General features: G+C 37.3%; 1 protein-coding gene and 1 non-coding gene across 4 annotated transcripts; one reads left to right on the plus strand and one right to left on the minus strand.

Annotated features, from left to right (window-relative positions):
• Positions 1 to 366: 366 nt before the first annotated feature.
• On the minus strand, positions 367 to 119658 carry NDUFS4 (NADH:ubiquinone oxidoreductase subunit S4). Of its 3 annotated transcripts, XM_049707144.1 has the most exons (6): positions 119514 to 119658; positions 72665 to 72743; positions 40285 to 40457; positions 29201 to 29274; positions 27573 to 27614; positions 367 to 581 (listed from the first exon to the last, which is right to left on the minus strand). In XM_049707144.1, coding segments are annotated over exons 1-6 (468 nt in total). In that variant the 5' UTR covers positions 119612 to 119658; the 3' UTR covers positions 367 to 579. The 3 variants fall into 3 exon arrangements, with proteins under 3 accessions (XP_049563101.1, XP_004275179.1, XP_033293741.1); XM_004275131.4 differs by lacking the exon at positions 27573 to 27614 and having other exon boundaries at positions 119514 to 119657; XM_033437850.2 differs by lacking the exons at positions 27573 to 27614; positions 29201 to 29274.
• TRNAG-CCC (transfer RNA glycine (anticodon CCC)) lies at positions 103796 to 103868 on the plus strand. Its single transcript has one exon. It is a non-coding gene; the product is annotated as a tRNA-Gly (tRNA).
• Positions 119659 to 144179: the final 24521 nt, after the last annotated feature.

Below are 144179 nucleotides of genomic sequence, written 5' to 3' on the forward strand. Positions count from 1 at the left end.
TCAAAGAAACTTAGAGAATATTTCTAATTACAGAAGAGGATTTCAACAATAAGGAGATTTGGGTTTAGGTTTATCAGATTGCAACGTAATCATGAATTTCTTTACCTATGATAAAAGGAAAATTTCTAAGACAGCATTTTGATAATGATGGCTGGTAGTTTATAAATATTATTAACTTGAGAATGGTCATAAAAAGCAAGTTAAAACTTCAATATTGCAGATTTCAAGTACTCCTTTTAATAGATTTTTAAGTGCCGAAATTTCCTAGAGGTATGATCACCTGAAAATGTCTCTCTATAAAGGAAATTATAACAAGTTTAATTTGAGACATCAAAAAACATTTAAAATGACACCACAAAATGTATCTGTAGTTTAAAGGTCAAATTTATTAGGAGATTGAGGTGTAATACACACGGACTATAAATACTGAACAGCTGACTTTATTCACAGACAAGCAGAGATATAATCCGTGCCAACCTATTTTGTGGATACTCTTGTTCTTTTGTTCCAAGAAAAGTTTGCGCCATAAGACTTGGACTTGGGTTTCGGAACCCTTCTCTCTTCAACATCATAGCTCCATCCTAGAAAACAAAAACAAAAATAAACACACAAGAACAGAATTAAAGACGATACCTGAAGAACACAGCGAGCAGAGGCTAACTTTCATAAATTTAATGTTCATTTATCACGAGTATGTGTCAACACATTTGAAATATAAATATTTAGTAATGCGTCCCCTTGTAATCCTGTGTGACGAGAGGGTCTAAAGTATTGCCTGAAGATGATTTACCATATCTTAAAGGTGTAAGCCATGATTTAGTTTCTCCTTGCTGAATATTACTTGTTCAAATATCCATTAGTTATGTATTATGTAAAAAATTTCCATTCCTCTTTGTGATTTAATATGTGATTTCTTTAGCTGTAATGAGCAATACTGAACAATATAACCCATCTCGCTGCTTTCTAAGAGCTGGTGCCTTTATAACAGTTTGGAGCTCACTTGAAGTGATACAGAGAAACATGTACAGAACTAACTATATAAATCAGAGTTAGAGGAGACCATAAGAGATTACTTGGTTGAGCTCCCTGGAGTTTGACAGGCAGATTAAACTCAAAAAGTTTTTCAACATTTGTTTCAAGGGCTGTCTACATTAGACTCCCATTGAAGTATCTGATAACAGTGCAAATTCTTAGGCCTGACCAGAGATCCATTGGATCAGAATCTCTTGTGGGGACCTGGGAATCTGTACTTAATTGATCCCAGGAGATTTTTATGCATAGAAATTTGAGTACCACTGGTCTAAACTGTCTATTCCCTTCTGAGAGTTTATACCTTCTCTCCAAAGCCCTTCTCAGTGTTTTACAATTTTGAAAACTGGATTTATATATGTCTATACCTTCTGCTTTAAGTATAGTTCAGTTCTTCTAAGACATGGAGAAAAACCAAATAAACACACTCCTCCTTGAAAATATAATTGTCATACTTTTATTCCCTAGTCCAAGCAACCTATCTATATAACTCACTTTTCTTCATTAGATCCATTTTCCATCTCTGTAATTTGTCATTCTTCTCTTCTAGAACTTTCTTCAAATAACTCATCTTGAAACATTTGATTCATGGCTGAATCGTGCAGTCATATATAAAATGTCCAAACTGAATACTGTAGTCTAATTAAGTAAGCTTCTTGATCTTGTGAGTTGTTATGAATTCTAGTGCCTCTAGGTGAGTATAGTATTTGCTACCACAAAGCTTACGTTTCAACAAGCCTTTTAGAATTCAATTTTGCCGTAAAAGTGAAGCCTATGAAACTCAAATCATCAAAGTATACTGCTAGTATGCCTATTTCAGTGCCCAAAAAGGGGAAATAATTAATAACTCCACTGCTAGAACACTATCTTCAAAGAAAGCCCATTTGCTATAAGGAAATGGAGGAGGAATGCAAATGAAACAAATGGTTTAAAATACATCTTACTTTCACAGAACCCCAAATACTGGTATATTAACAAGTGGTTGTTTGAATTTCAAAAAATTTACTAAAGAGCATAAGAACAGTACTTACTTTATAGGTTGTCATGAGGTTTAAACAAGCTAATTCATGTAAAGTCCTGGCATTTATTAACTTCTATGAGAAAGGTATTTTTCTAAAACCTTTATATGAATTAATATTAGTTCTTTTATATAACTGAGGAAACTGAGGCACAGAATGGTTAGGTAACTAGCACAAGGTCACTCAGCTAGGAAAGGGCAGAAGCAGGATTTGAACACAGTCTGATTCTGGAGCCTGTGCCTTAACCATACTCTATTGGTTCTTGTGGTTTATAGTAAGAACTTGATAAACGTAAAGGTATTATTTCTCCCTCAAGTTTGATTTGCAACTTCCTAGCAACTTATCTTCTATATGAAGTATTAATGTGAATAAAATCTGTCATATTGGAACCCATTAATTTTGAACTTATGATGCTTTGAATCTAGTTAGGCATAATTTGGCCTAGTTATTAACTATAGAAAGGGGTTTTGGTAAGCAAATTAATACTGTGAACTAAGTATAATTTTAACATTATAAACTTCTCAAGCATTTCCTACATTAATCAGCAAGTGGTGCTGATAATTATAAAATACTCAATTCAGTAAAGCAGGTATAACAATAATATTTACTGAGCATTTCTTATACATTTAACAAATATTATCAATTGCCTTCTCTGTGTCAGGAACTGTTTAGACACCAGAGGTAAAGCAGTAAACAAAAAATTTCCAAACTTCTTCAAGTCAGTAGGGGAGGAGAAGTTAATAAGTAAATGCATAGTATATTACGTGCTAATATAGTAAAACGTACAATTAAAAATATATATTATATACTAATGAGTACTAAAGAGAAAACATTTTAGAGAGGGCAGATAGGGGCACCTTCCGTCCCTGAGAAGATCACATTTGAGCAAAGACATAAAGGACATCAGAGAGTTAGTCATGTGGATGTCTGGAAAGAGAGCTTGAAGGCAAAAAGAACGCAAGTACAAAGGCCTCCATTCAGGAGTGCGCCTGGTATTCTGTGTTCTAGGTCCTGCACTGAGTTTTAAAATTGAGTTCATAGGTTGCCTGGCTTATGAGGTAGGCATTATAAATACCCTGATTTTATATCTAATTATGAGGAAAACTAGAGAACATAAACAAGCAGCCTAAAGCCACATGGCTAATAAGTGGCAAAGCCTGGATTTTAATTCAGGTTAAGTCTATGCACCTAACCACCTCATAATAAAATGGCATTTCCCTGTAACTGCAATTTTTATCTATTTCACCCATCTCCTTTCAACCTGTGTGATTTCCTAACTTTTTTTTCTGTTTATTTTTGTAAATGAGTTGAAAAGACGGTTTTAAGAATCCCTGGAAAGTAAGGCTACGTCCTCCATATGTCCCCCCATAGTTGTGAAGAAAGGAAATCGTTTCTAGTGTGGATTCTATGTCTAGTTATTGTAATGATTACTGGTAAGTTACCCAAGACTCTGTGATCTTTTTCTTGCCAAATGATGGGTGAGACGACTTACGTTCCCTCCCCCTCTGCCTTCCTACACACACTCTCCAGCCCAATAAAGACACTAAGAGGAACTGAAGAAGAAATGAGAAAGCACTTAGAAATATTTAGTAATTGGTACTATACACACACACACATACTTGATAATCACTCTCAATTACAGTTAATCCTTCAACCACGAGGGAGAAAAAGAATTTTTTTTTACTGCATCAGAATGCAGACATAGCTCTATTATCTGTTCTGTCCATGGAGTCTGAAAACGCTGTCAGGGTCACTGCAATGTGAGAAGACTGGGGTTTTGTACACATAAAAGAACAACTGGTTTGGGTTTTCTCCTGGTAACTAAGGAGTGAGCTGACTCTTGGGAATTGTGAGCCAGATTATAGTTGCTGTTGATAGTGATAACAACAATAAATAGAAGTATCATTATAGGGACTGGAATGTGGATGGGCAAAGCACCCTGTGAAACAAACAGAAACACCCATGGAAGAAACCTGCGTTTGCTAACGGCATCCGTCTCTATACTATTACTTTCCACTTTATCACAGCCACCAGTGATTTTTCTACGGAAAACTCTGTTCCCAAAGCGACACAAGCAACTGTGTTTCTCTGATTAAGTAAAAGCAAAGAAGGGTATGAGGAAGTCTAATGACAATTCACAATAGACTGAAACTCAAGTCAGAGTCTACATAAAATCTCCCTTTGGATTTTTCAGCAGTTTTCTACTGTGTAGGACTGATGTTACAATGAAAATTTGCCCTTTTCTGGAACCCTGTTAAGAATCTGACCACATTTCCAAGCATCCCTCTACAAAGTGTTTATATCCAGTGCCTGGATGAACAAATTTACTGGTCCCACTAAAAACTTCATACCACAATCTTTTAAAATTATTTTTGTAATATTGTAGCAGTATAAAGGCTACTGGGGCAAGCTGTAGCTTAAACTAAAAAGACAAGATAACTACAAGAGTAAAAGCACTTGAAAGGACATTGAACATTTGTACTTAATGAGTATATTACATGAATTGTACTCATCTTTTCTACTTTCCTATTTGAAACTTGTTCTTAGAAGGATAGAAGATAATATAACCTGTGGGAAATAAAACATAGACCTTTAAGAATGGAATCTTATTTGTGAAATGTTTAAATTTCCACAGGAATTGCTTTTTCAACCTGAAATTTTTTTTTAAAGAAATAACTCAAACGAGTTTTTGAATGAGATTATGAAAGTGAAAACGCTTGCACTCTCTGAAGAATGCTTGTATAAAATCAAGGTGTAGTCTATGACAATGGTTTCATGTGTTGTTCTGTTGTTCTGGTTGTTCTGAAAACCAGCCCTTGCTCCTCCCAGCTGTGCAACAGAAGAAGAAGATCAAAGCAACTGAGTCTAAGGCAGCTGCCCAGGGATGGGGTAAAGCTCCTAGGGCTGCCGTCACTTCCCACTGAGGAGAGCAGCCATATGGCATGGATTAACCACAAATCCAACCAACAGCACCCAAATGATGAGAAGCTGACTCCCTTTGCTGTTTCACACACTGGAATGCTTTCACAAAGATATTTGAACTTTAAGCCCTAGTATCAGAGAAATACCTCTGGCAAATGCTCCAATAAACTTAAAATGTGATCTGTGATATCCCATGCTCAATTTCTTCTTCAGAAATATGCCCATTTATTTTGTTGACCTCCAGATTGTGGCTGGTATATTCTACGTCCTATGATATGAATGTCTGGTGTAACCTTTTCAAATACTACCAAAAAACAAAAACAGAAAAGCCTCTGAACAAAAGGAGACCCCAATAATTTATGAATTCCATGTATGAGACAAAAGAAAATCCCATTGATTTAAATTTACAGAACCATTTTATTTATGGTTCAGTAATGCAGAAATACAGAGAAACATTCATCAGTGTTTTTACTGCTTGTGAAATATGTTACCTCTAGTAACCTTGGTTCAAGTCCTGTTAAAGGTCTTTCTCCTCCAATAACCTAATCGCAAACTCTGATATTTGGAAGTGAACGGTTTAATGATTTTTCCTACTGTCCATTTGTGTACAAAGTAAGAACGATCACATAATTTGGCACAAACTGACATATCTGGCAGTCACTGCTAACAGAGGCATGGGATCAGAATAGCAAAGACTTTGAGAGGTATGTTGATACTTAGAAAGTTTCAAGATTCCCCACCAGGCCATGGACCCATACTATGCGCCTAGGTAAAAGCAAAGCATAAACTTAAAATATAATTTAAGGAAGGAAGGGGAGAAGGAAGAAAAGTAGCTTTACAGGCACTCAAAAGTACCTTGGGACTTCCCTGGTGGTCCAGTGGTTAAGCCTCTGCGCTTCCACTGCAGGGAGCGCCGGTTTGATCCCTAGTCGGGGAAATAAATAAGATCCTGCATGCCGCGTGATGTGGCCAAAAAAAGTACCCCTATTTGAAATTCTCACGTATCTAATATTTTGGGGGAGAGGAAGAGGTTCAGAATAATTTTAAAATATCTTAGATCTTCTTTTAGAAAATATTATAGAGGAGAAATGTATTTTGGATACACTGGCAAAGCAGTTCTTTCCATGAAAATTATGTAAGATGGATTAGCAACACCCTACACCTGCCACAGCTGCAAAGACCAAAAAAAAAAAAAAAAAACCTTTGATACGATAGTTAATGCTCCCTTAAATTTTATCTGTTCAAATAATATATTTGCTATACAGTATTATTATTTTGGAGCCACATTATTCAGAAGTTGCCACAAAACAAACTGGTTTGTGGTCCAAAACTACCTTTGAAAATCAGTCATTAGAAATTTACAACACATTTTTCTAGAGAACGAAACTATACAACAAAGGTAGATTTTCAAAAATCACTTAGGGGCTTCCCTGGTGGCACAGTGGTTGAGAGTCCGCCTGCCGATGCAGGGGACGGGTTCGTGCCCCGGTCCGGGAAGATCCCACATGCCGCGGAGCGGCTGGGGCCCGTGGGACATGGCGGCTGAGCCTGCACGTCCGGAGCCACAGCAGTGAGAGTCCCGCGTACGGCAAAAAAAAAAAAGAAAGAAAGAAAATCACTCAGATTTTGACATAATTGGTCTGGGTGTGGTCTGTGTGTAGGGATCTCCAGAATCCTGTAGATTTCCAGAATCCCATATAACCCAAAATATACTAGAACCTCACTAAGCCCCCATGTATAACACTATTTCTATGAGAAAAATTATTTCAGACTTCCAACAGGGAATCTAAAGAATTCACATCTGTCTGTCTGTCTTTCTCCTTAGCAGCCAAACGGAACATTTCTCTAGCCACAAGACAGTCAGTAGTACTGGGACTGGGGATTGGGAAGAAAGAATTACGTAGAAAAAAAAATTGGTGCTTCAGTAGAGACGACGCAGTGTTTATAGAACAACAGATCATAGCTGTTAATCTTCTTTGAGTTACTTTGCAATTCCAAACGTTGTATGTACAAATAATCTTCATTATTCGCAGATTCTGTATTTTCAAATTCGCCTACTCACTAAAATTCATTTGTAAACCCAAAATGCATATTGTGATGCTTCCATGGTCATTCATGACATGCACAGAGCAATGAAAGTTTTGAGTCATCCAACACACATGCTCCAGCTGAGATCAAACGAGGTAATGCTCTGCCTTCTTGTTTCAGCTCTCACACTGTAAACAAGTATCCTTTTTGTAGTCTATTCACAGCCACGTTTTTTGCATTTTTGTGCTTCTTGTTGGTAATTTCACTGTTTAAAATGACCCCCAAGGGTAGTGGTTTAGTGCTGTTTAGTGTTTCTAAGTGCAAGAAGGCTGTGATGTGCCAAGTTGTGTTAGATAAGCGTCATTCAGGCATAATGCTGTTGGCCATGAGTTCAATGTTCATGAATCAACAAAATACATTAAATAAGGTACTTTTAAACAGAAACACACATAAAAGCAAGATGGTGTATTGACTGGCTGACAAAATTTTGTGATCAGAGTCTCAGAGGAATCATTTTCCCTAGGAGCAATATTTCAGTATTCACTAATTTAGTGTTTGTGGTGACTTTATAAAACATAACTACCGGGCTTCCCTGGTGGCACAGTGGTTGAGAGTCCGCCTGCCGATGCAGGGGACACAGTCTGGGAAGTGCCCCGGTCTGGGAAGATCCCACATGCCGCGGAGCGGCTGGGCCCGTGAGCCATGGCCGCTGAGCCTGTGCGTCCGGAGCCTGTGCTCCTCAACGGGAGAGGCCTCAACAGTGACAGGCCCGCGCACCGCAAAAAAAAAACAAACGAAAAAAGCATAACTACCATGAATAATGAGAATCAACTGTACTTGATGGATATATAAATTCTGTCCTGCCTGGTGACTCCCTAGGCCTTGGAAAAACCAGTTTTGTTTCTATTTGCAATTCATCTCATTCTTTCACTCTATATAAATTTGTGCTGTACTGACTTTTCCTTTAAACTGGTTATAACGCCTGCCTGGCTCCCTTATTTCATGAGTAAAATAAATTCTTCAACACATGTTTACTTATATCTATATTAAATCATAATCTCATCTTTTTCAGGATATTCTTTTAACAATTTTGGAGGTACTACTGAGATGCCCAATAGGTTCACCAACCAAAACCAAGTAAATTTCTTCACCAGAAGTTGTGTACCTTATTTTAAGCTCAGGCGTATCTTTTCTTGGCTTCTGAAAGTAAGAGAACTTTGCTGATTCTCGTTTTTCAAATTTCAATGTTCTCTACTAATCTGGGGAACTGATTTAAAGGTCTGATCATTTAATGATTCCCTTAAAATGGATTAATGGGGACTTCCCTGGTGGCTCAGTGGTTAAGAATCTGCCTGCCAATGCAGGGGACACGGGTTTGATCCCTGGTCTAGGAAGATCCCACATGCCGTGGAGCAACTAAGCCTGTGCACCGCAACTACTGAGCCTTTGTGCTGCAACTACTGAAGCCCACGTGCCTAGAGTCCATGCTCTGCAACAAGAGAAGCCACCACAATGAGAAGCCCACGCACCACAACGAAGAGTAGCCCCCGCTCACTGCAACTAGAGAAAGCCCACACACAGCAACAAAGACCCAACACAGCCAAAAATAAATTTTAAAAAATTATAATAACATTTTTTAAAATTAATTTAAAACAACCAAAATGGATTAAAGCCTTTAGAAATCCATTCTCAGATGAGAAAAGACAGAAAATCTGGTTTGTTAGTCCTTCCTATTTGAGGTCAAATAAATGAAGAAGTTGTAATCACTGAGTAGAGAACAGCTCTTTAGTGTCGACCAGTGAATATTAAAATTCTGTGTTTACTATTAACCCATGGCTGAAATTTCAGAATTGAAATTATAAGTTCTTTGTGTGACTCTGTGTCTGTCTACATAACCTATTCAGAAATGCCTTTACTTCTCATTATGTGTGTGGCTAGTGTTTTTCTACCTCCAGATGGAATTAATGAATTAGATTATAAAATATCATTAAGGGGCTCTGTTCTGACTGGGTATAGAGAAAATACGTGCTTGTATAAGTGGAATATTCCTAAAATGAGGGAACTGAATTTCTAATACCTTGAATGTGCTAGGTTTAAAAAGTATTCTTATAGGACCTAACAAACATTTAAGAATTTAAATTCAGGTAATATAGGTAAATTTTGGCAAATGGCAAATTGAATTTTTGTTTAATAAAAACAGCTATGTTTTCTCTAATATATCAGTGTTAAATATAACACAAGCATAGATTTTTATTCTACCTGAATACAGTCTTTCTAAACTTATACAAGTTTTCTGATCAAATAAGCTAACATTACTTCTTTTCAATGTTTTACAATCCTGCAAAATGTAAATTTGTGTTTATCTACAATGATTATTCTAACAATTTTATTTCAACACTAATTACATTTTGCAATATGTCATCTTTAAAATTAATTTCCAGGATCTTTAGGTAACCTAAAACCTTAAATGATATTAATGAATATTTATTAGATACCTAGATAATTTCTACAATAAAATACTGAACAATTGATTACTAAGCAGAAATTTAAATTTATGTACTTTTGCTTCTTTTATATGCTACAGGGAGGCTGTATCTTTGGTTTGTTAATGGACACGTTCATTTTTGCCACTTGGATAAGTTGGACTGTAAGGAATGCACACGAAGATGGCTTACTAGGAGGACGCAGAATTTGCATCTCCTCACAACTAGGGCACCTGCCAGGCACTGGTGGGTGACCACGGTCACCTGAGGGGACGGGAGGAACCCCCAACGACTGGGTAGGACGTGGGGAGTGAAGGGGGAGAAGAAGTGGAGGGGGGATGGGACTGGCACCCCTGAGGGGTGGCTTTGGGAGGGGAAGGGATCCCAGCCTGAAGGGGGAAACTGGTGAACCGTTAGGAGGGCAGAGGATCAAAAGGGAGCGTGGCCAGCGTGCCCACCTGGATCCCCAGGAACCTGTTGAGATCCTGGGCCAAATTCTCTGCCCACCTAGGCCCCCCTCCAGCTGCCTGGGTCCTGAGGGAATGGGAGGGAGGTAAGGGGGTACAAAAGTAAAGGCCGGACCTCTGGGACCGGCACCCCTGAGTGATGGCTGGGGGAGGGAAGGAGTTCCTACACCCAGTGAGACCCACCCACAGTTAGAGGTCCAGTGGCAACGGGGGACACCCTGGGGGAGATGGTGGGGGAGGGGTGCGAAGTAATGGAAGGGAACACAGCCAGGGCTTTCCCTGGCCACGTAGGCATCAGGAAGCGTGTGGGGCTCCTGGGCCTAATCCTCTGCCCTCAGAGCCTCCCTCCTGCTGCACAGAGCCCCAGCCCACCCCTACACCCCCACCCAGGGCCCTACCTCTACACTCGGAGAACCCTTCCAATGCGCTGGGCGTAAACCCCAGCCACACACCCTCACCCAGGGCCTTTCCTCCTAACTCCAGAACTCCACACTCCAGAGGCCCTTCCTTCCCACTTACTGCCTCTCCCCTTCCTAGCAGGTCCTAAGCAGAGGCCCTGCTCCATGCTTAAAAATCGCCCCACCTAGGCCACGCCCCCAGGGCCTTTCCCAGCTATGTGGGTACTGAGCCTAGGCCCTGCCCCACCCTAAACCCTGCCCCTGCCTAAGTTCCACCCCCTGCCTAAGCTCCGCCCTCATAGCCAAGGGTTTTTTCTTTTCTTTTCTTTTTTCTCTATTAGATTGGAGGTCTGTTATACCTTGTTGATTCACTGTCGTTCATTCTTATATATATTTATACTTCCTAATCTTTTATTTTTCTAATTTTATTTTATTCTTTATACTTTATTAATGATCTCTCCTTTTGGCTTGTTCCTCACGCCCCCCCGCTTTTTGTTGTTTTCTTTTTTTCTGTGCATTTATTTTACCTTGTGGCAGTTGTTTCAATTATAGTTTTATTTTTCCTAATATATTTTTTATCTTTCTAATTTTATTTTCTTTTTTATTCTTTGATATTGTACTGCTCCTTGTTTCCTTCCCTCCCTCCTTCCTTCCTTCCTGTTTCTTTTATTTTGCCACGAAGCTTGCGGGATCTTGGCTCCCAGGCCGGACGTAGGGCTTGAGCGCCTTTGGTGGAAGCTCCGAGTCGAAACCACTGAACTAACAGAGAACCTCAGACCCCAGGGAATATCAGTCAGAGTGAGGCCTCCTGGAGGTCCTCATCTCAGCACTAAGAACCAGCTCTATCTAACTAACTACCTGCAAACTCCAGTGCTGGATGTCTCAGGCCAAACAACCAGTAAGAGAAGAATACAGAACCACCAATCAAAACAAACAAACAAATTGAAATGACAAAAAAATATGTTACAGACGAATGAGCAAGGTAAAAACCTCCAAGACCAAATAATAAATGAAGACGAAATAGGCAACCTACTTGAAAAAGAATTCAGATTAATGACAGTAAAGATGATCCGAAATCTCAGAAACAGAATGGAGAAAATACAAGAAACATTTAACAAGGATCTAAAAGAACTAAAGAACAAACAAACAGTGATGAACAACACAATTACAGAAATTAAGAATACTCTAGAAGGAATCAATAACAGAGTAAGTGAGTCAGAAGAATGGATAAGTGAGCTGATAGATAAAATGGTGGAAATAACTGCCAGGGAGCAGAATAAAAGAAAAAGAATGAAAATAATTGAACACAATCTCAGAGACCAACATTTGAATTGCAGGGTTCTCAGAAGAAGAAGAGAAAAAGAAAGGGACTGAGAAAATACTTGAAGAGATTATAGTTGAAAACTTCCCTAATATGGGAAAGGAAATAGCCAATCAAGTCCAGGAAGTGCAGACAGTCCCATACAGTATAAAACCAAGGAGAAACACACCAAGACACATATTAATCAAACTATCAAAAATTAAATAAAGAAAAATATTAAAAGCAGTAAGGGAAAAACAACAAATGACATACAAGAGACTCCCCATAAGGTTAACAACTGATTTTTCAGCAGAAACTCTGCAAGCCAGAAGGGAGTCGCAGGACGTATTTAAACTGATGAAAGGGAAAAACCTACAACCAAGAATACTCTACCCAGCAAAGGTCTCATTCAGATTCGATGGAGAAATTAAAACCTTTACAGATAAGCAAAAGTTAAGAGAATTCAGCACCACCAAACCAGCTCTACAACAAATGCTAAAGGAACTTCTCTAGGCAGGAAACACAAGAGAAAGAAAAGACCTACAATAAAAAATGCAAAACAATTAAGAAAATGGTAATAGGAACATACATATGGATAATTACCTTAAATGTAAATGGATTAAATGCTCCAACCAAAAGACATAGACTGGCTGAATGGATACAAAACAAGACCGTATATATGCTGTCTACAAGAGACCCACTTCAGACCTAGGAACACATACAGACTGAAAGTGAGGGGATGGAAAAAGATATTGCATGCACATGGAAATCAAAAGAAAGCTGGAGTAGCAATTCTCATATCAGACAAAATAGACTTTAAAGACTATTACAAGAGGCTAAGAAGGACACTACATAATGATCAAGGAATCAATCCCAAAAGAAGATATAACAAATGTAAATATTTATGCACCTAACATAGGAGCACCTCAATACATAAGGCAAATGCTAACAGCCATAAAAGGGGAAATAGACAGTAACACAATATTAGGGGACTGCAACACCCTGCTTTCACCAATGGACAGATAATCCAAAATGAAAATAAATAAGGAAACACAAGCTTTAAATGACACATTAAACAAGATGGACTTAACTGATATTTATACGACATTCCATCCAAAAACAACAGAATACACTTTCTTCTCAAGTGCTCATGGAACGAACATTCTCCAGGATAGATCATAGCTTCGGTCACAAATCAAGCCTTGGTAAATTTAAGAAACTTGAAATCAAGTATCTTTTCTGACTACAACACTATGAGACTTGATATCAAATACAAGATAAACACTGTAAAAAATACAAACACATGGAGGCTAAACAACACACTACTAAATAACCAAGAGATCACTGAGGAAATCAAAAAATACCTAGAAACAAATGACAATGAAAACACGATAACCCAAAACTTATTGGATGCAGCAATGGCAGTTCTAAGAGGGAAGTTTATAGCAATACAATCCTACATCAAGAAACAAGAAACATCTCAAATAAACAACCTAACCTTACACCTAAATAAATTAGAGAAAGAAGAACAGAAAACCCCCAAAGTTAGCAGAAGGAAAAGAAATCATAAAGACCAGATCAGAAATAAATGAAAAAGAAATGAAGGAAATGATAGCAAAGATCAATAAAACTAAAAGTTGGTCCTTTGAGAAGATAAAAAAAATTGATAAACCATTAGCCAGACTCATCAAGAAAAAAAGGGAAAGACTCAAATCAATAGAATTAGAAATGAAAAAGGAGAAGTAACAACTGACACTGCAGAAGTACAAAAGATCATGAGAGATTACTACAAGCAACTCTATGCCAATAAAATGGACAACCTGGAAGAAATGGACAAATTCTTAGAAATGTACAACCTGCAAAGACTGAATCAGAAAGAAATAGAAAATATAAACAGACCAATCACAAGCACTGAAATTGAAACTGTGATTAAAAATCTTCCAACAAACAAAAGCCCAGGACCAGATGGCTTCACAGGCGAATTCTATCAAACATTTAGAGAAGAGCTAACACCTATCCTTCTCAAACTCTTCCAAAATATAGCAGAGGGAAGAACACTCCCACACTCATCCTACGAGGCCACCATCACCCTGATACCAAAACCAGACAAGGATGTCACAAAGAAAGAAAACTACAGGCCAATATCACTGATGAACATAGATGCAAAAATGCTCAACAAAATACTAGCAAACAGAATCCAACAGCACATTAAAAGGATCATACACCATGATCAAGTGGGGTTTATCCCAGGAATGCAAGGATTCTTGAATACATGCAAATCAATCAACGTGATATACCATATTAACAAATTGAAGGAGAAAAACCATATGATCATCTCAATAGATGCAGAGAAAGCTTTCTACAAAATTCAACACCAATTTACGATTAAAACCCTGCAGAAAGTAGGCACAGTGGGAACTTTCCTCAACATAATAAAGGCCATATATGACAAACCCACAGCCAACATTGTCCTCAATGGTGAAAAACTGAAACCATTTCCACTAAGATCAGGTACAAGACAAGGTTGCCTACTCTCACCACTCTCATTCAACATAGTTTTGGAAGTTTTAGCCACAGCAATCAGAGAAGAAAAGGAAATAAAAGGAATCCAAATCGGAAAAGAAGAAGTAAAGCTGTCACTGTTTGCAGATGACATGATACTATACATAGAGAATCCTAAAGATGCTACCAGAAAACTACTAGAGATAATCAATGAATTTGGTAAAGTAGCAGGATACAAAGTTAATGCACAGAAATCTCTGGCATTCCTATACACTAATGATGAAAAATCTGAAAGTGAAATCAAGAAAACACTCCCATTTACCATTGCAACAAACAGAATAAAATATCTAGGAATAAACCTACCTAAGGAGACAAAAGACCTATATGCAGAAAATTATAAGACACTGATGAAAGAAATTAAAGATGATACAAATAGATGGAGAGATATACCATATTCGTGGATTGGAAAAGTGAACATTGTAAAAATGACTCTACTACCCAAGGCAATCTACAGATTCAGTGAAATCCCTATCAAACTACCACTGGCATTTTTTTACAGAACTAGAACAAAAAATTTCACAATTTGTATGGAAACACAAAAGACCCCGAATAGCCAAAGCAATCGTGAGAACGAAAAACGGAGCTGGAGGAAGCAGGCTCTCTGACTTCAGACTATACTACAAAGCTACAGCAAACAAGACAGTACGGTACTGGCACAAAAACAGAAAGATAAATCAATGGAACACAATAGTAAGCCCAGATATAAACCCACGCACATATGGTCACCTTGTCTTTGATAAAGGAGGCAGGAATGTACAGTGGAGAAAGGAAAGCCTCTTCAATAAGTGGTGCTGGGAAAACTGGACAGCTACATGAAAAAGTATGAGATTACATCACTACCTAACACCATACACAAAAATAAGCTCAAAATGGATTAAAGACCTAAATGTAAGGCCAGAAACTATCAAACTCTTAGAGGAAAACATAGGCAGAACACTCTATGACATAAATCACAGCAAGTTTCTATTTGACCCACCTCCTAGAGAAATGGAAATAAAAACAAAAATAAACAAATGGGACCTAATGAAACTTCAAAGCTTTTGCACAGCAAAGGAAACTATAAACAAGACCAAAGGACAACCTGCACAATGGGAGAAAATATTTGCAAATGAAGCAACTGACAAAGCATTAATCTCCAAAATTTACAAGCAGCTCATGCAGCTCAATAACAAAAACACAAACAACCCAATCCAAAAATGGGCCGAAGACCTAAATAGACGTTTCTCCAAAGAAGATATACAGACTGCCAACAAACACATGAAAGAATGCTCAACATTATTAATCATTAGAGAAATGCAAATCAAAACTACAATGAGGTGTCACCTCACACCAATCAGAATGGCCATCGTCAAAAAATCTACAAACGAGAAATGCTGGAGAGGGTGTGGAGAAAAGGGAACACTCTTGCACTGCTGGTGGGAATGTGAATTGGTACAGCCACTATGGAGAACAGTATGGAGGTTCCTTAAAAAACTACAAATAGAACTACCATATGACCCAGCAATCCCACTACTGGGCATATACCCTGAGAAAACCATAATTCAAAAAGAGTCATGTACCAAAATATGCATTGCAGCTCTACTTACAATAGCCTGGAGATGGAAACAACCTAAGTGTCCATCATCGGATGAATGGATAAATAAGATGTGGCACATATATACAATGGAATATTAGCCATAAAAAGAAATGAAATTGAGCTATTTGTAATGAGGTGGATGGACCTAGAGTCTGTCATACAGAGTGAAGTAAGTCAGAAAGAGAAAGACAAATACCATATGCTAAAACATATATATGGAATTCAAGAAAGAAAAAAAAGAATGTCATGAGGAACCTAGGGGTAAGACCAGAATGGGGACGCAGACCTACTAGAGAATGGACTTGGGGATGTGGGGAGGGGGAGGGGGAGGGTTAAGCTGTGACAGGGCAAGAGAGTGGCATGGACATGTATACACTACCAAAGGTAAAATGGATAGCTGGTGGGAGGCAGACGCATAGCACAGGGAGATCAGCTCGGTGCTTTGTGAACACCTAGAGGGGTGGGATGGGGAGGGTGGGAGGGAGGGAGACCCAGGAGGGAGCAGATATGGGAACATGTGTATATGTATGACTGATTCACTTTGTTATAAAGCAGAAGCTAACACATCATTGTAAAGCAATTATACTCCAATAAAGATGTAAAAAAAAAAAAAACAGAATTGATAAACTATTAGCCAGATTCATCAAGGAAAAAAGGGAGAAGACTCAAATCAACAGAATTACAAATGAAAAAGGAGAAGTAACAACTGACACTGCAGAAATACAAAGGATCATTAGAGATTACTATAAGCAACTATATGCCAAGAAAATGGACAATCTGGAAGAAATGGACAAATTCTTAGAAAAGCACAACCTTCCGAGACAGAACCAGGAAGAAATAGAAAATATAAACAGACCAATCACAAGCACTGAAATTGAAACTGTGATTAAAAATCTTCCAACAAACAAAAGCCCAGGACCAGATGGCTTCACAAGCGAATTCTATCAAACATTTAGAGAAGAGCTAACACTACCCTTCTCAAACTCTTCCAAAATATAGCAGAGGGAAGAACACTCCCCAACTCATTCTACGAAGCCACCATCACCCTGATACCAAAACCAGACAAAGATGTCACAAAGAGAGAAAACTACAGGCCAATATCACTGATGAACATAGATGCAAAAATGCTCAACAAAATACTTAGCAAACAGAATCCAACAGCACATTAAAAGGATCATACACCATGATCAAGTGGGGTTTATTCCAGGAATGCAAGGATTCTTCAATATATGCAAATCAATGTGATACACCATATTAACAAATTGAAGGAGAAAAACCATATGATCATCTCCATGGATGGAGAAAAAGCTTTTGACAAAATTCAACACCCATTTATGATAAAACTCTTCTGAAAGTAGGCATACAGGGAACCTACATTGACATAATAAAGGTCATATATGATAAACCTACAGCCAACATCATTCTCAATGGTGAAAAACTGAAACCATTCCCACTAAGATCAGGAACAAGACAAGGTTGCCCACTCTCACCACTATTATTCAACATAGTTTTGGAAGTATTAGCCACAGCAATCAGAGAAGAAAAAGAAACAAAAAGAATCCAAGTCGGAAAAGAAAAAGTAAAACTGTCACTGTTTGCAGATGATATGATACTATACATAGAGAATCCTAAAGATGCTACCAGAAAACTACTAGAGCTAATCAGTGAATTTCGTAAAGTAGCAGGATACAAAATTAATCCACAGAAATCTCTTGCATTCCTATACACTAATGATGAGAAATTAAGGAAACACTCCCATTTACCATTACAACAAAAAGAATAAAATACTTAGGAATAAACCTACCTAAGGAGACAAAAGACCTGTATGCAGAAAACTATATGGTATTGATGAAAAAAATTAAAGATGATACAAACAGATAGAGAGATATACTATATTCTTGTATTGGAGGAATTAATATTGTGAAAATGACTATACTACCTAAAGCAATCTACAGATTCAGTGCAATCCCTATCAAACTACCAATGGCATCTTTCACAGAACTAGAACTAAAAATTTCACAATTTGTATGGAAACACAGCCGACCCCGAATAGCCAAAACAATCTTAAGAAAGAAAAATTGAGCTGGAGGAATCAGGCTTCCGGACTTCAGACTATACTATAAAGCTACAGTAATCAAGACAGTATGGTACTGGCACAAAAACAGAAATACAGATCAACGGAACAGGATAGAAAGCCCAGAGACAAACCCACGCACATATGGGCACCTTATCTCTGATAAAGGAGGCAAGAATATACAATGGAGAAAAGACAGCCTCTTCAATAAGTGGTGCTGGGAAAACTGGACAGCTACATGTAAAAGAATTAAATTAGAATACTTGTAACACCATACACAGAAATAAACTCAAAATGGATTAAAGACCTAAATGTAAGGCCAGACACTATAAAACTCTTAGAGGAAAACATAGGCAGAACACTCTATGACATAAATCACAGCAATATCCTTTTTCACCCACCTCCTAGAGAAATGGAAATAAAAATAAACAACTGGGACCTAATGAAACTTAAAAGCTTTTGCACAGCAAAGGAAACCATAAACAAGATGAAAAGACAACCCTCAGAATGGGAGAAAACATTTCAAATGAAGCAACTGACAAAGGATTGATCTCCAAAATATACAAGCAGCTCATGTAGCTCAATATCAACAAAACAAACAACCCAATCCAAAAATGGGCAGAAGACCTAAATAGCCATTTTCCCAAAGATATACAGCTTGTAACAAACACATGAAAAGATGCTCAACATCACTAATCATTAGAGCAATGCAAATCAAAACTACAGTGAGGTATCACCCCACACCAGTCAGAATGGCCATGAAAAAATTTACAAACAATAAATGCTGGAGAGGGTGTGGAGAAAAGGGAACCCTCTTGCACTGTTGGAGGGAATTTAAATTGATACAGCCACTATGGAGAACAGTATGGAAGTTCCTTAAAAAACTAAAAACAGAACTACCATAGGACCCAGCAATCCCACTACTGGGCATATACCTTGAGAATACCATAATTGCAAAAGAGTCATGTACCACAATGTTCACTGCAGCACTATTTACAATAGCCAGGATATGGAAGCAACCTAAGTGTCCATCGACAGATGCATAGATAAAGAAGATGTGGCACATATATAAATGGAATATTACTCAGCCATAAAAAGAAATGAAATTGAGTTATTTGTAGTGAGGTGGATGGACCTAGAGTCTGTCATACAGAGTGAAGTAAGTCAGAAATAGAAAAACAAATACCATATGCTAACACATATATATGGAGTCTTAAAAAAAAAATGGTTCTGATTAACCTAGGGGCAGGACAGGAATAAAGATACAGACGTAGAGAATGGACTTGAGGACATGGGGAGGGTGAAGGGTAAGCTGGGACAAAGTGAGAGAGTGGCATGGACATATATACACTACCAAACGTAAAATAGCTAGTGGGAAGCAGCCGCATAGCACAGGGAGATCAGCTTGGTGCTTTGTGACCACCTAGAGGGGTGGGATCAGGAGGGTGGGAGAGAGATGCAAGAAGGAGGGGATATGGGGATATATATATGCATATAGCTGATTCACTTTGTTATACAGCAGAAATTAACACAACACTGTAAAGCAATTATACTCCAAAAACGATGTTAATAAAAAATGCACACAGTTGTAGAAAGTTGTGTTACGTGTATTAATGACCTTTGCTTGTCTACTAAAATGCTGGTGTTTAAGAGTTTTCAACTTATGTCTATTTTCTCTATGAAATCAAAGTAACTTTCATAGAATTAATATACAGAAATGAAACTCCACTGGGAGTGATGGTGGCAAAGGGTATAACTTTGTATGCAAGGTTATGAGATGTGTTTTTGTTTACCAAGGGGAAAAGAGAATAGTTAGGTCCTAAAGTAAAATGGCTGTTCCAGAATGAGAAAGAGAATTATGAAGGACAAAACCTGAATGGGTACAGAAAGTTATGTAAGATTTGGAAAAAGTAAATTTTATTTGCCTTAGATTACAGTATGTCTGGAAAATAAGTCTGAAAAGCTATGATATGTGTTAAAATCCTTGCAAAGTCTACTCCATTTTGATGGGCTTGTTTCATTAGTTTACTGTTTATTGCTTTCGCCTAGAAAATGAAGGGTTATTTTTTTTGTCTAATCTGCCTAGATTGCAAAGATTCTGTGGCTTAACAGAATAACTTTATATGCTTTATGTTGACTTTAAGTACTTGATGACTTATGTAAGAGCTCAGGTTCTTCACAGTTATGCTAACCTCTATGTTTATAAGTTTAATTGTCACTTTGACATGAGCAGTCAAATACTGTTTCTCAGGCACATGTGATTCTATTTCTTAAATGTTCAAATCTATTGAAAATGTTTTATTTTTGCCTCCCAGAAATCAAATCCTAAATGTAAAATATTCAGTGTATCTTTGCATCTAAAACTATCTTTGTGATCTTCCACAGGCCCTCTGGGGAATCTCAAAGATGTGTGCTTCCAACTTTGTAAAACGAGAAGTGCTAGAAACAATTAGATTTATTTGATATGTTACTATTGATGAGCTACATTGGAAGAGCTGTCAAGTCAGAAGAGATGCTTAACCATCCTGAGGTTAAATCTGTATGGCTAAAATGTTATTAATGTAAGTATTTCACAAATTGTATGCTATATGCTAAGTATAGAGATTTGTCAATACCCTCACTAGGTTTTATCTATCTGATCTCTGGTGCTGCTTTGCCTGATATCAGAAAATGGTATAGGTTATCAGTCACAATTTCAGTTAATTTTAAAAACATTAACTTGGTTGCATCTTTACTTCTTTAGTTTAGATCTTTTATCTTCTAGGCCACTATATGTCAATAGGAATCCATACCGCATATCTATGGAGTTTTATTAATATACAGATGTTTAGGACCTACCCTAGACTTATTGGATATTTTTACTTGATATATTTTTTGACATATTCTTACTATATGTTTGGTATAGTCATGGTATATTATGTCTCAGGATTACTTTGTCTTAAGATTTTTTTCTCTGCAAAGAGTATGTTCATCTATTTTCATAAATTAGATGAACAGTCACTGTCTTCTTTGAAAACAGGCTTACCTAATTGTGTACAGATATTTTGCCTGTAACATTTTTTGGAATGCCTTTAAATTGCATTATTCTTGTTATTAACTCCTATCATTTATTTCACTTTTGAAATTTATCTGTAATGTTAACTACATCCATTTTAAGTCTTTAATCATTTATGAAAAGATTGTTAAATTTTACTCTACTGCTTCCCTGACAGTTCTTGCAAATAGCTACAGGCAGAGACCTTTATCTTCAACAATGAAAGACTGTCTCAAAGCCCTGTGAAGAATATGTATAGGCTTCCGATGGCATCACTTAAATAATTATAAGACCGTATCAGTGGGCTCAGTCAAAATTTCCAGAACTCTAGTTAAGAAGCAAATACATTTATGATCCAGTGAAACAAGAATTAGTTATACAGGACTGAAAAAATTGATGAGAGATAATTCTATGGTTTGGGGGAGAATATTTTTGATATTGTTTTAACGTTCTATTTTCTGGACATATAGGAAGTTCTTTCCCTCTCCTCTTGAGGTATCTATAACTCATTACAATTTAACAGAAACAATGGTTATGCAACCAAGGCCTTACCTGGAATGACATATTTGAGAATGATGCTCATTTACTCAGGTATGACCAGACATTTGTAAGGAACTGAAGCTGACTTTATGGAGGCAATGCTTCCAAAGTCCTTCCATGGCACTAGGGCTTACAAAGTTCCCTAAGGTATTAAGGAATCTTAGGATATTTTGGGGACCCTGAGAAGGGAGGAATTCGCCCAATTTAATAGGTACTGCAGGAGAAATCTGGTGGCAAGTTATTGGCTTGGCTTCTTAGTCTTAAAACGGTTTGAAAAACCCAATTTGAGATTCCTTATGAAATTTTCAGCAAAGCAAACGTAAGAAAGCTTATGTGGTAAAGAGAAGTAGAATATGCCATTCCAAAATATGCCTCTTTGGCAATAAGGATTATCTTGAGCTGGTTATTTTTAAGAAACAGTAAACACAGGAAATCTCTGAAAACAGAGAAATTGCCCTTTTCTGAGGGACATTTACATTTATAAGGGAAATTTCCATTTGTAAGGCGTCTCCTTCTCTGTAGCAGGAGGAGAAAGGACGACTAAAACTCTAGAAACTTATCAATGGAGGAGGCTTGAACTTAAATCTGCATAACAACCATACCCTTGTTTATGATACTTTGCCTGATAACCTCCCATAACTCACTCCCCACCCAAAATATCTCTTGTCTTTAACTGAAGACCGTATTTAAGGACTAAGAATTAAATTGACATGAGATAGATGAAAAGGAGAAAATCAAACAAAAGTTTCATAACATATATACATGGGAGAGACCCAGCAGAAGTAAGTAATTAAAAACTGCCAAAGCCCTCACCTTAAATACCATCCTCAGCTAAAGACAAAAGAGAACACTGAGGATAGGGAAAGTCAATTCTGTGAGATCACCAGGAAAAAAACAGTAAACAGGGGTGAGATTGTTATGCAGATTTAAGTCATTGCCTTCTCCACTTACAAGAGTTTCCGGAGATAAGGTCATCCCCCCTCTTTCAGGTACATCAGGGAGATACCCTTACAAATCGATATTTCCCTTATAAATGTAAATGCTTATTACAAAAGGGTAACTCCTACTTTCCTCTAAGTATGCAGTTTCTTAGAAAATAATCAGCTTAAAATAATATGCCAAAGAAACGTATTTTGGGGTGGCAAATTCTGCTCCCCTACATAGTAAAATAAATCCTTTAACAAGCATTTTATATCTATATGAGAGTCATAATTCTTACTTTTGTTTTGAAAGTTGTCTTTTCTTGTTCGTTTTATTTTTTTGAAAGTTGTTTTTTTAATAATAGATATATGGATGTGAGGTTGAGACCCTCATTACAAGGTTTAAATTAGGCGGAAATCCAGACCTTGCTGATGGTGTCCACTTCTGGGGTAATTCTACGTTCTGGGCTGCAACTCCAATTATCTCTTTATTTTCCTGAATCCAGGGCCTAACCTGTCTGCTTCCTTAGTTGCTTCCACCTTCTATTACTTCAGAGGTGGGTTTTCCTTCCCAAGAGACCACTACAGCAGTTTCAATGCTTATTCTCTGTCTTCCTGTTTCTGAAGGAAACCCTCCTCTATTTTGAGAATTTCAAAGAGTTTTTACAGCTAACAGCAATGAGAAAAACACAGGGGGTAAAATGACATACCAGAGGAAACTCACAAAGTTTCACATCAGCTCAAATGGGGGTGGGGGGAGCCATTCTGGTCCCATTAGCATGTAAATGGTAGTAGATGCTAGCTTGCTATGGAAATTTTCCACAGCTTCTACCTCCTCTCCCAAGGATGCTTCCTTTTCCTCCCCCACCCTTTGACTCCAACATGAAACAAGAAAAGACAAAAGCCACATGGGTGAGAAAGGTGGGTCTTTTCTGTACACAAAGAACTAAAATAAGGTTCATCTACATTTCAGAGGAAACCTCAGATAACCTTTCTTTGTAAAAAGAAAAGAGTTTGAAGAGTTCCTCTGGAATATATGCTGCGTTCAAAGTGGGACCTTTAGGATGAGGAGGATGAGGCTCTGGAGTTAAAACCCAAAGACATAGGGGCATTTGTAATTTACTTTGTGTATGTTGGGGGAGGGAGAAGTAAGAGGTGGGAAGCAGGGGGAAAAAGAAGCCATGGGAAAGCATTCAGTCTTTTCTTCTATCCCAATCCCCAGTTCACAGAACCAGCCTTCCACAGGAAGTGAGGAATGGTGAGAAGGGAGACCTAGGCAAAAAAGAGGAGCAGAGAGGTAGTTGCTGGAATTATCAATAGCAGGAAGAAGAAAACTTTTAGTCTTAGAGATGAGGGCATTCTTAGGTAAAAAGATGGACTTACACAATGCCTTATTTGATTAAGAAATTGAAAATAGGTGATTAATATGGGTTTTATGATGTAACATAGGTCTCTTTTAGCTATTTTATTTCACTATTATTATATGTAATGTAAGAGTTTACACTTATCCTTGATTGATATTGGGTAAGAGTGTCTGAAGAACAGAACTGCATTTCTTTTTTAAAAATTTTTATTTTTTGGTCAAGCAGTGTAGCTTGTGGGATCTTAGTTCCCCAACCAGGGATTGAACCCAGGCCCTTGGCAGTGAAAGTGCTGAGTCCTAACCACTGGACTACCAGGGAATTCCCCACATTTCTTAAGTAATAAAATGTGAACTTTTAAAAATTGGGTAAGTTTTCCTGTTTTTTTTAATATTCACCTAGAATATGTGTATAATGAATGTCTTGTATAGCTTGAAGTATTCTAGATTAGTGCTGTCCAATAGAAACAGAATGTGAACCATACATATGATTTTAAATTATCTAGGAGCAACATTTTAAAAAATGACTAAAAAGAAACAGGTAAGCCTTTAATCATTTTTTTTCCTAGCCTAATACATATGTGAAATATTATCATTTTAATATGTAATCAATATAAAAATTAGATATTTAATGCTTTTTTATACTAAGTCGCTGAAATCCAATGTATATTTTACACTTAACAGCACACCTCAATTCCAACTAAACACATTTCAAGTGCTACACAGCCACGTGTGCCTACCATACTGGACAGTGCACATCTAGATGACTGATTTTTTAAGATCTACCAGCAGCATAGTATTAGAAGAAACACTGGACTTGGAACCTAGAAACTTGGGCCCTATCAGCTGGGAGCTATGTGATGGATACTGGTCTTGTTTTATTAACTTCTCTAGGTCTCAGTATCCTTTAAAAAGAAAAGTTTAGAACAAATAGCATACAGCTTGGAAATAACTCTAAAGTTATGAAATAATCATCTTAAGTACACTGGAATATACTTTAGGGTACTAACTCTTAAACTAAGAATAAGCTGCAAATTAACTTCACAGAAAAACGTTTACTGGTTGCATTTTACAAACACACTAAAATATAAGAAATTGCTAATCATTCTACTATAATTTTGTTTCTTCAGGTTTCTACTTAGAGGGAATTAACAGTTCTTCTAAAAGATACAACAAGTAGCCAAATTAATTTAAAGTGATTTAAGGAAAAGTTTAAAACATGATCTGGAGAATAATTTATAACATCACTAAATATAATGTTGAATTTACCAATTTTTATTGAGCATATTAAAAGATGAAGACGAATGAGACTGGGTGTTTTCCCTGGTAGGTGCTTATAATTCAGTAAGCAGGGTAAAGTATTACAGTTTGAGTAACAGGACTATGCCTTATTAACTAATGATCCCCAGAACCTAGCCACCACTGCTGGCATATGACAGGGTACTCAACATATGTATGACTGAATGCAATACAAAAGAAGTAAAATACAATACCATACTATAAGAGCTGTAAGAAAGGAACAAATCATTGTGGAAGTTAAAAGGAAGAGAGGGCACATCTATTTGGAGGTGGGAGATGGAGGTGGGAAAGGGAAATAAGAAAAGGGATCAAGAAGGAGATAACATTTAAAATGTATTTTGAAGACTAGGTTGGAGCTCACAGGCAGGAAAAAAGAAGAGAAAGGGAACAGAATGAGGAAGAGGTTATAGAAGGAAGAAACTAAAGCAGGCGTGGGGATAAGGGCAGGAAGAAGAGCTGAGGCAGAGTAATATAAAGTTAGGTTAGTACTTGAGTGATAATTCAAGTTCTTCACAATATAAGCACTAACATCAATTGAGAAAAGTGTATCTATTAAGCACAGGCCTTTTGAAGTGTCTGAATAAAGAATATTTTGGATTTATAAAAATGTCAGGGAAGAAAGGGTCTCAGTATTGAGGGAATACATATAATTGTTTACATGAGGGGTCAGGCAATATTTTCTGTAAGTGGCCAAGTAGAAAATATTTTTAGACTTTGGGAGCCATAAGGTCTCTATTACAACTATTTAATTCTACTATTATAGCTGAAAAGAGGTCATAGACACTACATGAATGAACATACCTGTGTTCAAATAAAACTTACCCCCTTATAAGTATGTGGCCTTGTTAATGTTGTAATATCTCTAAACCCTCAACTTCCTTGAACTGTAAAATGAGAATAACTGTTCTTGCTTCATAGAGTTGTAGTGAGAATTTAAATTAGAATGAAAAGCACTTAGCATAGTGACTAGCTCATGACTTGGTGTTTATGAATGTTAGCTTTATGTTATGATGATACCCATTAACTGAGTCTGATATATAGGCATTAAAAATGTTTTCTAGAAAGCAACGGAATCTGTAAATCTTGTTCTTCATTGTACTGATTCTCTACAGTACAATCTTTTGTGTCAAGGGAAATGATGGTCATGACTTTTTTAGAAAACCATTTAAAAGTAAGGGAAATTAGAAAACGAAGGAGGAGATGAAAGGTAGATTGTTTATTTTCAGGACCGTTCCCTTCGTGTACAAATTATCTTTTTTTGTGTGGTAGTTTTACCCTAACCTCCTATTTCTAGACACTACTGAAAGGCAAACTAATGCTCATAACTGGATTGCCAGATTTTACTATCAACACAGAATCATCTATATCAACAAAAACAAATGTTTCCTTCTAGAGCATATGATGAATAAGGCACTGGGTTAGACAGTAAAGAAATAAAGATATATATGAGCTGGTTCATGGGCTTGACATCCTTAAGTCTATAGTTTTTTATCATTACTCAATCCAACTTATTTTAAAGATGAAGAAACATGTTTATCAATGGCTATAGTGAAACATGACTGGCTCAAGCTCTCCTGTGGGGCAATTACAGAATGAGAATCCTAGTTTCTAGCCTCTTAATCCAATAGTCTTTCATGTTAGTGCTTCTGAACCATTTCTTTTTACAGCCTTAACCTACCAGAACACTGGTTCACGTAACCTTCAATAGCACTAGCTTACAACAAAATGATGTTTGGTGTGGAGGGGAAGCGGGCATCCGTTTGTATGCCCCCCACCACTATGCATCTACCCAAGAGAGCAAAATCAGAATAGATGGCATGCTGGGCAATTTGGAAAAGATCCTCCACCCCATGATTCTGTACCATTTCAATGGTGTTTGTTTAGACTTGCTGCCACGACAGCTGCAGAAACAGGACTTATCTATTTAAAGACATAATGCTAAATGTTAAATAAATGAGGAATGAGGAATAATCATTGAGGACTTCCTCAGGAGATGAAAGTGGCTTCAAATTCTTGAGTAGAGGAAAATATTTTAGAAAGTCAATAATTTCACCACATAGCAAGTGTCCATTATATAGGTTTTGTGTTATGTTGCTTTGTTTCCAGTATGTACCTAACTCTTGCTACATTGTAGGTTAGAATTCCTGATCCACTGTTTTTCTGTTTTTGTTTTTTTAATTTTATCTTGGCCGTGCCACATGGCTTGTGGGATCTCAGTTCCCCAACCAGAGACTGAACCCGAGCCACAACAGTGAAAGTGCCAAATCCTACCACTCAACCACCAGGGAACTCGCCTGGTCCACTGGTAGCTTACAGTTTTATAAGGTAATATCCTCTAAACTTTTTCAAGTTTTACTGTCTATTGACTTTGATAATGGTCCTCAATTTTCATTCTGGTGTTGGGGGTAGAAATCAGAATGGAAAGGCACTTGATTTTAACAGCAGCAGTGGTTAGTTCACACCTGCAAATCACATGGCAACTATAGTCAGGCAGTCCTTGTGCCCACTCAGAGACTAGTCAGCAATAAGAGTTTAATTAGATTTCCTGTCATTAAACTCACAGTACAGACATTTTTGAAGTGTCAGACATGAAATACGGTAGGCTGCAAAGATGAAAAACATTAATAGAACTGTTGCTGATAAGCTATATTACAGTTTAATTTAAAAAAGAGCAATGTAAATGTTAAATCATAATAATATTTTAAAGACTATAACCACTTTGAGAACAAATATGTAATTCAGAAATTTGGAAATTGCCAAGAAAGTATTAATAAGGAATTATACTTAAATCTTTTTTTTTAATTTCAAAAGTCTACTACTAAGTAAATAAACTGATATACTATTACATACTTACTTAACTATGTTCTAAGCACTTTAATTAACCCATTCAATCCTCACAACAATTTCCATTGTACTTCCATTTCCTCCCGTACAGAGTCAAACAGCGATCCGACATGGATTCAAACCCAGGCAGTTTGGCTTTAGACTCTTAATCATAAGGTATATAATATGAACTTAGGATGAAAAGAAAATATTTCAGATAATAATAACCTTTACAGTGCTTTCACGTTTATATCAAATGTTAGATAATGCTAATAATCTTTTACACTTATATATTGCCTTATAGTAATAACATACTTAAATGGACAGTATGTCATTCAAATAGATAGCTAAATTAGATACAAATTCGATTTGACCAACTAGGACAACAGAATGCATTAGATACAAATGCACAGTACTGCATTAAAATCCGAGAGAAACAGCAGAAATAACAGATGGAGAGGGAGGTAAGGAACAGGACTAATAGTTATCAAACGTCTATTATGTATCAAGTACTGGATAAGTACACCTTAAGATAAGTACCATTATTTCAACAATGAAGAAACATTAAGTCCATGATGAAATTAATCCAAAATCATGTAGCTTCAAGTGGCATAATAAGGATTAGAATTCAGAATGGTCTGCCTCCAAAGCCTCTTTTCACTACTGTGTTGCATGGCTTAACAGCAGGAAATGAGAAAAAAAGACATTCTGTATTTGTTGAAAGCAAGACCAACATAGGCCAATAGTTTTAGGTGGCTACAGTAGTTTTGAGGTATAATATACTCTGAGGCTGTATTAATATAATTGTAGACATGAGATTATGCTTGGTACTAGGCCCAACATATCAATAAAAGTGGCAAATGTAGACATTTAGGCTTACATGAAATTTTAGAGGAAGTATGATAATGATAACTATTTTCAAATAATTGAAAAGCTATTAGGTAAAGTAACAGACACGAGATTTTGGCTCAAAGTAAGAAAATAATAACCAGATGTCAAAACTGGAATAGGTTGCCTTATGAGATGTTTAATTGGAGTTTAAAAACCTAATGTCAATGATTTTGCAGAGGAATTCATAAGCAAGATAGGAATTAGACAAGTAGTTTTATTCCCTGTCTCTACTTCAAATTTAGAGCAGTTTGACTTATATGTTACATGTGCATTTTACTTTTAGATCTTTTTTTTGGAGGGGTATGTTCTCATGTTGTAAAAAACAAAAAAATCTAAAAACCACTGGATTAGATACACTGAGAGATTTCATTCAACTTAATGCCAGTTAGGGATATAGTATCTGATTAAGGTTAAGAACATAAAATCATATCTTGATTTTATTTGTCAAAGCAAAACAAAAACAAACCAAACTTACCATTTTTTTCTGCAAAGGCAATTGCGTCGTCTTTAGTACTGAAAGCTAGAACCATGTTGGACAGTGGATCAGCCCTGTAAGAAACAATTTTTTTCCAGGATTTAACATTAACCTCTGGCTGAAAATTACTTATTTTAAATCATTTCTTTAAAACTGTTAAATGTTTGAATATGTTTTTCTGTGTTAAATTTGATTTTTCTAACATGTATTGTCAAATTAAAAAATTTAAAATTGTAGAGATATTCAGCAATCTTTAATCTCAAATAAAATCATTTATTAAACTTAAAAAAAAACTAGAGGAGAATGAGAATCCTCTTAGGTTTTTCTTTAAACCTTACAAATTCATCAAAATGAGAAGGAACATGGCCAAAATGGTGGACTAGGAAGACCCTGAGCTCACCTCTCTCACAGACACACCAAAATTACAACTATTTACACAGCAACTATTGAGAAAAACTGGAATCTAGTGGAAAAGATCTTCTATAACTAAAGATATAAAGAAGGAACCACAATGAGACAGGTGGGAGAGGGAGATCCCTACCCACGGTGGGCTACCCACAAAGAGAAGGATAATTACAATTGTAGAGGTTCTGCCCAAGAAGCAATGGGTCTAAGCCCCACATTGGGCTCCCAAGCCCAGGGATCCTGCACTGGGAAGACGAGCCCCCAGAACGTTTGGCTTTAGCCAATGGGCCTTACTTTCAGGAGACCCAGAGGGCTGTGGGAAGTAGAGACTAACTCTTAAAAGGTACACACAAAATCTCACATACTTTGGGACCCAGGGCAGAAGAGTAATTTGAAGGCAGCCTGGGTCAGACTCACCTGCTTATCTTTGAGAGTCTCCAGAAGAGGCAGGAGGCAACTGTAGCCTGGGGACGTAGAAAACTGGCAACAGCCATTTTGGGGAGCTCATTCTACCACAAGGACAGTGGCAAGTGCCATTCTGGAACACTCCCAATAGCTTATTACCACTGGAACCACAAGGCTGTAGGCACCAATCGTGAGGTGCCTCAAGCCAAGCAATTAACAGGGTGGGAACACAGCTCTACCCACCAGCAGGCAGGCTGCCTTAAGAACTTCTGAGCCCACAGTGGCCCCGGGACACAGCCCTCTCCACCAGAGGGCCCTGCAGCCAGAGACCCCAGGACCACAGCAGACCCTCAGCCTGCCATAGAGGACCCAGCCTACCCACCAACAGGCAGTACCAGCCCTGGGACCCCACAGGCCCTGGCTCTGTGGACCATCAGGACAACACCAGCTCTGAGACACCGTGGATTGTGGATCCCTCACAATCCCTCACCTCCCTCAGCTGTCCTGGTACCACCCAGCAGTGGACAACAGCAGTTCAGCAGGAACCCCCAGGATTCTGTAGCCAGAGATCCCAGGACCCAGCTCTGCCTACCAGTGAGCCGGGACTAGCCCCAGAACCCCTTGGCCTTGGCCCCACTCACCATTCGTTTGACACCAGCTCTAGGACCCCTGGACCCTGCAGCAAGAGACCACAGGACTTAGCTTCATGCAACAGTGGGAGGAAATTAGCCCCGGAACCAGACCCTGTCCACCAGCAGGTGGTCCCAATCCCAGGACCACTGCAGCCCCACAGCCTGCTTTATCCAGGATCCAGCCAACACACCAGGAGGTTGACACCAGAACTGAGACATCTTGGACTACTAAACCAGCTGACCTGGAGTCCAGCGCTACACACCATGAGGCCAGCACTAGTGTTAGGACACCACAGAACCCACAGCCAGCCATGTCAGGAAATGACCCCACCGACCAGTAGGCTGACACTAGATCCAGGAACCGAGCTCTGCCAACTAGGGAGCCAGCACTAGCCCTGTGACACCCTGGGTTTCTGCAGCCAGCCTCCTCCACACGAGGTAAGGCCTAGCAAACAACTGGACCAGGGGCCAGCCACATCTATCTGACTGCCCACAGTAGTCAACCTGCCACAACAGAAGGACCCATTCAGCCCACACAAGCGGCACCCTTAGCGCATATAGCTTTGGTGACAAGAGGGGAGTGTGCTGCTAGGACACATAGGACATCTACAAAAGGCCACTTCTTGAATGTTGGGAAACAAAACTAACCTGCCAGATACGTAGAAACAAAAAGGGCAAATCAGGCAAAATGAGGCAAGAAAATCAGTTCCAAACGAGGGAACCAGATAAAACACCAGAAGAACTAAGTGAAGTGGAGATACCCAATAAAGTGTTAAAAGTAATGATTGTAAAGATCAAAAAAATCAGGATAAAAATGGATGACACAGTGAGAAGTTTAACAAAAAGAAGATATAAAGAAGAACAAAACAGAGTTGAAGAATACAGTAACTGAAATAAAAAGTATACTAGAAGGAATCAACAGATGATGCAGAAGAATGAGTAAGTGAGCTGGAAGTCAGGAGTAGTGGAAGTCACTGAAGCTAAAAAAAAAAGAAAAAAAAAAGAAAAGAATAAAAAGAAATGAGGACAGATTAAGAGACCTCCGGGACAACATCAAGCATACGAACATTTGCATTATAGGGGTCCCAGAAGAAGAAAGGAGAAAAAAAGGGGTAGAGAACATATTTGAAAACATAATAGTTGAAATCTCTAACCTGGGAAAAAGAAACAGACATCCAGGTCCAGGAAGCACAGCAAGTCCCAAATAAGATCACCCCAAAGAGGACCAGAGCAAGACACATTGTAATTAAAATGGCAAAAATTAAAGATAGAGAATATTAAAAATTAAGAGGGAAAAGCAACAAGTTACTTACAAGGCTACCAGCTGACTTCTCAGTGGTAACTCTGCAGGCCAGAAGGGAATGGCATAATATATTTTAAATAATACAAGTAAAAAAACCTACAAACAAAAATACTCTACCCAGCAAGGCTTTCATTCAGATTTGGTGGAGAAATCAAAAGTTTTACAGACAAGCAAAAGCTAAGAGATTAGCACCACCAAATCAGCTTTACAGGAAATGTTAAAGGTAGTAAATCAACCATGTAGAAAGCTACTTGGAAGATTAAAAGTCAAAAGTAGTAAAATCATATATGTCCTCATAAGCAGTTAAAAGATACATATAACAAAGATGTAAAATATGATGTCAAAAACTGTATTCTTAGGGGGAAGGGAGTAAAAATACAGGGTTGTTAAAATGAGTTTGAAATTAAGAAAGCAACTTAAAATAATCACACACAAACATATAAATTGTTATATATAAACCTAATGGTAACCACAAACCAAAAATCTATAATAATACACAAAAAAGAGAAAGTAATCCAAATATAACACTAAAGATAGTCATCAAATCCCAAGGGAAGAGAACAAAATAAAAAGGAACAAAAACTATGAAACAACCCAAAACAATTAACAAAATGGCAAAAAGTATATACCTATCAATAATTACTTTAAATGTAAATGCTCCCTCCAATCAAAAGACACAGAGTAGCTGAATGGATATAAAAACAAGCCTCATATATATGCTGCCTACAGGAGACTCACTTTGGACCTAAAGACACACTGAAAGTAAGGTGATGGAAAAAGGTACTCTTTGAAAATGGAAATGAAAAGAAAGCTGGGGTAGTAATACTTATATTAAAGCAACAACGACAAAACAGAGTTTAAAACAAAGACTGCAACAAGAGACAGAGAAGGACATTACATAATGATCAAGGCATCAATCCAAGAAGGAAATATAACAATTGTAAATATATATGCACCCAACATAGGAGCACCTAAATACATAAGCAAAATTAACAGACATAAAGGAAGAAACTGACAGTAACACAATAATAGAAGGGGACTTTAACACTCCTTCTATCAATGAACAGATCATCCAGACAGAAAATCAATAAGGAAACACTGGCCTTAAATGACAAGACAAACGGCCTTAAAAGTTATACATTTGTATAAATATAAATATATATACACACACACACACACACACACACACACACACACACACACACACAACAACATTCCAAACACAAGCAACAGAATACAAATTCTTCTCAAGTGCACATGGAACATTCTCCAGAATAGATCACATGCTAGGCCACAAAACAAGTCTCAGTAAACTTCAGAAAACTGAAATCATATCAGTCATCTTTTCCAACCAAAACACTATGAGACTAGAAATTAATTACAAGAAAAGAGCTGCAGGGCTTCCCTAGTGGCGCAGTGGTTGAGAGTCCCCCTGTCGATGCAGGGGACACGGGTTCGTGCCCCGGTCTGGGAAGATCCCACATGCCGCAGAGCGGCTAGGCCTGTGAGCCATGGCCGCTGAGCCTGCGCATCCGGAGCCTGTGCTCCGCAACGGGAGAGGCCACAACAGTGAGAGGCCCGTGTAACACACACACAAAAAAAAGCTGCAAAAAAACAAACACATGGAGGTTAAACAATATGCTACTAAACAACAATGATCCAAAATCTACAGGATGCAGCAAAAGCCACTCCAAGAGATAAGTTTAAGGTGATACAAGCCAAACTCAGGAAACAAGAAAAATCTCAACAACCTCACCTTATACCTAAAGGAACTAGAAAAAGAACAAATAAAACCCAATGTTAGTAGAGGAAAGAAATCATAAAGATGATAGCAGAAATAAATGACAGAAACTAAAAAAAAATACAGAAGATCAACAAAACTAAGAGCTGATTCTTTGAAAAGATAAACAGAACTGATAAACCTTTAGCCAGACTCAGCAAGAAACAAAGAGGGCCCAAATCAACAAAATTAGAAATGAAAAAGGAGAAGTTACAGGCTGCACCAGAGAAACACAAGGAATCATAAGAGATTACTATGAACAACTATATGCCAATAAAATGGACAATCTAGAAGAAACAAATTCCTAGAAATGTACACTCTCCTAAGACTGAACCAGAAAGATATAGAAAATATAAACAGACCTATTACCAGTGATGAAATTGAATCAGTAATTTTAAAACTCCCAACAAAAGGAAGCCCAGGACCAGATGGCTTCATAGTTTAATTCTACCAAACATTTAGAGAAGTTAACACTTACCCTTGTCAAACTATTTCAAAAAATTGCAGAGGGAAGAGCACTTCTGAACTCATTCTACAAGGTCAGCATCTTCCTGATACCAAAACTAGACAAAGATATCACACACAAAAAAGGAAACTACAGGCCAATATCACTGATGAACAGATGTAAAAATCTTCAACAAAATACTGGCAAACCAAATTCAACAACACATTAAAAGGTTCATCTACCATGATCAAATGGGATTTTTCCCAGTGATGCAAGGATGATTTAATATCTGCAGATCAATCAGTGTGATACACCACATTAACAAACTGAAGAATAAGAACCATATGATCATCTCAATAGATGCAGAAAAAGCTTCTGATAAAATCCAACATCCATTTATGTTAAAAACTCTCCACAAAGTGGGTTCAGAGGGAACACACCTCAACATAGTAAAGGCCACATATGATAAGCCCAGAGCTAACATTACAGTCAATGGTGAAAAGCTGAAAGTATTCCCTCTAAGATCAGCAACAAGTCAAGGATGCCCCCTCTCACCACCTGTATTCAATATAGTACTGAAACTCCTAGCTATAGCAATCAGACAAGAAGGAATAAAAGGAATTCAAAGTGAAAAAAGAAGTAAAACTTTCACTGTTTTGCAGATGACATGATACCATATACAGAAAATCCTAAAGACATCACCAAAAAACTACAAGAGCTCATTAATGAATTTGGTAAACTTGCAGGATACAAAATTAATATACAGAAATCTGTTGCATTTCTATACACTAATTATCAGAAAGGGAAATTAAGAAAAAAACCCATTTACCATTGCATCAAAAAGAATAAAATACCTAGGTATAAATCTAACAAAAGAGGTTAAAAAACCTGGACTTGAAAAACTGTAAGACTCTGATGAAAGAAACTGAAGACGACACAAACAGATGGAAAGATATACCATGTTTATGGACTGGAAGAATTAATATTGTTAAAATGATCATACTACTCAAGGCAATGTACAGACTCAATGTAATCACTATTAAAATACCAATGGCATTTTCACAAAACCAGAACAGATAATTCTAAAATCTGTATGGAAACACAAAAGATCCTAAATAGCCAAAGCAATCTTGAGAAAGAACAGAGCTGGAGGTATCATGCTCTCTGACTTCAGATTTTTCTACAAAGCTACAGTAATCAAAACAGTATGGTACTGACATAAAAACAGACACATAGATCAATGGAACAGACTACAGAACCCTGAAATAAACCCCATGCACTAATGGCCAATCAATCTATGACAAATGAGGTAAGAGTATACAATGGAGAAAAAACAGTCTTTTCAACAAATGGTGCCAGGAAAACTGGACAGCTACATGTAAAAGAATGGGATTAGAACATTTCCTCACACCATATATAAAAATAAACTCAAAATAGATTAAAGACCTGAATGTAAGACGAGGAGCCATAAAACTAGCAGAAAACATAGGCAGAACACTCTTTGACATAATTCATAGCAATACTCTTTTAGATCTGTCTCCTAGGGCAAAGGAAACAAAAGCAAAAGTAAACCAATGGTACCTAATCAGATTAAAAGCTTTTGCACAGGGCTTCCCTGGTGGCGCAGTGGTTGAGAGTCCGCCTGCCGATGCAGGGGACACGGGTTCGTGCTCCGGTCCGGGAGGATCCCACATGCCGCGGAGCGGCTGGGCCCGTGAGCCATGGCTGCTGAGCCTGCGCGTCCAGAGCCTGTGCTCTGCAACGGGAGAGGCCATGACAGTGAGAGGCCCGCATACCACAAAAAAAAAAAAAAAAAGCTTTTGCACAGCAAAGAAGTAAAAAAAAAAACACTGACAAAATGAAAAGATAACCTACTGAATAGAAGAAAATATTTGCAAATGATATGCCTGATATATCTAAAATAAACAGCTCATACAACTCAATATCAAAAAAACAAACAACCTATCAAAAATATACAGAAGACCTGAATAGATATTTTTCCAAAGACATACATATAGATGGCCAATAGCCACATGAAAAGATGTTAAATATTCCTAATTATTACAGAAATGTAAATCAACACCACAGTGTGATATCACCTCATACCTGTCAGAATGGCTGTCATCAAAAGGCCACAATAACAAACATTAGCAGGGATGTGGAGAAAAGGGAACCCTTGTGCACTGATGGTGGGATTGTAAATTGGTGCAGTCACTATTGAAAACAGTATGGAGGTTCTTCAAAAAAACTAAAAACACAACTACCATATGACCCAGCAATTCCACTTCTGGGCATATATCCAGAAAAAAACAAAAACACTAATATGAAAAGATACATGCACCCCAAAGTCCACAGCAGCATTATTTACAGTTGCCAAGATATGGAAGCAACCTAAATGTCCATCAACAGACGAATGGATAAAGATGATGTGGTATTCATATGCAATGGAATACTACTCAGCCACAAAAAAAGAATGAAATTTTGCTGTTTACAACAACATGGATAGACCCAGAGGGTATTATGCTTAGTGAAATAAATCAGACAGAGAAAGACAAATACATATTTATGTTATCCCTTATATGTGGAATCTAAAAAAATAAAACAAATGAATAAATATAACAAAACAGAAACAGACTCATAGACAACAAACTAGTGGTTCCCAGTGCGGAGAGGGAAGAGGGAGTAAGATAGAGGTAGAGGAGTAAGAGGTACAAGCTACTATGTACTAAATATATAAGCTGCAAGGATATATTGTAGGGACTTCCCTGGTGGTCCAGTGGTTAAGAATCCACCTGCCAATACAGGGGACATGGGTTGGATCCCTGGTCCAGGAAGATCCCACAGGCCGCAGAGCAACTAAGCCTGTGCACCACAACTACTGAGCCTGTGCTCTAGAGCCCACGAGCTGCAACTACTGAGCCAATGCACCACAACTACTGAAGCCCACAAGCTCTAGAGCCCACACGCTGCAACTACTGAGCCTGCATGCTGCAACCACTGAAGCCCACGTGCCTAGAGTCTGTGCTCTGCAGCAAGAGAAGCCACAGCAATGAGAAGCCTGCACACTGCAAGGAAGAATAGCCCCCACTCACCACAACTAGAGAAAGCACCCTCACAGGTACGAAGACCTAGCACCACCATAAATAAATAAATACATACCTACATACACACATACATAATTTTAAAAAAGGATATATTGTAGAGCACTGGAATAGCCAATATTTTATAATAACTTTAAATGGAGTATAAGCTGTAAAATTTTGAATCACTATGCTGTACACCTGAAACTAACAGAATATTGTACATCAACTATACCTCAATTTAAAAATTTAGTATCAAGAAAATTGCTGAGTACAACAGTTACTACTAATATCATTACTGCCTCCCTGCCCCAAATAGATGGCAACAACACCTACTCTTCTTGATGAACCTTCATCATTATGGAGAATACTCTTTAGAATACATCATACTGACAATACTGTTTTCAGCTTTCGGCCACTTTAAAAAAATAATGCTCTAAGATCTGACATCTAATTGAGTTCTTCAAACTAGGATAGTGGTAATGTTTACAAATCTACATAGACTCTTTACAAAATAACCATATAATTTCAGAAATGTCACTTCTATTAGCATGTTTATTAAAAGACTGTTTTGCTACAAATATTTATTTTGAATCTCTAAGCCAAGTATAGCATTCATTCTGTGAAACATCGTTTAGATACATGGAATAAAAAATATAGAAAAGAAGGTTCAGGAAGTAATTTGGAGAGTGTAAAGATATGAGATATACACAGAAGAGAATACATGGGAAATAGCACTCACTGAAGTGAAGATTCACAACTTGTACAAAATGGTTACTATTCTGGGACTCCCGTAAGATCCCTATATGCCAGATCAATCTTCCTAAGTTCAATTCCCAAATTCACTGTCCAACTCAAAAACTTTGAAAAACTGGAACCACAGTGGACTTGATCCAAGTTTATACAATTTTTCCCCTAAAGGTGCTCTCTAGTTCAGACAGCTAGGAGCATCAAGCACTCAAGCAGAAAGCCAGTCTTGTAAGCACAAGAAGTCTGGAGATGGAATTTAGTATATTCCCAGAGAAGCTGGAAATTTAGGAGCAAAAACAGTAAAAAGGAGGAATCTCCAGAACAGAGAACTTTTGAATTGCACATGAATGGACAAGGCTTTAAAACAATAGCTGAGAAGGCTGAGAGAACCCAACAGAGATTTCAGCAGCTGTCCACTTGCTACAGTGGAGACTGAGTTTGGAGTTCCACAGAGTTAGAAGGAGTTAGTAAACACCTTGTGCTTTCCATCAAAACCTCAGAAAGGCCATGCCTTTTTATTTTTCCAGATTATGTTCCAGGATTAAGAAGAGGGGTAAAACTGCAACAGACCTACCCTAATAAAGCATAAAATATATCTTCCACAAGTTCAAGGTTTTCTATCAGTAATTTAACTGTCTGTCATTAACTATATAAGCATAAGGGATGGAGAATTAATAGATTGTTGATATTTCTTAATATAAATTGGTTTATTAACTGATAATTAATGTTTCAGGGATTAATTAGCATATTATTAGTATGAAGTCATACATTCACCAAAAGATATGTACAATAATTTTCATTTTAGTATTATGTATAATAACCCCAAATGAAAACTACCCGATGCCATCAATAGACAGTGCAATGGATGAACCTTGTGTATAGATGAACACATTAAAAGATCATGTGACTTATTTAAAAATGAGTAATCTTAACATTTCAACCATTGGGCATAGACGAAGTTATTCCTTATAAATTTCTTTAGTCTCTATGAGTGTGTGATTTACAACAACACTCCATATATTACATGAAACATAAAATCTAAAGATACCAAAACACCTGAAAAACCGTGCCTATGTATCATTCTGCCAAATAAAATATAATTCTATTTAAACTGCAACATGGCAGATATTTTAAACAAAAATTCTCCCAGGTACCTCATCAGGAAAAGATGTTAAGTGTCATACTTTTCTAAAATGAGACATAATTTAAACTGATAACTACCTTCAACTGGAGACTGAACAAATATAATGTTCCAGTAGTCTCAGTAAGAAAGATAATATTCTTGAATATCTAGCTATTTTCTCTAGTAGCAGCTTCTTTCATTCAACTAGAGGCAGTCCTGCTCTTTAACATTTGGGCCTTATCCACCATAGAGATTCAGGTCACTGATTTCATTAGTGCCACAGAATTTATGACTACTTTATTCCAATGCCTGTAAACTTATTAATCACAAGTTCTCACTCAGGAACTTACAAGTTTCCCTCAAAATAGCCAATTTCTAAACTTATCTAATCTCTTCTTATAAATAACAAGAAAATACTTTATAAGTTTTATTTTATAAACAAGTAAAAGTGTCACTAAATTATTAACACTATTCATACAGTGTATCTTAAACTAATATATATAGCTTGGGGACCATGCTAAGAGTGCTCACAATGTCAGCCATTTTTATCCAATAAAGAGTACTCTGAAAAAGACTGTTTTTATGGTTTATTTTGCTGGGCCACACTTATATGAACATTATATATATGTTATATATATGTAATATATACATCTATATCATTGACCATAGTGATATCTACACAAATTATCTCAAAAGGTATTGTAAAGCATCCTGGGGACTTTCCTGGTGGCACAGTGGTTAAGAATCTGCCTGCCAATGCAGCGGACACGGGTTCAAGCCCTAGTCCGGGAAGATCCCACATGCCACAGAGCAACTAAGCCCATGCGCCACAACTACTGAGCCTGTGCTCTAGAGCCCATGAGCCACAACTACTGAGCCCACGTGCTGCAACTACTGAAGCCCATGCACCTAGAGCCCGTGCTCCACAGCAAGAGAAGCCACCCCAATAAGCAGCATGCGCACCACAATGAAGAGTAGACCCCGCTCGCCGCAACTAGAGAAAACCTGCGTGCAGCAACGAGGACCCAACACAGCCAAAAATAATTAAAAAAAAAAAAAAAGCATTCTGTACACAGAAGAGTCTGAAAATCAGTGTATTTAAAAGGAAAATCTACACAGAAAAACAGAGCTGAGAATATTCAAATAAACCAAAGTACTCACGTTGATGCCCAACCCATCAAAGGATTTTCCCATCTCTCTCTGGTATCAAACTCCATCTTCCATTTCTTCGTGTTGTTTACTCCAGACTGCATGTTATTGCGAGCAGGAACAAAGATCCTGACTTTTCTAGTTTTGATATGCTCTTCTGGAATACCAGTTAAAGCAGTAATATCCTACAGAAAAACAAGCAAACGTGTTTCTAACAGCCCACATACACTCTAATGTGTTTTTGTTGCTTTTTGTATCTTGCAATTCTATTCGTACTTATTTATAAATTTTTTTAAGCTTTCTGACTTAATTCACTACTTTGTTATTTTACCATGTAAACTGCTATTTTGATATTTGGAAAAGATATACTGGGGGAGTGTTAGGGTACAGTGGGGAAGGGTTCATAAAAAAAAATTAGGTCCCTTCTGTACAACAAAGCACTGGTAATTTCTGAAGATTTTGCTGGTAGAAAAGCCTGTATACAATAGACTGTTACTTCATAAGCAAGTAATTACCTGCTAATTAGTTAGCAGAGAAAGAATGTAAAGGGATATTAAAAATAATGAAATATAAAAAGTGACTAAATTTTAAATAGAAAAATCTATTACCAATGGTTTCTATGTCAAATTGCTTACAACAAGGCATTCCCTTCAGAGGAAGGCCTGACCCTGTTGGTAAACAATTAAAATCAATTAACAACTTTAACTAGCATTTTGATTTATCTCCCTTTGGTGAAACCTATTGAAGAGAAAATGATATCAGATAGATGTCAAATCTATTCTGCAAAGCAGAGCCAAAAAATTTGCACAATTTTTGCAGAAACATGAGATGAAAACAATGGTAACTTTCTTGACTCTTTTTCTTTATTTCTATCCAGTAACAAATGCTCAACTGATGAATGTATACAATTTTGATGCCCTAGATTAGATATATTTATCAATTTATAATAGCAATCAGGATGCAAAATAACAAAGTAATTCAGAATTTAAGTTTCCATTTAGTAATGGTAAAATACTTTATCAACATAAGAACATAGTAGGGTCAACTATATTATTCTTATAAATGAAGCATTTTAAAATCATGGTTCACTTACTAAGGTAAATTTTAACTGGTTAAAAACAACAGGTTTAACCTGGAAATGAGTATACCAAACTTGTGAAAACTAGAAAATATAGCCCATTTTGTCAATTTTAATTTCACTGTAATATGTCCTCTAATGAAGGCTAATGTTTATTTGTGGTTCCACTCTAATCAATGCTTTGGACCAAAGAATTAGTATAAGTAAGTACTTAGTTGCAATATGTACTGTGAAAAAACTAAATGTATTTCTGACTGGACTAGGCTTTCTACCCACAGATTAAAGAACAAATTCTTTAGTTATTTTAGCTGGCAACTATACCTTTCCACCTGTACCAATAATTAGGTGTGGTTACTTTGTCACAGCCTGTCTGTTTGGAGAAACTACTGAAATGATCCATACAAATATTTACACAAAAAAGTACATCTAGTATATGCCTACATTTTTTAAAAGTTTCTTTGCTTATAGGATAAAATAAAAACAAAACAAGTACAACTGGTACATAATTTTTAAAGACATGAATATAACTTTTAATTAGTAACTTCTAATTGTCAAGTTAAACCTCAAAGAAAAGTAATTTCAGGTATTATTATATTTAATGACTCTCTAAAGCATATTCTTCTACTCAAGAGCTTGAAAGAGACTCAGCTCCTGGGAAGTCCTTAATGTTTATTTCCCCCTTTGAATTCACTACAGTATTTGTAATCTTTCATATTAACTTATTATTTAATACTATATATCTTCATATTAATATGTCCTATTTCTTCAGTTATAGTCGAAGCAAAGTATAAACAAACAATATAAGTGTATTACAAAATTATGGGGTGAGGCATCCTTGTCAAACTCCATAGCAACCCCTCCATTCTGAGCTGAGATCATAAAAACTGGAGCTGTAAGTTAGCTATTCTTTTAATTAAGACTTACAGAAAAGGAAATATATTAATCTCTTAATACCAGTTACCTCAGAAAGATAAGATCATGGGAAACAGACTTACTTTTTCTTAATAAATGTCTATATTATGTGCATATGCCAAAGTAATTTGAAAACCAATAAAGCTTTAATAAAATGGAAAGAGTATCTCTTGATTTGTACTATCAAAGCAGAAAGGGATAGAATGATTTTTTAACGATGGAAAACCTCTTTAAAATCAGTGGCTACAAAATATTGCTGAGCTCCTAGCTGCCAGTGCTTCCATGCCCCCTCAAATTACGGCAATTATTTACTGATATCTTCCCCCAATAAAGCTGGCATTTGAACAAATGAGTTTCCAAATTTTGAAGCCCAAGTTGTTCTGACATAGAATCCCTGTCTTTGCCTGCAGAAGACATGTAAGGTACTGCAGCCGAGTTGAACTGCTGCCAAAGACAGAATAAAAAGGCTTGGCATCTCTCACATACTTGACACCTAAAGGGCACAGAAGCTCTAAAATTCCTAGTCCCTCTAGGCACACTCTCAGTCTAGACAAACTGATTTCTCACACTTTTTAAATGCATCACAACACTCTATTGTTATCATTTCATCCACACAGCTTCAGCTAGTGACAGAAGAACATGTCCTTTAAGCGACATTTCAATGGGCTAAAGCTCCCATTCCAAGATTCCATTAAAACAATGTAATACTTGAAAAGAACTATGAGGCACTATGTTGAACTTTTTACTTGTGTCTTCAATGCTTTGCTTTCCTCAAAGTTGTCACCTGTGACTCAACTTTTGAAAATAAATAAATAAATAATCTGCAAACTACTTAAACTATATTGAACTAATGATATTCTCTAGATTTCTACTTCTCTATTGCAATATGGATCATCTGTGATTATTTAAAAAACCCATTTACAAAAGATAGAAGTGCTCTGAAGATGCCCATGTTGCCTTTTACAGATTTCTCATTTAATTGGTAAAATAGGCAATTTATAAATAATAATTCATAAATTTTCTATGATTACAAAAAAGTTAAATCACATAAGATACAAGAAGCCTTCAAGTTGGCACCTGAAGAACCTCAAGACTCACCAGTTATTATCTATAAATTCTAAAAAAACAAGTAACCCTATAGATAATATATACAGACTTACTGAATTTTAAAACTTAATTTTAAACAGTTGGGTCAAGCCTGAAACCTATATTTATATTATTAAAGAATGTCACTATCTCAATCAAGTTTTGGAAACACAATCTTATGTACAATAAGCTATTTTAAGAAATAGTAACTAATTAGCTCATCATGATTCACAGATTAAAGGGCATTCAAATTTAAAAATTTGCCACTGAGAAGAAGCATATCATAAGTTCCAAAGTTCTACTCTTTCAGTACCATCTCTTCCACAATTTAAATTCTAGAAGAGCTGATAGCTGACCTTCCATTTCACAAGTCTAGTTTAGTTAAATGGAAGAGGAATTTAAAAAATCATTAAGAAAGTATATGCCAGTATATGTAAATGAACTTTATTTTTTCAAACACCAATTTCCATTATAAAATATTAGTTTTCCATACAAAAACTGTATGACTCGGTTATCAACTGTCCCCATTTATCTTGTGTGAATTCAACTTTTTTTTTTTTTTTAAACAAAGGAAGCAGGGAACAAGCAATGGGAAGTTGGTGTCAAAATGCAGAAAAACCTCCCAGCAAGCTTCTTGCAACCACCCAGGATTTAGAGTCTTGCTGGCCGCTCTCTTTTCAATACCAGAATTTCACACATTTCAATGACTATTATGACTTCAAAGAATCAAATTTTCATCATTGTCCGTCATCTGCCAGTTGATTTGTATAAAGGAGTTCTTCTGCATGCATTCCAAACAAAAGCCTCCTTACTTTTGTGGCTATATATCAAGTTTAAAAGTTTTGTTTGTGACAGTTGTGTCTTTGGTAAATTAGGGTAACACTGAAGGAGTGCAGCTGCTCTGCAGGAACCTCCTTTTTGGCACCATTTCACTTAAATAAAAACTGAATAATTAGCTTCTGCCTTTATTAAACCACAAAAATGCCACTGGCCTTAGTAATTACTTCCGGTTGCCCCACCCACTTAACCTTAATACTTTACACTTGTCATAAAGAGAAATTAATGAAAAAGGTTTTCACCACTTTGGATGAATTTTTGATAGATCTCTCAGTACACCCAGAACAGCCAAAATTTTTACCAGGCTTTTTGGTAATAAGTTGACTAAATTGCATGTTATTATGGATCAATGTTGAAAAGTTTTAATAGAGTACATATTGGAACATTAAGTACAAATATTGCTCATAGAAACTTGTTCTATTGCAGGCTATTAGTTACCAATTATGTGTTTAAATTTATTTTAGGGCTAAAACTGATCTAAATTTGATATTTGTGTTTATATTCTACTTCAACCATGAAAGATGTTAAAAGGAAAACAATCCTGGATCTGTAATAAAAACTTCCTTTCAAGTGCCCTACAGAAACTTAACACAAGAAACTCATTAAGTGGTCTCATAAGTAATGAAGGACATTTTACAAAATAAATTTTACAGTTTGAAAATTAACAAAGAGTTGGCAGATAGCATAACCATATGTATTTACTTACCATGGAAGAACTTTACATTTCTAAAAAGTTAGTGGCCACATCGATTCAAGATACAATCAAAACTGTAAAAATACATTAGAAGTGTGCCAGCAGAACCAATTTTTGTTTGTTAAAGCAACATATTGATGTAGGAGTCTAACCAGGTAATGAAACAAGTGTTGAAATATGATATCCATTATTCTTGCATATCGGGCAAAGTTACCATGAAACCAAAAGTTCAATTTTAAATGGAATGTTGTTAAGATATTAACAATGGATCAAGCAAATGATGCAGCTAATCATATAAAGAGCAAAAACCTAAGAATTAGAGACATGTGTCTCAATCTCAAACCATTTTCATTACTCCTAGATCCTTCTGAGCAGGATAGGGTAGAGCAACGGCTAAAAGCAAAGGGCTGAGTCAAAACTGGGTTAGAATCGCAACTTACGTTGGGTAAATTAATAGACTTCTCCTAAATCATCATCTATAAGGATCAATTAAACAAAGTAAAATGAGGACTAAATAATGTATGTAAAGTGCTTGGGCAATAAAGAGATGTCCCATGTATATTTAATGTCTACTATGTATTAGACAATGGACACAATGCTCAATAGTATAGACATGATCTCCATTCTCATGAAAAGTACTATTTGACTTTTCAAAAAGGACAGAGTGAACAAGTAACAGGAGGCTGTTGTTAAGATGAAAAAAACTCCCATCTTCTTTGAAGAATATGAGTTAGTAAATAAAATACAACAAAAGGAACAAGGTATAATTTATCTTTGTTCATTTCAATTCAAATGGACAGATTGTACTATGCCAAGTTATCTATGCCAGGGACTGAAGAGAATATAAAAATAAGACTTTAGTCCTGAATTTTAAAAGTTTATAATCTGTGTACCCATAAGGAGGGGGGGATAACTAAGTAATCATTACTGTAAAATACAGTATTAGTTAAGATTCAGATAAATCTCGAAGAACCCAAGCTCCACCGTTTGCAACCTATGCGGTATTGATAAGTTGCTTAAACTCTGTCAGTTTCCTCCTTTAAAAAAATGCACTACAAGGAATTCCCTGGCAGTCCAGTGTTTAGGACTCCACGCTTTCACTGCTGAGGGTGCGGGTTCAATCCCTGGTGGAAAAACTAAGACCCGCAAGCCCTGCAGCTCGGCCAAAAAAAAAAAAAAAAAAGCACTACAAAACCTACCTCATAGCAATGTTTGGAAGGATTAAGTCAGGATATGAAGTAAAATGTGATAAATGCCATGGGGGTCAAATAAAAGAAAGACTGCATTTGGTTTTAAAGGTGCAAAAGTATCAGAAAATACTTTTTCTGACTAAAGAGGGAGACAAGATGATTCTTTCAGGATACTTATGATTTTAAGAAGATACAGTTAAAACATTATAAAAAATTAAATAAAAATTTAAAAAATATGTCCATATGTTTAAAACCTTAGCAACTGCTTTTCTTATGCATATTACCTACCAATAATTATCTATATACATATCCACTGTGTATAGTTATAATAATAATAATTTTGCATTATTGTTAAGTATCACATCACTTACTCTTTTCTCCATGTAGTTACCCAGTTTTCATATTTCTTGTTTTAATGGCCTTATTGACAATCTATGAAGTTGATATGCCACAATTTCTTAGTCAATTCATTATTAAAAAATCAAATTGTTTTGTTATTATTTCTTTTAAAGTACAGATTACTGCAATGAAAATCTCAGTAGCCTAATTCTTTAAGGTTAGTCACTGAGGGTAATACTAACTGGATCAAAGGTTATAATAATTTCCATGGTTCCTGATGTTATCAAATTGCTTTCCAAAGGGGTGGTAAATTTTTATATTGCCAACCACATGTGGGCCAATTTCCATTTATGCTCTAAAGGCACAGAGAAACAGGTATATATTAATTGGATTGAATTTATTTATTGTGTATTCTTCCATACAAAACTATAAAGGAGATGAGTTTGATCTTTGACTTGTAAAAACATTATCCTCAAAATTGATCCTAATGATATTACTTTATAGGAGCTAATACCAGTAGAAACAGGTGGGAAAAGGTAACACCTAAAATCTAGTTAACTGTTCAAAATATAACTCTGGAACATCAGAGAGATGTATAATCTTTTTGTAATGGTGTAAGGATGGTGAATATTTTCATATTCTGAAATACTGTACATAGTTATAGTACATGATTTGACATATGGCATAGCCAAATCAAGTCTACTAAACAACTATTTTAAGACAGAATGCTATAATTTTTTTTTTTTTTTTTTGGCTGTGCCACGTGGCTTGCAGGATCTCAGTTCCCAGCTAGGGATTGAACCCGGCCCACGGCAGTGAAAGCCTGGAATCCTAACCACTAAGCAACCAGGGAATGCCCCTGGAATTCTGTAATTTAAAAAAGATTATACAGAAATAAACTTTTTCCCCCAAATCAGGAAAAGTCTTCCATTGGAAGCCTTCCTTCATTTTTATAAGGAAACACTTGAAAGAATCTTCATTTTCTACTAACTTTGAAACAACTGAAAGTTACTTAAAAAAAAAAAAAGCTTAATAAATAAATGAACAGTCAATACTGCCTCATTGAAAACCAGTATGCTTCACTGAAGCATTCTGAAAGTTATTAAGTTAATAATTTTTTAAACTTAAGAGAAAGATATAACATTAATAATGATCAACTTTTTAATACATAAACCCCTCTCCCCTTTTGCTTTTTAATCCAATGTTCCAGAATTTTTTTGATTTTTAAATCACTAACTCATGTAGCTATATTAGGTCACATAATAGCTTTTTCAGAAGCTGAAATAAAGGAAAAAAAATTTTGGACACAAAACACTTGGAACTTATATAGCATATTATATTTTTAAAAGATCCAATCTGTTATTTCTTAATCAAATAGTCTTCCTCATACCATGGTAATAAATTAAAAAGTTGACCTACACACAACATAAATTAAGAATTATGAGAACAAAAGCCACAACAGCAGAGAACTAAATACGAAATAACTGTTGAATAAACATCAGGGCAAAGGAAAAGAAGGTAAATAAACATCTGGAAATCAAGTTATGGTTTAAGCAATAAATGAAATTAGTTAAATCTGGAAAGGAAGCTGAAAATAATGAATCTAAAGCTGAATGTTTCTAGCTTAATAAAGCAATACTCAAGAGGCAATGCTGTGAAAGTCAAACTAGATTTCAAGGAGACACAAAATGTATAAGACAATCCCTCATTAATTTAGCATAAGAAGAGAAGTTAAGCTATGCAATAGAAGTCTCCTTTCTGACTTAGGAACTGATAGTTGTTCAGTTAACTGAAAATATTAGTGAAAACAGAGGATCATTAAGTAAATACACACATGCACGCATACACAGCCACACTTTAAACACTGTATTATAACTTAAAAAGCATACATGTACATTCTTTCAATACTCTTCTGATATAGGGCCAGTACCTTTCCTTTGAGTGTAAGTCCAGTGGTAAGAATTCCAAGTGTTGTTTCTTCCATAGACTACCAAGAAACTGCATATCTACAATTTATAGTTTTGGTTTTTTAAATGCGAAGTGAGAATACAAAGACACTTGTGAAACATGAGTCCAAAATCTGTCTAGATTTGCTTTTACATCACAACCTTTAATATAATTGTTTCACCTCCACGTAATTTGACAAAGATCGTGTTAGAAATTCACCTTTATTGTCTTTTCGAAGTATTAAAAAGACTGTCATATAAAGAACTCTTTGTCCCCCATATAGCAACATTCAGACTGTACTATCCAATTAAATTATGTAATTACAATGGCAAGTAAAACTGGCATAGAAAGGTGTGGAAACAAGCACAGCTGAGTCTTGGTAAACATGACTCATTACTGAGAGCTGAAGTCTGGTAGTATACTAAAATGAAACCTAAATTAAGCCATAGTATGTAGTGTGTTAGTAAGGATGTTTTACAGAAAGAACTGAGAGCATCAATAACAGAGCAAACTGTTAAAGGCTGGTTTAAAAAATTAAAGATTCATTAAAGCCATTATTGTAAACGATTGTCACAATGTAGTATATGGATTTCCATTGGGATCCATGATGGAGCAACACATACCAGACTACCACTGTTGCCATGTAAAACTATAAAACTGGGAGAGTTAAGCAACTTTTTTCAGATATTAGACAACTGGATAATAGGCAGCATCATACTGTCATCCCTGAAAGAAGGAAAATTCATGTTGTAGTCCTACAAATGTCCCAGCTTTATGCCTGGAGGCACATTCTAGACCACGATGGAGCCCAAGCAGAACACCGGAGTCTCACTGATCAGAGAAGGTAGGGATTAGAGTTCAGGGCTACTAACATTTGTGAGGCAGAGTTCTGAAGAGGAACAATTAGGCAAGAAAAATAAATTTAAGGCATCCAAATGGAAAGGAAGAAGGAAAATTATCTTTGTTCACAGATTTGTAGGATTATACACACAATCACAAAACCTGCTAGAGCTAATGAACAAGTCAGCAAAGTGGCAGATTAAAAAAAAAATCAACACACAACAAATATCAGTTGTGTTTCTACACACTAACAATGAACAATATGAAAATGAAATAAAGAAAATAATTCCAATTTAAAAGATATATGCACCCCTATGTTCATTGCAGCATTATTTACAATAGCCAAGATATAAAAACAACCTAAGCATCTACTGATAGATGAAAGGATAAAGAAGATGTATGTATAAATACAATGGGATATTACTCGGCCCTAAAAAAGAATGAAATCTTGCCATTTGCAACAACATGGATGGACCTAGAGGGTATTATGCTAAGTGAAATAAGACAGAGACAAATATTATATGATTTATGTGTAGAATCTAAAAAACAAAACAGAAACAGACTCATAGATACAGGAAATAAACTGGTGGTTACCAGAGGGAGCAGTGGTTGGAAGGTGGACAAAATAGGTGAAGGGGATTAAGAGTTACAAACTTCCAAATATAAAATAAATAAGTCAGGGGGATGTATTGTACACCATATAGTCAATAATACTACTATAACTGTATGGTAACAGATAGTAACCGGATTTATCGTAGTAAAAAAAAAAGGGTGGGGGGGAATGTGCCAAGACCATTTCAATGGGGAAAGCGCCAACAAATGGTGCTGGAAAAACTGCATCCCCAAATGCCAAAGAATAAAATTGGATCCTTTACTTTATACCATATACAAAAGTTAGCTCAAAATGGACCAAAGACCTAATGTAAAAGCTTAAAACTATAAAACTCCTAAGTTTTGTTCACCAAAGGACATATATCTGATAAAGGATTAATATCCAAACTATATAAAGAACTCCTACAACTCAACAAGAAAATGTGCAAAGTACTTGAATAGACATTTCTCCAAAGAAGATATGGAAATGGCCAATGAATGCATGAAAAAATGCTCAATATCACTAGTCATTAAGAAAATGCAAATCAAAACCACAATGAGATACCATTTCATACCCATTAGGATGGCTATTATCTAAAACATGGAAAGTAAGTGCCAGTGGGGATGTAGAGAAATTGGAACCCTTGTGTATTGCTGGTGGGAATGTGAAAATGGAACAGCCACTGTGGAAAACAGTATGGTAGTTCTTCAAAATGTTAAACACAGAATTACCATATAATCCAAACAATTCCACTTCCACGTATATACCCCAAAGAACTGAAAGCAGGGACTACAACAGATATTTGTACATCCAGGTATATAGCAGCATTATTCACAACACGCAAAGATGGAAACAACCCAAATGTCCATCAATGGATGAATGGATAAACAAAATATGGCACATATATACAACATAACCTTAATAAGGAATGAAATTCTGACACATGCTACAACATGGATGAAACTTGCAAACATTATGCTAAATAAGCCAGTCACAAAAGGACAAATATTGTACGATTCTGCTTATATCATACATTATTTGGCAAATTCATAGAGACAGAAGGTATAATAAAGGTTACCAGGGACTAGGAGGAGGAGGTAATGGGGAGTTATTATTTAATGGGTTCGGAGTTTCTGTTTGGGGTCATGAAAACGTTCTGGAAATGGATAATGGTGATGGTTGCACAATACTGTGAATGTGCTTAATGCCACTGAATTGTACACTTAAAAGTGGTTAAAATGGTGAATTTTGTGTTAGGTATATTCACTACAATTTTTTTTTTAAGAAAATGGAATGACATCTTTAAAGTGCTAAAATAAAAATCATCAATCTAGAATTCTATATCCAATGAAAAAGTTGTTATGGACTGTATGTCCATAACATTCAACGTCCCCCTGCCCTTCAATTCATACACCGAACCCTTAACCACAAATATCATGGTATTTGGAGACAAGGCCTTCGGAAGGTAATTACAGTTAGATGGGTCATGATGTGGGGTCCTTATGATGGGATTAGTGCCTTTATAAGAAGAGACACCAGGGCTTCCCTGGTGGCGCAGTGGTGGAGAGTCCGCCTGCCGATGCAGGGGACACGGGTTCGTGCCCCGGTCTGGAAAGATCCCACATGCCGTGGAGCGGCTGGGCCTGTGAGCCATGGCCACTGAGCCTGCGTGTCCGGAGTCTGCTCTGCAACAGGAGAGGCCACAACAGTGAGAGGCCCGCGTACCGAAAAAAAAAAAGAAGAGACACCAGGGTGAATCCTCTTTCTCTCTCTTTCCTGCCATGTAAAGATTCAGTGAGAAGGCAGCCATCTCTACAAGCCAGGGAGACATTCCTAACCAGAAACCAACCACGCAGGCACCTGGATGTTGGACATCTAGCCTCCAGAACTATAAGAAAATTAATTTCTGCTGTTTAATCCATTCAGTCTATGGTATTTTGTTATGGTAGCCTGAGCTAAGACAAAGTATTTCAAAAGCAGAGGCAAAATAAAGGCATTTCCAGATAAACAAAAGCTAAGAGTTTTTGTCCCAATAGATCTGCACTACAAACAATGTTAAATGAAGTTCTTCAGGCTGAAGGAAGGAGACACAAGATGGAAATCTGTATCTATAAAGAGGAATGAAGAATACCAGAAATGGTAAATTTTTAAGTAAATATAAAATATTTTTCTTCTTGTTTCTTTAATTTCTTTAAAAGATAACTGATTATCTAAAGCAATATTAATAATTTACTATGAAGTTTATAAAATATGTGGAAGTGAAATCTGTCAACATTAACACAAAGGACTAGAGAGACAGATGGAAGCACTGATTCAAGATTCTTACGTTACATGTAAAGTGATATATTATTAGTTCATGGGAGACTGTACAAAGTTAAGAATGCATGTTGTATTCCCTAAAGCAACCACTTAAAAACAAAAAGAGATACAGCTAAAACATCAACAGAGAATATAAAATGGGTTTCCAAAAATGTACTCAATCCAAAATGAAGATGAGAAAGGTAGGCAAGAGGAGAAAAGAAATCAAATGGGAATTAAAAGGCAGAGACTGTCAAACTAGATGAAATAAAAGCAAGAGCTTTTGTTTTTTACACTGGCAAAAAAGAATAACCATTTATTAAAGTAGATACAGAACACCCGTTTCCTCAGATTTTAATACTGCTTTACATATTGTGTTTGTGAAACAGTCCCTATTATAACATGTTTATAAACCCAAATTCCAACTGATTACAGATTTATTTTTCACTTGTCAAACACATAGTTAATAATCTTGAGAGGAAAATACATCAAAGGAATTTATACGATTATAGAAGTTCTTTTTATACATGTCTCATGGAAGATACATTTATTACTTTTTAGATTCAAACTGGTTGATAAACTTCTTGTGGTTGAGGTCCTTCATTTTATTTTTTGTGATAAGAAAATCCAAAATTATTAATGTTGAATTTCTCATTGTACATTCATCTAAAAACACAGTAAAAAAAAAACTTGTAAAGATTGTAGATTGGTTAATTTAGGTGTTTTATAGTGGCTTATTATCTAATTAACTGACTGCTGGGGATATCTGCTCGAGAAGGAAGAAAAACAATCTGGAGAAAATTCTCCCATTTATTTATATCTGATAAACAAATAAAATGAAAAGAACAAAGAGCTGCAAAGCCACATGATGCTATTTCTGGCCTAGTCCATTAGGTCCTGATGAACATTTAAAGTGTTTTCTTTTTCATAAAGGTAAAAATCTGAAAAGAAAGACACATTGTAGGGACTTCCCTGGTGGCACAGTGGTTACGAATCTGCCTACCAATGCAGGAGACACAGGGTTGAGCCCTGGTCTGGGAAGATCCCACATGCCGCGGAGCAACTAAGCCCATGTGCCACAACTACTGAGCCTGCGCTCTACAGCCCGCGAGGCACAACTACTGAGCCTGCGTGCCACAACTACTGAAGCCCACGTGCCTAGAGCCTGTGCTCCACAACAAAGAGAAGCCACCACAATGAGAATCCCACAGACCACAACAAAGAGTAGCCCCCACTCACCGCAACTAGAGATAGCCTGTGCACAGCAACAAAGACCCAACGCAGCCAAAACATAAATTAATTTTAAAAAAAAAGAGAAAAAAAAAAAAAAAAAGAGAAACACACATTGTATGTTTTTTCCCAAAATAGATTTTACAAAAATATATACACATAATATATAGAAGCTGAAATTATTCAAAACCAATAAACAAAACACCACAGAAGAGTAAGTGGGCGCAGCATAGAGGTTATAAAATGTCCCCATAGCAGTTTGGGGGCTTCCCCCTCCTTTACCCATTTCATGATTTTGCAATCAGACCTATGCATCATCAAGCCTGAAATAAAGGCACTAGTGACATCAGCTAGTGCAAAGAGTTCAGATATTTCTTTAAGTATAAAATACTTCAAATGAGTAGATGAAAATGCAAAATGGCACATTTTTTCAACTCATAAATGTGTGCAAGGTACAAACTTCACTTTATCTTGGATTAAAGACCTAAATGTAACGCCAGAAACTATAAAACTCTTAGAGGAAAACATAGGCAGAACACTCTTTGACATAAATCACAGCAAGATCCTTTTTGACCCACCTCCTAGAGAAATGGAAATAAAAACAAAAATAAACAAATGGGACCTAATGAAACAAAAGCTTTTGCACAGCAAAGGAAAACATAAACAAGAGGAAAAGACAACCCTCACAGTAGGAGAAAATATTTGCAAATGAAACAACTGACAAAGGATTAATCTCCAAAATTTACAAGCAACTCAAGCAGCTCAATATCAAAAAACAAACAACCCAATCCATAAATGGGCAGAAGACCTAAATAGACATTTCCCCAGAGAAGATATACAGATTGCCAGCAAACACATGAAAGGATGCTCAACATCACTAATCATCAGAGAAATGCAAATCAAAATTACAATGACGTATCACCTCACACCAGTCAGAATGGCCATCATCAAAAAATCTACAAACAAGAAATGCTGGAGAGGGTGTGGAAAAAAGGGAACCCTCTTGCACTGTTGGTGGTAATGTAAATTGATACAACCACTAGGGAAAACAGTATGGAGGTTCCTTAAGAAACTAAAAATAGAACTACCATATGACCCAGCAATCCCACTACTGGGCATATACCCTGAGAAAACCCTGAGAAAAAACAATAAGAGTCATGTACCACAATGTTCATTGCAGCTCTATTTACAATAGCCAGGACATGGAAGCAACCTAAGTGTCCACTGACAGATGAATGGATAAAGAAGATGTGGCACATATATACAATGGAATATTACTCAGCCATAAAAAGAAATGAAATTGAGTTATATGTAGTGAAGTGGATGGACCTAGAGTCTGTCTGTCATACAGAGTGAAGTAAGTCAGAAAGAGAAAAACAAATACCGTATGCTAACACATATATATGGAATCTGAAAAAAAAAAAAAAAAGGTTCTGAAGAACCTAGGGGCAGAACAGGAATAAAGACACAGATGTAGAGAACAGACTTGAGGACACGGGGCATGGGAAGGGTAAGCTGGGACGAAGTGAGAGTACCATGGACATATATACACTACCAAGTGTAAAATAGATAGCTAGTGGGAAGCAGCCACATGGCACAGGGAGATCAGCTCAGTGCTTTGTGACCACCTAGAGGGGTGGGATAGGGAGGATGGGAGGGAGATGCAAGAGGGAGGGGATATGGGGATATATATATATATTTTTTTTAATTTAGAAAAGAAAAAATAAATTAAAAAAACAAACTTTAAATATAAGCTCACAAATAGGTTAAAAGTAAAAAGGTGGAATAAGATGCACCATGCAAAACTAAGAATAAGAAAATGGAAGCAGCTATATTAATGTCATCAGAGTAGACTTCAGAACAAGGATTATCACCAGGATAAAGAGGGATGTTACATAAGGATAAAAACGTCATTTCAGGGCTTCCCTGGTGGCACAGTGGTTGAGAGTCCGCCTGCCGATGCAGGGGACACGGGTTTGTGCCCCGGTCTGGGAAGATCCCACATGCCGTGGGGCGGCTGGGCCCGTAAGCCATGGCCGCTGAGCCTGCGCATCCGGAGCCTGTGCTCCGCAACGGGAGAGGCCACAACAGTGAGAGGCCCGCATACCGCAAAAACAAACAAACAAACAAACAAAAAACATCATTTCATCAAGAACACATAACAATCTTCAATGTTTATGTACCTAATAGGAGAGCTTCAAAATCACTGAAGCAAAAAAGTGATCCAACTAACAGAAGAAACAAATTATATTTTGAGATGTTAACACTTCTCTCTCAGTAACTGACAGAAGACAAAGACAAAAATATCAGTAAGGATAAAGAAAACTTGAACAATGCTATTAACCAACCTAAACTTAACTGAAATTTATAGATCACCAAACCGTAAAACTAAAAAGCTACGCATTCTTTCCAAATGTACATGAAACATTAATCAAAAAAGACCATATTCTGAGCCGTAAAAATAAAAGGTCTAAAAAATTTTCAAAATTGAAATCATAAAGAGTGAGTTGTTCACTACAATAAAATTAAATTAGAAATCAAAAATAATGTAGTTCACCAAATAAATGATGAAGATAATACTGTAGATATATTAGTGGATGATCACCTTGCATTGTTCTGGAAGGCTTTGTAACAAGAAAGAATATAGACTGACACATAAGATCTGGAGAATATTTCTCAGATACATTCTTTATATAACAAACCCTGTTACAATGCATTATAAAAAATGGTAATAGCAGTAGTACTAATTGCTATGCAGTGGCCTAATATTTTACATTTATTTATGATATAAATTTATCAACCTGCATGCCCACAAATTGATAGTACGGTGATAGCTAAGTTCATAATGCTGATCCTCAGGATTTATTAAGCTTTGAAGTACTTTCTAATTCAATGGTACATCATTTAAGTACTATGCATTTTTATTGTTTTCTAATTCTTAGATGTATAGTATTTATCTATTGTACAGAACTTGTTAAACCCCATGTGTCAAAGTTTGAAAGGCATCTATAGAACTGGATAATGTATACTAGAAAAAAAAACAGCCCATGAAAAGCCATATCTCTAAAATTATATATAGCTCATTAGTAAAAACCTCTCAAGAAGGTTAATTATCTTTAGGTATCAAAAATATTTAAAATATTAATACTAAATAAGCCCTTTGATTTAGTAATCCCACTTCAAAGAATCAATCCTAAAATAAAGATGTTATCAAAGATTAGACTTAGGAATAGAGATATTCATTCTAACATTGTGTATAATTGCAAAAAATTGTAAACAAACTGCAGGATAACGAGAAGTTATTAGGTATAGCCATATAATGGGAGAGTATATATCCATTTACAATCATTCTTTTGAATAATTTTAAAGACAAAGATATTCACAACATAATGCAAATAAAGTGAAAAAAACAGGACATCAAACTATAAAGCATAATCTGTGTTTTATATAAGTATGTTGGCTGTTGGCTGTGTTTAAATATTCATATAAAAAAGAAGTAAATTCACCAAGACTATGACATTAAAGGTGATTTTAATTTTTTTATGTTAATATTTCCAAGTTAATGTTTCTACAATGTACATGTTTATTAAAATCAAAAAAAATTTTAATTACATACAGTTTAATGACCAAATATGAAGTTTAATACCCTGAATAATGCCTTCAAAAACTTCTTTGGAGTAATACAGCTTAAAATTCGCACCGTTAAAAATAGGTTATAAATGACTAAAGAAGTTTCTCATGGGAATGATAATCATACAGCAATACATCTACACAACTGATCGGCAGAAACTATGTAAAGAAAAATAGTAATATCACAGATTATTTAGTAAAATGCCATAGGCTGTAAGAAAAGGCAAGTTACATGACAAAAATCATTAAATACCAACTCGACATACACTGACATACACAAATGAACACACTTCACTAATATAAGACCACTGTAATTGAGACCAATATTTTGCTCCAAGATCCCCAAAAACTCAATACCTGAATAGCAAATTGACTTAGAACAGTAGTCTTCTCAACTAATTCAGATTCAATTAAGGATAAGGGTTATAATTTCAGTTTGCTTTTCTTTTCAGACTAATAACTCCAAACAGGAAAAAAAAAAGTGTGGGGAGGGTACTTTTACTGAATGATGAAATAAACAAGATGTTGTGTTCTCCTATTGTTTAATGTAGGTATTCTCAATTAACTTTCGAAACAACTCTAAGGAGTTCCCTGGTGGTGTGGTGGTTAAGAATCTGCCTGCCAATGCAGGGAACACGGGTTCGAGCCCTGGTCCGGGAAGACACCACATGCCACGCAGCAGCTAAGCCCATGTGCCACAACTACTGAGCCTGTGCTCTAGAGCCTGTGAGCCACAACTACTGAAGCCCGCGTGCCTAGAGCCCATGCTCCACAACAAGAGAAGTCACTGCAATGAGAAGCCTGTGCACCACAACGAAGAGAAACGCCCTCTCATCACAACTAAAGAAAGCCCATGAGCAGCAACGAAGACCCAATGCAGCCAAAAATAAAGAAATAAATTAATTAATTAAAACAAAAAAAATAACTCTAAAAGTGTTTTCACTTTATGAGGACATTCACAGAGGTTAAACAACATGCTCAAGGTCACACGGCTAAAAGAAGGGATTTAAAGATCTAATGCTATATCTGTAAATAAGTCCATGGTCTTTCTAGTAACCCAGGTTTCTCACTAGATTGAAAATTTCAAGTAATATAATGTACAAGTCATGGTATTTCTTCTTACAGTTAGTAAACGTCTTCAAAAGTCCTGTATATTCCCAAAGGGGGAAATAAGACAATGAAAGAAAAATGCAGTTAGAGGGTAGAGTCATCTTTGTCTCTCCTCTCTATATCTGATGTAGCTCTTCCATCATTTTGGAAGAAGGAGAGGGAAAAAGAAACAAAGAAAGAAGAAAAAGGGCAAAAGGCACATAAGTGTGGAGAAAGAAGAGCAAGAGAGGAAGAACAACAAGGGGAACAGAAGAGACACATAAGAGTGAAAAAAAGAAAAGAATAATGATAGCCAAAGAACTGGCCAAAGAGTCAAAGCCAGAGACAGAGGTGGAAAGTGCAGAGGAGGAGAAAGAAATAGCCATTGAAAGGGGGGGACAGTACGGGGGTAGGAGGAAACACAAGCAGCCAGAAAGAGAAAGAGAGACAGATGACTATCAGCTACATAGTCAGCAAAAGAGGAACAGAGAGTCACAGAGACTGAGGGAAAAACCCATACAAACAGTGGGTAATACAAACATATCTGGGGCTTTGTCAGCACCTAATCTGGTGGACAGCAGCTCAGACAATTTCTTATCTTTCTTCACCCTGATGACAAATCTCCACTATTTCCCCGCCCCTTTTGGGGGTGCGGGTGGAGGGGAGTCAGTGTAGGAGGGCCATGGAGAGTGGAAAATTAGAGGAAGAAGATGAATTTATTACTCCAGGTCACAATACGACCTTTATAAAAAAGCAATTTCAAATTCAGAAGATTCTTTAATAGACAAATCAGTGAATTGTTATACCATATGTAAAATCTAAAATGCACAAAAACTGTGGTCCTTTTTAAAAAGTAGTTGTTAAAAATTCAATTGCTTGTAGAAAACTTTGTGAAAACTATCAAAATTTCATGAATGTCCAAAAAAGGCATATGAGTAAATAAAAATAGCAACAAACAAATCACTTCCTTTAAGCTTCTTTGAAGTAACCTTTAACTGTAATAGCTAAGTAATTCTCAAGCTTTTTTGAGCAGTAAATCAGATCAAATCACTTTCCTACTTAAAACCCTATAATGGCTTCCCATTAAAATTAGGATAATATTCACACTTGTTACCATGGACCTAAAATCTTACCTAATCCAGCTCCTTCGTACCTCTCTGACCTCACTTCCTATCACTCTCCCCATTTCTCACTATGTCACATAGCTTTCCTTCTCTTCTTTGACTACTACCACCAGCTAGTTAACACTTGAAGGCCTTACCCTTTTCCTCTACCTGGTATGCTCTTACGCTGGCTTCTCAAACAGCTGGCTCCTCCTCATTCAAATCTTAGTTCATATTTCATATCATCTCAAAGTGTCTTTCCTTGATTGCCCTATAAATAACACTTATTCTACCCAAACCCCCAGGTGTTCTCTATCCTGTCACCTTGCTTTTTTTTTCTATAACATTCATCAATCTATGCAAGTATTTTAATCATTTAGAAATAAAGTTGGCATATGCTTACACATGAAAATATTGATATTAGCTCTAAGGAGAATGATGCTGTTCCTTATTTACTGTTATATCCCCAGGGCCTAGGATATGGTACATAGCAGGTGCTCAAATAATTGAATGAACAAATGAAAAAGTACAATATGATTTTATATTATAAATAAAGGATGAGTAAGAAAAAAAAAAATCCCTTGAAGGATCTTCACAAACAGCTACAGATTGTCATAGTTGAAAACTCCCAGCCCTAGAGGAATTTTAGTCTCCAAACACTCTAGGCACATGCCATACTGGCCATGGTATGAATGTTTTATACATTATAAAGCTTACTAAAACAGGAACCTTATTTTAAATTTTTGGATGTCAAATTTCTAACTACTGAATTAGGCTTAAAAATCTTTTTAATTGATAGATTTTAATTATAACAATACATATTCAGTAGTCATTGTAATAGATGCAAATCAGTACACTAATCAGATCCTCAATTCTTGAATTTAAATTAGCATTCTCAGCCCAATGTTTTGGTATATTTGTGTCCTATATGTTGCTTAGAGAAAGCCAAGATCATTTTTTATACCTATTTTATTGGAAGCATTAAAATTTAAAAAGACCCTCATTAACTAACATGCAATAAACTCAAAGCTGAAACAAATAAAATATTAAACATGAAACAGGAACTGAACAAAATGCCTATTCACACATATCTTGAAAAGTATGCCTAATAAAGAGAGAGTTTTGTGGACACATAGTACACTGCAAGCAGTAAAGCTTCCATATCACTACCCTACATTTTAAGCCTCCTCATCTTGTAAAACATGAATGATATTTACAAGCTTTCAAGTGGCCTCCTAAAGAGTAAAATCAGAGCACAGATTAAGTCATATAAGATTAGAAAGCCTGAAGACAGAAACAGATTCGATGTTTGCTAGTCTCAAATTCCAAGGTCTGCACTTTCCTTTCCTTTGCTCGAATTCTATTCCCGGAGATACATGATATAAAGAGAAAAAATAATTGTCACTACAAGATGTTACTCCTGTTTTCTTCATTTCTTCTCACTCCTGCCTTCATTAAGAACTTACTATAAGATGATGGACATGAGGCTTTTAACAAATTTAATGTGGGTATTTGGAATTAATTTTTGAAATTATCTGGCAAGCTGGCCAATGAAAAAAGCTATAACTCTAAAAACAAAATATTCTTTCTACTACCAAAGAAACAAACAACAAAGTCCCACCTACACTCACAGTATAAAATAAAGCATCATATATCTACATACTCTGATATAAACCTTGATGATTAGTTTATATTCAGTTAAATAAATAAAAGTAGACAACCAATTTTTAAGAGGATAATATACAGCTTATGACTTTGAATTCATTTTTTAAAAAAGGTGATGTATTTTCACATATAAATTGTATAATCTCTAAAATATAGCCAAAAAAATCTTAATGTAAAATCCAAACAAGTAAAATATTATCAATTCTACTTTATTGAGGGCCAAAGCTCCTACATAATAACATGCAAGAATTTTAAATTCTTGAAAGCAAGTGTCAAGTACTATACACAATTTCCATACACAGCAGGTAGCAAAGCAAGAAAAGAACTGACACAGTTACTCTCCTTAAAAGAGACATACAATAGAGAACTGTTATACAGCGCTAGCATACTACAGATCTATGCATTAAAGATGTTGTGGCTATTAACAGTTTAAACCTTTACTGTATTTTACTAATTGGTACATAGAACTTTAAAGCTTTTGAAAGATAAAACATTCCAGTCAGTTCAATTCTCCAGCATTGTTCAAGTATTCCAAGTAGGAACAAAGAGGAAAATAAATCTGCTTTAATTGCTGAAGAATCACAGATAATAGAGATGGTTGAATACTGCAGAGGAAAGATCTTTTGTTCCTTAAACAATTTTAATAAAGAAAGATCATTCTCTATTTAAGTTTAAATGGTTCCTGTCTGCATATTAAAACTATTATAACATTCATTTCGTCTGTATTTAGTTAGTACAAGTTTTATATAGCTTGACAGTATGCGAAAATAACATTTTAATTGGGAGTATATTTTAGAACACAAAGTTCTGTATTTACCAATATAATTTTATTTAAAATAACTGTATATAATAATTGATCTGACTTGTTTTAATCAGTGTTAAATGTAAGAGTTAACTGAAGTTGTTTTAAAACTAATGACATGTCATTAATAAGAGTACAAATATTTCTATTTAAATGATCGATTAATTCTATTAATTTAATAGAATTCAGTAATTTAAGAGCATGTTTTACCCACAAACATAAAACAAGCTATTTTAATATAAGTTCAAATGCTGAGGTATATTATGTCATGTAACAGGAATATTATATACAATTTAATAATCTTCTAAACATGTAAGCAATCACTTACTATGGGGATTAATGCTACTGGTACATAATACATTTACTGATTAACCTATACCAAAAGTGCAGAAGGAAACACATTTATTTCTAGCTATACTAAGTCTTAACATTTTTCATTACTTGAATTTTTTATATTTTCCAAAATCGATGCCCTCCCACCCTCCACACACACACACACACACCAGTACTTGAAAAAAGGCCAATTAAAGAATGGCCATTTCACTATAAAATTTACACTACCAAAATCATTAGTCATTACTTCTTCCTTAGAATTTTAAGCAATAGTATTGCTACAATCTTAAAAGCTATTCACCAATTTTCTTCAGTAGTTCGTGGGTAACGTAAAACCAACAGAGAGCAGTACATTGTAAAAAACTATTGCTGTTTTTAAAACCTAAAACTATATTGCAAACTAACATTTATATTTAGTCAACACTTTTCTTTTTAATAGTCTCATCTAAATACAAGAATATAAATAAGCATCTGCAAAGTAAAAAACATGAAAAAACATTATTCCATATTTAGTGCAAGTCTTAAAGAAAAAAAACTTTCATACTAAACTGCCACCATGGAAGGTTCTCAAAGGCTACTATTCTTTGATGTAAAATGAAATACTACTTAGTGAATAAAACATAAAAAACTCCTGTCTACCCTTCAAAGAGACATATCCTTTGACCCGGTACTCCAGACTAAAGCCTTGAAATTTTTGCACAAGAATGCTGCGTGAGGAAAGTCCAGACAAAACAGACACTTGAGATGCTAGAAGGCTGTATAACCCCAATCGCAGACACTACTCCTTCCAATAATCTAGCAGAGATAGCGCTGCCATACACCAAAAGAAAGTAATCTCACCAAAAGAAAACTGACCCCTTAAAAAAAAAAAAAAAAAAAAGCAGGCAGTCAAAGCAAATATAAGCCTTTAACTTAGGTTTATCTTTTTGTGCAGGTCACCTCTTAATGACCGATTTTTTAATTCAAGTTTCCAGACTTATAAAAAGTTTTCATCTATAAACTTTTAGTATTGTAGGAGGCAAAAATAACATAAAACAAATGCTGGTGCTGCAAATATGGATTTATTTTGAAAGACTTGCAAAAATCATTCATTTTTAAAATTTCTTACAGTAATACAAGCAATGAAAAAATTCAAAACTTATTAAAGTGACAATAAATTTATATTAAATAACTTGCTGCTTGCAGACACTCTAAAACAGCAATATTTGTTGGCTGAATGTGTTAATAGCATGTGCTTAATCAAGTAGCAATTAATTATTGCAAGTATCAACAAGTAACAAACCTTTAACTGCTGTGTTATTGCTATTTGGAAGTAACTGTCAAACAGCCAAACAAAAAATTGGCAATATTCAAAACACTGACTCTATTTATTTTATATGCACACCTAATTTTTAAATAAAGATATTAATACAGACTACTTAAAACATCTAAAATATTAGGATTTTACATTAATAGTGTGTACTATCATGTAATTTTTCAAAAGAAAAAAAAAGTTTAGAAATCGTAGCCATCATTCACACCCCACGCCACAGATTTGAGATTTACAGATAGCTAAAAAAAAAGTTTCCTTTCTTACATGCTTGTATGTTGAGATTGCATGTATAACTAAGTGTAACACCTTTATAAGATTTAAAACAGGTGGTGCTTAATAGTTTTTAGATAAAATAACCAAGTACCTAAATGAAAACAAACCACTGAACGTATCAATATAAACACTGAAGGATAGTGCCTGGCACACTTAAGTGCTCAGTAAGTATTTACTGAATAAATAAATGAAGAATGAAGGAAAGATAGCATATAACATAATTTTATGGAAGTAATATACTAATGTCAAACTATTAAGGCTTTTTTCACATTATTTTTATTAATAAACTGAAATCAATTCTTATTTTATCGGGGTAGTTTTTTATTTTTGTATGTTAAAAGATTAACTATAGCAGTTCATAGCTAATATAAGGTAATTGTGAAAAACAGGAATTAGTATTTTTAAAACACTTAATACAAATGATTAAAAAGCAAATCAAAAATGTACCTATGCAGGTCTAAGTTATGCTTTAGTTGCTTTGTGGGGGAGCCTTTACTCACTCTTCAAAGAGTACTGAAAATTTAACTTCTCTCTTTTGTATAATACAAGTGAATATAAAAAGACAATGTGTTCATTGGACTTGTGTATTCATCAAATGTACTGAAAAGAGACTGGGGTGGGGTGGCATAAAGAAAAAAAAGTTACTCTCTTAATAAGCACAAAGGCAAAGACATTCTTCACCCAACCTCCACAGCACAGCAGCTCCTGCCACAAAAAACAAGGGCCTAGCAAACAACCATTCGTTAGCTTTCCTTGTTATCTGTAGAAGTATCACATATTTGAAAATAATAATGGTGCAACCCACGAAAGTTGCATCACGCAAAATTTTTTTTAAACACTGTGCTTCTACATAAATCAACAAGATTATTCTAAGACACTGTCATCACCTCTTTTGATATTTAACATTTTATTAGTTGCAAGAATAAATGAAAAGGATAGTTAGCAATTTATACACGAGAGAAGATATTAAGAATGACTGATTAAAAATTTACCATGTGCTCTGACATAAAATTCATTATTAGCAGTAATCCAGGTATTACTACAATTTTATTCTCTGAAGATTTGTTTTCTAACAATGTGAACATTAGGTATAGTTCTAAAATGACAGAATAGAATTCTTTACACTAGAAAATGCTAAGCAGACTTTACTCCTCTACATTCTATTCCTAAAAGAAAGGATAGGATACAAGTTGTCAATATACAACTGATGCGCAGAATAAAACGTTTTTTCTTTGTATGGTATCGACATCCACAAAACACTATAAAAATTCCTTTAATTTGTTATGTTATATATATTAAATTCTGCCTGTCAGATATAACAGTAAAAAAAGAAAGAAAGAAAATTAAAGTTTACTTGGTGACATGCCCCTAGAGCTAATCTAATAACAGTTTAAAATAATAAGCATTATAGGGAGTTCCCTGGTGGTCCAGTGGTTGAGAATCCACCTTTCAACGCAGGGGACACGGATTTGATCCTTGGTTGGGGAACTAAGATCCCACATGCCGCAGGGCAACTAAGCCCACATGCCGCAACTACTGAGCCCGTGAGCCACAACGAAAGATCCTGTGTGCCACAACTAAGACCTGACGCAGCCAGAAATAAATATTTTTTTAAATAATAATAATAAGCAGTATATACTTAAGATTTAAGAAATGAAACATGACGGGACAAATAAAAAAGGGTCTGAGGTTCTAGCTCTCCATGAAATCCACATAAGAAGAAGTATGAGGACCTAAGCTTTAAGTTGCCTTACCAGACTGCTAAGATTAAAAAAAATAGAGGTGGGGCTTCCCTGGTGGCGCAGTGGTTGAGAGTCCGCCTGCTGATGCAGGGGACACGGGTTCGTGCCCCGGTCCGGGAAGATCCCACATGCCGCGGAGCGGCTGCGCCCGTGAGCCATGGCCGCTGAGCCTGCGCGTCCGGAGCCTGTGCTCCGCAACGGGAGAGGCCACAACAGTGAGAGGCCCACGTACCGCAAAAAAAATAAATAAATAAAAAATAAGAGAACAGAGGTAATAATCCCCACCATATCCTGCACCATACATCTGAAGTATCATGAGAAATCCTGGCAACATTTTAAAAGGGATTCAGTCAAACTGGAAGGTAATCAAGATGATGAATTAACTGAAACTCATGTAAAATGAACCAAAGCCTTGGGGATGTTTAAGCCAGAAAAGAGAAGACTTAGGAAAATTATTCTCAAACATTTTGGTCTCAAGACTCCTTTACACTCTTAAATATTATGGAACCCCAATGAGATTTTGCTTATATGAGATATACCTATAGATATTTATCATACAAGAAATTAAAATGGAGAGAAATTTAAACATAAACTTAGTCTAAAATAATAATAAATCGATTATATACTAATATAAATAACATTATAAAAGTATATTTCAAAAACTAAAAATTTGAGAAGAGTAGCACTTTTGAAATCTCTAATGTCTAGCTTAATAGAAGACAGCTGAATTCTGACTTCTGTTCTTATATTCAAACTGTTGGCTAAGTTGTCTTGCTTACTATATATGAAGAGAACTCATCCCCGCACAGATATGTAATTAGAGGGGGGAGCAATATTTTAATAACCTTAATGTTTTCATTCTCTCATTAAATCCATGGTTGGTTCTTGCACTTTAATTGCAAATTCTACCAGGACTTCCCTGGTGGCTCAGTGGTTAAGAATCCATCTGCCAATGCAGGGGACATGGGTTCGATCCTGGCCCAGGAAGATCCCACATGCCACAGAGTGACTAAGCCTGTGCACCACAACTACTGAGCTTGCGTTCTAGAGCCTGCAAGCCACAGCTACTGAAGCCCGTGTGCCACAACTGCTAAAGTCCGCGAGCCTAGAGCCCGTGCTCCGCAACGAGAAGCCACCACAATGAGAAGCCCACACACTGCAACGAAGAGTAGCCCCCGCTTGCCATAACTAGAGAAAGCTCGTGCACAGCAACGAAGACCCTACACAGCCAAAATAAACAAATAAATTTCTTTAACAAAAAAAAAAGAAAAAGAAAGTTTTACCCATTCATGATTTTATAACCATCATATATGTTAGTTACGGAAAATACTGGTTCACAGAAGTATGCAGATCTTCCAAATGTTAACATATTTCATTACACAGTATTTTAAAAGTCACATTCATTAATATCACTACCAGTCCCATTAGAACAGTCCTTAAGTACTGGGAAGTTGTCGAGCTCATTCAGATCAGTGGCAGAATCAAGTTCTACAAAAATTCTAATTTTCACTCCAAAGCTTGAAGTTTATCATGGGCAACACTTCCTGTAAGTGACAGGTTTATTTCTGAAAAGATGTCTGCCACGTACTGAATACTGAATAACCATAATGTGTCTGTCATCTGTTATTGTTTTTTCACCTAAAAGGTGTTCCATGAAGAAAAGGACTAGGTTCAGTTTGCAACGGCAACTCAACCATACAAGTTTTTCCTTGATACAACTGTACTTCAGTATGCCGAAGAGTTTTACGCATACTTCTGTTTTGCTACATGGAACATAAAAAAGGTGTACATGCAGAATTGAGATTTTTAAAAATTAATAATTTTCACTGCTTCATCAAAGACATTAAGTGAAACTAGATTCTTTTTTAAGAAACCTCAAATGCAGGGAAGTGAAGGATACAATGACAGGTCGCACAGTTAGGGCCACTGCCTTTATTTACACTAAGGTGCTAACAGTTTTGCCACAGTTGCTTTTGTAACATACGTGTCAAAGTCAACACACTGAAAAGGGCAAATAAAGTCTTTGAATAATTATGAAAATAGTTTGACTCTGTGGACCTTCTATAAGGGTTTTGCTCCCTCAGCCCCCCACCACTCTTTGAGAACCACTGATTTAGGACCAAAGAGCTGTTTTCAAATATACAGAAAGCTATCATGTAGAAAATGGCATGTCCCATGTATTATTAGGGCAGATCTTTTTTTTTTAAATAAATTTATTTATTTATTTTTATTTTATTTTTGGCTGCATCGGGTCTTTGTTGCTGCGTGTGGGCTTTTCTCTGGTTGTGGTGAGCAGGGGCTACTCTTCATTGTGGTGCACAGGCCTCTCACTGCAGTGGCTTCTCGTTGCGGAGCACAGGCTCTAGGCGCGTGGGTTCAGTAGTTGTGGCATGCGGGCTCAGTAGTTGTGGCTCTTGGGCTCTAGAGCGCAGTCTCAGTAGTTGTGGAGCACGGACTTAGTTGCTTGGCGGCATGTGGGATCTTCCCAGGCCAGGGATCGAATCCGTGTACCCCGCATTGGCAGGCAGATTCTTAACCACTGTGCCACCAGAGAAGCCCAAGGGCAGATCTTGAACCAATGGACATTATTTATAAAGAAACAGCTTAGCACCAAATTAAGAAACAACCTTTTCCCTTTAAAAAAACTGATGAACAGTAAAACCCACTCTTTATAGTGTACAGTTCTGTTTTTTTCTAACAAATGCATCACAAAAAATATCGGTTTTGACCAAAAAATCAACACAACAATCAAGATATAGAACAGTCCTCCATCACCCCCTAAAATTTTCTAATGCCCATTATACTTAATTCCTCCTCCCACATCCAATCCTGAAAACCACTCATCAGTTTTTTGTTCCTAGAGTTTTGCCTGTTCTAAAATGTCAAATGAATGAAATCACACAGTATGTACGTAGCCTTGGAGTCTGGCTTCTTATTAGCATAAAGCATGCTAATAAGCATGCTAATAAGAAGCATGTTTGTTCCTAATCAGTGTGCAGAAATCCACTGACAGAGTGTTTCCAGTTACTGGAATTATTAATAAAGCTATTAAAAACATTTACATGCGGGATTTTGTGTAAACACAGATTTCATTTCACTTCGGTAAATATTCAGAAGTGAGACTACTGGATTATATGGTAAGCATATGTTTATAAAAAACTGCCACACTATTTTCCAAAATAGTTGTACCATTTTGCATTCCTATGAGAGTTCTAGTAGCTCTGCATCCTTGCTAGCATTTGGTATGGTCAGTTTTTTTAAGCCATTCAAATAAGTGTGTTGTGGGAGCTCATTGTAGTTTTAATATGCAATTTCATAATCACTAATGATGTTAAGCATCTTTTCATGCGTTTATTTCCCATCTGAGTATCTTCTGGGTAAAGTGTATGCTCATTTAAGTTAATATCTTATTATTTAGTTATAAGTGATTTATTTTCAGATACAATTCCTTTATCAGATAACATGTTTGTCAAATATTTTCTCCCAATCTATGGCTTGTCTTTTCATTCTTTTAACAATGTCTTTCAAAGCAATTTGAAAGAAAATTTTATTTGTGAGGAAGTCCAACTTCATAATTTTTTAAAAAATAAATTATGCTTTGGTGTTATAGCTAAAAACTATTTATCCAAACCAAAGTTACAAAGATTTTCTCCTACATTTTCTTCTACAAGTTTTACAATTTTCTCAGACTATGAGTTTACATCTAGGGCTCTGAGTTAATTCTTAAGTATAGTGCAACGTATGAATGAAGTTTTTTGTTATTTTTTGGTTTTTTGCATTTGGATATACAATTATTCCATCTTCATTTGTTTTTTTTTTTTGATATATTTTTTTAAATTTTATTTATTTATTTTTGGCTGTGTTGGGTCTTCGTTTCTGTGCGAGGGCTTTCTCTAGTTGCGGCGAGCAGGGGCCACTCTTCATTGCGATCCACGGGCCTCTCACTATCGCGGCCTCTCTTGTTAAGGAGCACAGGCTCCAGATGCGCAGACTCAGTAGTTGTGGCTCACAGGCCCAGTTGCTCCACGGCATGTGGGATCTTCCCAGACCAAGGCTCGAACCCGTGTCCCCTGCATTGGCAGGCAGATTCTCAACCACTGCGCCACCAGGGAAGCCCCTTCATTTGTTTTAAAGACTATTTTTTTCTACATAAGAAACACCATTCTAATAATTATGACTGATCAGTAACATAAAGAACAGCCTCAAAAGAAATGAGAATCAGCTGGAAATTTTTAAAACAGAAGTTTAAGAACCAGTTGTTCAGTCCAATAAAAAAAAGGGCAGAACATTAAATTATCCTTCCAACTCTCACTCTATGAAGTCCCGAGAGGAGCATGTCTTAGGGAAGACTTACAGGTCTTCTTCCCTCATGTTCTCAACCCTCACCCTCCAGCAGTTCAGCTTTTATCTAGTTTATTACTAACTGAATTCCCACATCAGATTTCTCCTGAATAAAATGTTAAACAATTTTTTAGATGAAAAACAACCTGATGAAGTAATATAACTAGGTAACATCTAAAGTTATCCTTTGGTTTTAAATTCTTAAGATCCATTTTCTAGAACTAGAATAACCACTGAAATTGGTCCCCAACTAAGTTTAGTCCATATGCTTAATCACTGGGCTTTAATAGGCATACCTGTAATAATTTTAAAAATATATTATATAACAGTGTTCAATAGAAATCATAATAGCTAGTTTCCTTACCTTCCAATTAAGATTCAAGCTTCTATCCAATTTCAGATACAAATATAACAGTAGTCTATAACAGTAGTGTTGAGTAATTAATAAAAATGGTATACTAAGTTAACAAATAGGTTTACCTTATATAATAGTGACATTAAAATGCTGTTTCCACATCTCCTTTTAAAACACTCATGAGGATTTACTTCACATTTTGAAATATTTTTATCATTAATGTTGATATATACATTTTTAGAATCATTTTTTGTTCAAAATGCAAGCATAATCAACTCCAATTGCTCAATATTTCTGGAAGTACCCTTCAGCCCCTGGTCTTGTCATTATGCTACTTATTAAACTCTCCATCCAACAGTGTGTAGGAACAAGAAGACATGAAACCCCTACTGGCATTATGTTACCTATCTGATTACTTAATACTTTCATTTTAATATAAAACTAAATGAATGGCAAAAACTTAGGTTTGAAAATTACCTATGGGTTTCAGTTATCCATATTAAGTATCACTTCAAGAACTATGAATAGGGCTTCCCTGGTGGCGCAGTGGTTGAGGGTCCGCCTGCCGATGTGGGGGACGCGGGTTCGTGCCCCAGTCCAGGGGGATCCCGCGTGCCACGGAGCAGCTGGGCCCGTGGGCCATGGCCGCTGGGCCTGCGCGTCCAGAGCCTGTGCTCTGCAATGGGAGAGGCCACAGCAGTGAGAGGCCCGTGTACCAAAAAAAAAAAAAAAAGAAGAACAACTATGAATAATTATACATAAGACTTCAACTGATTTCAACTGGAATATCACACTGACATTTTGACTACTATACTTCAAGAAAGACGTAACAAAGCTAGGGAAAATCTAAAAAGGGCAACAAAATTCATTAAAACTATGCAACTGATTTTAGAGGATATCATTAAAAACACAAAATTCAAAGCAGTCTGTATACCTCTCTGGTATGCTTCATAGCACCTTTTTAGAGCAATAGATTGCTGGCTGACTTATTCATTTTGCAAACTGAATAGTAAGAAAAGAACTTACAAGTGCTACTAACAAACTCTCTAAAATTTGAAACTTTATTATAGACAGTAAACCTCATAATACTGGAACAAGAAAGGAATCTCTTGGGGCTTAAAAGAGATGGTCATTGGAAAAGGTAAAATAATAGTACCCTCATTAATTAATGAACATGTGGCATGTGTAAATCCTCCTCCTCTCACACACACACCTGTCTCATTTCTCTTATACTTGACTAAGCAAGTGACATTTGGTTTTTTTGTTTGGTTTTTTTGGGGGGTTTTAGGCTGAGCCACGTGGCATGCAAGATCTTAGTTCCCCAACCAGGGACAGAACCTGGGCCCTCTGCAGTGGAAGCATGGAGTCCTAACCACTGGACCATCAAGGAACTCCCAGCAAGTGACATTTGATTAACACTTGATGAACAGGTAGATGGTAACTGGATGAAGAGCTAGGGAATTGGTAAAAAGCAGCTGGGCATAATTAACTGAAATCTGAATGCCCTGAAGCAGGAAAGAAGAACAGCAAGTTCCAGGCTTGCTGTGGCTGAAGCACAGAGTGTAAAAGACAGAAGCACAAGATAAACTTAGAAAGATAGGAGTTAAATCACACAAGACCTCAAAGGCCATGATAGGATTTTAATGTTTACTCTCAGGTCAGTAAAAAACACCAAAGGATTTTACACAAAAGGATGACACAACCAGCATTTTAAAAAGACTATTCTGGTTATCTGTGGAAAGTGAATTAGAGGAAGATTAAAGTATCTAGGGAGATCAATTAAGAAACAGGGCAGCAATCTAGGTGAAAAATGATGGTAGCCTTGACTAGGATGATGGCAAGGTCAGGAGGCAGATCTAAGAGATAATTTAAAGACAAAACCAAGCAGTCTTAGGCATAACCAGCCTTCCAAATTGTCTGTACTTATCTATTTATTTATCTATTTATATCTTTAATGGTGCAAACAGAAACTTAAGTGTTACCCATTATTTAAATTATGTTTACAGGTTGAAAATTAAGTGACAAAAGAATGTACAATTAGAAAGGGAGTAGTCAAGAAACATACCCGTATATCTGATAATTGTAAACCAGATATAAAATGAAAAGCATGTTTATATGATTACACATTTTTACTAGAAGTCTTAGAAACTTTACAAAATTTATGCCATTGTACAATATAGGTATAAATAACAAGTTGCATCTAAAGTAACACCACTCACTGAAAAATTCTATAACTGCTGCTGATTAACAGAAGAACCTTACTCATGTATTGTTAGTTGTAATCTCTCATGCATAATGCAGAAATAGGATGTGTGTGTGTACACACACATATATATACACAGTAACAATTACAATAATTGGCTCCAGAAAAACCCAATATACTTAATTTTAGATAGTACTGGTAAGTTCTTACAACTTAAATAGGAGTGTAACTGAGAAAATTAAAAATAATATATTCATTACAAAAATAAAAATATTGATTTCTACTTATAAATGCCACAAAAATGGAAGCCTTTTGTAATTTCAATGTTTGTATATATTTGTGTAAAATGCTTAACACAAATTATCTTTTTGTAATGATTATTTCTTCTTAAAATTTATATACACTTTTCCTAGAAGAACCCAGAACACCATCTGAAAAATCTGTTGTACAAAAATAACCCTGAAGGCAGAATCCTAGCAGTGTAGAGTAGAGAATTCTTACCAATTTTTCATCAACCGTTATGAGTTGCGTGTCTCGAGTTTGGTCCTGTGCCAACCTCCATGTGGAAGTGCTCAGCGACCTGCAGTGAAAGACTTTAAGTTAAAAAGTGATCCATGCAATGAGAAAAGAGAGGCAGACAAATCTTACAGAAACCAGCTACTTTAACAGTATCTGTCTTATAAAACAAAAAGAATAGAAAGAAATAGAAGAGGGCACAAAAATCCTTTTTCTCCCCAATTAGTTCTGTCTGCTGAGTTTCTGGCAGACTCTCACTTGACAGTTCACAACAGGCTGTACTTTATGGCAGTCTATAGGCTCTCTGTCATAGAAGGGCCGCCAGTGACAAGAACTGTTCTGCTCTCTATGAATGCACACTGGCTAGTTTATCATTACAAGGAAGAAAAATGCAAAGCTATATCAACACTTCTGGAATGCTGATTCCTAAATGATGGCATCAGAAAGAAAAAGAAAAATCTCCATCATATTCTTAATGGACTAAAGTAAAAGTTGTAGAATTTAATTACATAATGTTAACAAAAAGTTCCTTCACTCTAATTTCAAAACAAAAGTTTAAATAGGAATGATTTGCATGATCATTTAAACCAATGTTATTAGTTTAATCCTGTGACCCATTCACAGAATTGAATAAAGTCTGAATAGCTGAAATAGAAATATTAAGTCAGAAATAAAATCAGCACAGAATCTAACTCCTTTGTATTAGCATGGTCCCACTCTCACCCCAAGGAAATTATGAAAAGCTAACAGATTTTTTTTATTTCATGTACACACTGTAGTTTATACTAATGAATGCAATAGCCATCGATGATTGTGACAATTTAGCATTTTAGAATTTTCCAAAATATTAAACCATCCTATGTAGATTTCTCTTTAGAAAGTAAGTTAGTATACACAATTGACTTGAGTTTCCAAACCAACTGAATAGAGTATTCAATTCTTTTATTTAATGCAATATAATCAGCAATAATTCATGCAAAACTTCATGCCAAATGTTCAACTTTCAACAGCTACATTGTACACAGCTTTATAGAAAATCTACCTACTAATAACATAAAGATAACTCATAATACAAAAGGCTTTGTTTCATGAACATATATTTTTTAAAAATATCAATTATTTCCCCTAATTAATACAATCCATTATCACTATAAATACCTTGCTCAGAAATCTATCCACACAAAATACACCTACATGGATATTATTTTAAATTATTTATACAAACAGTTAAAATATATGTTCTAGTTGTTATAATACTAAAGAAGTATAATTAAGTACCTTTTAAAATCTATTTACTCTGGAAATCACTAAGAGCAATAATATGACAATAAGAACACTTTGAGTATTTATAAATAAATCCATATATTGCAAGAAAAAAGTGAGGCAATGATAAGGGAACTCAGGAAAACTTGAAATATTAGAAGTATTAGTAAATGTAGGGACTTCCCTTGTGGTCCAGTGGGTAAGAATCTGCCTTCCAATGCAGGGGACGCGGCTTCGATCCCTGGTCGGGGAACTAAGATCCCACATACCGCAGGGCAACTAAGCCCACACACCACAACTATAAGCCCACGTGCTCTAGAGCCAGTGGGCCACAACTACTGACTTCACACACCACAACTAGAGAGCCCACGCACCACAACTACTGAGCCTGCGTGCTCTAGAGCCCCCATGCCACACACAGAGACCACACACCACAACGAAAGATCCCTCATGCCACAACTAAGACCCGACACAGCCGAATAAATAAATATTTTAAAAGGAAAAGAAAATATAGCTATATTTCAAGAAAATGGAACTACCTAATTCCTCTAATGAATAGAAGTGTTAGATCAAAATAGTGGAAATTAGATTAAAACTCTGTAATCCACGAACTGTGTAATTTAAAATTATACAGTAGGTTTGACTGATTTAAACAATTTTCTTTTAAATTGTATGTTAAAATCTTATTGTACATTAGTTGTAACCCAAAGTAAATTTTTTAAAATGTTAAAGTATATATACTTTAATGGTAGATATATTTTAATAATTTTAGATTGATCTCCAACTAATCACAAGAATGAAGCTGTATGTCATTTTCTGTAAACAGATAACTATTATAAACAAATACACAGATGAAAAATTATGCTTATATTTTTATCAGCCTGTATGTAAAAGGCAACACAATAAAAGACAAAAGATGTTAAGTAAAATAATATTACCAGAAGAGTTAAAAATAAAAATAGGGCTTCCCTGGTGGCGCAGTGGTTGGGAATCTGCCTGCCAATGCAGGGGACACGGGTTCGAGCCCTGGTCTGGGAAGATCCCACATGCTGCGGGGCTGCTGGGCCTGTGAGCCATGGCCACTGAGCCTGCGCGTACAGAGCCTATGCTCCGCAATGGGAGAGGCCACAACAGTGAGAGGCTCACGCACCGCCCGTGCGCCGCAACTGGAGAAAGCCCACGCACAGAAACGAAGACCTAACACAGCCAAAAATAAATAAATAAATAAATAATTTTTAAAAATAAAATAAAAATTTTTTGTAAGAAAAAGATAGGCTAGAATGCAAAGAAATTGTAAGTAGAAATTCTTATTATTTGAAACAATATATTCACATATAATTTATTTCAGAAAAATTTGCCTAAGTAAAAAACACATAATGTATATATGTATACGTATATATATGTGCATATGGGTTATATATATTAAGTCATGTGCTAAGTAGCTACTCCTGAAACAGAGACAGCAATTCTTAAAAAACAAACCTCAGATGTGGAGAAAAATTTTCCTCCAATTCTAGATAGTTAAGGTAGCAACAGAGATCTAGAGTCAATTACAAACACAGCATTTAATTAATTATACCTACAAAATATAATCTACAGTTAATTTTAGATTAAATATGAACTATATAGCAAATATCTTTTTATTAGCCTGTAAAGAACACCACAACAGTGAAGTGGAAGAAGTAAAGAAAATATTTTTAGTCATATTAGAGTATAAAAACGTTACTAAACAAAATATAAAACCTAGAAAGCATAAAGTAAAAAATGACAGAAGCTACTACAAAAAAACTTCTAAACCAAAATACTATAAATTAAGAATAAGACAGGTAGGGCTTCCCTGGTGGCGCAGTGGTTGAGAGTCCGCCTGCCGATGCAGGGGACACGTGTTCGTGCCCCGGTCCGGGAAGATCCCACATGCCACAGAGCGGCTGGGCCCGTGAGCCATGGCCGCTGAGCCTGCGCATCCAGAGCCTATGCTCCGCAACGGGAGAGGCCACGATAGTGAGAGGCCCACGTACCACACAAAAAAATAATAATAATAATAAGGTAACAAACAAGAAATCTTTACAACACAAAACAGTAAAGGATCAATATCCAAAATAGGTAGGGAATTCTCTGGCGGTCCAGTGGTTAGGATTCAGTGCTTTCACGGCTGGGGTCCCAGGTTTTATCCCACAAGCTGCGCAACAGGGCTAAAAAAAAAAAAAGTAAAAGAGCTCCTACAAATTGGTACACAGGAATAATGAGTTTCAAAGGAGGAAGTCAAACAAGAAAAAAACAAACAACCCAAGTACAAATGGAAAAAGAATTTGAAGCCACATTTATCTAAAGATCTACAAATAACCAATAAGCACATGAAAAGATGCTCAACATTACTAATCACTAGGGAAATGCAAGTCAAACCTACAATGAGATATCACTTCATACCCATTAGGATGGTTAGGAAAAAATAAGCATTGGTGGAATATGGAGAAATTGGAACCCTTCTGCATTGCTGGTGGGAATGTAAAATGCAGTTGCTGTGGAAAACAGTATGGCAATTCCTAAAAAAACTAAACAGAATTAACATGTGATCCAGCAATTCCACTTATGGGTATATACCCAAAATAACTGAAAGGAAGGACTCAAACAGATATGTGTAATATTCATAGCAGCATTATTAGCAACAGCCAACAGTCAAATATTAATAATCATATTTTATTGGGCCATGTATCATAATACTAGGAAGTTAAGTGTACATACAGAAATGACTAATATGTAATGATTAGTAAATAAATGGTAATTTTATCTTGCTATTTAGTTCCCCTTTTTTTTTTGGCTGCATTGGGTCTTAGTTGGAGCACACAGGATCTTCATTGAGCGTGCGGGATCTTTTGTCTCCACACACAGGCTCTTCGTTATGGCACACAGGCTTCTCTCTAGTTGTGGTGTACGGGTTTTCTCTTCTCTAGTTGCAGTGTGCAGGCTCCAGGGCACATGGGCTCTGTAGTTTGCAGCACGTGGGCTCTCTCATTGAGGCGCACGAGCTCAGTAGCTGTGGCGCACGAGCTTAGTTGCCCTGTGGCATGTGGGATCTTAATTCCCAGACCAGGGATCAAACCCATGTCCCCTGCATTGGAAGGTGGATTCTTTACCACTGGACCACCAGGGAAGTCCCTAGTACCCATTTTTGAGAAACTTAAAAATTTTGTTTGCTTCATGAACTTGCCTTGCTATCTACCCATTTGTTTTAACTGGTCTGTTCACATTTCCAAGTTTCTTAAGTGTCAATCTTAATTCTGAGCCCAAAGGGCTGTGACTGTTACTAATCAATTATTATTAGAGTATACAAACAATTTATTCTATTTAGTTTTTTTGTATAAGTTTCCTGTAAGACAATGAGGTATCCTGGAAATGGATATTAAGAGATCTTATTTCTAACTCTGAATTTTACTACTTACTGTTGTGTCTATGAGCAAATCACTTAACGTCTCTGCATCTCGATTTCATTTTTGTAAATGTGTAAAATGAGGACTTGTTCCTCTCTTCTTTTTCTACTGAAGAGTCTATGTGATTCTAATAAGTGGAACTGATTATAGTTCTAGTTTAATAATTCCCTATGAAAATGCTATGGAATAACTACTCAACTCATAATCTGATTTTCTTTAAAAATCTAAGGAGTTACAACTTTCAAAAGCATATACACATTTGTTTATCCATTAATTTCATGATGAACATTTGGGTTGTTTCTGCTAAAGATATTCACGTGCAGTTTTTGTGAGGACATAAGTTTGCAACTCTTTGGGTAAATACCTAGGAACACAACTCATGGCTTATATGTTAAGACTATGCTTAGCTTTGTAAAAAACTGCCACACTGTCTCCCAAAGTGGGTGTTCCATTTTGCATTCCCACCAGCAATAAATGAGTCTTCCTGTTCTCTTCATTCTCACAAGTGTTTGGTGTTGTCAGTTTCTTGGATTTTACCTATTTTAATAGGTGTGTAGTGGCATCTCATTGTTGTTTTAATTTTCAATTCCCTAATGACATATGATGTTGAGGCACCTTTTCATATGCTTATTTTCCATTTACATATCTTCTTTGGTGAGGTATCTGTTCAGATCTTTTGCCTATTTTTAAATTGAATTTTTTTTCCTTATTGTTGAATTTTGAATTCTTTGTATATTGTAGATAAAAATTATTTATCAGATGTGTTTTGCAAATATTGTCTCCAACTCTGTGCTTTTCTTTCTCTTAAAGTGTCTTTCAAAGAGCAGAAGCTTTTAATTTTAATGAAGTCCAACTCATCTATATTTTTCTTTCATGGATGGTGTTTTTGATGTTGTATCTAAAAACTCAGCCCCAAACCAAGGTACCTAGATTTTCTCTTATATTACGTTCTAGAAGTTTGATAGTTTTGCTTCTTACATTTAGATCCATGATCCATTTTGAGTTAATTTTCGTGAAAGGTGTAAGGTCAATGTGTAGATTCTTTTTTTTTTTGGCATGTGGTTATGTTCCAGTTCCACTTATTAAAAAGATTATCTTTTCTCCACTGGATTGCCTTTGCTCCTTCCTCCAAGATCAGTTACCTATCTTTGACTAGTCTATTTCTGGACTATCAATTCTACCCATTGATTTATTTGCTGATCACTGTGTTGATTATTGCAGCTGTATACTAAATCTTGAAGTCAGTTAGTGTCAGTCCTCTTTGTTATTCTTCTTCACTATTATATTGAATATTTTGAGTCTTTTGCCTTCCAGTATATAATCAGTTTCTTGACATCCACAAAGTAGCTTGCTGGGGTTTTGATTGGAACTGTGCTGAATCTATACATCAAGTTGGGAGGAAATGACATTTTAACAATATTGAATCTTCCTATCCATGTATATTTATTAGGATCTTCTTTGTTTTTTTTCATCAAAGTTTTGTGGTTTTCTACATAGACGTCTTACAAATACTTTTTTAATACTTCAAAATATACTCTTCAAAAAGTCTTAATGGTGAAAAGATAAAAAGAAATCATTTGCAGTAAAAATAGTATCTGAATAAGAATCATATTGCTGACTCCAAGTACTAACACTATTCTCCTCCTGAAGCAAATTAACTTTATCAACTAAGAATAGTAAAACTCCCATATTATTGTAGCAGTTTGAAAACATGGCTCCAAATTCCTTTGACACTCCTCCTTCCCATGAGGGGCTGGAGGTCTATGTTCCCTATTCCTAGAATCTAGTCCTGTGACACCTTGATCAATATAATATGGAAGTGAGGCTATGCATATTTCCAGGCTCAGACCTTAAAAAGCTAACAGTTTCCACTTCTTGTCTCTTAGAACATTGTTTCTTGGGATATTCTCTCTTGGAACCCAGCCACCATGTTGTGAGGAAGTCCAGCCTGCCCCACAGAAACCCATGTGAAGAGGAATCAACAGCCAATACCACTTTGCTAGCCAAGTGGGCGAGCTATTAGACATGATCCTCTAGCCCAAGTTGAGCCATCCCAGCAGACACCACCTGCAGCAGAGATAAGCTTCCCTGCCAAGCCCTGCCCAAATTTCAGATTTCTGAGTAAAACAAATGACTGTTGCTGTTTCAAGCAAATGAATATTGGGGTACTTTGTGTTCAACTATAGATAAACAAAAACATCCTTACAAATAACTGAATATGGTTTTAAAAACATTAAAATTAAACCAGTAACTTCTACGGACCAGAAATGATCTGCTGGACTTATAGACAAAGTAAAATTCCTAATCCTATAAAAATTATTAATGAATCAATGAATCCTCAGCCTTTTGACTAAAACCAATTATGCTTGTTGTCAATTTACCGCAAACTGAATTAACCCAAATTCACATTAAATCAGAAAGTGTTCAGTTCCATACTAAAACATAAGGAAATATTACTAAAAGTTCTAGCAGAAATAATAAGGTAATAATATATCCATATACTTTGTGCCACAATAACTATCTCAGGCTTAAAATATGTTGATATTTGGGTCAGTCACCTTCAAGTTGATGATCTTAAAGCTCTTCAAAATCTTGAATCTATAGAGAAAATTTAAACTGTCTTCATCATACTGTACTCACTAGATGGAAGCAAGAAAGAATGAATTGTTAACAGAAAAAATAAAAATGGGAGGTCAAGGGCTTCCCTGGTGGCACAGCAGTTAAGAATCCACCTGCCAATGCAGGGGACACGAGTTCGAGCCCTAGTCCAGGAAGATCCCACATGCCATGGAGCAGCTAAGGCCATGCGCCACAACTACTGAGCCCACGTGCCACAACTACTGAAGCCCATGCACCTAGAGCCCGTGCTCCACGAGAGAAGCTACTGTAATGAGAAGCCCTCGCACCGCAACGAAGAGTAGCCCCCACCTGCCGCAACTAGAGAAAGCCTGTGTGCAGCAATGAAGACCCAATGCAGCCTAAATAAATAAATAAATAATTTTTTAAAAAGGAAAAAGATGGCAGGTCAGGAGACCATCTTAATATTCTGGGAAAATATGTCGAGTAAAAGGAAAGGCAAAGATCCTATAAATTTGGTTAATGCAGTGGAAATAACAGTGATGACAGTTTATAATCTATTCACAAATTAGTTATTTAATTCTAAATCAGATTTATTGCAATAATTTTTAATCTTTACATAAGTACTTAATATTATCTTAAAATGTTCAACTGGTCAAGTCAGTAAAAATTATAATATCCTGCTCATAGATATTTTCCCTTTCTTCTGAGCCAGGTAGAACTTGTAGCAGGATCTTATAGCTGTTGTGCCTCTGGACACAGCTCAAGCCAAAACCTTAAAGTAATCCTTTGAGAGTCATCCAACAGACTAAGGAGATTTGTGCAAGAGGGATAAGAGTAATTATGCTCACATACCAGACTTTGGAATGGAACTGAAGAGTAATAAGGAGGAGAATGTGGGCAAGGTTTCACAGGGTGGTAACAAAGAAACTGGAGGGCATGATGGAAAATGTAAAGGAGAAAGAAATATACCCAAGTTTATACCAACAGGATATCAAAATAAATATACATGAGCTTAAAACAAAGAGAATAAGAGATATAGGTGTCATGGTGATGATAATTATATTACAAAACACAACAAATATATGTGAAAAGTTCATATTTAGGAAGGTCAAATCATTGAGCTACACTGGCCATTAAAGAATAACTTTACTGGTTTGGAACGCCTTAAAGGAAGGAATTGAGTTGCTGTACTTTGTCATGTCTTATAAATAATTGGAAGCTAATTTACCATAAAGATGTCAGTTTTTAATCTACAAATTAAATATAATAATAATAAACAACGTAGCAGAATTTTTATAAAATTAGATGATCCTTATCAGGAAGGAAAAATTCACAAAAATAACCAAGAAAATTTTGAAAAACAACTACAGGCATATCTCGGAGATATTACAGGTTCAGTTCCAGACTACTGCAATAAAGCAAATATAGCAATAAAGCAAGTCACAAATGTTTTGGTTTCCCAGAGCATATAACAGTTATATTTATACTACACTGTGATCTATTAAGTGTGCAATAGCATTGTATCTTTTTTTAAAAAAGTACATACCTTTATTTTAAAATAACTTTATTGCTAAAAAATGCAACCATCATCTGAGCCTTCAGCAAATCATAATCTTTTTGCAATAGTAAATCAAAGATCACTGATCAGGCTTCCCTGGTGGCACAGTGGTTGAGAGTCCGCCTGCCGATGCAGGGCACAGGGGTTTGTGCCCCAGTCCGGGAATATCCCACATGCCGCGGAGCGGCTGGGCCCGTGAGCCATGGCTGCTGAGCCTGCGCATCCGGAGCCTGTGCTCCGCAACAGGAGAGGCCACAAAAGTGAGAGATCCGTGTACCGTAAAAAAAATAAAATAAAATAAAATAAAATAATAAATTTACTTATTTATTTATTTTTGGCTGCATTAAGTCTTCGTTGCTACATGTGGGCTTTCTCTAGTTGCAGTAAGTGGGGGCCACTCTTTGTTGCGGTGCGCGGGCTTCTCATTGCGGTGGCTTCTCTTGTTGCAGAGCACGGGCTCTAGGCAGGCGGGCTTCAGTAGTTGCAGCAGGTGGGCTCAGTAGTTGTGGCTCACTGGCTCTAGAGCACAGGCTCAGTAGTTGTGGCGCACCGGCTTAGTTGCTCCACGGCATGTGGGATCTTCCCGAACCAGGGCTTGAACCTGTATCCCCTGCATTGGCAGGCAGATTCTTAACCACTGCACTACCAGGGAAGCCGTGAAAAACACTTTAAGGAAAGAAAAGACAAGCACAGAGTGGGAGAAAACATTTGCAAAACACATATCTGATAAATAACTTTTATTTACAATATATAAAGAACTCTTAAAATTCCAACAATAAGAAAACCCAATCAAAAGGGAGCAAAAGACCTGAATAGACACCTCACCAAAGAAGATATATAGATGGCAAAAAAGCATATGAAAGTGCCTCAACATCATATGTCATCAGGGAATTGAAAATGAAGACAAAAATGAGATGTCACTACATAGTAATTAGAATAACTAAAATCCAAAAAACTGACACCAAATACTGATAAGCATGTGGAGCAAGAAGACATCTCATTCACGCTGGTAGGAATGCAAAATGGTATGTAGAGCCACTTTAGAAGACAGTTTGGCAGCTTCGTACCAAGCTAAACAGTCTCAACATACAATCCAGCAACTGTGTTACTAGGGTTTACCCAACTGAACTGAAATCATATGTCCACACAAAATCTGCACAGGAATGTTTATCAGAGCTTTATTCATAATTGCCCAAAACTGGAAACCACCAAGATGTCATCTTCAATAAGTAAACTGGTGAACTGTGGTAGAACCATACAATGGAATGTAATTTAGTAAGGAAAAGAAATGGTCTGGAGAAAATATTTGCAAACCACTTATGTGACGAGGTATATGCAAAATATATAGAGAACTAGTTAAACTCAACAACAAAACAACAACCAACTCAATTCAAAAATGAACAAAGGACTTAAATAGACATCTCTCCAAAGGAGGTATACAAATGACCAATAAGCACATGAAAAGATCTTCAATATCGCTAATTATGAAGGAAATGTAAATTAAAACCAAGAGATACTACATCTTACTCATTAGGATGGCAAAAGGAGCAAGGGAGGGAGAGAGGAAGAAAGGAGCAAGTATTGGCAAGGATATGGAGAAATTGAAACCAGTTAGAATGTAAAATGGTGGAGGTGTTATGGAAAACAGTATGACAATTCCTCAAAAAATTAAAAATAGAATTACCATATCATCAGGCAATTCTACTTTGGCTATTTAACAAAAATAATTGAAAGCAGGGACTCAACGAGGTTTTTGTTCACCAAATGTTAATAGCAGCATTATTGACGGTAGCCAAAAAGTGAAAAAAATCAAGTGTCCACTGGTGGATAAATGGATTAAAAACAATGTGGTATATATGTACAATGAAATTTTATTCAGCCTTGAAAAGCAAGAAAACTCTGACATATGCTACAACAGGGATGAAACTTGAAGAAATGTTAAGTGAAATAAGCCAGTCAGAGAAGGACAAACAGTGCATGATTTCTATTCATATGAAGTACCGAAAGTAGTCAAATTCTTAGACAGAAAGTAGAATGGTGGGTGCCAGGGGCTAGTGACACAGGATAATGGCGAGTTATCGTTTAACCAGTACAGAGTTTCAGTTTTGGAAGATGACAAAAAGTTCCAGGGCTATATGGTGGTGACGGTTTCACAATAGTATGAATGTACTTAATGTCACTAAACTACACTTTAAAATGGTGCAAATGGTAAATTTTGTGTTATGTATATTTTACAATTAATAAAAAAAAGACTATGCCTTGTGAAGAAACTGCTGAACCCTGGTTTACACTACCAATAAAGAGAAACATACAAACAAAAGTTTGTCAAAGCCAAAGATTTATAGTTTTGCCTAGAGAAAGTCTCTCCATGTATGTATGTAGAAGTACTCTCTATGTATCAATCACTCATATCTCTACAAATTTTTAGAAGACTAAATTGAAGCTGTTAAACCCACATGCCACGGAGCCCACATGCCACGGAGCGGCTAGGCCCGTGAGCCATGGCCACTGAGCCTGAGCATCAGGAGCCTGTGCTCCGCAACGGGAGAGGCCACAACAGTAAGAGGCCTGCATACCACAAAAAAAAAAAAAAAAAAGGACCAAAAATGTAGTTTTTTGTTTTTTGCGGTACGCGGGCCTCTCACTGTTGTGGCCTCTCCCGTTGCGGAGCACAGGCTCCAGACACGCAGGCTCCACGGCATGTGGGATCCTCCCAGACTGGGGCACGAACCCGTGTCCCATGCACCAGCAGGCGGACTCTCAACCACTGCGCCACCAGGGAAGCCCCCATTTTTGGTCTTTAAGGTCAACATGATTTATTTACTTGTGCCTCCAAAGCTCAGAAGGGGTCAAAAAGTCGTTATATGATTTGCTTCACACCACCTTCAATGCTACTGCTTCATCATAGACAGCCCATCTAACTTTTTTTTAAAAAGGCTATGTATTTTATATTCTTTTATCTTCACTTTGAACTATTCGAACTTGTTGCTTATTTGCTTCAATTTAAGAATCTTTACTTTAAAACTTTTAACCACTATAAAACGATCAGGGATTGGTTTGAATCGTATGTAGAAATTGTAACACATGATAGTTGAACAGCACAGCATTCATTATCTAGCAATGTTACACCAAAGAGAAAGCTAGTTGGTAGGTATTGCTTACTCTTCACAAAGATGGAGTGTATGTCCATCAGGAAATCTGGTACACTTAGGCACACTATTTCTTAAAGGCTGCCGATTACATGATTAAGAATAATTACAAATACATTGAGAAGAAAAAAATCACTAACATTCATATTCGTTTCATTTTTTTAAGTGAAAAATGGTCACATAGTGACTTCAGAGTTGGTCAGAGCCATGTTAAAATTCCGTATCTGCCACTTAAGAGCAAAACAATCCTGAACAAATTACTTCACAACTCTGCACTTCAATTTCCTCATCTGCAAAAATAAGGATAATAATACCTCACAGGATGACTGTCAGAATTAAATAACATGTTAAATAATTGACATGGAGGGCCTGGTGTAGAAAGAAATAAATCTTCTTTCCTTTCCCTCCAATAACAAATAAAACCAGTTCATTTAGTGGCAAGAGAGGAAAAGGAACCCTACAAAGGATTAACAAACACATATTTCTCAGATTTTCCCTAAGAAATGTAAACAGCTAACTTCTTTTTCTGTCTAATTAACCACAAAATACTACAAAATCCATTACTCTATTTCTGTCCTTATTCCCTCTCAGCTGGACTAATACATCCAACACTTAACTGGCCTCCCTGACTCTAGTCTTATCTTCCTTAAAGGCGTCTTCCACATCATCAGTGAATTACATCCTATCATGCCACTCCTTTGCTTAAAATCCTTCATTGGCTGGTAGTAGTTTACTTTTAAAAATGGAAGTATTTAACAATGGAGTACCACGATATTTATAATTTACTTTCAAATAGATTAGATAATAAAGACTATATGTGTATGTGCATTTTGCTCATATACATATATATGCATATATAATCATACATGTATTTTTCTTTTCTATATACATATAATACATAAATGCAAAATGAGCAAAAAACAGCAAAATATTTACAATGTTAAATTTATGTGGTGGGTTTATGGATTCATTATACTCTATTGCATGTGTGAAGATTTTTATAAAAAGTTGTAAAATTGAAAACAAAATGGAAAATATTATAATATTACAATTAGCATGCTTCATCTATGGAAAAATCGAAAAGAAATAAGAATGTATTTGCTTAAATATGCATAGACAAATTCCAAGCATAAGAAACTCATAACAATGATTTCTTGGGGGTGGGGGTGGGGAGAGCAGTGGTAAATGGGGAACGGAGATGAGAGGAAGACCCTTACATGCTATTTATTTTATAAACACGGAACTCTGTGACTGTATTATCAATTCAAAATATTACATTAGAAAGTAGTGTTGACCATATTTTTACTCAATGCATATGGTTACTGTGAGGATTAAATGAGACAACATATATAAAGCCTTAGTAAGTGCTTGGCACTTGGCCAAGGATCAATAAATGTTTTAGCTAAGTCTAGCTGTTGAAGTAAGAAAAAAAAATCTTGGCAATTCCCTGGCGGTCCAGTGGTTAGGACCCTGTACTCTCATTGCCAAGGGCCCAGGTTCAGTTCCTGGTTGGGGAACTAAAATCCTGTAAGCCGTGTGGCACAGCCAAAAACAAACAAACAAAAACTTCAGTATTAATAATACCATCTAATGTATACAACTTAATTTTAATCTACACCCTAGGAATGGTTAGTTATACACTCCAGAAGTGGCTACTTACAGACACGAATTTCAAAACTGATTATCAAAATTTATAACAAAGGAATTTTTTTTTTTTTTTTTTTTTTGTTGCCCTGTGTACCGCAGGCCTCTCACTGTTGTGGCCTCTCCCGTTGCGGAGCACAGGCTCCGGACGCGCAGGCTCAGCGGCCATGGCTCACGGGCCCAGCTGCTCCGTGGCATGTGGGATCTTCCCGGACCGGGGCACGAACCCGTGTCCCCTGCGTCAGCAGGCGGACTCTCAACCACTTCGCCACCAGGGAAGCCCCACAAAGGAATTTTTTGATTGGCATAAATCAAGACTGAAATTTTTTTCCTTGATGAAATGGTGGTACTTGAAATTTATGACTGTCTACAAAAACTGCGTGTGCACCACTGAACAAGGTTTAAAATCTAGCAAGGTCAGTAGCCTAGACTTTTAGAACAACACTCAAGGTCTAAAGCTCTATTTGCACCTAGGATCTCCCACTGTTGCCTGACTTGACCAGTCTTGCCATCAGACTACTGCTATTGTTTATCTTTAGTGAACCAAGATTCTCATCATAAGGCCTGTGAACTATCTCTTCATAGTGAACCCTACTACCTAACCTGACTGGACAGCAGATCATTCCTATCCTAAGAATTTGTAATTGTCTACCTTTAGTCAACCGAGGTATAACCTCATAGAAATACTGAGAAGATTAAATGAGATATATTAGCCCAAAGGTCCTGCACCAGGAAGAGGAGAACAGCTGGCTGTGAAGGCCAAGAGGGCTTGAATACAAGAGAGCCAGAGGGCTCTAGGAAACAGAGATTCTGCTCTTAAGTGGCGCATATAAAATCTCACACCATCCAAGTCCCACTGCTGAGGCAGTAATTTGAATGGAGCCTGGGTCAGACCTACTTATTGATTTTGGAAAGCCTCCCAGAGAGGCTAGGCAACTGAGACTCCCCCTGGGGACACAGAGGCTGGCAGCAGCCATTTTGGGGAGCTCATCCTACCATGAGGACACTGGTGTTGTCAAGTAACATTTTGGAGTCCTCCCACTAGCTGATTAGTGCTGGGGGCTTACTGGCCCACAAGTGGGCCAGTACCAGCTTGAAGTCGCCTTGGGCCTCACAGCCAGCCACCCTAGTCCCTGGCCCTGTCCACCAGCAGGCTGGCACCAACCATGGAAGCCCCCAGTTAGTGGTACAGCCAGCTGTACCAGGACCCGACCCGGCCCACAAGCAGGCCAGCAGCCACCACAAAAGGCAGGGCCTCACAGCCAACCAGGTTGAGAGCTAGCCCTGCTTACCAGTGCACCCCCAGTAGTTGGTCCCACAACAGAAGGGCCCATGCAGTCCACACAGGGGGCAGCGTTAGAGCTTATAGGTCTGGTGACCAGAGTGGAGTGTGCTGCTGGGCCCCATAGGATGTAACCTATACGCATAGTTCTCCAAGCTCAGGAAATGTAATCAACCTATCTAACACATAGAAATAGACACAGAAATTTAGGCAAAATGAGGAGAAAGAGGAATATGTTCCAAACGAAGGAACAAGAACAAAACCCCAGAAGAACAACTAAGTGAGGTAGAGATCAGCAATCTACCTGATAAAGAGTTCAAGGTAATGATCATGAAGATCTCAACAAACTTCTGAGAAGAATGAATGAAGTGAGAAATTTAACAAAAACATAGAAAATATAAAGGAAAACCAAACAGAGCCAAAGAATACAATAACTGAAATTAAAAATAAACTAGAAGGAATCAACAATGATACAGAAGAACAGAGCATGGACCTGGAAGAGAAGTAGAATTAACCCAAGCTGACCAGAAAAAAGAATTTTTAAAAAACGAGGTAGGGGCTTCCCTGGTGGCGCAGTGGTTGGGAGTCCGCCTGCCAATGCAGGGGACACGGGTTCGTGCCCCGGTCCGGGAAGATCCCACATGCCGTGGAGTGGCTGGGCCCGTGAGCCATGGCCGCTGAGCCTGCGCATCCGGAGACTGTGTTCCGCAACGGGAGAGGCCACAGCAGTGAGAGGCCCGCGTACCGCCAAAAAAAAACAAAAAAAACCAAGATAGTTTAAGAGACCTCAATATCAAGCATACTAACACTCACAGTATAGAGGTCCCAGAACAGGAAGAGAGAAAGGGGCTGAGAATTTATTTGAAAAAATAAAAACTAAAAATTTCTCTAAACTGGGGAAGGGAAGAGACATACAGGTCCAGGAAGCACAAAAAGTTCTAAACAAGATGAACCCAAAAAGATCCACACCAAGACACATTATAATTAAATGGCAAAAACTAAAAACAGAGAATTTTAAAAGCAGCAAGACAAAAGCAACTAGGTAAGTATAACAGAATTCCCATAAGACTATGAGCTGACTTTTCAGCACAAACTTTGCAGGCTAGAAGGGAGTAGCACGACACATTCAAAATGATGAAAGGAAAAAACCTACAACCAAGAATACTCTACCCAGCAAAGCTGCCATTCAGATATGAAAGAGAGACAAAGACAGACAAGGAAAGCTAAAGGTTTCAGCACCGCCAAACAGGCTTTATAATAAGTGTTAAAGGACGTAAAAGGAGATGGAAAAGGTATTCTATGTAAACAAAAATGAAAAGAAAGCTGGGGTACCAGTACTTGCATCAGACAAAATAGACTTTAAAACAAAGACTGTAACAAGAGACAAAGAAGGACATTGTATTAACAATCAAGGAATCAATGCAACAAGGAAAAAAACAATTGTAAATATATATGCCCCTGAGATAGGTACACATAAATACATAAAGCAAATATTAACATAAAGAAACTGACAGTAATGCAAAAATAGTAGGGGCCTTTAACATGCCACTTACATCAGTGGACATATCATCCAGATAGAAAATCAATAAAGGAACACTGGCCTTAAACAACTTGTGAGACCATATTGACTTAATACAGATATACATATAGAACACTCCATCCAAAAGCAGCAGAATACACATTCTTGTCAAGTGCACATGGAACATTCACCAGGATGGATCACATACTAGGCCACAAAACAAGTCTCAATAAATTTAAGAAGACTTAACTCATATCAAGTATCATTTCTGACCACAATGCTATGAGATTGTGGTCAGAAAACTATAAGAAAAAAACTGCAAAAAAAACAAAAACACATGGATACCAAACAACCAAAGGGTCATGGAAAAATCAAAGATGAAATCAAGGAAGATATGAAAAAGGAAACACAATGATCCAAAATCTATGGGATGCAGTAAAAGCAATTCTAAGAGGGAAATTTATAGCAATACAAGCCTACCTCAGGAAAGAAGAAAAATCTCAAATAAACAATCTAACTTTACACCTAAATGAACTAGAAAAAACAGAACAAACAAAACTCAAAGTTAGTAGAAGGAAAGATACAATAAAAATCAGGGAAGAAATAAATGAAATAAGACAAAAAAAAAGAAAGCCCAGTAGAAAAGATCAATGAAACTAAGAGCTGGTTCTTTGGAAAGATAAGCAAAATTGATAAGGCTGTAGCCAGACTCATCAAAAAAAAAAAAAGAGGTGGCACAAATAAAGAAAACCAGAAATTAAAGTTACAACTGACACCAAAGAAATTAAAAAGGATCATAAGAGATTACTATGAACAATTATGCTCCAATAAAATGAATAAACTGGAAGAAATGAATAAATTCCAAGAAACGTACAATCTTACAAGACTGAATGAGAAAAACAGAAAATATGAACAGACCAAATAATAGTGATGGAATTGAATAAGTAAAAGAAAACTCCCAACGAATGAAAGTCCATGACCAGACAGCTTCACAAGTGAATCCTACTAGATATTTAAAGCAAAGTTAACACCCGTCCTTCTCAAACTGTTTCAGTAATTGAAAAGGGAAGAATACACCCAAACTCATTCTATGAGGCAAGCATCACCCCAATATCAAAACCAACAAAGACATCACAAAAAAGGAAACTACAGGCCCAAATCACTGATGAAATAAAAGAAAAAATCCTCAGCAAAATATCAGCAACCACAATTCAATGATACATTAAAAGTATCATACACCATGACCAAGTGGGCTTTATCCCAGGAATGCAAGAATAGTTCAGTATTTGCCAATCAATCAGCATGATACACCATATTAACAAACTGAAGAAGAAAAATTGCAGAAAAGAGCATTTGACAAAATCAATATTCATTTATGATAAAAATTCTCGGGGCTTCCCTGGTGGCGCAGTGGTTGAGAGTCCACCTGCCGATGCAGGGGACGCGGGTTCATGCCCTAGTCCGGGAAGATCCCACATGCTGCGGAGTGGCTGGGCCCGTGAGCCATGGCCGCTGAGCCTGTGCGTCCGAAGCCTGTGCTCTGCAACGGGAGAGGTCACAACAGTGAGAGGCCTGCGTACGGGGGGGAAAGAAAATTCTCAACAAAGTGGGTGTAGAGGGAAAATACCTCAACATAATAAAAGCCATACATGACAAACCTACAGTCCACCTCATACTCAACGGTGAAAAGTTGAAAGCATTTCCTCTAAGATCAGGAACAAGAAAAGGATGCCAACTCTCACCACTTTTATTCAACATAGTACTGTAAGTCCTAGCCATATCAATCAGGCAAGAAAAAGAAATAAAAGGAATCCAAATTGGAAAGGAAATGTAAAACTGCCACTGCTTAAGGATGACATGATACTATAAATTGAAAATCCTAAAGATGCCACCAAAAAGCTATTAGAACTAATAAATGAATTAGTAAAGATGCAGGACAAAATGTTAATATATAGTAATCTCTTGTGTTTCTATACACTAAAAACAACCAGAAAGAGATATTAAAAATAAAAATTCCATTCACAATTATGGCAAAAAGAATAAAATACCTAGGAATAAATCTAACCAAGTAGGTAAAAGACCAATACTTGAAAAACTATAAGACCATGATGAAAGAAACTGAAGATGACACAAATAAATGAAAAGATATACTGTGTTCATAGATTGGAAGAATTAATATTGTTACAATGACCATACTACTCATGGCAATCTAATACAGATTCAATGAGATCTCTATCAAAATACCAATGGCATTTTTCACAAAACTAGAACAAATAATTCTAAAATTCATAGGGAAACACAAAAGACCCCAACTGGCCAAAACAATCTTGAGAAAGAACAAAGTTGGAGGCATCATGTTCCCTGATTTCAAACTATATTACAAAGTTACAGTAATCAAACAGTATGGTACTGGCATAAAAACAGATCAGTGGAACAGACTAGAGAGCCCAGAAAGAAACCAACACTTCGGTAAATTATTCTACAAAAAAGGAGGCAAGAATATACAATGGAGGAAAGACAGCCTCTTAAATAAATGATGTTGGGAAAACTGGACAGCCACATGCAAAAGAATCAAACTAGACTACATTCTCACACTGTACACAAAAATAAACTCAAAATGGATTAAAGAGTTAAATGTAATAAGACCAGACAGCATAAAAATCCTAGAAGAAAACATAGGCAGTACGCTGTTTAACACTGGTGTTAGTAATTTTTTTTTTTTTGGATATGTCTCCATAGGCAAGGGAAACAAAAGCAAAACAAAAATAAACAAATGAGATTACATCAAACTAAAAAGCTTTTGCACAGCAAACGATGCTGTCAACAAAATGAGAAGGCAACCTACTGAATGGGAGAAGATATTTGCTTACAAAATATCTGATAAGAGGTTAATATCCAAATATGTACAAAGAACTCATACAACTCAACATCAAACAAACAACCCAATTAAAAGATGGACAGAGGGCCTGAACAGACATTTTTCCAAAGATACACAGATGGTCAAAAGACACATGAATAGATGCTCAGTATCACTAATCATCAGGGAAATGCAAATCAAACCACAATGAGATATCACCTCACAAATTTCAGAATAGCTATTATCAAAAAGATAACAACAAACATTAGGGAGGATGTTGAGAAAAGGCAACACTTGTGCACTATCAGCGGGAATGTAAATTGGTACACTCACCATGGAAAACAGTATGGAAGTTCCCCTTGACAAATTTAAAAACAGAACTATCATATGGTCCAGCAATTCTGCATCTGGGTATTTTTCTGAAGAAAACAAAAACTAATTCAGAAAGATATTTGCACCCCTATGTTCACCATAGCACTATTTACAATAGCCAAGGAAGCAAACTAAGTATCCATCCGTAGATGAATGAATAAAGAAGATATAGTGTATATAAACAATGGACTATTACTCAACCATAAACAAGAATGAAATCTTGCCATTTGAGACAATACAGATGAATCTAGCGGACAGTATACTTAGTGAAATAAGTCAGGCAGAGAAGGACAAATACTGTATGATTTCACTTATATGTGGAATCTAAAAAAACAAAACGAACAAACATAACAAAACAGAAACAGATCCACAGATGCAGAGAACAAACCAGTAGTTCTTAGCGGGGAGGGGATGAGGAGGATGAGACAAATAGCTAAGAAATATTTAAGAGGTACAAATGACCAGTTATAAAATAGGTAAGTCATACGGATATAATGTACAGTGTAGGAGGTATAGTCAGTAATATTGTAATAACTTTGTATGGTGACAGATGATAACTAGACTTACTGTACTAATCATTTTGTAATGTATAAAAATACTGAATTACTATGTTGCACAGCTGAAACTAATATAACAAATCAATTATACTTCAACAAAAAAAGAAAATTTTTTCTTAATTTATCCAAATCCAATGAAATAATAGACTACTAGACCTGAACAGAGTACTTAGAACTCTCAATGATTTCCCTAAATAAATTACTTAACTAAATGCTTAAGTCTATGACTTTTACACTAGAAGCATTTTCAGGTCTGTATATGCAATTTCATTTCAATCACAAAACTGATATAGTCAATAAGAAAATGAGATATGGGGGTGGAGTCAAGACGGTGGTGTGGGAAGACACCAAGTTAGCATCTCCCCACAACTAGGGCATCTGCCAGCTGCTGGTGGGGGACCCTGATGCCCAAGGAGATGGAAGGAACCCCCAAGTGAACTGGTAGAACATGCGGGGACAGGGCAGGTAGGAGAAGTGGAAGCCAGACAGGATTGGGGCTCCCGAGGCCAGGGAGATCAGGATGGGTAGCTGGGAGGGGCCCTCCGGGAGGAGCAGGAGAGGAGTGCAAGCATTTGCCCTGCCCATGCAGCCTGGGGAGGCTGCTGAGTTCGCAGGCCAGTCCCCTGCCCTCCAAGGCCCCCCTCACCCCAGCCACATTGGTCCTGGGGGCACAGGAGGGAGGCCGGGCAGCTCAGGAGAGGCAGGTGGGAGGAGCCATCCGGGAGGAGTGGCAGAGGAGTGGAGGGCATTTGCCCTGCCCACTTGGGCCGGGGAGCCTGCTGACTCCCAGGCTGGTCCCCTGCCCTCCAAGGGTACGCGGCCACATTGGTCCTGGGGACACAGGAAGGAGGTCCCCTCTCCCACTGGCCGCATTGGTCCTGGGGGCATAGGAAAGAGGCTGAGGGGAGTTCAGGAGAGGCAGGTGGGAGGGGCCCTCCAGGATGGAGGAGCAGGAGAGGAGAGGAGGGCATTTGCCCCGACCACTCAAGCACAGGAAATCTGCTGGGCTACAAGGTGAGGTCCCTCACCCTCTGAGACCAAGGGTGGGGGGCGTACCTGGACCCCTTCCGTTCTTTGAACCTAAGCCCCACCCCTCACAGCCCCCAGGGCCTTTTCCAGCCCTGTGGGTCCTAAGCATAGGCCTCACCGACTGCCCAAACCTTGCCCTTGCTTAGGCCCTGCCCTCCACAGCCAAGGCTTCCCCCCACCTTTTTTTGTTTTCGCTTCTACCTCCTCTTTTTTACTACTGTGGTACTGTTGTACCTTCCAGTTGTTGATTCACGTATATTTTTATTTTTATATTCTTCCTAACATATCTGTTAGTTGCCTAGTCTAATTTTATTTTTTACTTTGTTTTTGCGCTCTATTTTTTTTTCCCCACCCCACACACCTTGCGGGATCTTAGTTCACGAGCCAGGGGTTGGCCCGAGGCTCCTGTGGTGGAAGCTCCGTGTCAGAACCACTGGACTAACAGAGAATCTCAGACCCCAGGGAATATTCATCAGAGTGAGGTCTCACAGAGGTCCTCATATCAGCAACGAGACCCAGCTCTACCCAACAGCCTACAAACTCCACTAATGAAATTGAAACCATAATTTAAAATCTTCCAACAAACAGAAGTCCAGGACCAGATGGCTTCACAGGCAAATTCTATGAAACATTTAGAGAAGAGCTAACACCGATCCTGGTCAAAATCTTCCAAAAAATTGCAGAGGGAGAAACACTCCCAAATTCATTCTATTAAGCCACCATCACACTGACATCAAAACATATCACAAAAAAAAGAAAATTATACACCAATATCACTAATGAACATAGATGCAAAAACCCTCAACAAAATACAAGCAAACAGAATCCAACAACATATCAAAAGGATCATACACCATGATCAAGTGGAATTTATCCCAGGTATGCAAGGATTTTTCAATGTACGCAAATCAATCATTGTGATACACCACATTAACAAATTAAGTAATAAAAACCATATGAGCGGGCTTCTCTAGCGGCACAGTGGTTGAGAGTCCGCCTGCCCATGAAGGAGATGCAGGTTCGTGCCCCAGTCTGGGAAGATCCCACATGCCGCAGAGCGGCTAGGCCCTTGAGCCATGGCCGCTGAGCCGGCGTGTCCAGAGCCTGTGCTCCGCAACGGGAGAGGCCACAACAGTGAGAGGCCCGCATACCGCAAAAAAAAAAAAAAAAAACCAATATGAGCATCTAAACAGATGCATAAAAAGCTTCTGACAAAATTCAACACCCATTTATGATAAAAAACTCTCCAGAAAATGGGCATAGAGGGGACCTACCTCAACATAATAAAGGCCATATACAACAAACCCACAGCAAACATCATACTCAATGGAGAAAAACTGAAAGCATTTCCACTAAGATCAGGAAAAAGACAAAGATGTCCACTCTCGCCACTGTTAGTCAACATAGCTTTGGAAGTCCTAAGCATGACAAACAGAGGAGGAAAAGAAATAAAAGGAATACAAATTGGAAAAGAAGATGTAAAACTGTCACTGTTTGCAAATGACATGGTACTATACATAGAAAATCCTAAAGATGCCACCAGAAAACTACTAGAACTAACCAATGAATTTGGTAACACTGCAGGATACGAAATTAATGCACAGAAATCTCTGGCGTTCTTGCACACCAACAACCAAAAATGAGAAAGAGAAATTAAGGAAACAATCCCATTTACCATCACAACAAAAAGAATAAAATACCTTGGAATAAACCTGCATAAGGAGGTGAAAGACTTGTACTCAGAAAACTATAAAACACTGATGAAAGAAATCAAAGATGGGCTTCCCTGGTGGCGTGTGGTTGAGAGTCCACCTGCCGGTGCAGGGGACACGGGTTCGTGCCCCGGTCAGGGAAGATCCCACATGCCACGGAGCGCCTGGGCCCGTGAGCCATAGCCACTGAGCTTGCGCATCCGGAGCCTGTGCTCCACAATGGGAGAGGCCACAACAGTGAGAGGGCTGCATACCGCAAAAAAGAAAAAAAAAAAATCAAAGATGACATAGACAGATGGAGAAATATACCATGTTATTGGATTGGAAGAATCAATATTGTGAAAATGACTATACTACCCAAAGCAATCTAGAGATTCAGTGTAATCCCTATCAAACTACCAATGGCGTTCTTCACAGAATTAGAAAAATTTTACAATTCATATGGAAACACAAAAGGCCCCAAATACTAAAAAACAATCTTGAGAAAGAAAAATGGAGTTGGAGGAATCAGGCTACCCGACTTCAAACTATACCACAAAGCTACAGTAATCAAGACAGTATGGTACTGGCACAAAAACAGAAATATAGATCACTGGAACAGGATAGAAAGCCCAGAGATAAACCCACACACATATGATCACCTTATCTTTGAGAAAGGAGGCAAGAATATACAATGGAGAAAAGACAGCCTCTTCAATAAGTGGTGCTGGGAAAACTGGACAGCTACATGTAAAAGAATGAAATTAGAACATTCCCTAACACCATACACAGAAATAAACTCAAAATGGATTAAAGACCTAAATGCAAGGCCAGACACTATAAAACTCTTAGAGGAAATCATAGGCAGAACACTCTTTTACATAAGTCACAGCAAGATCCTTTTTTACCCACCTCCTAGAGAAATGGAAATAAAAACAAAAATAAACAAATGGGACCTAATGAAACTTGAAAGCTTTTGCACAGCAAAGGAAACCATATGTAAGACGAAAAGACAATCCTCAGAATGGGAGAAAATATTTGAAAATGAAGCAACTGACAAAGGATTAATCTCCAAAATTTACAAGCAGCTCATGCAGCTCAATATCAAAAAAACAAACAACCCAATCCAAAAATGGGCAGAAGACCTGAATAGATATTTCTCCAAAGAAGATAAACAGATTGCCAACAAACACATGAAAAGATGCTCAACATCACTAATCATTAGAGAAATGCAAATCAAAACTACAATGAGGTACCACCTCACACCGGTCAGAATGGCCATCATCAGAAAATCTAGAAACAATAAATGCTGGAAAGGGTGTAGTGAAAAAGGAACCCTCCCTCACTGTTCGTGGGGATGTAAATTGATACAGTCAGTATGGAAAACACTATGGAGGTTCCTTAGAAAGCTAAAAATAGAACTGCCATATTACCCAGCAATCCCACTACTGGGCATTTACCCTAAGAAAACCATAATTCCAAAAGTCATGTACCACAGTGTTCACTGCAGCACTATTTACAATAGCCAGGACATGGAACCAACCTAAATGTCCATCAACAGATAAATGGATAAAGAAGCTGTGGCACATATATACAGTGGAATATTACTCAGCCATAAAAAGAAACGAAATTGGGTTATTTGTAGTGAGGTGGATGGACCTAGAGACTGTCACACAGAGTGAAGAAAGTCAGAAAGAGAGAAACAAATACTGTATTCTAACGCATATATATGGAATCTAAAAAAAAAAAAGGTACTGATGAACCTAGTTCCAGGGCAGGAATAAAGATGTAGACATACAGAACAGACTTGATGACACAGGGTGGGAAAGGAAAGCTGGGGTGAAGTGAGAGTAGCATCGACATATATACACTACTAAATGTAAAACAGTTAGCTAGTGGGAAGCAGCAGCGTAGCACAGGGAGATCAGCTCAGTGCTTTGCGATGACCTAGAGAGGTGGGATAGGGAGGATGGGAGGGAGGCTCAAGAGGGAGAGGATATGGGGACATATATATGCATATGGCTGATTCACTTTAATATACAACAGAAACTAACACAGTATTGTGAAGCAATTACACTCCAATAAAGACCTATTTAAAAAACAAAACAAATGAGACATGAACGAAATTTCCATAGACTTTTCATAATAACATTCTATCTTTTAAAAATATTCACCTAAAGATTTTTTAAATTGAACAGTGTATTAGTTCCAGATGTACAACATAATGATTTGATATTTACATATACTGTGAAATGATCAGCAGAAATAAGTCGAGTTAACACCGCCACCATAGTTACAAATCCTTTTTCTTACGATAAGAACTTTTAAGTTTTACTCTCTTAGCAACTTTCAAACATGCAATATAGTGTTAACAAAGTCACAATGCCATACCTGGCCCAAGGCTTGCAGGATCTTAGTTCGCCGACCAGGGATCAAACCTGGGCGGGCCCCCAGTAGTGAAAGCACTGAGTCCTAACCATGGGACAGCCAGGGAATTCCCAAAGAGGTTTTAACTTTAAAATATTTTGGGGCTTCCCTGGTGGCGCAGTGCTTGAGAGTCCGCCTGCCGATGCAGGGGACACGGGTTCATGCCCTGGTCTGGGAAGATCCCACATGCCACGGAGCGGCTAGGCCCGTGAGCCATGGCCACTGAGCCTGCGCGTCTGGAGCCTGTGCTCCGAAACGGGAGAGGCCACAACAGTGAGAGGCCCGCGTACCGCAAAAAAAAAAAAAAAAAAATGGGCAGAAGACCTAAATAGACATTTCTCCAAAGAAGACATACAGATGGCCAACAGGCACAGGAAATGATGCTCAAAATCACTAGTTATTAGAGAAATGCAAAATCAAAACTACAATGTGGTATCATCTCACACCAGCCAGAATGGCCATCATTAAAAAGTCTATAAAATAATAAATGCTGGAGAGGGTGTGAAGAAAAAGGAACCCTCCTACTCCTACACTGTTCGTGGGAATGTAAATTGGTACAGCCATTATGGAAAACAATACGGAGGTTGCTTAAAAAACTGAAAATAGCGTTACCATACGATCCAGCAAGCCCACTCCTAGGCATATATCTGAAGAAAACGCTAATTCCAAAAGATAATGCACCCCAATGTTCGTAACAGTATTATTTACCATAGCCAAGACACGGAATCAACCTAAAAGTCCACTGATGAATGGATAAAGAAGATGTGGCGTGCGTGCGCGTGCGCGCACACACACACACACACATATATATACACGATGGAATATTACTCAGCCATAAAAAAGAATGAAATAATGTCATTTGCAGCAACATGGATGGACCCAGAGATTATCATACTGAGTAACTCAGACAGAGAAAGACAAATACCATATGACATCACTTATACGTGGAATCTAAGAAAATGATACAAATGAGCTTATTTAGAAAACAGAAATAAACTCACAGACATAGAAACCAAACTTACGGTTACCAAAGGGGAAAGGGAGGGAGGGATAAATTAGGAATTTGGGGTCAACAAATACATACTACTATATATAAAACAGATAAACAACAAGGACCTACTGTATAGCACAGACAACTATATTCATTACCTTGTAATAACATATAATGAAAAAGAATCGATATATATGTATAACTGAATCACTGCTGTACATCTGAAACACTGTAAATAACTATATTTCAATTTTTAAAAAAGGATTAAAAAAAGATAAAGTCTGTAATATGTAATACTATTGTTCAATATAAGGAAGAAGGACACATCATAAAATGAAAAAAAGTCATCATTTTTCCAGTAATCTATAAAATCATTGCCCATGATGCTTACATTTAAAACCCAAATAGTTATTTCATAAGGAAAACAAAAATCTAAAATGCTATCCTGCTTAAGGAGATGCTGCTATGAAATATTTTAAATTTTCTATACTATTGCATAATCAAATGAGCCCACAGATGTTTAGTGAGAATCTAAGTTCTGTGTTATACTGTGAAAGCAAAAAGGTGAAGAAAATAGTTCCTTCTCTCAAAGAACTTAAGACTATTGGGAAACACAGACAAGGAAATAGGCAATCATAATGAAGCACAACTATTACTAGAAAGAGGTAAGACATAAGAACAAGGCACTCTAAGACCACACAGAATTGGTATTTAACCTAAGCTTGTGAATTCAAATAGTGCTCCTTAGAGAAAGTGATGGTTAAAGTGCCACCTGAAGGATAAATAGACCTTAAATGGGCAAAGGGTGTTGAGGTGGAGTAAGGGAAGGAAAGGACAGAGGGGAAAGCAGAAGAAACAGTCTAAGCAGACAGAACCATAATCACATAGGAGAGAGTAAGAGAGCATACAAATGCCAGGAGACAGGGATAGCAAGTAGTTCAGAAACACCAAAATATAATTTGTATATGGCTGGAGATTGGGCCAGAAGGGAACTGAGGAGAGGATGAATGCCAAAAAATGAACAGAAGATGCGAGCAGGGAATATGAAGGCCTCTGTGGCATGTTGAGAAGTTTGGACTTTATCCTCCAGGCAACATGGAGAACAAATTAATACCAATGGCAAGCAGACCAGTTAGGAGGCTGGACAATAGTAACTGCAGTTGCAGTAAGGATGGAATTGAATGAGAGTTAGGAAAATGAATACTAGGATTGAACGACATTGATAGGAGGCCTAAGAGAGGGAGGAGACAAGAATGATACATAGGTTTCTGGCTCAGATAACTGGCTGGGTGTTGGTGACAGTAACTAAGAGGGAGAATGAATGAAGTGGTGGAAGAGATGATCATTATCAAATTGTTTCAGATATGCTGTGATTAAGATGCCTGTGGAAAATCCAAGTGGTTAGTTCTAAAGGTCTAGAATTCAAGAAAAAGATGCAGAGTCATATCCTAGATGGAAAGTAGGTCCTAAAGTCAGTGTGTTAGGCAAAAACTGCAAACAGTAAAAATTATCTTTGGAAATTCGTTAGGAAGCCCTTTCACCTCACAGTGGAGACCCACATACCATCTCTTAATAAGCCAGTCCTCTAGCACTGGGACAAACTGCTGTTTCTTTGGTTGAGTACTAAATGATCACTAAGTAGAACATGAAAGATCCAACTTGAATTTTTAAATGCTTTTAAAACATTTTCTACTCTTATCTTCCATGTATATGGGTTGACTTTCTCCTGTGAACAGTGTATATGATGCCAATGAACTATATACATTTAAGCTTTCATATAAATAGTTGGTAACTGAAGTCACATTAGATAATGAGATACAGGAAGAGTGTACTAGTTTCCTATTGCTGCTGTAACAAATTACCACAAAGTTGGTGGATTAAAACAACACAAATTTACTCTCTTACAGTTTTGGAGGTCAGAAGTCCAAAATGAGTCTCACAGGGCTAATATCAATGTGTCAGCAAGGCTGGTTCCTTCCGAAGGTGCCAGGGGAGAATCTGTTCCTTGTCTTTTCCAGCTCTTACAGGCTGCCTTACCATGTGGTCAAATCACTCTGGTCTCTGCCTCCACGGTGACATTTCCTTCTCCTCTGACTCCTCCCGTGTCTTTCTTATGTGAACCATTTTGATTACATCAGGCCCAATAGGATAAATTCCCATCTCAAGAGCCTCAATTTAATCATACCTAGAAAGTCACTTTTGCATCCAAGGTAATAGTAATATTCACATGTTCTGGGGATTAAGACGTGGACATTTTGGGGACTTCCCTGGTGGCACAATGGTTAAGACTCCACGCTCCCAATGCAGGGGGCCTGGGTTCGATCACTTGTCAGGGAACTAGATCCCACATGCATGCCGCAACTAAGAGTTCGCATGCCACAACTAAGGAGCCCACCTGCCACAACTAAGGAGCCCATGTGCCGCAACTAAGGAGCCAGCAAGCTGCAACTAAGAAGGCCATATGCCGCAACTAAGGACCAAGCAAGCTGCAACTAAGACCCAGTGCAACCTAAATAAATAAATATTAAAAAAAAAAAGACATGGAGATTTTAGGCCAAATGGGTATCATTCAGCCTATCACAGAGAGTATGCAAAGAATAAAGGTATTGGTAGTTCTTCAACTGAATGGTGAGTCCACGTCAATTCATTTTGCCATTATGCTTCCTAACATAAATATATGTTACATACATTCATGTGTATATAAAATATATAATGTAAAACACTTTTATAAAAGTAAAGAACTATAAATCAAACTCTGAGAAACACTAGCAGTTCAAGGAATGGACATGGGCATTCAAAGGGAACTGAGGAGGAAAGCCAAAATAGATAGATGGGCATTCAAAGGGAACTGAGGAGGAAAGCCAAAATAGAAGTGAAAGGAAGAAAGAATCTTTCAAGAATGAGAAAGTCATCCTTTTGGATTGCAACGGTCATGTAAGATAAGTACTGAGAAGAGTCTATTCATTTAGCAACAGGTTCACTGTCGACCTTGATGAAAGCTATTTCAGTGGAATGGTGGATACAAAAATAGATTACACTGAGCTGAGGAGTGCATGGGAGGTCACGATCTGGAAAAAGCCAGGTGCAGATAAATCTTTTACATACTAGTGAATAAAATACTGTAAATAAACAGACAAAATCTAAGATGCTCTAATAATCCAGGAAGAGGAACTAGAATATAGGTAAGACTTATGAAAGGAGCGGGGAAAAGAGGTAGGGAAGAAAGAAAGGAATAAAAACTAAAAGAAAGAAGCCACAAAAGAAAGAATAATAATGATGATGTTAATGATGATGATAATTTTGTTGTTACAATTTATTAGGCCTTAGCATATGCTGCACACTGCCCCAAGCACTTTATATACTTTATGAAACAGATTATTATGTCCAATTTACAGAACATAAAACAGGCACAAAGTAGACACAGAGCAAGAAATGTCAGAGGTGGCACTCAAATGTCGGTAGTTGACTCTAAAACATGTGCTCCTAACTACTGTATTAACTGATGTGACGGCGCCAATACAGTATTTCAAGTATGAAAAAGCTAAGAATGGCAGAATTAGCCAGAAGCTAATTAGCTAAGAAACTAAGAATTAGCCTGGCAGCATGGCTAATATCGGGAGTTAAAAGAAAATCTCTGGAAAGCAGTTCTTCCCAAAGCTAGAGTCAAGGACACTAAGTAAAGAGATTTTAAGCGAGTTGGCCACATCAACAGTTTGAACTCAAAACCAAAAGATTAAATTGGGGACCAAAATAAAAACTTGAGCCCTAAAGAGGGGCCATTTACAAGCAGTAACTAAGATGTACTTAAACCATTAACTTCAGCAGCAGCAGAATACCAATGTTTTAAGTCTCAACTAAAGGAAAAGAAAACTGAAATTTGTGAAATAACCCCAGATGCACATTGTATCCATACCACTACTAACTATGCACTAACATGGTATGCTGAAACACATTAATAAGATGGACAACAAGGCTACCACCAAGGTAATCAGAGAAGACAGTGGGACCGGAGCAAGAGCCTAAAAGATAGCAGTAAAGGGGTTTCCCTGGTGGCGCAGTGGTTGAGTCCGCCTGCCGATGCAGGGGACGCGGGTTCGTGCCCCGGTCCGGGAGGATCCCGCATGCCGCGGAGCGGCTGGGCCCGTGAGCCATGGCCGCTAAGCCTACGCGTCTGGAGCCTGTGCTCCGTGGCGGAAGAGGCCACAGCGCTGAGAAGCCCGCGTACCGCAAAAAAAAAAAAAAAGATAGCAGTAGAAAAAAGTTCTCATAACTACCATTAAATCATTTAGACAGTGTCAGTGAAAGGAAAATATATGCTCAGCCAGAGAATGAGATCAACTAGGTTACTGGCCACTAGTACCTGTTACATTCTCAAATTCAAAGAAAACTCTGTAGGTTGACCTTTGTCTGCTGGGATGTTACAGTCACTGGTCAACTGGTACACAATACGGGAGTATTATGCCATCATGAATTCTTTAAACATGGAATTGTTCTCTTCCCTAGAGAACTTCTATTATTATTTACAGTTGAATGAGTTGTAAGACCTCAGTGTCCTGATCCTTTGTCATGTCCTTCAGAATATTGGTGAATAAAGCAAATTCTAATAAATATGAGTTATTTACAACCCTAGGAATAGATTAAACTATAATTATCAATAGACCATCTAAAATGAGATCATTCACTTTCATGAAACGAAATAACATACATAAAGCAATTACCACAGTGCCTAAGTGTTCAATAAATTATAGATATTAGAATTCTTAGGACAATCCCTGGTGGTCCAGTGGTTACGACTCTGCACTCCCAATGCAGGGGGCCCAGGTTCGATCCCTGGTCGGGGAACTAAAATCCCACATACTGAAACTAAGTCTGCACACCACAACTACTGAGCCCACAAGCCGCAACCAGAGAAGCCCATGCACCGCAATGAAGACCCAGTATAGCCAAAAATAAATAAATTAATTAAAATGTTAAAAAATAAAAACTTTAAAAATAAATTAAAAGAATTCTTATTAGCAACTCCCCTCTCCCCAAAAAAGGTTGCAGAGACTCCTGAGTTATAAGGAAGTCTATAACCGATACCTTTGGTGCTCACATTACATTCCTTTGACCCATTTTTCTTTTCAGCCACAGCTACAGAAGCTCAGACTCGGGTCATCATCCAGTATCCCACCTGAAGTGAACTCATTATGCCTGAGGGTCTTCAGGAGCACTAGTATAGCTCAGAGTACAGAAGAGCTAACACCTCCAACCAAAGGGAAATGAGAACCAGTAGATAAATGTTCAAGCCTTCCGCTTTCAAATGGATAATACTGAAAGGCATTCTGTATGCTTAGGAGATTCCAGTGGAACTGAGCCTCCTACTGCTTGCTCACTGCAGCAATCTCCATTATCACCCTTTTTCCTTCCTTCCCAGTCTCACTCCAGAGCTCCTCACTTCTAGTTCCTATGTCAACTCTCAAATAAACCACCTATACCCATGTCTTGGTCTCATACTCTTCTTTGGGAAATGCCAATCTAAGACAAAGCCCACGCACAAGATCCTAAGAAATGATCACCTATCCTTGGATTGAACACTTTTACCCTAACACATTCATCCTCAAAGCAGATGTTCCAAAGGCATACATCCTATTAAAGTGTAGAATTGCAGTCTTGGAGACTAGAAAAGAACTACAAGCATTTATTGAATGAGTGAGCAAACTTAGCAAGCAAAATCCCAGAGTTAAGAAACAGGTAAGAGATCAGTCTATACAATATATACAAACATTATTTGTTCCCTAAAGATATTGCAATATAAAATATTCCTGGTTCTTGGGACTTCCCTGGTAGCACAGTGGTTAAGAATTCGCCTGCCAATGCAGGGGACACGGGTTCGATCCCTGGTCCGGGAAGATCCCACATGCCACAGAGCAACTAAGCCCACGCGCCACAACTACTGAGCCTGTGCTCTATCTAGAGCCCACACGCCTAGAGCTTGTGCTCTGCAACGAGAAGCCATCTCAATGGGAAGCCCTCGCACAGCAACGAAGAGTAGCCCCCTCTCGCAGCAACTACAGAAAGCCTGCGCACAGCAACAAAGACCCAACGCAGCCAAAAAATAAAAAATAAATGAATAAATAAAATATTCTTGGTTCTTAATTTTTGTTCAAGGGGCCCAGCTTTCATTACAACCAACTTCCAGAGTTTCTATAACCTATATGCATATGATACAACAGCATAACTACAATTACAAACAATGACTATATCACAGTAAACCCTTAGTCTGTTTAATCTTACTCAACTGAGTATTCCCCCAAGATTTTTTTTTTTATAAATTATTTTATTTATTTATTTTTGGCTGCATTGGGTCTTCGTTGCTGCGTGCAGACTTTCTCTAGTTGCGGCAAGCGGGAGGCTACTCTTCGTTGTGGTGCGCGGGCTTCTCATTGTGGTGGCTTCTCTTGTTGCGGAGCACACGGGCTCTAGGCGTGTGGGCTTCAGTGGTTGTGGCATGCGGGGTCAGTAGTTGTGGCTCACGGGCTCTAGAGCACAGGCTTAGTAGCTGTGGCATACGGGCTTAGCTGCTCCACAGCATATGGGATCCTCCCGGACCAGGGCTTGAACCCGTGTCCCCTGCATTGGAAGGCGGGCTCTTAACCACTGCGCCACCAGGGAAGCCCTCCCCCAAGATTTTTAAAGCTTGGTACCAAAGAAAGGGTTTTTCAGTCCCTCCCTCATGATAAAGCTATGAGATATAAGCCTGAAAAAAACTTCAGTTTTTCAGTGTTAAATAGCTGAACACTATTGTGTTCCAACAGCTATGATATCTGCCACATCAAAAAAAACAAGCTGAAGTAGTAGCTGACAAATGGCAGAGACAAATTAGAGAGAGAACCTAGTAGCTTTCTAGCTCTGATCCCTGGGACCAGTTAGCAGTACCCTTGCCCTTTTCATTGCTTGATAATACCAATATAAACCAATTCCATCTTCTTGTCTATGCTAGTCGTTTGAGTTTCTAGGTTTCTGTCACTTGCAACTGAGAACGGTCTAACACAAGAGCTAGTATAAACAAAACGTCGTATAAGATCTAATGCTCTCTATGCAAGGGCTACAAAAGCCTGGGATCCATGAATCCCCTGGAAATGTAACTCTTGATTTTATATATTTGAGTGTATACACCTCTAGAAGGAAGTCACCAAAACTTCCATCAGTTACTCAAAATGAATGTCTGACTCCTACATCCTCTCAAAGAAATTAAGATTTATTTGTTGGTGGTCTAAAACAGTGACTCAATGTATTTTTCTGCCCATTTACATGGGCAACAAATTTCCATCTTTTATTAAATGTCATAATTTTCAACCAAATGCACATGTATTTTCTTTTAAACCCTTTCTCTGGCCCATTTCTAAGTTTCTTCCTCCTACCACAGTTGAGAATCAATGGTTTAGAATCTGATTCTATGAAGAACTTTTTGGGGGGTCACCTTTCAGATTTTTTAAACCTATTCAGATGTACTAAAATGCAAGAAATATTAGAATTTAGCTTTTAAATAATTCATCCTAGGCTGGCTGGCCCTGGTAAGATGTAGTAAGCACACTCTATCCTGTCTCTCCCACTGAATACAACCATAAATTCTGGACATGATGCTTGGAAAAGCTATTTGAACACTGAAAAGTAAATAGCAAGCAGATCAGGGAAGATTACCAGAATTCAAAGTATCAGTCAACCAGAGACGAGTTTGCCATATTTTTTCCCTCCAGTAGCCCTTGCCTGAACTTAATACAACTGGAAACCTAGAAATGAGCACTTCTGAAGGAGAAGCATTCTGTCCCAAGAAGCTAGAAGGGGAACTAACAGAAATGTCTGAGTGGGAAATCACCCATTTTTTTCTCTTTTCTTTGTTTTCTCGTGCACCAAATGGTAGGCAATCCTATGGCTTCCATACATGGAAACCTGCAAGAGCCAAAAACTAGAGGGAAGGAAACCTTCTTCTCCATTCATTGAAGTTGTGATTTTAAGAAGGTAGGACCAACACCTACTGCTTTTTTGGTTTTTTTCTCTCTCTGTCCTCCCATCCCTTAGCCCCTGATGCAAACGTAACTGTAGGACTGCACTACAAAACAAGGTAGCAAGAGCCACAAGTTCCTAGACGGAAACTAAAAAGGGAAACCCCATGGAATCGGGTCTTCAGAACATAATGGAATTAAACTAGAAATCAGAAACAGAAAGATGAGAGGAAAAATCTCCAAATTCTTGGAAATTAAAACACTTCTAAATAATCCATGTATCAAAAAGGAAGTCTGGAGGGAAATAAGATATTTTGAACCCAAAGATAATAAAATACAACATATCAAAATTTGTGGGATGGAACTAAAGCAATTCAAAAGAAAACAGAAGATGAAGAAGTCCTTCCTAGCTCATTTTGAGTCCAGTATTATACCGATATCAAAACAAAAATAGAACAAAAAAAGAAAACTACAACCAATATCCTTCATAAATATAGATGTAAAAATCCTCAACAAAGTATTAGCAAATCAGACACAGAAGTATATAAAAAGAATTAAATAACACAACCAAGTGGGATTTATCCTGAGAATGCAAGGCTGCTTCAGTTATTTGAAAAATCAACATAATTCAACATACTGACAGGGTAAAAAAGAAAAACCATAATAATATATCAACTGATACAGAAAGGCATTAGATAAAATATAACATCCATTCATGATTAAAACCTATTAGCAATCTAGGAGTAGAAACTTCCTCAATCTGATAAAAGGCATTTCTACCAAAAAAATCTTTAGCTAACATTATATTTAACGGTGAAAAACTGAAAGCTTTCCCTTAAGATCAGTAAATGGCAAGAATGTCTACTGTCACCACCCTTGTTTAACACTTCTGGAAACCAAAAAGAAACAAAGGTATAGAGATTGGACAGAATAAATAAACTGTCCCTATTCACATACTACATGATTACCTACTTAAAAAATCCCCAAGAATCTACAAAATACATAAAGAACTAACAAATGAATATAGCAAGGTTGCCTGCAAAGTCAAACACACAAAAATCAGTCCTATTTCTATATATGGCAATGTACAATTACAAACTGAAATTTTAAAAACAAGGCTATTTACCACAGCTCCCCCAAATTGAGATACGTAGGCATAAATCTAACAGAACATACAGGATCTGCAGATTCAAAACTACAAAACACTGATGAAAGAAATCAATAAATAAATGAAGAGACGTCCATATATATGGACTGGAAGGTTCAGCATAGTAAAAATGACAACTCTCCTCAAATTAATCTATAGATCTAAAACAACACCAATCAAAACCTCAGGTGGATTTTTCAAAGATATGGATAAAAATAATTCTAAAATTTAGACAAAAAGGCAAAGGAACTAGAATAGCTAAAAAAATTTTGAAAAACAAGTATGAAATTGGAAAAATCACAACTCCTCAACTACATTAACTATAAAGCTATAGTAATCAAGGCTATGTGGTATTGGCAAATGGATTTAGATAAATGGAACAGACCCAGACAAATACAATCAACTGATTGGGCTTCCCTGGTGGCGCAGTGGTTGGGAGTCTGCCTGCCGATGCAGGGGACACGGGTTCGTGCCCCGGTCCGGGAAGATCCCACATGCCGCGAAGTGGCTGGGCCCGTGAGCCATGGCCGCTGAGCCTGTGCGTCCGGAGCCTGTGCTCCGCAACGGGAGAGGCCACAACAGTGAGAGGCCCACGTACCGCAAAAGGAAAAAAAAAAAAAATATATATATATATATATATATATATATATATAGTCAACTGATTACTGACAAAGGTCCAAAAGCAATTCAGTGGTAAAAGAATAGTCTTTACAATAAATGGGGTTGGAACAAATATACGTCCATTTGCAAAAAAAAATTAAGCTCAACTTAAATCTCACACTTTATATAAAAATTCACTCAATATGGATCACAGATCTGAATAAAAAGATTTCAAAACTTCAAGAAGAAAATAGAGGAAAAAAATCTTCATATCCTGGGGTTAGGCAAAGAGTTCTCTGATATGACAACAAAAGTACAATCCATAAGAGAAAAAAACTGGTGAACTTTATCAATATTAAAAACTTTTACTCTCTGAAAGATACTGTTAAAAGAATGAAAAGAAAAGCTACAGATGGGGAGAAAATATTTGCAAACTACATATCTAACAAAGGTCTTATATCCAGAATATTTTAAGAACTCTCAAAGCTCAACAATAAGAAAATAAACAACCCAACTTAAAAACTGGCAAAAGACATAACAAACACTTCACCTCAATATTATTAGCCATTAGAGAAATACATATTAAAACCACATGAGTTATCCATGATGGAAATGCAAATCAAAACCACCAGATACCACTTCATACTCACTAGGATGGTTATAATAAAGATGGTAATAACGAGTGTTGGCAAGATTGTGAAGCCAATGGAACCCTCATTCACTGCTGGTGGGAATGTAAAGTGGTGCAGACACTTTGAAAAGAGTCTGGCAGTTACTCAGAGGGCTAAACACAGAGTTATCATATTGTCCAGCAATTCAACTCCTCCGTATATACCCAAAAGAGTGAAAACCTGTGTCACACAAAAACTTGTACACAAATGTTCACAGAATGTTATTCATACTAGCCAAAAGGTGAAAACACACCCACTGTCCATCAACTTGTGGATAAAGTGTGATATGTCCATTCAACAGAACATTATTCATCAATAAAAAGGAATCAAGTATTGATACATGCTACAACTTGGTTAAACCTTGAAAACATTAAGAGAAGCCAGTCACAAAAGATCACATATGATTCTCTTTGTATGAAATGTCCAGAGTAGGCAAACCTAAAAGACAGAAAGCAGATTGGTGGTTGCCTAGGGCTAGGGGAAGGGAGAAACAGGGAGTGACAGCTAATGAGCACAGGATTTTTTCTTGGAGTGATGGAAATGTTCTAAAATTGATTTTGAATGGTTGCACAACTCTGTGAATATACTAAAAACCATCAAATCATATATTTTATATGAATGAATTATATGGTAATTATATCTCAATAAAGTTGTTATAAAAAACACAATGAATTATTATTAGACACCAATTAAAATGGCTAAATTTAAAAATACTGACAATACCAATGTTAATAAGGATGCAGAGCAACTAAATTTCCAAACATTGCTGCTGGAAAAGCAAAACGGTATGACTACTCTGAAAAATAGTTTTGCAGTACCTTATAAAGTTGAAGTATATTACCTACGGCCCAGAAATCTTCCTCCTGGGTATCTACTCTAGAGAAATGAAATCATGTTTACATAAAATCCTGTACACAGATGTTTAAAGTGGCTCTATTTACCACGGTCAAAAACTGGAAAAAGGGCTTCCCTGGTGGCACAGTGGTTAAGAACCCCTGCCAATGCAGGGGACACAAGTTCGAGCCCTGGTCCAGGAAGATCCCACATGCCACAGAGCAACTAAGCCCATGAGCCACAACTACTGAGTATGCACTCTAGAGCCCGCGCACCTAGAGCCCGTGCTCCAAAACGGGAGAAGCCACCACAATGAGGGGCCCATGCACCGCAAAGAAGAGTAGCCCCTGCTCACCGCAACTAGAGAAAGCCCACACACAGCAACCGACCCAATGCAACCAAAAATAATTAATTAATTAAAAAAAAAAAACTGGAAAAAATTGAAATGTTCTTCAAGGGGTAAACGGATAAATAAACTGTGGTATATCCAAACAATGGAATATGATTTAGCAATAAAGAGAATGAACTACTGATACACACAACTTAGAAGAATCTCAAAGGCATTATGCTAAGTGAAAGAAACCAATCTTCACAAGGTTGTATACCATATGGCTCCATTTATATTACAGTCTCAAAATTACAAAACTATGGAGATGAAGAAAAGATTATTTGTTGCCAGAGATTACAGGGGTAAGGAGGGACTCTTTGGGGTGAAGTCCTTTGGTATTCTGTACACTGATTATTGAGATGGTTACACAAATCCATATGTTTGTTAAAATTCTAAAAACTGTTCACCAAAAGGAAAATAGTGGATTTTTCTTTATAATTTTAAAAATTAAAAAATGTTAAATCCAATTGAGAGTCAATAGTAAATATTGAGAGTCAACAGTCAATATTGAGAGTCAATAGCTTTTCTTTAATTTGGTTTAAATTCACTAGACTACCACTTCTGATCATCTCATTTAGTTTAAAATACAGTATATAGTTCAAAGAAAGATACTAAAAAAATGAAATTCATCCTAAGGAGTACCAAGAGGTAATAAATCTGGTCATTAATTAGGGGTAAATAAACTAGACATGCTAAGCCTGGAGCACAGACTCAGAAGGAGAATGACCGATGACAAATGTCTTCAATTATCTGAAGAGCTGACATGTGCACGAGAGTTAGAATTTTTCCATATAATATTAAAGAGAAACTTCATTTACCAGTGAGCCTAAAAATATAGAGGGTTTTCTAGGGCCACCAGTAATTCACCATATATTCCTCAACTGCTAGATGATCAAGAAGCAGGAAGTTCTGAAGATTCTTGCATTAAACAAAGGGTCAGACAGGATGATCCAAGAGTTTTCTTCCACCTCAAACATTATATGAACTATAACTTCTACAGTTAACCTACCAAAGTAGAAGACACCAAACATCTAAAAAGGTATCCCTTCCTGCCAAAATATCACCTTTCATTGCATAAAAATATTAAATAGCACTCTAAGTTCCAAATTTTTAAAAAGACCAAATAAATTCAAAATCTTAACAAAAGCCTTGTTAAGACCCAGTTTATTTCTCCAAATCTCATTTGTACTAAGGATATTACAATTAAATTCAAATTACTAATGTCTAATTAAATCTAATTTCATTAGACTTAAAAGACAAAAGTTATAAATTTCATGCAAACTTCTATAAGTATATTGAAGAAATTTCTTGAAAAATAAGTACTCTTTCCACACAAAGGGTGGTAGTCCTCAAAAGAGCCAAAACATCTGTATTCACTTTAAAGCTCATCAAGACAGACTGACATTTTTAGGAGAAGCATATGGCTTGCTGAACAGTCATCTAGAACAGGATCTTTCCTCTAGTAAACCCTATTCAAGGACCATTTACTTATGTATGGAGTGGCTGAATAAAGAAAATAACATATTTTTAAGTCCTAGAAAACACAAAGAAATAAACTCTTCATCTAGCTTTGTTAAGGATACAGCAAAACACATTAGAAAAGCAGCCAGATCTTTACTCTCAGAGACAGTGCTCTCAACATCTGAAACAATTCTAAGAAATCACTGAAACAAAAGAACTCTAGAAAAGCTTTCTTAGAGAACTATATCCAGCCAAAGACCACCTCCCTAAAAAAGGCATTTCCATTTTAAAGGATAAAACACTTTCTTCTTAAAACTCTGAAGGGCAGAGTTCAACAGCTGCGCTATATTAAACCTGAGCCCTTCCAAAAGGAAGAACAAGAGTCTCTGGAGAGCGAGTAACATGGCCTGCTTTCTCCAAAATTATCAAAATGCCTGCTTTGCCTCAAAGGAAAGTTTCTCCAAGAAAAAGCCTCTATACAATACATGGGTGAAAAACAAAACTTAGATTAGGAAAACATGCAAAAATAGAAGCATTTGTTTCTGGAAATCTCCTCCGCCTAAGGCAAAATGCATTTTGAAGTCCTTCAAGACATAGCATGGAAACTATTAAACAAAAAAACCCAAAAACAGTAGTTTTCAGCCCTAGCTTCCCTTCAGAATCACTATAGAGCTAGATCTCAACATAAATTTACTGAACCAATATATACTGGGACCAAGGCATCTGAATTATTTATGCACACAGCAAGTGATTTTGATGCACAGCAAGGTTTTAAAAACAACTGAACTGGAGCATGATCCCATAGAGGAAAAATTAAAGTCTAGTGAGTAAAGACAAGGAGGAAAGGTCACATTTGAGCAACTAACTAGTTCTAAAGAACCTAAGGTTGTATACACCTACTAAAATACTCAGTAACAAACAGAAAGAAAATTTGAAACAGAAATTCTGAATTGTTCTCATGCCATTACTTAAAGGACAAAAGTCTTAGAATAGTTTGCTAAAATATCCAAATATTTAGATGAAAGTTGTTATGAAGAATCTGATCACTGCAAAGGTTCCATCAGGGTCTCTGGATACTGCAAACTGAAAAAAAGAAAAGTTATAATAAGAGCTCATGTATTATATGTATTATCTGTCAACCTTTAAAAAGTTCAAGGCTTTGGGCTTCCCTGGTGGCGCAGTGGTTGAGACTCCACCTGCTGATGCAGGGGACACGGGTTCGTGCCCTGGTCCGGGAGGATCCCACATGCCGCGGAGCGGCTGGGCCCGTGAGCTATGGCCGCTGAGCCTGCACGTCCGGAGCCTGTGCTCCGCAGCGGGACAGGCCACAACAGTGAGAGGCCCGTGTACAGAAAAAAAAAAAAAAAAAAAAGTTCAAGGCTTTAATCACAACAAAGTAAATTTCAGCCATTATCAAAGCTTTATTAAGCCTACTTCATTTTACACAAAATTCTACCAGCTTTTACTTGCTTGGTATTCAAATCCATGATAAACGAAAAGTGGCAGTGGAACTGCTAAAGGGGAGCAGACCAGTCAAGGAAGGATACAAAAACACTATTAAAAAGTAGACATGGGACTCCCTGGTGGCGCAGTGGTTGGGAGTCCGCCTGCCGATGTGGGGGCGCGGGTTCGTGCCCCGGTCCGGGAGGATTCCGCGTGCCGCGGATCGGCTGGGCCCGTGGGCCGTGGCCGCTGGGCCTGCGCGTCTGGAGCCTGTGCTCCGCAGCGGGAGGGGCCGCGGCAGTGAGAGGCCCGCATACCGCAAAAAAAAAAAAAAAAAAAAAAAGTAGACACAAGAACTCAGAAAGCACAGCAGACACTTGATAGTTTTTAAAGGCAGCAGAATACGGTAACTCTATTTCCTAATGATCACTAGAGTGAAGAAAAAGAAAAATATGTTCAGTATACCTTGTTTAATTCATACCTTACATGTATTTTGTTTAAGAGTGTAAGAAAGTATAATAATCAAGTTACCTATACAAAGTCTCTCATCAAAAATAATTACAAAATTTAGGGGAAAAAATCCTTACCACAAAAATAACCACAAAATCCCCTAATTCCTCAATTGGAGACTCTAGCTGTATAAAAGGAACAATGGAATGAAAGTAAAGAGCATCAGATAGTCTTTTAAATACAGGATACACCTTGAGGGGAGGGACAGACTGGGATTTTGGGACTGACATGTACACACTGCTATATTTAAATAGATAACCAACAAGGACCTACTGTATAGCACAGGGAACTCTGCCCAATATTCTGTAATAACCTAAATGGGAAAAGAATTTGAAAAAGAATAGATATATGTATATGTATAACTGAATCACTTTGCTATACACCTGAAACTAATAGAACATTGTTAAACAACTATACTCCAACACAAAATAAAATATATATATATATATACCTTGCTAAAAAGAAAACAGAGAAGACACTGAGATTTTAATTTACTATTACCAGACATAATATTTCTCTCTGCAAAAGTCAACATATTCCTTTAAATTGCTAAGTCAGACCATTTCCTAGTAATGTAAACTTAAAATCTGTTTCTTTGTCTGAAAAATGAGAATAAAAACATGTGAGTTGTAGGATTACTGTAAGAAATGGGATAACAAAGGTAACGTCCTTGGCACAGTGACTAATACACAGTGAGAAATAAATGTTAGCTGCCATTATTAATTTGTACTCAGAATAAACATCATAAAAATGATTCTCAATGTTCACCAAAGGGTATATTTTAGAAGCTTTTCCATTTGAAATGGTCTTATTCTGCATTCACCCCATACCCAGAGACCTCTCTAAAATGTATTATACAGGAATCAATTTGCCCCATCTTTCTTCATTAAGTCCCATGTATTATCAACTTTTAAAAACTTCATGTAAAGTAGCTTGCACACAGCAAGTCTAATAATCACATTTAGTTACTATTATTCCTAAAGAGCTCTCATGCTCTGTGAGTACCCTTTCTCAAATTAAGTTCATTTCCACCTCTGTTTTAAATTTGAAAACAAAAGAGGAATCAGGACACTTGTCAAAGAAGTGCTTGAGTACAAAAAAAATCTATTTAGGGACTTCCCTGGTGGCACAGTGGTTAAGAATCCACCTGCCAATGCAGGGGACACAGGTTCAACCCCTGGTCCAGGAAGATCCCACATGCCGCAGAGCAACTAAGCCCGTGCGTCACAACTACTGAACCTGAGCTCTAGAGCCCATGAGCCACAACTACTGAGCCCACATGCCACAACTACTGAAGCCCGTGCACCTAGAGCCTGTGCTCCACAACAAGAGAAGGCACCACAATGAGAAGCTCGTGCACCACAACGAAGAGTAGCCTCCACTCACCACAACCAGAGAAAAGCCCGCACGCAGCAACGAAAACTCAACACAGCCAAAAATAAATAAATAAATAAATTTATTAAAGAAAAAAATAACCTGCTCATTTTCAAGTGTGTGTGTGCACGCTCACTTGTGTGTAGAAGAGTCAGTATAGGTTGTTATGCTGAGGCAGCCAACAATCCAAACAACTTTGTGGCTTATAACAAAGTTTGTTTCTGTCACTTTACATTTTATATAACCTATAAGAATCAGCTTCTGCTTTCCTCCATGTTATCTTTATTCCAGGATCTAGGCTGAAAGAAAAGACCCGACCAGGGAAGCAGAGGAAAAAATGACATGGCAAAACATGGGATAGCTCTTGGAGCTTCTGCTTGACATGGTATAACATTCTTGGTTAACATTTCATTGGTCAAGGGACTTTCCTGGTGATCCAGTGGTTAAGAATCTGCCTTCCAATGCAGATTACACGGGTTCGATCCCTGGTCCGGAACTAAGATCCCACATGCCACGGGGCAACTAATCCCACGTGCAGCAACTACTGAGCCCGTGTGCCACAACTAGAGAGCCCATGCGCTACAACTACAGAGCCCATGCCCTCTGGAGCCTGTGCATCACAACCAGAGAGAAGCCCATGCACCACAACTAGAGAGAAGCCCATGCACCACAACTAGAGAGAAGCCCATGCACCACAACTAGAGAGGAGCGAGCCCACGCGCCACAATGAAAGATCCCCCGTGCCACAACTAAGACCCGATGCAGCCATAAATAAATAAATATTTTTTTAAAAAAAATATGGCGGGTAGAGGAGATGGTCCCCTTGAAAAAAAAAAATTCATTGGTCAAAACAAGTCACTTGGCCAATGGAGTGGTGATGTATAATCCTGTCACAGGGAATGGAAATTAATATTATAAATAATAATACCATCTACCACGATATCCACCATCGAGACTAAAGAAAAGAAAAATATTCAGGCTATTCAAACCAATAATAAAATCAGCATTTATTTAGGTAAGGTTTACTATGTGCCAAGACATTATTCTAATATTTACTAGTGTTAAAATATTTAAATAAACAAAGATGTCTGCTACTGATGAAAACAGACCAACTAATTATGGGTATTTTTTAATGAGGAAAATAAACAAAACAATGAAACCTATTAGAAAACACATTAGAAACATTGAAAGCTCACAAAACTTGGCTTTGATATGTTCCAGACAGCAAAAAGTAGCTGCCCTTCAGAGGAATTTGTTTATCCAGCTTATCTGAAGCAGAAGCTAACCTACTGATTTTAAATGTCCTAAATGTTTTTCAAATTAGGGCTGAGACAGTTTCTTAGCAAGGTGTAATACACACAGAACTCTTATCAAACTTAGTGCCTCTTACTTATTGAAGGTTCCTACAGACTCATATTCATACTGGCTTATCTAACGCTGAAAAAGGAAACATAGCAACAAAATACAGCCAGAGACTGGAGCACAAAATAGGCCTCACAAAAAGGTCCCAAACACTCAGTCCCCACCAGTATTAATTAACACCCTCTGAAGACCCTAAGGAGCTATATTTGAGGTAAACACAAGACTCAGTCCAATTGAGAAGTGATAGAACAGGGCTAGGTGAGATAAGTATGCATGAATAGGTTAAAGAAAACAAAAACAAAAACACTGTATCAAATGTCCTGAGTCCCAAGTATTGCTATTTTGAAATAGAGTGCCATTTTATCTGATTTTAGATTAATATCCTAAATAGTTAAACTTACCCTGGACAATCCCTTAGGAAAGTCAGGGAAAGTAAGAATAAATGTAGGCCATATATCCGGGGCTGTCCCCCCTCTCTTCAGCCCAGGCAAGTAAGAAGCATGTGGAAACAGACTCACTCTAAAGCAGGATCTCAGCAACTAGATCAGCTGAATCAACTACACTGTTTAAACAATTTTTCCTCTTTCTTATGTGTACACATTGTTGGGTTTTTCTGGTTTGCTCTTTGGGTTTTTACAGATATACTAAAGTTAAATTCATAAAAGTTAATGTAGCAGTTAACTGCTTCTTTCCTTCTGCTGATAGTTCCTTTTCTTCAGTATTTATATTTGTTCACTACTCCCTTCTTTATCGAGGGCCTTACTGATTCTATCCCCCCTCATTTCACTGAAGTGATCTGAAATGTCACATCATTTGCAAATATTTTCTAAGCAATAAAATGAATTTTAGATGCAGATGTCCCCAATAATTGGTTCTCTTTCCACGCTCTACCTTTTCAGATCCTCATTCCTCTCAAAACATAATGTGAAGAGAGTGCTTAAGGCCGAAAAGCAAATAATATCTAAGAGAGAAGTGCCATAAATTTCTCTCAAGGTGAAGTGAACAACATAAGCTCCTCGGGTAAAAAAGGTGGTAAAGAAAGCAAATAAATGTATCATTTCACTTGAGCTTAAAATTTGTTTTCCTTGGCTTTTAAGTTTTTTAAAGTCTGAAACAAAGGTCATCTTACATGATTTAAAATTTTATTTTCAAATCTCTTTTAACACATTTGCAAGCAGAAACTCTTTAAATGTGGATAAGTAGTACTAATTAGCAAAGTTTCCAAAATCTAGTATCTTAACTTCGACAACTATAAATTGCTAACAAAATGGCTGTGACTTAGACATACATCCATGTTTTGATTAGCCAGGGACCCTTCAAATTTGTTCTCAGTTCTAGGAATACCATGAACTTCTAGGGAATGCAAAATTAATGCCCATAATATCTAGAAGAATAAGAACTAACCTTGGTCACCTCTATTCTAGACGTAAGTCAACCAGTGGAGCATCTTACCTTAGAGAAATACTCATGTGTAGAACAGTTAACTGTTGTACAAACTTACCTTTCCCCAATCTTACAATTCTTATTTTTCAATGACACTATATTATGTATACATCGCTCTATTATTGCCTTCAAGACTTTTCATAAGCCACTGACATCATCTTTCCCATCCATCATCCACTATTTAAAACCTTAATAAAACTTACCTCCAAAAATCCTTTCTAATTAACTCTAGTTCTAACTCTCTGTATTCCCTTTATGTTTAATATAACACTAAACTAATTAGCGTTTCACTAGACCCTCTTTTCAATTTTTAACCACTCCCATTCCTCCCACCCCTTCATATCTGTCCATCCAGTCTTTCCATCGCTGTTCTAAGCACTCATGTAGAAGATACTGAACATAAGCCCTGGTTAGTATTTATACTAACAAGCTGTGAAAATAGCAATGAAACAAAATAACTCTTCGCAGACAAAAATGCTAGAATGTGTGTGTGCGCGCGCGGGCGCGCGCATGCTGTTGTGTTAGTACTATAATAAAGTCAGGAAAATTCAGAAAAATAGGGAAATGGAGGGTTAAGTAACGAAGTCGAAAAAGAAATCACCATCACAAAAATGCTTCAAGGCAAAACAATGAACGACAACAATCTCTGAATTACTGTATCACTGTGAGGCTTTAATAAAATTCTGGATGGGAAAACTCCCGGCATTACCACCAGTCCTTTAAAAATTACTTTCCAGTACTACTAGCAGTGATATTTTTACTAACGTTGAATTCCAACCAAGTTTTCCTCCCAAGCAGCCTGATAAATAAAACAATCTTTCAGTGCAGAAACCCAATCAATATCACCTAAAGCCGTGGAAGGGGAGGGAGTGATTTAACCCTCCAGTAAAGACTGGAGTGATGGGCAAACAGGTAAAAAAAATGGAGGGGTGCGGAAAGTGGGGAGAAAAATGAGTGAGACTCCGCCCCCTCTCTCTCTGGGGGTTCGGCTCTTAGCTCCGGAGACAGCCCCACTCCGCAGACCCCTCACAGCAGCAGTCCAAGTTTCCAAGAAACCAGAGGTACTCCTCCCCCCTCCCCGCATTCACGCCCCCGCTGGCCTGGCCAAGCTTCCCCAGGTCGCAGCTAGCCCCAAATCCGCCCGCCCTCTCCCGTGGAAAGGGTCAGCAGAGGACGTTTTCCCGAGGCCTTCTCCGGGACCCAGCAGCAGAGACCTCCGCAAAAGTGGAGAGACCCGAGAAGCTTGAAGAAGCCTCACAATGCTGTTACCTGGTAGGAACCTTGGAAACGGAAACGGCAGCTACAGCCGCTGCCCTTCTCCCCCGCAACGCTTGCCTCAGCGCTACTGACATTGAGACCGCCGCCATCTTGCTGCAGGCAAACACTAAGACGGATCACCGCAAGGGACAAACTTCCTTCGTTTTCAAGCCAATGGAACCGCAATGCAACCGAGTGGGTTTTTTGGGTTAATTTTATCCTTGTTTGGTGTTTTGTTAAATAATGGAGTTTAGAAAAGAGGTGAAACGTTTGGTTGAAAGAGGTAAGAAGGAAAGTGGACGGAAGAAAAATGCAGAAGTGCATTAAGTGTAAAGATCGTCCTCATAGAGTAAAATCCTTTTTTGTTGTTAAGGGCTGGTTACTTAGCAGTTAATGAAGAGACCAAAAGAAAACACTTGAAAGTTTAAACACCTGCAACTCATAATTTTTTCAAAGGACTCAATATTTAGGGCTGAGCCCACTGGAAGAGCCAGAGGGCTCGTTGGGTTCTTGAGAACCTTAAGTAGTACTTTTCCAAAGTGTTGCCAGATTAAGTTTGCAAGACCTCAGGAAAGGGCTGTATTCAGTTTGGTGTTCTGTAGTTGATAGTTATAATGATCATATTTTCCAAATGAAAAATCTAGACACATGGCCTGGCAAAGGATTATTTTTTGACGTGTGTATTTATATGACTAACGGAACATAATATTTTATATCACTCTTTTCCCAGTAAATCCTGAATGTGTGATCATAATCCATAGATACCAGACATAGAAAACAAAAATTATCTTCTGAGGCGATTGTTGGAAACATGTTTGTATTGTGGGCTACTGACCTTAAGAACAATGATTAACTGTGGATTATAAAATGAAAAGCAGACTACTTTGTGGGGTTTGTTATTTAAAAGATCTTTTTTTAAAAAGAGTTAGAACGTTGCTGCTTTTAAAATTAAGCAAGTTAAAACATAACCTTTATTAAAAGAATAGGATTAACAGGAGGATGGGGAATGCCTTGGTTTTGCATTAAGGCCAATTAAAAGAAAACTCAATACATAGGGAAAAGGGGAAAAGAAAGAGATTGAGCACCATAGCACCTAGCACCAAAGAGAGAGAAAGCCATGTCCAGGAAAAGAGGAAATGCACAGAAAGATGAAAGAAGAGATGTCTCAGAGGGAATTTTCTTTTAAACTTTTAATTTTGAAATAGATTTCACAGGAAGTTGCAAAAACAGTACAGAGAGATCTTGTGTACCTTTCACCCAGTTTCCCCCATTGATTACATCTTATATAATTACTGTACAGTATCTAGGAAACCGACACTGATATATAAAGTGTTTATATGGTCCTATGTCATTCTATCACATGTGTCAATTCGTGAAACCACGAACACAATCGAGATACAGACCTATTCCATCACCACAAAAATTTTCCCTGGTGCTACTCTTTCACAGTAGTACCTACCTCCCAATCCCTGGCCACCACTACTGTTTCCATTTTTATAATTTTGTATTTCAAGAATGTTATATAATAGAATCTTGCAGTATATGACTTTTTGAAATTGGCTTCTTTCACTCAGCATAATGCCATTGAGATCCATCCAAGTTATTGCATTTAACAATAGTTCATCCCTTTTTATTGCTGAGTAGTGTTCCATGGTGTATTAGTCCAGATGCTGCCAAAAAACAAAACTAATAGTATATATATCTGGACTACCACAATTTGTTTAACCATCCACCTGTTGCAGAATATTTTGGTTGTTTCCCATTTGGGGCTATTACAAATAAAACTGCTATGAGCAATCATGTACAGGTTTTTGTGTGGACATAAATTTTCATTTCTCTGGGATAAATGCTCAAAAGTGCAATGTATATTTAGTTTTTTAAGAAAACTGTTAAACTATTTTCCAGAAAAGCTATACCAGTTTTCATCCCCACCAGCAATGTATGAGATCCAGTTTCTCCGTATCCCTGCCGGCATTTGGTATTGTCACTATTTTTAATTTCAGTTCACCTAACATAAATAATAGGTGTGTAGTGATATGTCATCATGGTCTTAATTTGTATTCCTCTAATGGCTAATGATGTTGAATATCTTTTCATGTGCTTATTTGCCTTTATGAATATTCTATTCAGTTAAATATCTCATTTTGCCCATTTTCTAGTTGCATTGTTTTTTACTGTTACATTTTGTCTTTATATATTCCAGATATGAGTCTTTCATCAGATATGTGGTCCACAAATATTTTTTCCTATCTGTAGCTTGACTTTTCATCCTCTTTACAGGGTGTGTTGCTAAGTAAATGTTTTTAATGTTGATGAGTCCAGTTTAGTCATTTTTAAACTTACGGATTATGCTTTCTTTTGCTTCCATGTTTTACTTATTTTTGTTGCATTATAATTAACATATAATATTATGTTAGTTTCAAGTGTGTAACAGTAATTCGATACTTTTGTACGTTATGAAATGATTATAGCAAGAAGACCTCTTAACATCTGTCACTGTACAAAGTTGTTAGAATATTATTGACCAAATTCCCTATGTGTACATTATATCCTGACTTAGTTATTTTATAGCTGGAAGTTTGTACCTCTTAATCCCCTTCACCTATTTTGTCTGTTCCCCCTCCCCACTCCCTTTTGGCAAGCACCAGTTTGTTCTCTGTATCTATGAGTCTGTTTTTGTTTTGTTTTATTTGTGCATTTGTTTTGTATTTTAGATTACACATGTAAGTGAAATCACATAGTATTTGTTTTTCTCTGTCTGACTTATTTCACTTAGCATAATACCCTCCAGGTCCATCCATGTTATTGCAAATGGCAAGATTTCATTATTGTTTATGGCTGAGTAATATTCCACTGTGTATATATAGACCACATCTTCTTTATCCATTCATCTATGGATGGCCACATAGGTTGGTTTCATGTCTTGCTTATTGTAAATCTTGCTGCAGTGAACATGGGGTGCATGTATCTTTTCAAATTAGCATTTTCTTTGGATAAATACCCAGAAGTTGAATTGCTGGATCATATGGTAGTTCTATTTTTAGTTTCTTGAGGAACCTCCATGCTGTTTTCCGTGGCTTTCTAATTTACACTCCCACCAGCAGTGCACAAAGATTCCCTTTTCTTCGTACCCATGCCAACACGTTGTTTCTTGTTCTTTTGTATGGCTTGTGCTTTTGGTGTCTTGTCTAGGTACTGTTCACCAACCCTAGGTCCTGAAGATTGTCTCCTATGTTTTCTTCTAAATGTTTTTTAGCTTCACCTTTCATATTTAAGTCTATGATCCTCTCTGAGTTCGTTTTTGAGTTAAGTTTTTAGTTAATAAGGTGTGAATTGTAGGTCAAAGTTCAGTTTTTTACCTGTGGATATCGAATTGTTTCAGCAATGTATGTTGAAAAGAGTGTTCTCTCATCGAATTGCTTTTGTACCTTTGTCAAAAAATCAGTTGGCCAAGCTTATGTGTGGCTATTTCTGGGTTCTCTATTTGGGGGGATTTTAAGGCCAAGGTGGCTTTGATTTTAGATTAAAATTTTATAAATATGTTTTCTTTTTTAAGGAGAAACTTACAATCCATCCGAATGTTCATAAGGACAACTTACTATAGCCCTGCTTCTAGTCCTATTGATAGAAAGCCAACCTCTCCACCTACCACCTACTCCAGTCCTTTCCTTCTATGAGCTTGCAGTCCTCAGCAAAACCCCACTGTCTGCGTTTTTTGCCTTTTTACTCAGCCCATGATCCAAAACCAGCATTGCCAATAATACACTCCTATAGAATCTCTGGTTTTACTGACCTGCTGCTGGATTCCCTCATCCGCCCATACGTGAGTTCTTTCTGACCTCACATACAGGATATAAGTCTGAGAATGGAATAGAAATAACTGGCTGTGTGCATTTCTTTAAAACAATTTCACCTAAACTATAGACTACCACTAAGCTTAATAGAACGTCTAGGTCCAAATGCCATCTTATTATTGCAATAGGAGTATTAAAATATGAATTGATGGTAACTTTTGCTGGCATCTCATGCATGGTGACCAAAATTCTCCTGAGCTGCTCATCATTGCTAAACAAAATAGCAACCTAAAACACTTGTTTTACTACCAGCGAGTACTCACTATCTAACCTTATCTGACTCCTCAATAGTTTGGCATAGCTTTTAACTCAATGTCTTTTACTTCATTTACCAAATGATATTCTGGGGAGAATACTAATTGTGGAAGACTTTAACAGATGCTTCTAAAAATTGATCCCATGCTATTAATATTCCAGACTTGGATATTCATAATATCTTTGGAGTCACTTTTATCCTCCGGCTTTATTGAGACATGACTGGCGTACAACATTGTATAAGTTCAAGGTATACGTTGTGACGATTCGATATACACATATATTGCAAAACAGTTACCACAATAGTGAATACATGTATCACTTCACACGGTTACCTTTGTGTATGTGTGTGTGCTGAGAACTTTTAAGATCGTCTCTCTTAGCAACTTTCAAATATATAATACAATATCATTCATTATGGTCACAAGGCTGTACACTACATCCCCAGAACTTAATCATTTTATAACTGGAAGTTTACTTTGTACCCCTTGAATACCTTCATCCATTCCCACCCTCACCCCCATTCTCACCGGCCCCACCTTGCCCCTGGAAACCACCTATCTACTCTGTTTCTGAGTTCGGTTTTTTTGTTTTGTTTTTTTATTATTTTTATCTTTTTTTTTTTTTTTTCCCTGCGCTGTGTGGGATCTTAGTTCCTGACCAGGGATCTGCCCCCTGCCCCCTGCATTGGGAACGTGGAGTCTTAACCACTGAACCACCAGGGAAGTCCCTCGTTTTTTTTAGATTTCACATATAAGTGATATCACACAGTATTTATCTTACTCCGTCTGACTTACTTCACATAGCATAATGCCCTCAAGTTTCATCCATGTTGTCACAAATGGCAATAAATTTAAAATTTTCTATCTTTTTATGGCTGAATAATATTCCATTGTGTATGTGTGTGTGTGTGTATCACATTTTCTTTATCCTTTCATTCATTGGTGAACACTTAGGTTGCTTCCATGTCATGGCTATTATAAATAATTCTGCAATAGATATGAGGGTGCAGATATCTCTCCAATATAGTGATTTCATTTGCTTCAGATATAGCCCAGAAGTGGAATTGCTGGATAACGTGGTAACATTGGAGGCATTCTTAATTCCTCTCTTTCTTTTACCTTTCCGCTCAATCTTTTTTTAATTTATTTATTTATTTTTGGCTGCATTGGGTCTTCGCTGCTGCACCTGGGCTTTCTCTAGTTGCGGCGAGCGGGGGCCACTCTTGTTTTGGAGCACAGGCTTCTCATCGCAGTGGCTTCTCTTGTTGCAGAGTACGGGCTCTAGGGCGTGCAGGCTCAGTACTTGTTGTGCATGGGCTTAGCTGCTTCGTGGCAACTAAGGGCTCGAACCCGTGTCCCCTATATTGGCAGGCAGATTCTTAACCACTGTGCCACCAGGGAAGTCTCTCAATCTTTAAAATGTATCCAGAATTGGACTATTTTTCCTTCCTCTACTATTAATACTCTGATCCGAGCCACCATCACCTCTTTCATGGATTCTTGCACAAGGCTTCTAACTGCTTCCACATAGCAATCAAAGCTATTGAAACAAAAGTCAGATCCTGCCATTCTTCTGTTCAGAACCCTTCAGGGACTTCTCATCTCAATTAGAGTAAAAGCCAAGGCCTTATTATAACATATAAAGCCCTGTATACTAGGAACCCTGAAGTCTCTCTGACCTCACTTCTTACTGCTGTCCCTTCACTCACTGCATTCTAGACCCATTGGTCTCCTTGATATTCTCAGAATACACCAGGCCCACTTCTATCTCAAGGCCTTTGTGCTTGCTGTTCTCTGTGGCTAGAATGCTGTTCCCTGTATCTGGAATAATCTTCTCTCTCTCTTTCTATCTCTCTCTCTCCCCTTCTTCACGTTTTTGCTCACATGTCACCTTCTCAGTGAGGTCCTTCCTGAGCACCCTGTCTAAACTTTTCACCCCACCCCAACGCTTTCTATATGTCTTCCCCACTTTATTTTTCCTCCTTAGCATTTTTGTAAGTTTCAGCACTTTATGAACTTCTTATGATAAATATGAATTATAAAATATGGGAGAAAATCCTCCAGTAAATAAGGTCAATCTCCTTCCACTTATGGTCACAAACTTTTTCTTACCTTCACAGTACTGTTTCTGGGAACAATTATTCTATTTCTGCAATTAATCAAATGAAGATATTTTTACTTAGCTTACAATAATTAGTGAACTATATAATTTTACTCTCCCTTGTACCTGGAGATCTGCAATGGCCCCTACTGGGTTACCACATTCATTCTGGCCTCCAATTTATATCCACTCTGGAAGTGAACACATGTCATGTCACCTGTATAAATCCAGTGGCTTACCATTGTCCTCAGGATAAAGACAAAATCCCTTCACCTGATCTGACAGGCTCCACATGGTCTGTCTCCCACCTTCCTTCCTCTCTAGCCCACTGACTGGCTTTCTGTAATGTCCCAGAGCCTTTCACAAATGGTCTCTTCCTTGCCTCTTCTCTAGTCATTCTCCTTGCCCTTCAGATCACAGCCTAAGAGTCACTCCCTGTGGTAGAAAATGTAGGTATCTTATAAGCATTTCCCACCTCCCCCTTCCTTGATGATAGAGCCTGATTCCTACTATAGAGACTAAAAAATGTTGTATACTTGCTTTCCCATCAACTTGAAGCTAGCACATGGACATGTCCAAGGCCAAGGGATCTGAAATTCCTTCTGGGAAAAAAAGGCTTCTGAAAAAAAGAGACACGCAATGGAAAAGATCTCTTATCCTGCATTTGGATGCAGTTGAATGAGGACATAATGCCTAGAGCTGTGGAATCTCAGCAAAAGGAGACAGACAAGAGCCTAGTCAACAAGAAAGGATGGAAGAGCAGAGAAAGGGAACAAGCCTAGGGCTTTAATGGCATTGTTGAGCTTCTGAATCAACACTGATCAAAACACCTCCAGTCTTCTTGTTATATGAAATAAAGTGGCTTAATTGTTTAAGCCTACATCTGTTAGATATCCTACAACCAAAAATATTGTTACCGATGCCCTTACACAAGAATTACTTCTCTGACTTCCGTCACCATGTCAATTCCTCTTTTTATAGACCCACCTAGCACCATATCTTTCTCCTTCAGAGCACCTCCCTTGCTTTTCTAATGCATTTTTTAAAACATCTTTACTGAAATATAATTGCTTTACAAGGGTGTGTTAGTTTCTGCTGTATAACAAAGTGAATCAGCTATACATATACATATATCCCCATTTCTCCTCCCTCTTGCGTCTCCCTCCCACTCTCCCTATCCCACCCCTCTAGGTGGACACAAAGCACTGAGCTGATCTCCCTGTGCTACGTGGCTGCTTCCCACTAGCTATCTATTTTACATTTGGTAGTGTATATATGTCCATGCCACTCTCTCACTTTGTCCCAGCTTACCTTTCCCCCTCCCTGTGTCCTCAAGTCCATTCTCTACATCTGCGTCTTTATTCCTGTCCTGTCGGTAGGTTCTTCAGAACCTTTTCTTTTTTTCCGTATATCTGTGTTAGCATACAGTATTTGTTTTTCTCTTTCTGACTTACTTCACTCTGTATGACAGTCTCTATGTCCATCCACCTCACTACAAATAACTCAATTTCGTTCCTTTTTATGGCTGACTAATATTCCATTGTATATATGTGCCACATCTTCTTTATCCATTCATCTGTCAATGGACTCTTAGGTTGCTTCCATGTCCTGGCTATTGTAAATAGACCTGCAATGAACATTGTGGTACATGACTCTTATTGAATTGTGGTTTTCTCAGGGTATATGCCCAGTAGTGGGATTGCTGTGTCATATGGTAGTTCTATTTTTAGATTTTTAAGGAACTTCCATACTGTTCTCCATAGTGGTTGTATCAATTTACATTCCCACCAACAGTGCAGGAAGGTTCCCTTTTCTCCACACCCACTCCAACATTTATTGTTTGTAGACTTTTTGATGATGGCCATTCTGACTGGTGTGAAGTGATACCTCATTGTAGTTTTGATTTGCATTTCTCTAATGGTTAGTGATGTTGAGCATCCTTTCATGTGTTTGTTGGCAATCTGTATATCTTCTTTGGAGAAATGTCTGTTCAGGTCTTCGGCCCATTTTTGGATTGGATTGCATGCTGTGATTTTAATGCAATGTAATCATCTCTTTCTCTAGAATGTAAAGTAAGTTCTCTGAGGACAAGGGTCATATCTGTTTTTGCTAATCATTTTGCCCGTACCTAGCCTAGTTCCTGACACACAGTAGGACCCAAAGAAAGCATAGAATACATGAGTGAATGAGTGAATGAATGAATGAAAATAATTGGAACTTTAAAAATATCAAAAATCTAATAAATAAATAATAAAATTTAAAAATATATATCAAAAAAAGAAAAAAATATATATATATATATCAAAAATCAGGGGCTTCCCTGGTGGCGCAGTGGTTGAGAGTCCGCCTGCCGGTGCAGGGGACACGGGTTCGCGCCCCGGTCCGCGAGGATCCCACATGCCGCGGAGCGGCTGGGCCCGTGAGCCATGGCCACTGAGCCTGCGCGTCCGGAGCCTGTGCTCCGCTACGTGAGAGGCCCGCGGGCCGGAAAAAAAAAAAAAAAAAATCAGGGGAGAGAGCCTTTTCTTTTTGCTATTTTTGTCCATAAAAAGCTTGTACAAATTGCTTTTAAGGGAGTTTTCACTCAGGTCTACAGATCTTATTGGTTTCTAATATTTCACCTTTGATCAAGTGCCATTTCCTGAAGACCTTCGTGGGATGTTAGGGGTCGGGGCCCAGTGTTGCTGGCAAAAGACCCGAAACCATAAATCTACCATTTATTAGGCTTGCATTTAAAAAAAGAATTTTAATAACCCCTTTCATTTCCTTATTTCTCACATTTCAAATACAGGATATAGGTCTGAGCTTGGAACGCAAATAATTTGCTGTGTACATTTATTTTTTTAACAATTTCACTGAAACCATAGGTTCTACCACTAGGCTTAATAAATATCTAGGTCCAAATACTGTTTTATTACTTCAAATAGGAGTATTAAAACATGAATTGATTTTACTTTTTGCTTGCATTTCAAGCATGGTGGCCAAAAGAAACATTTAGTTTAGTCTTTCTGAGGCCATGTGAAATTTACAGTGGATCTGAAGTTGTCTGGTTTTAATTTTTTCCCTTTACACATGGGTCTTCAATAAAGCATCCAGAAGAAACTAAATTAAAACCAGACATTTCTATCAGAAGTTTCACATGCAATCACTATAGACATGAAAAAATTCCACCATCATTTATTGGCTACAAACTAATATTTTAAATCACATTTTATTTCTCACTGCTAATTTAATTGAAAATCTTGAATTAATACCTTATCATCTTATAAAATTATTATGACATCTGGCAGGGTTGCTGAGGCTTTGGCAACAAATGAAATAATTTCTACCTATAGTGAAGAAATACCACTTGAAATTATTTTTGGAAATCAAAGGGTACAAACAATCAAAATTCAAAAAAACTGGAGGAATTTTCCCACATAAATTTGATCACATGTCTCTCCACAATCTGGAGTTCCAATCCTAAATTTTCAACTGTTTATGGGTCATTCTCAAACTTAACATGAAGAAAACCAAACAAATTATATTTCTTCCCTTTCTTTCACCTAGAGCAAATCTGTCTGTCCCATCCAGTATTCTCTGTCTTGGCAAAATATTCCTATCTTTCTTCCAATATAGGATGTCATGAACTGTAAAATGCATTATTATTTTCTGTACTATTAAGTACAAAAACTGCAACAATTAAACCATGACACAATACCAACTATATTATATATCCTGATGTCAGAGAGGTAAAATGTGGGGAAATGCAAATTTTAGAAGCAAAGAAATATAGTAATTGCCTAACCTATTTCCTCCTCTTTTTCATTAGTAATAGAAGCCATTATTTATTGGTCTCTGGAATAAAGATTTTATTTTATTGCTAGGAATAACCATGTAACAAGTTCTGACCAAAGAAACGTAAGAAAAAAGTATCATGTGACAATTTCTGGGAAACCTCCTTTAAACATAGATAGTAGTTGTACCTCTTTGCCCCGCCCTCCCCCTTTTTCTTTATTTCTTCTATCAACCTGCTATGTAGATGCAAATGTGAAGACTCAGACCATGAAAACAAGAGCCCTGTGGTGAGCAAATAATGAGGTGGAAGGAGCCTGGATACTCCAACCATCCTTTGATTCCATAAGAACTGCCGATCCATTGATCCTATCACCACTCCCTTGATCGTGGCTCTCCCCCCTTATCCAGATTAAGTTCCACGGCCAATTATTATGACCATTTTCTTGCTTACACTCACAACTCCCTTGCCCCTCTCTATTTCTTATACTCAGCAAAACTGCCACCTAAGTTAAATTCACCTGTCTTTCTATCCTGCCCCTGCACACAACTGAACACAACTGGGGAAAAGCACCAACATATACTGATTTGTCTCACTTTATCACAAACCTCAAGTTGGCTCTTAATGTTACTTGCCAATCATATTAAACTTTCCTATGTTCTATATTCATGTATTCTTAACCCATTTACTCTTTTACACCTTATTCTTTCCCCTCAAACCTCTGTTACCTCTTCTCCTATCCTCACTTCTTGCTGGTGACTTTCCTGCTTCACTGAGAAATTTCATTAATCAGAAGAGCCATTCTCCAGATATCCATCAACATATCACTTATCAGCAGCTGCACCTACATACTCTGCCTTCCCTTGGTTATCATAGATGAACTATCCCTGCCACTATCTAAAGGTGATCCTCGACTTGTGCACTAGATCCATCCTGAATCATCTACCTGAGGACATTGCCCCAGTAATTCTGTCTCTTCTCTTCTACACCATAAATATTTCACTATATCCTGGAACATCCTTCTCAGTTCACAAGCATGTTGTTATTTCTCCCATTTTCAAAAATAACACTTATCTTGACTCAATTTATCCCACCAACTATTGCCACATCTCTGAAACAATTTTCTAAATAGTTGTCTCTATACACTGTCTGCAATTCTCCTATTCTCCCAATGCTTTGATTCCACTAAAACTGTTCCTTCAAAATCACCAATATGCTCCATGTTGCTAAGGCCAATTATCAATTCTCAGACTTCATGTCATTTGACACAATTGATTTCTCATTTCTCAATACACTTGCTTCACTTGCTTTCCAGGACACCATACTGTCCTGGTTTTCCTTCCACTTCATTTATATGCTCTTTCTCAGGCTCCAGTTCCTGATTCCTCCTTCTCTCCCAAACTTGTTAATGTTTGGGGTGTTCTAGGACTCAATCCTCGGTCTTCTCTTCTTCTCCCTTGACAACCTCATTCAGTCCCATAGCTTTTAAATGTCATCTATTTACCAATAGCTCCCAAACCTTTATCTCCAGCTTAGTCTTTTATCATGAATTAAAGATTTGTATTTCCACTTATTTACTTGATTTTCTCACTTAGGTGTTTAATAGATATCACCAGCTAAAAATGTCCAAAACTGAATTCTTGATCTTCCCCCCAAATCTGATAGCCTTCCCCATCCTAACTAATGGCAACCTTATCCTTTTAGTTGTTCAAGCTAAAAACTATGGAGTTATCCTTAACTCCCTTCTCTCTCTTTGGAACACTAGTTCTGAAACATCTTGGAATCTTTCTGAAAGATGATTCCATACTACAGAGTGGCCACAAAGTCCCTCTACATGAGATTCAACAACAGCTGGACAACTGTTCAATGTCCATTGACATTGGAAGAGGTCCAGAAGAACCTAAGGAAAATAAATTTGTGTAGCTGTTAGAGAAACACAGGCAGATAACTTCTCACTGCCATGCCAGAAGACTTCTGGTCACTTTGTATATCCCTAGCTAGACATTGCAACATCATTACAGTCCTTCTTCACGCCTCTCTTTCTCTCTCATCCTAATAAATTCCTTTGGCTCTGCCTTCAAAGTATAACTATAATATAATCACTTCTCACTACCTCTATTGCTAGCTCACAGGTCCAAGCTACCATCATCTCTTGCCTAGAATGCTGCTAGAGTCTTTGAGCATGACTTCCTTTTGTCTCTGTCCCCTATAGTATATTCTCAACACAGTTGCCACAACGGTCCTTTTAAAATATCAGGCAATTCATGATACGCTCTTGATCGAAACCCTCCATCAGAGATGATCGGGCTCCATTACCTCTCCTACCTCACCTACTAGTATTCTCTCTTTCACTCTGCTCTTTTCTTCAACATACCAGGCATTTTCTCACCATAGGACCTTTGCGTTGATTGTTCCTTCTGCCTGGAATTCACTCCCCCCACCCCCCGCCACATATCAACATGGCTAACTCCCTCCTCTCATAAGTCTTTGATCAAATGTCACCTTTCAAGGAGGCTTTCCTTGACATACATATCAGTCAATGTCCTGCCAGGAAAACAGAAACCACTGTTTCAAACAGAGGAAATTTAATTCAGGGAATTGTTTACACAGGTGATGGAATTGCTGAGGAGCCAAACAAGGGAGATTATGAGACAATTCAGATATCAGAATCAGCAGGAGCTGCTGTCACCCCTAGGGCTAAGGACCACAGGGGGTAAGTGGTGTGACCAGAGCTCCAAAGCTGGGGTGATCCATGGGCTTTGAAACCATAGCAAGGGAGGCTGAGTAGGAGCTGGGACCAGGGAGGGATAGATAATCCAACGGGAACTGGAACAGAATGATGGAAAAAGTGCCAGACATCACCCCCCAAGCTGGAGAAGGGAGGCAGATAAATATCCAACTTGCCCTCCAGTCTGCCAGTACCTCCCATTAACTGAACCCACCTGGAAGCTCGAAGTCAAGAGAACCCGGGAGAGGTTGTTCCTTATGAAATGGCAGAGCAGGGAAGTCAAGGAAGAAATCTAAGAGAAGCTGGAAAAAGTTCAGCATACCACACTTCTAAAATTTCAAGATCCCAAACCCCGCATCTACCACACACTCCCCCTTACCCTGCTCTATGGTCTTGTCTATCAGGATTCCTAGTTGGAAGCAACAGAAACCTATTGTGACTTTGGAAGAGGAAATTGTTGAAAACATATGGGGTAGCAGATAGAATCACAGGAGGCCTGGAGAACTGAGCTCAATTAAAAGGGGGCAGTAGCACAGGATACTAGGCAGAAAGCAGGACCAAAGAAAAACATGCCGCAGAAACTAGCTCGCTGAGGACCCTACCATGGCCATGATAGATACAGATGCACAGCTGTTTTGTATATCACTGGAGACTAGATCCCACTGCTGGAACCATGGCCACTGCTGTTCATGAAAACTGGGTATCACTGCCATTAGTACTGCCACCTGTCCCCGTAATGGATTCTCCACTGCCCTGGGCTCTTGGTATCAATGACTTCCTCTCCAAAATCCAGGGCAAATGTGTCTGAATACCTGAATCTGAGTCACATGCTTATATCCTAGCTGCACAGAGGGCTGGGAAAGGTTATGTGTTATTTTCAGATTTCTTGGTGAAAGGCAGTCTCCACCTTTCATCAATATTCAGAAGGTAGTAATTTCCCAAACATACAAAGGAGATTTACAGCCTGGGCAGCCAAAAATATTATAAGCATTCATTGTATCTTTGTATGTATCCAAAACTACTGTGAATTTTCTCTCTTGGATACCCTTTATACTATCTTATCCTTTTAGAAATCTCTAGTGCAAACTTCAAGATCCAACTTAGTTTCTTTTTTCATTTGAAGTCACCCCTCCCCCCACCATGCAAAGCGTAGATATCAGTCTTTCTTTATGCCACCACTCTACCTTGTACAAATTTCTGCTATGGCACTATTAAAACTTAAAAAGTAAAATCTTATAAACCTACTATGTACTGGATAATGTGCTAAGTGCTTTACATGTTTCATTTAATCTTAATCAGCCCTATGAAGTACTACATTTTCTTTCTGTTGCATGTGAGAATATTGCACTTTACAGAGGAAAAAGTAATTTGCACAACCTAGATACTACTAGAAAGTGACAAAAACAACATATGAAGCCTAGTCCATCACATCCCAGAATCTAAATTCCTTTTTTTTAACATCTTTATCATTTTTTTTTTTTTTTTTTTTTTTTTTTGCGGTACGCGGGCCTCTCACTGCTGTGGCCTCTCCCGTTGCGGAGCACAGGCTCCGGACGCGCAGGCTCAGCCGCCATGGCTCACGGGCCCAGCCGCTCCGCGGCACGTGGGATCCTCTCGGACCGGGGCACGAACCTGTGTCCCCTGCATCAGCAGGCGGACTCCCAACCACTGCGCCACCAGGGAAGCCCCTAACATCTTTATTGGAGTATAATTGCTTTACAATGTTGTGTTAGTTGCTGCTATATAACCAAGTGAATCGGCTATACGCATACATATATCCCCATATCTCCTCCCTCTTGCGTCTCCCTCACACCCTCCCTATCCCACCCCTCTAGGTGGTCACAAAGCACCGAGCTCATCTCCCTGTGCTATGTGGCTGCTTCCCACTAGCTATCTGTTTTAAATTTGATAGTGTATATACGTCTATACCACTTTCTCACTTCGTCCCATCTTACCCTTCCCCCTCCTTGTGTCCTCAAGTCCATTCTCTACATCTGCATCTTTATTCCTGTCCTGCCCGTAGGTTCTTCAGAACCTTTTTTTTTTAGATGCCATATATATGTGTTAGCATACGGTATTTGTCTTTCTCTTTCTGGCTTACTTCACACAATATGACAAACTCTAGGTCCATCCACCTCACTACAAATAACTCGGTTTCATTTCTTTTTATGGCTGAGTAATGTTCCATTGTATATATGTGCCACATCTTCTTTATCCATGCATCTGTCGATGGACACTTAGGTTGCTTCCATGTCCTGGCTATTGTAAATAGTGCTGCAGTGAACATTGTGGTACATGACTCTTATTGAATTACGGTTTTCTCAGGGTATATGCCCAGTAGTGGGATTGCTGGGTCATACGGTAGTTCTATATTTAGTTTTTTAAGGAAATGTTAAGGTGTGTTTCTCCTTGGATTTATCCTGTATGGGATTCTCTGCACTTCCTGGACTTGATTGACCATTTCCTTTCCCGTATTAGGGAGGTTTTCAACTATAATCGCTTCAAATATTTTCTCAGTCCCTTTCTTTTCTCTTCTTCTTCTGGGACCCCTATAATTCAAATGTTGGTGCATTTAATGTTGTCCCAGAGGTCTCTGAGACTGTCCTCAATTCTTTTCATTCTTTTTTCTTTATTCTGCTCTGCAGTAGTTATTTCCACTATTTTGTCTTCCAGGTCACTTATCCGTTCTTCTGCCTCAGTTATTCTGCTATTGTTTCCTTCTAGAGAATTTTTAATTTCATTTTTTGTGTTGTTCATCATTGTTTGTTTGCTCTTTAGTTCTTCAAGGTCCTTGTTAAACATTTCTTGTATTTTCTCCATTCTATTTCCAAGATTTTGGATCATCTTTACTATTGTTATTCTGAATTCTTTTTGAGGTGGCCTGCCTATTTCCTCTTCATTTGTTTTTTCTGGTGCGTTTTTACTTTGCTCCTTCATGTGCTATTTTTCTCTGTCTTCTCATTTTGCTTAACTTACTGGGGTCTCCTTTTCTAAGGTTGCAGGTTTGTAGTTGTTTTTGGTGTCTGCCCCCAGTGGGTAAGGTTGGTTCAGTGGGTTGTGTAGGCTTCCTGGTAGAGGGGACTGGTGCTTGTGTTCTGGTGGATGAGGCTGGATCTTGTCTTTCTGGTGGGCAGGACCACGTCCAGTGGTGTGTTTTGGGGTGTCTGTGACCTTATTATGATTTTAGGCAGCCTCTCTGCTAATGGGTAGGGTTGTGTTCCTGTCTTGCTAGTTGTTTGGCATAGGGTGTCCAGCACTGTAGCTTGCTGGTCGTTGAGTGGAGCTAGGTCTATGCATTGAGATGGAGATCTCTGGGAGAGCTTTCACCGTCTAATATTACATGTGGCCGGGAGGTGTCTGGTGGACCAGTGTCCTGAACCTGGCTCTCCCACCTCAGAGGCTCAGGCCTGACACCCAGCTGTCAGGACTCTGTCCTGACCCAAGGCCCTGTCAGCCACACGGCTAGGTATGTGGGGAGTTTCTTGACTTTTGGGAAGTCTGAAATCTTCTGTCAGTGTTCAGTAGGTGTTCTGTAGGAGTTGTTCCACATGTAGATGTATTTTTGATGTATTTGTGGAGAGGAAGGTGATCTCCATATCTTACTCCTCCGCCATCTTGAAGATCTCTTTCAGAATCTAAATTTTTAACCATACAAGAGATATACTGCTTTTAAAAAGTGTGCACATAGAACCAAGAGTGGCAAAATGTTGATAATTGTAGAAACTGGCTGATGATTACATGGGAATTTATTATACTACCCTGATATTTTAAAAACATTAAAACCCATAAACACACGTCCTACTCAATTTTCTTTTCTGGAGTATTTTAAAACAAATCTTGGACATCCCATCATATATTTTATTTATTAATCAACAGAAGTTTATAGAGTTCACACTACAATCCCACCATTAAAATGATTCAGTTATGCTCAATTCTTACTTAGTATTTTCCTAGTACCAAATTCCTATGAAAGAAGAATCAGATTGGTCCATCTTGGGTCAGATCTCCACCCCTGCCAATCAGCTGGACTGGGTGGCCATGTTACATGGACTAGAGATGGCTGCCTATGCCCATCCCTTCAGAAGAGCCAAATTCTAAAGGAAAGTGTGTGAGCCAGGTAGATATCCCAACTTTTCCCTAAGAAATATAGGCTTTATTTTCCTCCTGAACCCATAAAATAAAATAAAAACTTAAAAATATATATTTACAATAAATACAATTCATTTTCTTGATCATAAATAAGGCTGACTGTATAGTAATTTGTGAATCAAATAGCATTTATCTCTGGTACATTTAATTTCCTTGTGTTAGTTAAAATAATGCTGACTGCTTTAACAAATAAACCCTAAGTTCTCAGAAGCTCATCAAAATAAAAGTTTATTTCTCACATATCAGTAAAATAAGGTGTTCCCAGTCAGACCAGGGACCCAGGCTCCACTCTTCTCAAGATCCGTAGGGAAATTTGCCTTTAATAGGTGGATGAGAAAAGATACCATGCAGATAATGTGGAAAGTTTTTAATGGATCAGACTTGGAATTGCATACAGCACTTTTCCCAGATTCCATTGACCATCATTCAGTCATACAGTTACACTTAACTGCAAGGGGAATTCTGGGAATAGTATCATATCTATGTACTCTGAAGGAAAAGGAAATGGACTTTGGTTAACACATAAATGTCTCTAACCCAGTCTGCTTTTCTTTTTCATTTTTTTTTTTTTTAATTTGCCAGAGTTCCCTGTATGTTTTTTCTATTTATTTATTTATTTATTTATTTGCTGCGTTGGGTTCTTCGTTGCTGCGCATGGGCTTTCTCTAGTTGTGCGAGCAGGGGCTACTGTTCATTGAGGTGTGCGGGCTTCTCACTGCGGTGGCTCCTCTTGTGTGGAGCACGGGCTCTAGGCGCGCCGGCTTCACTAGTTACAACACTGCAGGCTCAGTAGTTGTGGCACACGGGCTGTGTTGCTCCGCAGCACGTGGGATCTACCCGGACCAGGGATCAAACCCGTGTCCCCTGCATTGGCAGGCGATTCTCAACCACTGCGCCACCAGGGAAGCCCCCCAGTCTGCTCTTCTGATCACCAGATATCTATTCTCCATAGATACATCTGAAGTATGCCCTTCTTGGGAACTGCCCAGTTTTTACTGCTTGCTCTCAACGTGCAAGTTTGGGCTTTTAATTGTGTTTGATAGTTCAATTCCTTCAAAATCATAGTAGATTTCTGATTGATGTATTTTTAGTTCCATATGTCAGTAACCACACCTAAGGGTCCTTCCTAGACATAACTCTCAAGCCTCATTTATTTTTTGCCTCCTTGCCTCTTATGATAAATACTGTTTCAGTTAAATGCAGCTACTGAGTGACCCAGCCTGGTTCCTTGTGGAGCAGAGATAATACATCCATCCCTCTGAGCTATTTCACAATTGCACAATCATGAGTAGGTAAATGGTTGTGTTTTAATCAACTAATTTTGGGATTGTTATACAGCAGTAGATAACTACATAATGCAATGCCTTTTTTTTCTCTTATCTAGCCAGCTACCTTCAGGGCACCTGAACTTTGGTTAGGAAGGCTACATCTGTAATCTGATTTTTGCCAAAATGAGTCATAATAATACTATTAATATTTAGGCAGAAACAAGAGGCATAAAACATGACTATCCTGGGAAAACTGGAACATACAGTTGCTGTGTAGCCCTTTTTTGCCGAAAACTTTTTTTTCAGTCTTTTTTCCTATTCCATAGGATTTAGAAGCAGTTGACTTTTCCAATCCTTCGAGGAACTAAGTTTCTGGACTGTCTTTATTCCCTTTCATCTCTGTTTGGAAACTGTGATTTTTTTCCCCCCGAGTACATCAGTTTCTTGTGATAGCTTGCTGAAAGCAGTTATCCCTGCTTTTTCCAGTCACTTCCACTAGTGCTACAGGTTCAGAGGTTATATGGTCTTCCTCTTGTAATAGGGAAGAACTTTTTGTATTCTATTACAAGTTAATCACTAAATGGATGTTGCCTATAAGCTTGAATTATACATAATGGCCCATCTCTGGGAGCCCTGCCTCCCAGGTAATGAACATTAAGCTAAAATACCTTTGTTTATTTCACAGGAAACATCTTGACCAAACCCACCTGTGAATGACTACAGGGAGGAAGAAATTAACATATACCCTCCAGAGGCAGACCAGAACCAGGAAATGTTTGACTTTACACCTTCCCTTTTAGTATAAAAGAAGCCTGAATTCTAACTCAGGCAAGATGTTTCTTTGTGGCACGAGTCCATCCTCTTTTTGGTTTGCTGTCTTTCCAAATAAAGTTGTTATTCCTTGCCCTAACAACTCATCTCTCGATGTACTGGCCTGACATGTGGGGAGCGGTAACACTTTAAACTATCATTGAAGACAGTTTTATCATATGTTTTGCTTCTAGGCATTATGATTCTCTATCTTTCCAGCCTCTGATATCAGTTTCCTTATTGCTTGATGCTCAACCACTAAACCAATGTCACAAATGTGGAGTTGTCATTTTCAGCAGTACTCCACTTCCAGTATGAAAAGTGCAAGGGCTTAAAAAACAATATTTATTTCTTTATTGAAAACAATAAATATTTCTTCATATATTTATTTCTAACTCATGTAAAGTTCAATAAAAGTATTCTTGATTGGTGTGGAGTTTTCCTGTAAGCAGTGTTTCTAGAATGGAGGCTAGTTCTATCTTGTGGGTCTGCCCTCTTCATCGTAAGTTTTCAACATCACCATGCTCTGAGTCAGGCCTGCAGGTGGAGAAAGGGTATAAAAGATCATTTGTGGGAGACTTTCATGGGTCAGGCCTGGCAGTGAAGCACATCCTATTAGCTAAATACATCCTACAGCTGAAACACAGTCAAATAATTACACCTAACTGCAAGGGAGGCAGGGATGTATGGCCTAGCTTTGTACCCTAGGGGAAAAAAAAAGTTTTTTGAAAAGCCAGGCTGTCTCTGCTATACCAGTTCAGCGTGACAAGATATTCATAGTTTTCAGTTTTTCACCCTTTAGAAATAAAGGCAAATTTGTGGATAATGTATAGGTCAATAATCTAAAACGCGTTGTGCATTGGACTTCGGCAGTTTATTTTCTCTCTGCATTTGAATATGTATGTGGCTGATATTCTTGGAATGCCCCTCTAATCAAATAACATGCACTACATAGATTTCATTCTTGCAAGGCCAAGAAACTGATCAGTTTTGTTATCTAGTCTCCCCCATTCAGCTCTTCCTCTGGAACTATTGAAAGACAAATCTACAGCGTACCATCTTTCAAATCTTCTTTGGAGCTAAATGTGGTATTTCAATAAACTTCCTTATTGGTTTGCAGGCTAACTGTTGAGTAAGCATAAGACATAATAAAATAAGTAGCTAGTCAGTATAGAATCAGAAATCATCTGGTCCACTCTGTTTAATTTTCAGATGATTATTTTGTGTTTATTCTACCGTCCTCTCTGTGGGTGTTGGCAGTTAATAAGCATGAAAAGAATATTTTCAAGAAATTTCAGTGCTGGGCAATAGAGAGTTGACTAAACAAAATAAAATAAGATCTATAAACATTTTTATAGTTAATTCAGTTTTGAAAAATTGCTTTCAAATTCTGTCACCATTATTTGTAGAATTTTTTAAATGGAGATGATAAAAGCTGTCAACAGTTTTCCAAACAGATTAGACTTGTCTTTTTAAACTCTTAAAATCTAATCATGAGCGAATCTAGCGATTTTATTTGCTGAGTCTTCTTTTTTTCTCATTGCTCGGGAGTTTCACTAGGACTGTACCTCCATTCAGGCATTAAAGAATTGGGCAAGAGGAGTCAATAGATTATATTACCAGAAGGAATATTAATTTCTGGAAGACAGCAAGATTCCAAAGCTTGCCTTGAAATCATCAGTTAGTCACGTGGCCCAATTGCAACAATTTGAGGAAAGCAGGATGGAGCTATCCCATGCCACTAAAAGGCTTAGCATACTAATGGCCCTTTGACACTACCAGCCATTCAGAAATCAGACTTTGTCATGCTGAAGAATAGACCACTCACCCCCAACAGGAAGCATTGGGGAGGCAAACGTGACAGTAATTCCCTGTCAGATAAAACTGAGGTATTGTTTTGGATCCCATCATATGTGAAAGGAATTACCCAGTCATAAATTTAAAATTTTCTTTCTTTACCTGTTAGTCACTCTGTATTAGAGTTAAGTATCTGTGACAGGTTAAGGTTAACAATTTTGAGAATCTAGGTGTTTTTGAACAGGTTGTGGAAATTGGGATATGGCCACTGCTGTATTTTGATAATCTAAGTATTGCTAAAGATTACACATGCAGCTATCAAAGAGAAAAACTAAGCAAGGCTCAAGTATTTTCTATCTTTTCTTAGCTAGAAGACATAAGGTAGTGAGAGAAAATAAAGCAAAGTAGAGAATAATCTGCTTTAGAGTTATTTTTCTCTGTATTTACATAGCTTTAAATGACCTGGTATTAACATGCAACAAAACACTAGAAACAATTCAAAGGAAAGCCAGCATAAAACCCCAGTAATGGTCCATGGAATCTTGCGGAGGTGGGGAACTCACACATTAACACATCAAAACTAATTTGAAGAGGATTTAATTGATCCGTGGGCTGTCAAAGGAAGACTTCAGCTTGTAAATTACAAGTGGTTGTCTGCTCATTACATTTTTTCTTTAGAAAATACGGTAGAGAGATGTAATCTTAGTGTTTTTTCTGTTTATATTTATTTATTATTTCCCACCTTAACTATGTGTTCGGCACCTTATTTTGCCCAGTTATCTTTTGTTTGAATCATTTTTCAAAGGGGGAAATATTTATTTCAGGGAGATTGTCTCTTGTTCCATGAAAGAGGAAAAAACAGGTTCAAATCAGGGAGGCTTCATCAAAGAGAGTTGTAATCCCTATTGTGTCTGTGTATTCTTCCCATCAGTTTAGAGAATGTGATAAATATCTCTTTGAATCAAGCGTTGGCATTTACTTTTCCCGGCTCCAATGATTTAAATGTGGTGCAAAAATAAGATATTCAGATACAGTAATTTACTACATTGAGTTTCTTTTTAATGTAAAAAACTACTTGTAGCTCTTTTTAAAATGCCCCTTTTTGTTAGAAGTAGATTTTTTTTTCTGTAACTTTTATTTTATAACACTATGTTTTGGAGGTAAAAGGAAAATAAAATAAGATCATTCTTTGTGACCCAACACGTTTCACTGAACCCAAGAAATGAATAATTGCAAAAGAAAAAGAAGCCTTTTAAGTTTCATTTAACATTGAAAACCGTCCCAGACCTTGTCAGCTCCAGCAACATTCTCTTGCAAAAAGACATTATTTTAAAGTTTTGAACAGGAACTGGTTTATAACAACATAGAGTTTATTTTTCTTGATTACTCAATTACCAAAAATTCCAAAAAGATTAATTTTTAAATTGTAATTTGGTTGTCCTGATCTTCTTGCCAAGCTTCCACATGGTTTTAATTTCATCAGTTGGTATCTTTATTACTCCATGCCTCCCTCTTATTGAGATACACTGGGTAATTATATTTTTCCTTTATAAACAAGAAGAGTGATAAATAAATATGGAATTATTAAATGCTTATCAACAGTTTTTCTTAAGTTCAAGGATTGTCAGAACAGTTTTCTTAAGAGAGAAAAATACCACATTTTAAACGATAACATTATTATCCAGAGGATAGATACGTACTATAAATTTTCTTTTGTTGTCCTGGAAGAGGAGAAAAAACCAGTTTATTTTAAAATTAAATTTGACATTGTGAGTGGCTTCTGAACATCTGGGGCTTATTCATTTTCTAATAAGCATCTGTAAACATTTTAAATTTTACAAAACGTATGTAGTAAAGGTATACTATTGTCAGAATATTAATAAGATTATTACACACATAAAACCTTTTGAAATAAAATCTTTATTTCAGCTTTATCCGATTTTTTGATGTGCTGATATGAGTACTTAGTAAATATGTCTTACTTTATTACCAGTCCATAGTTTACTTTTTAAATACTATTTTAGTTTTTAGGACTTGAAATTTAAAGAAAACTGGTAAAGTGAAGGTTTTTTAAACTAACAGTACGATCCAATGCGTCCTATGACATTTGCATCACGTGTTTTCTTCAGCGTTCTGTGATTTCCATCAAGCGCTGAGACACCCTGCGCAAAGTTGGAGGCTTATTTCGCAAGAGCAGCTGGTCTGTCAGTGATACTGATTTTAGGAACTGAGCGCTTTCTAGACTGAATTCCTCTCTGCTGGGATGTTACTCCTCCCCCGCACACTCAGCCCACCAGGCACTAAAACCGCAAGAAAAAATGTGACCAGCTTTTTCATGCAGTATCATTTTTACTCTAGGATAAATAAATTTAAACCTCATTTTGCACTAAAATTACAGATATATTATGGATACAATGCAAAATTCTCATGATTGTTTGGATCAAATGTAAGACTTTAAAGAAATTTCAAGATTATGAAGGCCTTCCAGATTCTTTTCTCCACAGTTAGGGTGCCCAAGTAGAGAAGTGTGAAAAATACTGAATTAACACACAAAAATGGGCAATCTTTTTTTTCTTTTCCTAACTTTATGGTAGTGCATATATACACCATTATTTTCAATGAGTTTTCCTCATCCAAAGTCTTCAATCTCTGAAAACCCCCGGGCTCTGAAATCAGGACTTTTTTTTTTTTTTTTTTTTTTGCGGTACGCGGGCCTCTCACTGTTGTGGCCTCTCCCGTTGCGGAGCACAGGCTCTGGACGCGCAGGCTCAGCGGCCATGGCTCACGGGCCCAGCCGCTCCGCAGCATGTGGGGTCTTCCCGGACCGGGGCACGAACCCGCATCCCCTGCATCGGCAGGCAGACTGACTCTCAACCACTGCGCCACCAGGGAAGCCCCCTGAAGTCAGGACTTTTGAACTAGAGAAGACCTGGAACAGCAGCATGAATTCTATTGAAATCCAAATTGAGTGATGAATGGGATTTCAAGGATAGTTGCCTTACCGAGTCACATGTAGGGAAGTAATTATGGGTTTTCTTCTCTGTTTATTTCCTTTTTTAAATGTGAGAATATTTTTCTACTTCTAACTATATTTGTCTCAAAATATATATAGAAAAAGAAAAAGAAGGAACTAAAATTCACCTCAGGTCTTATCGCCCTGAGATTAACCCTGTTCATTTAACAAAATATGTATTCGATGGTCACTGTATGACAGAGACATCTTCCTACACACACACACACACACACACACACACACACACAATTTTACATGAATAGGGACATAACATACATGCTATTCTATTACTTGCTTCTTTATAATAAAAAATACATCACAGACAACAAATATCTATATCACCATTTTTAATAGTTGTATAGTATTTCTCTATGCAGTGCTAGTTACTTGACCATTATTATGGCCTTTCTCAGTTCTCATCCCTACACCAATTCTTGATACTGAAATTTTCTCAAGTTTACTCTAAAAATGAATATTTCTGTCATTTAATGAGTTTTCGACTGAAGAATGCAAAAGGCAGTCCTTGTACATGTTTATGAGTTTATATATTCTCATATGTATGTCTGTTTGAAATATGTATGTATGCTTGACATGTATTTATTTTTGCCTTATTTATTTTTGTCTCTGCATTTAAAATTATTTCCTTCACAGGTTATAAGAAAATGCACATATCTACCAATTTCATCAAATAATAGGTTATTTGCAAATCAAGCCTACGTAAGTTTCCTGCTGATAACATAGTCATTTCCTTTGAAAGATGTTTTTCAGAACTGTAACCGCTATCCTGAGAATGAATACACCTAACTGGATCTTAATTCCCAGTATAGTTGCACAACTTCGGCAAGTATTTCTTGGTTTTTCTTGTCCTTTTCTATGTGCTTCATCTTCTCATGGAGTTAGTCACCCAAACTAAATTTCCTCTGGGG

Source organism: Orcinus orca, chromosome 3 (genome assembly GCF_937001465.1).
Source record: "Orcinus orca chromosome 3, mOrcOrc1.1, whole genome shotgun sequence".
Lineage (NCBI taxonomy): Eukaryota > Metazoa > Chordata > Mammalia > Artiodactyla > Delphinidae > Orcinus > Orcinus orca.

Coding starts and splice junctions, on each gene's coding strand:
- NDUFS4 (XM_004275131.4), bottom strand. CDS start 119,611: ATGGCGGCGGTCTCAATGTCAGTAGCGCTGAGGCAAGCGTTGCGGGGG. Junction 72,744..119,513: donor GTTTCCAAGGTTCCTACCAG/GTAACAGCATTG, acceptor CTTTCACTGCAG/GTCGCTGAGCACTTCCACAT. Junction 582..29,200: donor TGCCTTTGCAGAAAAAAATG/GTAAGTTTGGTT, acceptor TTTGTTTTCTAG/GATGGAGCTATGATGTTGAA.